The sequence below is a fragment of the Pocillopora verrucosa genome, chromosome 6 (assembly GCF_036669915.1).
Source record: "Pocillopora verrucosa isolate sample1 chromosome 6, ASM3666991v2, whole genome shotgun sequence".
In the NCBI taxonomy this organism is placed as follows: Eukaryota; Metazoa; Cnidaria; class Anthozoa; order Scleractinia; family Pocilloporidae; genus Pocillopora; species Pocillopora verrucosa.
Genome location: NC_089317.1, coordinates 5,195,411 through 5,312,910, shown reverse-complemented (window position 1 = coordinate 5,312,910; position 117,500 = coordinate 5,195,411). Strand labels below are relative to the sequence as shown.

The 117,500-nt window shown below is 38.9% G+C and overlaps 5 protein-coding genes, 3 long non-coding RNA genes and 2 pseudogenes across 20 annotated transcripts; 3 read left to right on the top strand and 7 right to left on the bottom strand.

Annotated features, from left to right (window-relative positions):
• Positions 1-4,673: 4,673 nt before the first annotated feature.
• On the top strand, positions 4,674-5,798 carry LOC136281648 (uncharacterized; annotated as a pseudogene).
• Positions 5,799-7,942: 2,144 nt separating this feature from the next.
• On the bottom strand, positions 7,943-22,279 carry LOC131768686 (G-protein coupled receptor 83-like). Of its 3 annotated transcripts, none has more exons than XM_059084420.2 (3): positions 22,206-22,279; positions 16,033-16,088; positions 7,943-10,510 (listed from the first exon to the last, which is right to left on the bottom strand). In XM_059084420.2, the coding sequence occupies exon 3, from the start codon at positions 10,483-10,485 to the stop codon at positions 9,475-9,477; it is 1,011 nt and encodes a 336-aa protein (XP_058940403.2). In that variant the 5' UTR covers positions 10,486-10,510; positions 16,033-16,088; positions 22,206-22,279; the 3' UTR covers positions 7,943-9,474. The 3 variants fall into 3 exon arrangements, with proteins under 3 accessions (XP_058940403.2, XP_058940398.2, XP_058940411.2); XM_059084415.2 differs by lacking the exon at positions 22,206-22,279 and adding an exon at positions 19,367-19,589; XM_059084428.2 differs by lacking the exon at positions 22,206-22,279 and adding an exon at positions 16,184-16,286.
• Positions 22,280-23,290: 1,011 nt separating this feature from the next.
• LOC136281809 (uncharacterized) lies at positions 23,291-25,064 on the bottom strand. The gene is made up of 3 exons (XR_010718007.1): positions 24,772-25,064; positions 24,561-24,605; positions 23,291-24,228 (listed from the first exon to the last, which is right to left on the bottom strand). It is a non-coding gene; the product is annotated as an uncharacterized lncRNA (long non-coding RNA).
• Positions 25,065-35,461: 10,397 nt separating this feature from the next.
• On the bottom strand, positions 35,462-97,096 carry LOC131793420 (G-protein coupled receptor 83-like). Of its 11 annotated transcripts, none has more exons than XM_066167964.1 (4): positions 56,904-56,979; positions 52,702-52,757; positions 47,472-47,558; positions 35,462-38,943 (listed from the first exon to the last, which is right to left on the bottom strand). In XM_066167964.1, the coding sequence occupies exon 4, from the start codon at positions 38,916-38,918 to the stop codon at positions 37,908-37,910; it is 1,011 nt and encodes a 336-aa protein (XP_066024061.1). In that variant the 5' UTR covers positions 38,919-38,943; positions 47,472-47,558; positions 52,702-52,757; positions 56,904-56,979; the 3' UTR covers positions 35,462-37,907. The 11 variants fall into 11 exon arrangements, with proteins under 11 accessions (XP_066024061.1, XP_066024060.1, XP_066024064.1 ...); XM_066167963.1 differs by lacking the exon at positions 56,904-56,979 and adding an exon at positions 56,018-56,241; XM_066167967.1 differs by lacking the exon at positions 56,904-56,979 and adding an exon at positions 52,853-52,914.
• LOC131799441 (uncharacterized) lies at positions 58,691-59,350 on the top strand. Its single transcript, XM_059117159.2, has one exon. It carries the CDS (start codon positions 58,691-58,693, stop codon positions 59,348-59,350), a length of 660 nt encoding a protein of 219 aa, XP_058973142.2.
• On the bottom strand, positions 65,098-70,996 carry LOC131775117 (uncharacterized). The gene has a single exon (XM_066168837.1). The coding sequence runs from the start codon at positions 70,779-70,781 to the stop codon at positions 65,508-65,510; it is 5,274 nt and encodes a 1,757-aa protein (XP_066024934.1). The 5' UTR covers positions 70,782-70,996; the 3' UTR covers positions 65,098-65,507.
• Positions 71,357-73,773, bottom strand: LOC136281823 (uncharacterized). Its single transcript, XR_010718014.1, has 3 exons — positions 73,504-73,773; positions 72,787-73,001; positions 71,357-72,248 (listed from the first exon to the last, which is right to left on the bottom strand). It is a non-coding gene; the product is annotated as an uncharacterized lncRNA (long non-coding RNA).
• Positions 77,378-81,709, bottom strand: LOC131786040 (orexin/Hypocretin receptor type 1-like). Its single transcript, XM_059103016.2, has 3 exons — positions 81,616-81,709; positions 79,605-79,661; positions 77,378-78,763 (listed from the first exon to the last, which is right to left on the bottom strand). The coding sequence occupies exon 3, from the start codon at positions 78,738-78,740 to the stop codon at positions 77,733-77,735; it is 1,008 nt and encodes a 335-aa protein (XP_058958999.2). The 5' UTR covers positions 78,741-78,763; positions 79,605-79,661; positions 81,616-81,709; the 3' UTR covers positions 77,378-77,732.
• A 2,639-nt stretch (positions 97,097-99,735) lies between the features above and the next one.
• Positions 99,736-100,688, bottom strand: LOC131793419 (uncharacterized). The gene is made up of 3 exons (XR_010717798.1): positions 100,621-100,688; positions 100,340-100,416; positions 99,736-100,039 (listed from the first exon to the last, which is right to left on the bottom strand). It is a non-coding gene; the product is annotated as an uncharacterized lncRNA (long non-coding RNA).
• Positions 100,689-107,271: 6,583 nt separating this feature from the next.
• LOC136281504 (uncharacterized) lies at positions 107,272-108,746 on the top strand (annotated as a pseudogene).
• Positions 108,747-117,500: the final 8,754 nt, after the last annotated feature.

Genomic DNA, 117,500 nt, shown 5'->3' with positions numbered 1-117,500 from the left:
AGCGGCATTTCCAAAATCAGCTCCATCTTCTTTTGCAACAAGTATGAAATGGATTAAAAATCTGATACTTGTTCAGTCGTGTTCACTAAGACGTCCTTTTCTTGCATATTTTCGACCTCATCTCCAAGAGGAAGCGAGGTAATTTTTTCCACAGGAATTCTTAGGTCTTCTTTACAATCCTAAAATGATATTGATTTAATCATCAATGGAGGAAAAATCATGAGAGCAAAAGAAAAACTGAAAAACCTCAATCAAATCAACTCACGTGTACCGACAGAATCGGGAGTAGAACTCAGGCGACAAATGCATGCGAGGAAGCGAGCGCTCCCACTCCCCCTAGTTAGTTTTTAGAAAGTCATAATTAAGAAACACAACAGAAAAATCCTCGAGATAAGCGAGACACCCTCCACGAATAACAATTGTAACTGCAGGAAAAAAAATTAGTGCCCTCTGAAAAACAACTGCCTCACTTCAAGCGTCGTCTACAACGCCAACGTAACAACAGAAAATGACACAACCGGAAAGAATTACATTGGACTAGCTGATGTCGTTACACAACACAAACTTTCTTTTCGGAACAGAAACTATTCGAACAGCACGGAACTATCAAAGCATATTTGGACATTCAAAGACAACGACACCAATTTTACAATTAACTGGAGTATTTTAGCGACCGCCCCGGCCTACAGCAACAAAAGCAAGCGGTGCCACTTGTGCCTCACGGAAAAACTTTATTTAGTTAGAGCTAAGAAGCCGTCTTTATTAAACAAAAGAACAGAACTCATTTCTAAATGTTCTTATTATACGTAATAACATGTGCAGGATGTGGACATAATTATATAGGAGAAACGGGGGATGTCCTGTGAAATAGAGTGACAGTTCATAAACAACAAATTAGAGACCCACACACACGTATGCTGGGAGTCAGCAAGCATATTTATGAATGTGTTGTGGGATTGACCCTTCAGTTCACTATCTTTCCGTTTTACAAGATTCTCAGCCCCTCCGAGGTCATGAGAAAGAACATAGAGAGGTTTGTTATTCGAAATAGAAATCCGTTCTTAATTACTTGAAATTACGCTTATTGCTCGCGCGCGCTTCGAATTACAAGAGCCATTATTGTTGTAATTACAATTAGATAAGTGATTAGTAATTTCACGTTTAGAGAGGTGCGTGTAGGCGAAAAATCGAAGAGAAAATCGTAGCGTTTCTTTCTTCAGTCGTTTATTACTTTGGAGATATGCTAAAATCCGTGAATATGGTCTTTTACGGCACAAAACATTCATTAGTCTATAATTTGATTGTTTATCATCATCATTGCTCATTTTAGTAGATTTTAAAGTCACATGCTGCGTGTTGGTTGACATCACCACAAGTTCCAGTTTGCTACAACTTCGGCTTTTTCAGACGAGAAATTCTGTGCTCTCGCTTGAGAGAAAATATCAATAGTTCTATCAGACTAAAAACTGTGCTTCTATTCCGAAAATAAAATTAAAATTGTTGTCCGCCGAAGACTCTCCGTAGGAATTATTCAAGCGCGTTGTTCATGCTGTCTGCTAGATAACAATTTCAGAATAATCTGCAGATATCTAGGATTATTTTCCTGCTTCGATCGTAAAATATCTGCATATTTTTTTCAAGCATTCTATTACTACATATAAATCTACATCTCTCTAGATCGAGTATTGCCGGCGTTTCATTGCGTGACTTGTAAAATTTATTAAGAAGGAGCCAGCAGAATTTTGACCGGTAGGCTTCCTACAAATTTCCCTTAATGAAATCCCAAGACATAGTCAGTTGTTTTCGAGAGCAAAGACAATAAATATGAAGGAAAAGTGAGAGGCAAATGTCTTTATCTTTTTTTTAGCTTAATAGCAGCTGTACCCTCTCCTGCAGTCTTCGTCTAAATTTTGCAAAGTCCCTCCTTATCTTCTGCCTTGTTTGGTCAGTTTCGACTTCTGAAGGTAGATCATCGGCATCGGCCTCTTCGTCCTCATTCATATTTACAGAGAAGGACTTCGTCAATAAACCAATTTTGTAGCGGCAGATCACCTGCTGAAGTATCGAGCGATTTCCTGCTCTATCAACTGGTCAGTCTTAGACAAAATTTCTGGCTGGTGTCGTCTCTTAAACTCGATATTTGGGAAGTCACATTTAGAGGCGGTTGCCTTACAAGTTTCCACTGTCCAACACACGTCTAGGAGATAATTCTTTGTTTTCTGAGAAAAGGTGGCTGCTTTTTGTGTTTTCCAAAGAGCCCATCCAAAGTCCACCTGGCTAGTTAGGGATTGTTCATCAGAATTTTACCTGAGGTCCGTCCTTGAACGTAGCCATCCCCTATAAAATGGCAAGCCGGTCTTCTTCTTTTTCCTCTTGATCTTATCATAAGCGGATTTTTTTTGTCAGCTTTACTGTGTTTGTCTTTGTTAGGGTGCTTTTGGATGGCATTCAATGACTGAAACGTCTCGATACATTCTTCCTTTTAGCAAGAATATCATCGCTTTCAGGTTCTGTCTGTGACGGATTAGATATAGTTCTCGCCGATACGCCGGTTGCTTCAATTTTGCTTTTTCCTCGCGCTGCTATAAAACAGTTCATACATTGACCGATAAATAAAATATTTTTAAATACCGTTCGGAATTTACCTTTTCTTTTCTGCGTGCAAATCAAGGGTAGACAAAGTATTTAAAACACTTGACAAGAATTTCATGGGGTTCACCGCGATAATTTTCGTCGGCCAGAGTCAAGACGCACCAAGCTAGGCGACATCGCTCTCGAGTAAAATAATTTTCCAAAAAATATATGTGTCGAGCCTGATGAAACGCACATTTTTTTTCATTATTGTGATCAAAGCCCAATGATGTACCTAAATGGGTAGTTACGGTATCAAACCATTGATTATGACAGGGTGAGCTAAATTTTTCTGTCGAGGTCGACGTAACTTCACATTAAAAGCGTTTTTGACGGAACAAACTAGTGAGCATCACTGCACGAACTAAGAAAGTAAAAACTTGTACTCATCTCCCACGCGTTTCGTCTGACAAGAGTAGACTTCATCAAGGAGTTTTTCAAGTAGGGTAAATAAGCTTGCTCATATACAAAAAGTAACTAAGTTGTCTCTTATCTATTGAAGCCAGTGGATAGAATTCGCCAGGTGCGCCCACGGTGTTGATATATGTGTGACATTTTCCGTTACATGTACGAGTCCGTGATCCGTTTGAGGGTTGCAGTGCGCAGATATCTTTTGAGCCAGACCTAAACACTTAGGCCCGACACCACTCAAAGAAACTCGAAAGAGTACTGTATATGAACTGTCTCGCACGTGCACGCAGGAAAGGCATGACAATCGGCGAAAAGAAAAGCAAATGCAGATGATATTTGCAGTCAAAAAACAGGAAAATAAGATAACAGAAGGATTAAAATTTTCTAGAAGTGTCTTCTTGAAAAGAAAAAAAAGATAAACAATTTTTACTTCTCATGAAAGGTCACGCTGTTATGCTACAAATACTGCTTCTACGTGGAATTTCTTGATGGTGGAAAGTGGAAAAAACATTTTCCAGTCTTATTTTCTGGAAACATGGCGCAACTAATTAATTTTATGGGGCTATTGATATTTCCTATCAAATAAGGGGGGGGGGGGGGGGGCAGAGTTTCCCGTCATCCGCGGTATGGAAAAGCCGAAGTTGTTACATACTGGAACTTGTACGTCAACAAGCACGCGACATGACTTTAAAATCTCCTCTCCTCTTACAGTTTCCTTATTTTTGTGCGATAATGATAATAGACGATCAAGTTTTAGATCAATGAATGTTTTGTTCTGTACAAGAGCCCTATTTCCTGATTTTAGCAAATCTTCATAGTAATAAACGACAAGAGAAAGAAACGCTACGATTTTCCCATCGATTTTTCGCCCACATGCATCTCTCTATACGTGAAATTTTCCATTCCTACAAAAAATCTCGAAAGTTTTTCACATTTTTCACCTTTCTTGATCAATCATCCTGTATAAAGAGCCAAAAAATGTAGGTTTATTCGGAAGGGTGACCGCTTAAAGCAAGAGGTGCGTGACAGGTGTAGTTGAGAGAAACTTGTCACAGTCGCAGATTTTAAAAGGCATCCAAGACAAAAATGCGCTAGCGCCCAAAGATTTTTTTGATGATTTTCAGAGATGACATGATGGATTATAAAGGGGAATCAAGATTAGTGTTGTAGCTTTCTGGCAAGGGGAGATATTTGACCTCAAAGTTGTCAATATTTGGATAAATCGGAAAGTCTAAAAAAACAGGCGTTTCTTTACCTCTGTTAATTGACAAGCCGTCAATCAAATTGACTGATACTTGCGGCAGACATTAACTAAGGATGGAAAAATATGTGTGCAAACGCTCAGAATAATTGGTTAAATACCATCACAGTGAGAGCTTCATACATTTTACCTATTTTGAAGCGATTTCCTTGGTGAAGACTAAGACAAAACCGGGGGGGTGGTCTATCTCCCCCCGGAAAAAACCGAAACAGAAACCAGTTTGTCTTTTTTAGTTTTGGGGTAGACCCTTCAAACTGGCAAAGTTTCATTGAAATCGGTGAGATGGCATGAAGCACGACTGCCCGGTGCTCTCGTGGACACGCTCTTAAGTCTATTTTGCCTCGATTGGGCTAGCAATGTTTCTTCTCACATGGCACTTGTATACTTAACAATTGGTTCATACGTCAGCGTGCGTTCATCGAGATATGAAGTACGCGGGAAGTTTGGAGAGCACGAAAGATGCGTAAGAGTTGCTCGAGGCGTAACCGATGGAAATTTTTTTTCTCGAGGGATTTGTTTGCTGACGTCATGAGCGTGCACCATAGGAATGTGAAGCACGCTCGCGCAATTGAAATTTACGCGCTATGTTATAAACGAAAGTGATCTCGCCAGAGGGAACACCTGCCTTAAACAAACTTTGGGAAGGCGTGAAAACCAACATTTTAAGGGTTTGTTACATGAAACATGCACTAAGCAAACAGCTTATTAATAGATATGAACATTTTTCTGCTTTTGAAAATGTACATACAGGCTAATTCTTAATGCCTTCATCTGCCATAATTATTGTTTACTAGAGAGGTTTAGCTGCATTTCCAAGAAATTTCGGATCGATTATTAAATATAAATGAATGCAAACATATAACAATAAAAAGAAAGCTGAGGGAAGATGGCGTCAGAATTTCCTGAGAATCTTGCAAGCTACTAAAAGCATTTTTATTCGCTTTTTACATTCCAGGATTACCCAAGCAACATAATTTTTAGAGTTGATAAAATATCATCAACAGTTCTCGGAAAATAGATCGTAAAGCGATGCGGAATCGAAGAACAGCATGGAAATCTCAATGAAGAGGATCAGACAACCTTAAAATTTCTGCGAGCTGCCATCTCATTCATCTCGAACGCAAATGACATGTGCGCTGATCTAACAAACGCTGCCTTCATTATATCGCAGCCAGGGAAAGAGTTTATCATTCAAGCTGGAAATGGAGATTGGGAGTTTTTCTTTTCAGAGGACGCAAAGGATGTTGTACATGGCCACTGTGTTCGTGAGTGCCCCAAACAGTTTTCAAGCAGTAAAGACTGCAATTCCTATTTCAGAAACCTTTTGTCTTGGTGGTCACAGTCACCAAATACCGACGTTCGTGGACCATTAGCCCTGACCTGTGAAGTTCAGGAACCCACGTCCAATGTTAGTACACCTCTTTAGGTTACGGAGGAAGAAACTCTTAAAACTCACTCAACTGATGCCTCGAGTCTTACAAATAGTGCCGACTAAAGACGTCCCTATTTAAATTTAAAAGGGATATTTGCTCCAGATACTAAATAGAGGAGGGCATTGGGGTCTATTCGAACTCGCAAAACCGCAGAAGAAATCATCCAAAACCGCAAAAAACACTAAAAGTTGTTTATAAAACGTGAAATACTTCGAGATTGCTTATGAGTTATTATGACAATTTTTGAAGATGAGGATTGAAAAATCAATCAGTTGTCATTGCGAAGGTGTTGGTAGTGCGCCGCTCATTCTGAAGGCACAATCAGACGACTGTTTGAAGTTGGTCACAGCAGATAGGTGATTGATACCAAATTGGCATATCATCTCCAAATGATAAACGGAGGAAGCGAACTCACTAAATCTATCCTGCTAGCATAGTTTTTGGGTGAAAATTGCCAATTTTTTATTGCAGAGAGCCTGAAAACGGGTGTAGAAAATGATGTTTTGACATACGTATTATATTGCTATTTTTCTGTGAGTGACATCCACAGCAGACTCAGGGTGAGGGGGGTTGGGGGAGGTGTTCCTCGGAGTTCGAGGTAAGGTTATGCTTCCCACTTCTTCAATACTGATTCACTGACTAGCGATATGATTCTTCCTTTTGGATCACATACAGTAATGACATTCCATTCATTTTTCCTTTTAAGGACTACCAAAGTATAATGAAATCCTACTTTAAAAAGATTGGGTCGATGTTCCTTGGAAGAAAGATTACCAAACGATGTGGAAACGAAGGACAGCATAAAGATCTCGAGGAGAAGCAAGCTGCCATCTCGTACATCTCAGAGGCAACCAACATGGGAGCAGATCTTTCAAATGCTGAATTGACTTTTTTTACAATCAGGAAGAGAGTTTTTCATTTAGGCTGGAATTGGTGACTGGGAGTTCTTTTTTGTAGAAGATCCAAATAATGAAGTTCCCCTGACAGCACATCTGGCCCTGCCAATCGAAACGGTAGACCCAGAAAAGCACCAGGACGAAGAAATGATTTGCTGGCCCTGCCGTCTGCTGTTTAAAAAAATCTCTGTCCTGCTACATATCGACGAAGAAAAAGATGAAAATAAAGAAAGAGGCAGATTTTGTTACTAGCTTGATATTATAGGTCACAAATAACTCCATAATCTATCAGATAATTTGAGTTGATTAGGTGTCAAAATTTATTAAATTTTATACCGCTGTCAGAAACATATCCATAGTCTTTGGCTGGTAATCTTTCGCCTTTCCCATGAAAGGTGTATTCATTTTATTCACAATTAATGCCCTTTAAGAAGTCTAAAGCTTTTCTTTACACGTGTATCTATCTTTTCGATTCGGGGAGTACTCTGAATCTTCAAGATAATAAACAATATTCCATTAAAAAATCTTACGGTCTTACTCGTCACCCGTGATATTGATATCTTATCTAGTAATATGCTTGTTAAATTGGATTTAAATTATTTGACGTGGGTGTGTCTCTCGCCGTAATGTGTGAATTTGCACCAAACACTCCACCATCGTTTGATTAACATGTGTACGCTCTTTTTTAAAACTGAATCTCTATCACAGTAACTTTGGGTTTCCTGTTATACCAAAAATAAAATAAAAAACACAAATTCAAAAGAACAGAATAGATAACAAAGGCTAGGAAATCAACTGAAACAATTTTTTGTTTGGGATTCCTCGGTACTTCAATATTTCCCTTAACCCTTTCACACCCAAGATCTCATAAGTAATTCTCCTTACTGTCTGCCATACAACTCTTATGATGTTAGCTCTGAGAATTTGGTATTGGATCAACTAATAATCCCCTAGCTGATATATTTTTTCTCATCACTTGCCTGTTTGATATTGTATTGATCAGGTAAGGAGAAATTCTGTCTTAGTCACTCACGGGAGTTAAAGGGTTAAGTGAGAAAAATATTAGAACCATGCATTACTGCATCACGATGAATAACAAAATTTACTATCGTAAACAGAGTAAACATATGTTTACATCTCTTCTTTTTGCTTCAAAACTTTCTTCATTTTTACTTCGACTTTGGCAACAGTCTCGTTGTTGGGTGTCTAAGTAACTTCGTTAGTTGTCCATTGTATAACCTCCTGTAAAGATGCAATGAAAAAGAAAACTAGCTTTTGAGAAGACCCACACAATCAGGAGACACCGAGACTCTTAGTTCTCCTCTTCTTTATTACATTTTCTATAGCTAACCCTTTACTCTCTCTCTCCTTTACTCACTGTAGTGCACGCCGCAAAGTACCTTATTAGTGAACATGTGGGTAATGTGCTAACTGTCTGCAGAGTTTAACCCCAAGCCTCAAAAATAGAGTCAGCACAAACTATTTTTAATGTTAAAATTACAAGTTCGACCTTGCGGGCTTCTAAACTTGATAAGACTCGCACAACGACTATACAATAATCAGCTAAAACTTTTTTACGAGTGAAATTTAGAAAACTAAAAATAAAGTACTCACCACGACTAGTTTAGAGACAAAATTTCAAGTTCCAGTAATTGGACAACCAGAGGAGAAAGACAACAATGAAACCTATCGTAAGGGGGTAAGACTGGCACAATCTTTGAGTGCTAACCTTAAAAAACCTTGAATCGTAATAGCACTTCACAACACTCTCTTTTTCTATAGAGGCCTGTTCAAAGGGAGGTCGCATCCAAAATCTCCCTGTGTTTACTTATCAGTACTCAACGATTTAATCTACAAGAGCGGCTTTCAGAACATAGCAATCCGGCGGGAACTAAGAAGGCAATGACGTTCTGTGTATCGCAAAGAAATTAACTAAACCGATACCATTGGCTAATGTGTTTGGTGCTCTAAAATGCACAACTAAATGAGACATAAAACCTATATTCAGCTCTACAAGATTACACTTAATTAGACCTAAAAGCCTTGATGACTACTTCAGCAAGAAACAATAACAAGGTGATAATAGAAAAACCAAATGTGCCTTTGTTCCAGAGGTACATCAGCGAGGGTTTGCGGACACACTTACATATTATATTGTTGCTGCCATACTCGGAAAAGTAATATTCCCATTAAAAATCTCCTTTCACAACAACTAATTATAAACTGAAATAGTTTGTTAAATTATTATCGCGAAAACGGTATGCAAATACACTTAACTAACGTTACCCGGAGCACTGAAGAAACATGTCAGTGTTTCCTTTTTGACCAATACCCCCATGGGGCTTTCATGACCTTTCCAATCAAACTGAGATACAGACGTTGTAAATGATCAGAGTTTAAAAATCCCAACCAGTAGGAGGAACACCAGTTGGCTGTATACAAAGCGAGTCAAGGAATCGACCCTAGGGAAAAACGAGAACAAATCCAGCAAGTAATAAGGTAGAGGGCTTTCACCCGTGACCACTAGATCACTAGTTCAGCACTCTCACCACACTGCCTCAAACATCGAAGAAGCAATGCCAGTATGTTTCTTCCTATATTTCACTCTGCAACGGATCCCCCTTTTTATTCTTACCAGTTGATAGAACGGTTCTTGTAGAAATTAGTCGCCATTATCAATTTCTCATGAAATTACTACAGTAACTTTAATGAAACCGTATATAGGTATTTGTATTACATTAGCTAATTTGTAATACGCAAATCAGATCATGATTTGCAAATCTGTAATTTTCTATCTTACAGTTACCAAATTGGTGATAAAAGTTTCATGTTATAAGAGAGATTACATTCTTGATTCTATCTGGATTGCTTCATCTTCAGGTGGTAAGACGTCATCTGATGTTTTGATGGTGAGACTTGAAGGCAACCGCCTGCTTTTTCTACTGACGATCCTGGTAAATGCCGTATGTATCTTGGTGCTCAGAAAAATGTACAGCCATGGGTTAACGGCACTGTTAGCGTGTCCAAACCAAAAACACACAAAGCTGACAATCGGCTGTATATGTAGGTGAACCTTAGATGCGTGAATGATTTGCATCATGTGGACCACTTGTGGTGGGAGCCAACAAAGGGCAAAGGCACAGGTAACAGTAATGAGCATCCGAACCACTCTTCTCTTGGAGGTTTCGAGTTGCGCTCGATCTCCTCTCAAAGTATTCACTCCAGGTGCAACATTGAACCATAAATTCCATGCAGTGATGGTATACAGGCAAGACATAACGACCAAGGGGATGAGATAGTTGACGACGAAAAGGAGGAGGTAAATTCCTCGAAGAGCCCTATCTGGATCACCCAAGATGTAAACAGATAGCATACAATAGGAAGAATTATTGTAGTCCTCCACGGTTTGAATAACAAGGAAAATGGACATGGAGACCAGTGACCCGATCCAAATAAATGGAACTGTTAGTTTAGGCTTTCGAAACCAAAGATGGCGGCTGAGGGGATGAACGATGGTATAGTACCTGTTGATCGCCATGAACGTCAGGCAGAGGATGGATGCTGTTAAAGTGACATAGGCAATGTATACAACACCTTTGCACATGACTTTTCCAAATACCCCTGGGATCATCCACAAACCACCTGTATATATTATGGAAATCGACCAGGGCATCACTACCAAGGTTACCAGCAGATCAGCGATGGCCATGTTGACGAACATAAAGCTTGTCAGTGATCTGACTTCAGGTTTCTTCCACACGATGTAGATGAGGAAACTATTCCCTGCAAACGCTACGAGCATCGTGATAGCGTAGAGGACTGTGATAACAATCCACTCGGTATCTAGTTTCATCTTTAGCTCCCTGTTTTTTCTGTTGCTAAAGTTTAATTGGATAAAGCTGTTATTATTGAATAAATAATCAGTAAAGGGAACACCCATGCCCCCCCCAAAAAAATTTTATTCGATACCAGCCTGGGGTGTGGTGAGAGGAATCGATTGTGAATTCAAAGGAAACAAAACATTTAAATTTTTTTTTTCTTTTTTAAACTAAGTTCACTTTGGTTGAGTCGATAATATTTCAGAACTTCACTGAAGCTGTGACCAGGAACGGAAATATTGGAAGCAGGAAAAGGAATGCTGCAGGACATTTTGATTTTCTTTATAAATAACACTGGTGAAAAAACCTTAGGGTGCGTTCCTTTGGGAGAATCCGGCTCAGGATTTCTAATCTGTGGCGTTCCTTTCGAGGAAATCCATTTACAGATCAGTGATCTATCAAATCCACGCTGGACAAGGATTCATCGAATCACTGATCTGCGTGATCTAAAAATTAATCATTTTCCCCAGCGGTACTCAATTTCAAACAAGTAGGTACCTCGTTCATTGACTGGAAAGACTGTTGGCTATCGCTCTACAAATTCTGCGATAAACATGAAATACAATCGATTTTGTAATGCTAAATCGATCGGCCACTGATCGCAGGCATTCAGGGTTCCCCAGTATCCATACCGTAATCAATATTTGCTTCTGTTTTAATTCCATCGTTTGAGTTTACCATGAAAAATGTGCTTCTAATAAATAGTGCGTGCTAAAGGCCCGTTCAGTAAGACGAGCCATTCAGGGAAGAACTCAATAACCCACGTGCATACACAAGTCTTAAAATAGCGCCCTTTTTGGAATTCTCTGAGAGCTCCTCTGAAACTCCGTTCCTTTCATGCACCGTGATATGTGTAACATTGGATCACAAATCCAAATCCGGATCCTCCCAAAAGAACGCACCCTTAGTAATGAAGTGATGGTTTAGCATTTCTGCATAGATGTATTAAGTATTCCCATCCTTAAAATATATAAATACTGGTCTTCGTTGTTGGTTTGCCTTTATGACGAAAGCGTTTCTTACTTGTCATCTCATTTGTCGTTTTCCGTCTCGATGAATAAAGATAACTTTTAGAAATAGTTTTTTTATCATTTTCAATTTTCCGCACGGTTCCTTCATTTGTTCGTATAATACCAATAACGAAAATTATCAGAAAGAAACGATAACAATAACATATTTGTTTTAAGAGCGATGGTCAGGAAATATCGACCAAAATCTTAATTTTGTGGCAAGAGTTGAAAAATCGCTTTCTTTCGTTTTTTGTCCATAAATAGCTTTTAGGTGGATAAGATACCTGATGTGGATTGTTCCCGCCAAAAGCTTTTTATTTTTTAGAAAAATTAGTATATCGGTTTTTGTGGTCAGAGTCACAAAATTGGCTAATCATTTACGTGAAATTTGCATACATCAACTTGCCTCTCGTTCGCAAACAAAGTCGCACGGAGATATTTGGACACTTTATTTCAACAGAATCACTGTTCTTCTTTTACTAGAAGATTCTTTTAGAGCAAAAGCGACACTCACCGAGCAGAAATTATTCAAAAATGAGAAATAGGTTTTATGGATAACAAAAACTCCGTTTTGTTATTGATTTTCGACGGCAATATTGCACATGTGGTATAACTCCAAATTGACTTCATTCTATTTAAATCCCACATTTAGACATACATCTAAAACATACCTGGGAATTAGCTTGGGTTATTGAATGAAATCTCTATAAGGCGGTATCGAAGTTAAAGAATTTTCATGGTGGGTCGGCGGTAATTGTGTACACACTTCCAGTTTCGAAATCCATGAAAGTGGATATTTGATCCCCAAATACTCATTTTTCTTAATCCTTGTAGGTTTTACAGTCGCAAAGTTGCGTTTTTTATTTAAAGAGTGAGATAGAAAAGCCAAACTGGGTGAATTTTAGCCATTTTGAAACGCTAAACTCTATCGACCGGAGACTCCGCGTGACGAATTGTTTCGTGACTAAACGTGATATTGGGGTGTCGACCAGTCACGGAATCACAATATTAACACTGCATTTCTTGACGGCGTATGAGAACAGTGTAAGGTATAATTGAATGAGTAAAACAGCAAGTTTTGGAAATATGGCTCTCAAAATTCGGTTGCCATGGTAACGTCAATGCTGACGTACAAGTCACGACGACTTTAAAATGTCCCCAGATGATTTTTAGGAAAAGTCGCTAGGTTTGGTGCTCAAAGCTTGAGCGGTTTTGAAGTTATTCAACTTTTAAGCAAAGGGGGGCTTCAAACCCTTCCCGGTCTAAATAGGGTTAAGGGTGTGAATAAAATAGAAGGACGTATGGAATGCCACGAGTAAACGTAAAAGCTAAACCTCGCTCAACTTTTACGTTTACATGCGACCTTTCAAACATTGCCTCTATTTAAATTACGCGCCTAAAAGCTACGTGTGTATGCACGTGAAATTTACGCGACAGTGGGAATCCACCCTTATTCACCTACCTAGACGCGAGCAGTAACCAATTAGAGAGCACTCATGTAGTAGGCAGTCGAGTAACATTCATAATACACCTACGCCAGGCGTGCAACAAAATTATATCCCTTTTTCACTTTCTTATTTTACCCTGAAATCAGTCTTGGGGTACCGCTTTGCCTCGTTTAAAGCTTTCTTTTGTGTTTTTTTTAAATGAACCCTTTATTCTTAAAAGAACAGTTTGGCCTCAGCTTACCATCGCGGACTACGTGGTCTTTAACTTGTTGCCACTGCTTCAAGTTCTCAGATTTTGGTGAGAATAAAAATAGAAAATCCGCTGAATAAATTTAAACTGTGTGCAGACGCAAGGGCGACATAAAATGCACGGGGTATTAAACCTCTTCATTATCTGCGGAACTCAGGAAAAACTGACGTAGAAAGCACAAAATAAGCATATGGCATTGTTTTCTTGGATACCAGCACACAGTTTGAGGTTTACGAAATCGGTTAATTTGTGCCCTCTATCCTTATTCGTTACATTTTAAGGAAAGGCAGCAAGGAAACGGGGCCCGCTCATGCAGACTTTGTGATGATAAGGTCCCTATCCATCTTTTTTTTTTTTTAATCTTTTTTGCCCCGCGGGCCTTGTTTGGTGCCACTGTTAATAACACTATTTCCATTGAGTGCCAGTTCAGAACTTACAGAAGTCTCAATGGTCTCAGTTTCCTCGTAAGAAAGGTTCTTGGTCTCCGAAAGCTTTGTGGGCAGCTCCCCTATTTTCTGCATGTCACGATTAACCCGGCAGTTGCGACAAATACCTGTTGAGTGAATCGATGGAAAATACAGGTTTTTGCTGATACGATATAATCACTATTCTGAACAACTACGGTCTTAATTTACACAAGTAAGGGAACCTGTTTTAAAAAACTTAAATGATAGATTTTCCTGCCCTTTCATATACTTCAACTCTTCAATTCCCTACCCTTTGATACACCTGAAACCTGATAAAGGTACCCTTTAGGGGCTGAGTCTCCCTGTAACTATCTATAAGCCATCAGGGAATCTGCTTTAAAAAGCTGTTATTTTAGGAGTCCGGTGAAGGCTTCTAAATTTACCTTTTTGCTGCTACAATCACTAATATAAAATGTTAGAATAATGAAAGGAAAAGAAACACGTAAATAAACAAAGGCTATTGAATTTGCGACCGTCACAGCTACTTAATTATTGAAAAAGTCAAAATAAAAAAAAAAGAAAAGTGCTTACAAAGTGCTTTAATTGAGTGTCAGATTGGACCGCCATTTTAGAGCTGGTCTGTTTGGTTGAAAAAGATGAAAAATGATGTATACATACCTGAACCAACTGGAATAAAAATTCCCAGTGTCTTCCATATCAAATAACAAGCACTTTTGCCAAGTCCTCTTTCTGCATTTGCGTTTTTTTGGGCTTGTCCGCCGTGCTTCGAGATTGGCGGAGGAACTCGGCACAGATTCGATCCTCGACGCCACCCAATACCAAGGGATGAGCAGTGCCGGGTACAAATTGTTAATTCCGAAAGGTCTAACTCCGAAGAAAAGGATGTAGATACTCTTCCCAAAATAAGTTCGATTTCGGTTTCTACGTCAGTTATTGACAAGGAAGACTTATGACCCGCGATGTCTCTTTTGCAGTTCAGAAATGGAATAAGCTCAGTTGATCTGCTCCTATCTCTGGGGTCATAAGAGCAAGAACCGCCGACTAAGGAGCTAAAAGAGTACTTAACGTCCATGATGACACAAAACTGGCAAAATAAATTCACTCCAACTTCGCTAATTAAATTTTCCCTCTTTGCATTTAATTGACTAATTCAATTTACCACGGCTAGTAAACTGCTTCGAGCTTTAGCCAACTCTGTCATTTCTTCAACAAATAATAAAAATGAATCCTCACAATTGAAGAAAATATCAATTTAAAAAGCATCTATGATTTTTTTCTTTCTGTTCCGATTCTTCTGAAACCAAAGGAAGCGAAAAAAACAAGTATAAAAGTTAAACAGGTTAGCCGAGAGCTAATCAAACTACATCCTGATATTTATCAGGGAAAACATCTTACACTGAAAAGGAAAACTTTCACTTTAACAATGAGAAAAAATAACCCCTCTTTGGCCGATTGCCTTTTTTTCAATAAAAAAGGACGAAAAGCTCACACCAGAATCGTTTTCAGTACGCTTTCGTGTATATTCCGGCCTGCTGTGTAAAAACTCCGCTTGACGTTACGGTCACGCAACAAGAATTGTTTACTCAGTCGTTGTAAAAAAAATTTGAATAAATTACTGTCATTTCAAAACCTTCGCGTGAGGCGCTGTAAAGGAAACCCGTGCTGATTCTAACATGTTATAGAGGACAAAATTAAATCCCTCTAATGACATAGTTAAAAGGAAAATCTGAATTATACCACATAGTGAAAAAAACATTTGAATTAAGGAGGTATTTGCGGGATTTTTCACGTTTGAAAATACAGCACTTTCCTGCGCGTTGTTTGCTATTTATGAACAACAATAAAGATAAGTCATATAGTTTCTGGGAAAGTACGGCACTCACTCTATCAAAATTCGGTGTCATGATTCTTTGAATCGTTTTTCCTTGAAGACCAAAAGTCAGTTTAAAATATCAATTTCACATTTGCTTGCGGGACCTTTCGGGATCGTCGCCGGTCAAATTCGTTTTTCTCAGTTTTCTCAGAATTAAAGCGCTCCGCTTCTATTCTTAGTAGCTTTTTATAGTCAGAAAATAAGCGAAATTCATTTTTCAACTCTTGCCACTCAATGGTCGATATTTCCTGACCTTCGCTCTTAACTAATCTTTTATTCTCAGTTTAATATACGGTAGAATAAAAAATAACACGAAAGATAATGTATGATATCTTGTTGTTGACACCGTTGGCGCATGCATATAACTAGTTTTGATAGACTGTAACGTTATTAGAATTAGTTTGGAAACAGGCAATCAGTCTGCCTATATATTCGCCTTACAAAGTCAGCTTGTTTCCCTCTAAATTATTGTCAGTTACGAAGCGTTGAACGTCTCATGGCAATTCAACGTACCTGCGATAGACTGCACTATGTCCGCTGTCAGCAAATAGACTTGTAGCCTCTTATTACTAAAGGAAGATTAGAAAAAGGGAAAGATTTGCATTTCAACCGCACTGATCCAAGCGTTTTTTCAGGTTGATCTGAAATAAGAAACACGGTATACCTTTGGAGATCGATAAGGTTGCTTCCCCAGAACAACGGTTTTAGAATTCAGTGGCCCGAGACTAAGGAACCCTGATGAACCAAAGAGGTTATTCTTGATCACTTCTATTTTTAATCATTTCAAAATGATTTGCTATGAATATTAATGCGGGTCTCGGTTGCATCTCTTATTGACAGCCGGACAGGAATATCAGACATAAATATTTGCATTTGGGAGTTCTGAAATGGATCTCATATCCAGCATGCCTCATATCAATTTCCATGGCGCGTACAACACGGGTTTACGTCTTCCGCTTTGAAAGTAACAAAAAAAATACTAAGAGCTCAATTAAGAGCGCTTGTCTGTAAAAATCAGACAAATTCTAAATTTCGCGGCAAGGGTGAAAAATTCGATTTCTTTCTTATTTTAATATTAGATAGGCTAGACTATAACTAAAATCACTGGATACTTTTTTGGGCAAAATATCTTTTTATTTCAGAGAAAAATACAAATAACAAAATTCCGTTAAAATCGTCATTTTTAGCAGCAAATTATTGCACAAGTTTGAGGGCTTCGCGTTCAAAAATGAATCACTATCTTGTCTTTTTAACACTCCAATCTTCTTTTCCAACCTCACAAGACCTCACAAAACGATTTTTGTAAACACTGACTTCCTCTTTGCGTGGAAAAGAATTTAAATTCGAAAGCATACATTTCTCTTCAGTAAAAGTACTTTGTGAGTAAAGTTACTTTTCAGCATGTGCTAAACCTTCAAATGGATTAAGTTTTTGGCGGTAGAATTACGAAAAGATTTTCTTAATATTACTGCAAAAATTTGTTTGGGCAAATGATTGAGAGCAATACAAAAGCTTTTCAAAGTCCGTTAAAATGCAGTTATTTGACCTTTTGCGGTCAACATTCCAGTCGCGACGCACAAACATGTTCTGATATGTTTTAATCTATATGAGGCCGGAAAATGTACATGGGTACACATTTCCAAATGCTCTAACCTCATTTGCCATAGAAGAAAGATCCAAAGACCATTTTACTGTGGTTATCTTGTCGCTCGTCGTATTTATAACGTCCGATGAAACTTTCTGTCAATCTGCGAACTATCACCAACCTTCGTTGTAAAAAGTTTGACATCTTTCTGCACTGTGGCATCTTATCCAGCGGTTCAGTTGACTGTGAGTGTTGTTCGGTTTGTGGTGCAGTAGATCTGATCGATGCTTTTGAAAGTAGCACTACACATTTGTTGCAGTCAACGTGGTGTTGTTTACGGAGAGTAGTCACGCAATGCAAATCATACAATGGAAAGTTATTTTTTAGGGGGTAGGGGAAGGGGAAAGTAAAAAGACGTCACTCTGCAGCTCAGATTTTTTGTTCTTGTGAACATCGAAATCTCTTACATGTAAGTCGCGGAGATCGGGCCTTCGGCTAATACTCGTTAAAAAGCTAAATTTTGTACCTGCTAAAAATAGTAAGCCTAAGTAAACAAAAGCTGGTTCAGTATGGTAATTACACGATGCCTGTTGTTTGCTTAGAGGCGGGGCTTCGGACTTTGTTTTTCACAAATACACTAACTTACACGGTCAACTTTGTTACATAAAAAAGGTTGTTGTTCGTTCAAGTCGCTTATTGGCGGAGTTTGTTGTTACAACACTAGAGATCGAAAGCGTAAAACGGAAATTGTTCCTTTACTTTCATACACCAAGAATATCGCAAGTCATAAGTCGGCTTTCAAATTTACCGGTCCTCAAGATGAGATCGACCTTATTTTGTGCCGAGCGCACATATGTCGGCCTCTCTCTAGTTTAAGGTTTTAAACGGTAGTTGGGTCTGTTAACAATGGTTAATAGTACCACTCCCTTTTGCAAGCCCGCCCATTGGCCACGGAACATAGCACCCCTGCCTCACATAAGCCACACATCCCCAACACTGCGTTTTGTAGCACGGTGCAGTAAAAATGCAGAAAATGTTTTCTTGCATGCTATTAGGGTATTCCTTGCAATTTTAGTGGAAAGAAAAACACCCCTAATAAGTACGAAAGGCACAGAGCGCCAAAAAAAACAAGAATAATAAATGTTTGTCACCGCACAAAGATGACACTATTACAAAAATGTTTACAGAATAAAATATTTTGTAGGTTCCAAGAGTTCAATTCTAATAGTACTTAATTATAAGGAGTTTTACCCTTCACCTACCCCCAGTCAACTGAACCGTTGAATAAGATGCCACAGTGAAGAAAGATATCGCACGTTTGACAACAAGATGGTGTTCGACAGGGTTGGTGGTTACATGGGAAGTTATCATTTATACAGACCTAAATACGACTAACGACAAGGGAATCACACTAAAATGGTCTCTGGATCGGTCTTCTGCGGCAAATGAGGTTAGAGCATTTGGAAATATATTTCTATGTACATTTTTCGGCCTCATATAGGTTGAAACATATTAAAATATGTGTGACTCGCGACTGGAATGTTGACCGCAAAAGGTCAAATAACTGCATTTTAACCGACTTTGAAAAGCTTTTGTATCGCTCTCAATCATTTGCCCAAACAAATTTTTACAGTTATATTGAGAACATCTTTTCGAAATTCAACCACCAAAAACTTAATCCATTCGAAGGTTTAGCACATGGCGAAAATTGATTTTATTCACGAGGTATTTTTACTGAAGAGAAATGTATGCTTTCGAAATTAAATTATTTTAATCGCAAAGAAGAGCGCAATGTCTACAAAAATCACTTTGTGAGGTCTTATAAGATCGAATAAGAAGATTTGAGTGTTTAAAGTACGAGATAGTGATTCGTTTTTGCACGCGAAGCCCTCAAACTCGTGTAATTTGCTGCTAAAAATGACGATTTTAACGGAATTTCGTTATTTGTCTTTTTTTCTGAAATAAAAAGATATTTCGCCTAAAAAAGTATCCAGTGATTTTAGTTATAGCCTAGCCTATCTAACATTAAAATAAGAAAGAAATCGAATTTTCCACCCTTGCCGCGATATGTTTAATTTTTACAGACAAGGGCTCTTAAGAGGTAAAACCTATGAACACCGTTTAGAATCACAGTTTCGCGAAGAATTCAACTTACTGAAGAGAAGAAGTCCAATTCGAAAGGAAAAAATTCCTTTAGATTTCATCAATAGATTATTTACAGTTTGATCTCTTAATCGGCGCCAAAGACAGAGTTATACTTACTGGTAATATTGTAACGTTGCCGATGAAATTTCCCATAACCGTGTTTAGCTAACTCGTGACAAATAGCTTGGCCAAATCCTCGAGAGGATCACGATTTGCAGCTTAATTTTGGTCCAGAAGCGTTTGTGACGGGAGAAGCTCTCTGCAGCTCATGTAGTCAAGTCAGACAACCGTAACACTACTAAGGCAGCTAGCGTTTTTGTCTCTTTTGTGGTTATCAAGGTTTTTCCCTATCATAACTGCTTTGAATTTTGATTGGCCATGGAAAATTTGTATTGATGACTCATTCTCACGTGGCATTCCCAACCACGCAAAGAAGACAAAAAAATGTCAAAGTTCAAGCGTAAGGGAAAATTCCCAGCATGTGAAGAATTTATTTTGAAAAAACAAATCAACAAATGAAATATTTTTCGAGGCGTTTGGAAAGCGCATAACTTAAAATGAATTTCTGTAAGAATTGCTATATAAAGCCTCTGGTGAAACTATCAAGAAACATGAGCAGTAGCCTTCAAGTGCCTGCATCTCTCGGGTTTTTTCCTTAATGCGGGTTCTCCAATGAAACAAAGGACAAAGGATGACTGATCATCACGGGGGTTTCTATGGGCGGCCGTCACCACCAAAAATACAAGGATGTCAAATAGATCAGCAAATACAAAGATGGTATAAGGATCAGCTGCAGGATAGCATAGCTAATAAAGGAATGGCATGGCCAAATTATAGACAGTCTAGTTTTCCTTCGTGAAACAGAACACCCTAAACATGAATAGTTTAGCCAAATGAGAAACGGTCTAGTAGCCCATGTTGAGTTGGAACATGAGATTGTGAAATGGACTAGCTCAATTACAAATAGCTTAGCACTCGTTTGCAATACAGTACTCAAACGGTGTAGCGTTGCGTTAAACGGCTCAGGGTAACGTCAAGTAGCACAGCGTACGCACAAACGGTGTAGCGTTACGTCAAATGGCTTAGCGTAATTTAGAATGGTACAGCGTACACACATATGGTGTAGCGCTGCGGGAAATAGCTCAGCGTACGTCGAGTAGCACAGCGTACGTCGAGTAGCACAGCGTACGCACAAACGATGTGGCGTTGCGTCAAATGGCTCAGCGTAATTTAGAATGGTACAGCGCACACACATTTGGTGTAGCGCTGCGGGAAATGGCTCAGCGTAATGTCAAATTGTACAGCGTACATAAAAACAGTGTAGCGTTGTGTGAAATGGCTCAGCGTAATGTCAAATGGTACAGCGTACATACAAATAGTGTAGCGTTGCATGAAATGGCTTAGCGTAATGTCGAATGGTACAGCGTACATACAAACAGTGTAGCGTTGCGTGAAGTGGCTTAGCATAATGTCGAATGGTACAGCGTACATACAAACAGCGTAGCGTTGCGTGAAATGGCTTAGCGTAATGTCGAATGGTACAGCGTACATACAAACAGCGTAGCGTTGCGTGAAGTGGCTTAGCATAATGTCGAATAGTACAGCGTACACACAAATGGTGTAGCGTTGCGTGAAATGGCTCAGCGTAATGTAGAATGGTACAGCGTAGACACAAATAGTGTAGCGTTAGGTCGAATAGCTTTGCAAAACATCAGACGCTCTATCTGAACATTAAATTGCTTAGTTTTACTTGAAATATTTCGATGTTGTGGCGAATCGTCGTGGTGTGACGCGAAGGCCATGCCATTCCTTTATTGCAGCTGATCCTTAAGCCATCTTTGTATTTGCTGATCTATACGACATCCTTTGTATTTCTGCCGATATTGTACTTATTCGTTGTCGTTCATGATAGTGTTAATTAAAAGAGCGAGACTGGATTCTACCACGGTTTACCGGCCTCCCGGTTTACCACAGTTTGCACGTGTTGGTGAGCCTGAATTTTAATAGAATTACGTAGAATTATGATGTGCATTAAATGTCGATTGCCGAGCTCTCATTTCTTTTCTTTTCTGACTCGCGCTTACTTTTCAAAGGGAGTTTAACTTCAACGGTTCTTTGAACATTGCGGGAGTACGTGAGAAGTTGGATTTTGTGTGTGCCCTGGACGCCATGGTCCAACTCTAGTCAATATATCTAGTGTGTACTGAACTCAGTCTGTAGCAATAGTAATAATAATAATAATAATAATAATAATAATAATCGCAAAAATTAATAGTTGAGGTACAGAAATGTAAAAATAAATAAAAATATAAATAAATACGTCTACCGAAACAAACAGGGAAGATAAGTATGTATGCGCGCAAAACCAACTCAGAAAAAATATTACTCTGGCAAAAACTATTTTGGAACGCGAAAAAAACCCTTTAACTGTTTCCGGTTCAGACATGTAATCTACGTTTGATCGACAAAATAAAAATGGAACTTACTTTTACTATCACTGCACCCAGGAAAAAATTAATAAACAAAGCAATATAATGTACACCTCTTTAAAATAATAAATATGTCTTCTCTTAGCTTACTCTTATCATCCGGCACACCAATTAAAGCATTCCGATATCACTTTAATCGAAAAATGTCAAAACAGATCAACACATACAATATTCAACTTCTCACGTACTCCTCCAATGTTCAAAGAGCCGTAAAAGTTGGACTCTCATTGAAAAGTAAGCGTGAGTCGGAGAAAGAAAAGAGAGCTCGACAATTGACATTTAATGCACGTCATAACACTACTTAATATTATAAACATGTTCAGGCCCACCAACGCGTGCAAACTGTGGTAAACCAAGAGGCCGGCAAACCGTGGTAGAATTCAGTCTCGTTGCTATTTTAATTGACGTTTTCATGAACGACAACGAATAAGTGCAATATCAGCAGTGAAAAAAGAGGAGAAACTTACCGAATTGGCTCTGTTTTACGGCAAAGCGAAGTGAAGACTATTCCATACAGCGACTACGCCATGTAATGGTTTCGTGTCAGTCTTTACATTTGATGACGTCATGCCCCCAGCAGATCGCTGTTCCATTTGTGGTTTGTATTTTTGGTGGTTTCGGCGAGATGCCTTGGCGGCCGTCACCACCAAAAATACAAGGATGTCGTATAGATCAGCAAATACAAAGATGGCTTAAGGAACAGCTGCAGGATAGAATAGCTAATAAAGGAATGGCATGGCCTTCACGTCACGCCACGACGATTAGCCACGACGATTCGCCACAACATCGAAATATTTCAAGTAATACTAAGCAATTTAATGTTCAGATAGAGCGTCTGATGTTTTGCAAAGCTATTCGACCTAACGCTACACTATTTGTGTCTATGCTGTACCATTCTACATTACGCTGAGCCATTTCACGCAACGCTACACCATTTGTGTGTACGCTGTGCCATTCGCGACATTATGCTAAGCCACTTCACGCAACGCTACACTGTTTGTATTTACGCTGTACCATTCGACATTACGCTAAGCCATTTCATGCAACGCTACACTGTTTGTATGTACGCTGTACCATTCGACATTACGCTGAGCCATTTCACACAACGCTACACTGTTTTTATGTACGCTGTACCATTCGACATAACGCTGAGCCATTTGACGCAACGCTACATCGTTTGTGCGTACGTTGTGCTACTCGACGTTACCCTGAGCCGTTTAACGCAACGCGTAAGAAACAAACATAGAAATAGAAAACATAGAAATTTGCACGAAAATTTCCACGGTTAATGAAGTGTTTTGAAACATGATTGATGTTTTGCGGTTTTTCTTTTTTTTTTTGAAAGGTGAATACTCGTCTGACGCTGTAGCATCGCTTGTCTCTCAATCTGTGGACGTTTCGTGAGATTTGTATGATAAACTTACAAAATATCTTTCTCAGGATATTTACTAATGAACAGAATTGACCTCAACAAAGAAATAACGATCGGTGTCGTAAACAGGATGCTTTAATTTGTCAAATTAGTAAGTCTATTATTTTGATTCTTAGCCCCTGGAACCTAATTTATCAGGACGAAGCCCAGCTTGGGAATAGATATATTCGTGTTATTATTTCATCAATGTCAAAATCAAGCAGCAGAGCCAAGTTGACAAGGGGCAATTATATTCCACAACATTGATATGTAATCCAATAATAGACATGTTAAAATTAGGAAATAATTTGACTTGGTTGTGTCCAAATTCAGGAAACTTTTTCGCCGTAATGTGTGAATTTGCACCAAACACTCCACCACCGTTTCATTAACATGTGCTTGTTTTTTTTTTTTTTTTAAACTGAATGTCTATCACAGAAGCTTTGCATTTCTTGATATACCAAAAATAAAATAAAAAGCATAAAGTCAAAAGAACAGAATAAGTGATACTGAAAGGCCAGGAAATCAACCGAAACAATTTTTTGTTTGGGATTCCTCGGTATCTCAGTGTTTCCCTTAACCCTTTCACACCCAAGATCTCATTAGTAATTCTCCTTACTGTCTGCTATACAACTCTTATGATGTTAGCTGTGAGAATTTGGTATTGGATCAACTAATAATCCCCTAGCTGATATATTTGTTTTTTCTTATCACTTGCCTGTTTGATATTGTATTGATTTGGTAAGGAGAAATTCTGTCTTGGTCACTCATGGGAGTTAAAGGGTTAAGTAAGAAAAATATTAGAACCATGCATTACTGCATGCAGGGCTTTTTCTCCACATTTCTTGCAATGAATAATCCAATAAATGAGCGTAAACAACGTAAAAATATGACGATACAAGAGTTAAGATTTTTGACTCCTCTTCCTTCTGTTCACAAGGCAATGTAGCACTGTGGATCCAGTAGTATCCAAGAAAATTACTCTTTCACTGTTCACACAGAGATGCCTAGGTGTCATTTGCCTTGAAACAGACCAGTGTTCAATTACAGGGGTTTGTAAGGTCTCTGTATGTATGGATCTGAAAAATTAAAAGAAAGTGAATTTACATCAAATGGACATTTTCAAAACAGGATGTACGAATTCATCAACACTATCTTGACTGTGATTTGAACAGGTGTTAGTATAACAAGACTAGCTTGACTTTTGAGCAGATAATGTTCTATCGAAGTTTAGCTTTACTAAAGCTTTTGTATAACCGTGGGTTTACTGAAGCAAATTGAAACGCACCCTTCCGTGAATTCGTTGGAACTAATTCGAGCTGAGAAAGAACTGGTAAGATATTGCAGGCCAACAACGAATTTTTGAAAAATCAGTTCAAGTGTCAAGGATATAAAAGGGAAAATTTCTAACCTCTCCTCTTATGTAAATGGTTTCAGGGAAATCGAGGTTTTCACGCTATGAAAAAAAAGAATTCAGAGTTTAAGTATACTTCAGGCCTCATACAATCTCGTAAATTCACGAATAACGTTAACCTTTCAGCAAAATTCACGCGTCGCGTTTTAACTTTGGCCTTCATCACGCGTCACGTGCAAACCTTAGTGATGCACCAGTTTATTCATACCTTAAGTTTCCTCTCAGAAAATGATTCTCTAGAGGGTCCAGCAATGATTGTGATGACTCTTGCAAAGATTCGGCACCGATTATTTTTGGAGAAATGGTCAACTCTTGTTCCTGTTCTGTACAGATACGCAGCTGCTGGTTGTATTATTTTAATGCGCCATACTTCCAATACTCCCATTCTCCTTATCGTTCGGAGGCATCTGGCGCATGAAAAATCTAACGGACGCAAATGAGATGTAAGTTAGTTCAAAGACAAACTATTTTCAAAGCTGAGAGAGCCATGAATCACGATTCGTGTCTTCTCATCATTGCCTCTCTTGTCTGGTCTCTTAGGAAGCAATTAAGAGCGGCGAAGAGGAAGTCGCAAACAACAAAATTTCCGCCTGAGGTTTTCACACCTTCAAATCAATTAAGAATTTGACATTTTCCCGTGAGTACTAATCTAATTAACTTAGAAACTTCCTTGATTCTTTCTCCTGCTCGTTAACTGTTCGAAATGCCTCGCAATTGTTAAGCCTTGTCCATACTAAACCCTTTTAAATTTTTTAATTTTTTAATTTTCCATACTAAGGAAACAGATCTATTTTTCTTTGTCCCGGCGGGCTATAAGTACACTGGCGGCACATTAGGCATGCACTCAATTATGGTTAATTATAAGACTAAAGAGCCGCGACGCCAGCGATTTTAAGAAGCACCGATTTCGCTTAATGAATACTAACCTTCACAGGCTTAGCGCTCACGGTAGGCCTGGTTAAAGATGTGAAGTCTCCATTCGTATACACTATATACCTCATCGGCGAGCAAAGGTTTAGTATTTCGATTAGAACTCGTAAGCTGTGCACTGTGCAATTTCACCAATGAGGGACAAAAGTCCCTTCAACCTATTGTTCTACAAACCGCTAACATCTGCTCCCAATATCCTAATAATCGTATAATTAGGCTTTAGTCAGTTTTGTTTGCTATGCGCTCTTGTCAGACTCTGGGTGGAGTTGGCATGTATCAGTCGAACAAAAATATTTCAATCGATGATGGCGAGCATACCGGTACGGGAATCCCCACCAGAGGAAAGACTTCCCAATGAAGATCACTGGGTTGACTTCGATGTCAATCCTTTGAATGTAGGATCTTTCATTTATGGAAAAATAATTCCGGATTTTGAGAGTCAATTAGAAATTGAAGGTAAAGCTAAAAACACCTGAATACAAAGTATCACAAGCAGTCCAGTGTCGATAACTTTTCAAATTTCAAGGTTAAGAGATCAGAAGTGTTATCAACAGAGTTGATAACGTGAATTGGCCACCTTAAAGAGTTTACAGGCCGACGTTTCGGGCGTTCGCCCTTCGTCAGAGCGATCGAGTAACGATAAATATAGACTAGGTAACGATAAATGGTCTGAGCGAAACTGTTTGCCAAACACAAGTTTGCGATCTCATCGATATGAATACAATTTTACCAAACGCTTATCGAATCGTCATCTCTGAGTCTATCACTTATTTACGAATTGTATGTTTTCATTCCTGGATTGGAGATGTAGAACCCACAAACTTTTGATAAAAGCACGTTTTAGGCCAATTTTGTTGTTGCGAAGATTGATACGATGCTTAATTCACTTCGGTTGAATTACACTTCGATGGAAATTAGTGAATTATTTCAGATTTCTTGGATTCCGTTGTTGTTTTCAATGTAGAACCCGGCCAAAACCAGAAAGCGCCCTCACAATGGCTTTGTAAAGTGGGTCTGCAGTACATTATCCTTTTCATTGGTTTGTGACTTATAAGGCAACATTGCACGGTTTAATTTTTATGATTCTGGAAACAGTTGCAGCTGACAGAGAGGGAGGATTGTTTTTCCTAGAAGCTTATTTTCACCCTTTAATTGAGATACAGATGTAGCATAAATACTAACTGTAAACATTGGTATTAATTAAAATCTGTGATACTGTTAATTTAGTTTTCCTCTGAATAGGGAATAAAGTTTTCATTAGAAGGTTGAGCATTAATTTCCCTGTAGTCTTTTGCAAGACAGTGCAAGATTTAAATGATATATTTGCTCTCTATTTATCACATATACAAATCTTTTAAAATAGGTCAAAGGACTGAAATTGTGACTAGTATATATATTTTGCCTAGAGTGGATTGCTTATTTGCTGTATAACAAACTTCAATTGTATTAAATTAATGATATTCTTGCTCTTCTCCAACAGCTGAGACCATCTCTTAATAAATCAAATAGAGTTGAGTAACAATATAATATTTTTCCTCACTCCCTTTTGCTTAAAGACTTTCTTCATTTTTTATGTCGACTTTGATTACCCATTCTCGCTGTTGGGGTGTCCGAGTAACTTAAGCAGTTGGCCATTTGTTTAACCTTCTGTAACGATGCAATGATGGGGAAAACTAGCTTCTGAGAAGACAACCACAATCAAGAGACACCAAGACTCTTATTTCTCCTCTTTTTTGTTTTTTTCTTTTTTTTTATACTATTTTTTTTTTTTATTTTTTTTTTTTTTTTTTTTTTTTATATTTCTTTCAATTTTATTTCTAGTTCTTTTTATGTTTTTTTTTTACTGATATTTTACTTTCTATGCCTAACTTTCGATGACTTGTCTCTCTTTTACTCCGCCTAGTGGCAACCGCTCTTAATTACCCTATTAGTGGATTGTGGGTAATGAGCTTACTGTTCTTTGCAGAGTTAAATCCTCTTGTTCCAACTGGTCGAATGCATTTTTATACAAGATCCAGCAAGCACATCCAAACATGAACACCCGACGAACATCATTCTCACAAATGAGTCAGCACAAACTATATATTAAACGATAAAATTACGGAGTTCGACCCTTGCGGGCTTTCTGGAATCTGACATCAACGACTGGAATTTTCAAAAAACTTTTCAAAATTAGGTCAAGTACGCAACACGGAACCAGGTCGAGAAACAAAGAGTTTTCATGTTTCTGATTAATTGACACAACTAGAGGAGAAAGAAAAGGAAAAAAAAAACAACACTGAAATCGATCGTGAATCCTCTGAATCGTTAATAACTACTTCCTAAGAACACTCTCTTTTTCCACGTGAGGCCTTTTTCCAAAGCGAAGGGTCCGCGTTCCCAAATATCCCTGTTATTTTAAACATCAGTATTCAATAATTTAATCTACAAAGAGCGGCTTTCCAAACGTAAACAATCCGGATACTAAGAAGGCAACTTCCGCTCTGCGTATTGCAAAGAATTAACTCCTAAACTGATATTTTTGGCTTGTGTATTTTCCGCTCTAACATGTATAACTAAATGAGACATAACTCACTATATATTTAGCGCTCTCCAAGATTACTCTTAAGTCAGACTTTTAAGGCCACAAGGGCTACTCCAGCCAACAGACAATTAAACGTGGGTGATACGAACCAAAAGCGGATGTGATTTTGTTCCAAAGGTACCTTAGCCAGGTGTTTAGCGAACACATCGACATTTTTTATGTTGCCGATGTCAGCCTCGGAAAAAGTAAATACTCCTAGTCACCCTTTCCTTCCATGACAACAAACTGGCCTGCCTGGATTGGTCGTTAAATTATGGGGGGGAAAGTCGGCATTTCCAAAATCAGTCTCCATCTTTCTTTTGCAACAAGTATTTAAATTGATTTATTAAATTTTTAAAAAAGTTCTGAATACTTGTATTCACAGTTCGGTGTTTCACTAAGGACGTCCTTTGTGCTTTCATATGTTCGACCTCATCTCCAAGAGGAAAGCGATGGTAATTTTTTTCACACAGGAATTTCCTTACGGTCCTTCTTTAACAATCCTAAAATGAATATTTATTTAATCATCAATGGAGGTGGAGTAAGGAAAACCCAAAATCATTTAGAGCCAAAAGAAAGAAAAACTGAAAAAAAACCTCAATCAAAGCAACTCACGTGGTCCCGACAGAATCGGGTAGTATGAAACTCAGGCGGGACAAATGCATGCGAGGAAGGCGACGCGCTCCACGTCCCTCCTAGTTTAGTTTTTAGAAAGTCATAATTAAGAGAACAACAACAGAAAAATCCTCGAGATAATCGAGGGACACCCTCCCAGCGAATAACAATTGTAACTATGCAGTGAAAATAAAAAAAAAATTAGTGCCCTCTGGAAAAAACACACTGCCTCACTTCAGACGCGGTCGGTCTACAACGCCAACGTAAACAAGACAGAATAATGACCACAACCGGAAAAAGAATTACATGGACCTAGCTGATGTCGTTTGACACAAAACCACAAACTTTCTTTTCGGAACAGAACTATTCGAACAGCACGGAACTATCAAAGCATATTTGGACATTCAAAGACAACGACACCAATTTTACAATTAACTGGAGTATTTTAGCGACCGCCCCGGCCTACAGCAACAAAAGCAAGCGGTGCCACTTGTGCCTCACGGAAAAACTTTATTTAGTTAGAGCTAAGAAGCCGTCTTTTTAAACAAAAGAACAGAACTCCTTTCTAAATGTTCTTATTATACGTAATAACATGTGCAGGATGTGGACATAATTATATAGGAGAAACGGGGATGTCCTGTGAAAATAGAGTGACAGTTCATAAACAACACATTAGAGACCCACACACACGTAATGCTGGGAGTCAGCAAGCATATTTATGAATGTGTTGTGGGATTGACCCTTCAGTTCACTATCTTTCCGTTTTACAAGATTCTCAGCCCCTCCGAGGTCATGAGAAACATAGAGAGGTTTGTTATTCGAAATAGAAATCCGGTCTTAATTACTTGAAATTACGCTTATTGCTCGCGCGCGCTTCGAATTACAGAGCCATTATTGTTGTAATTACAATTAGATAAGTGATTAGTAATTTCACGTTTAGAGAGGTGCGTTTAGGCGAAAAATCGAAGAGAAAATCGTAGCGTTTCTTTCTTCAGTCGTTTATTACTTTGGAGATATGCTAAAATCCGTGAATATGGTCTTTTACGGCACAAAACATTCATTAGTCTATAATTTGATTGTTTATCATCATCATTGCTCATTTTAGTAGATTTTAAAGTCACATGCTGCGTGTTGGTTGCATCACCACAAGTTCCAGTTTGCTACAACTTCGGCTTTTTCAGACGAGAAATTCTGTGCTCTCGCTTGAGAGAATATCAATAGTTCTATCAGACTAAAACTGTGCTTCTATTCCGAAAATAAATTAAAATTGTTGTCCGCCGAAGACTCTCCGTAGGAATTATTCAAGCGCGTTGTTCATGCTGTCTGCTAGATAACAATTTCAGAATAATCTGCAGATATCTAGGATTATTTTCCTGCTTCGATCGTAAAATATCTGCATATTTTTTTCAAGCATTCTATTACTACATATAAATCTACATCTCTCTAGATCGAGTATTGCCGGCGTTTCATTGCGTGACTTGTAAATTTATTAAGAAGGGCCAGCAGAATTTTGACCGGTAGGCTTCCTACAAATTTCCCTTAATGAAATCCCAAGACCTAGTCAGTTGTTTTCGAGAGCAAAGACAATAAATATGAAGGAAAAGTGAGAGGCAAATGTCTTTATCTTTTTTTTAGCTTAATAGCAGCTGTACCCTCTCCTGCAGTCTTCGTCTAAATTTTGCAAAGTCCCTCCTTATCTTCTGCCTTGTTTGGTCAGTTTCGACTTCTGAAGGTAGATCATCGGCATCGGCCTCTTCGTCCTCATTCATATTTACAGAGAAGGACTTCGTCAATAAACCAATTTTGTAGCGGCAGATCACCTGCTGAAGTATCGAGCGATTTCCTGCTCTATCAACTGGTCAGTCTTAGACAAATTTCTGGCTGGTGTCGTCTCTTAAACTCGATATTTGGGAAGTCACATTTAGAGGCGGTTGCCTTACAAGTTTCCACTGTCCAACACACGTCTAGGAGATAATCTTTGTTTTCTGAGAAAAGGTGGCTGCTTTTGTGTTTTCCAAAGAGCCCATCCAAAGTCCACCTGGCTAGTTAGGGATTGTTCATCAGAATTTTACCTGAGGTCCGTCCTTGAACGTAGCCATCCCCTATAAAATGGCAAGCCGGTCTTCTTCTTTTTCCTCTTGATCTTATCATAAGCGGATTTTTTTTTGTCAGCTTTACTGTGTTTGTCTTTGTTAGGGTGCTTTTGGATGGCATTCAATGACTGAAACGTCTCGATACATTCTTCCTTTTAGCATTAATATCATCGCTTTCAGTTCTGTCTGTGACGGATTAGATATAGTTCTCGCCGATACGCCGGTTGCTTCAATTTTGCTTTTTCCTCGCGCTGCTATAAAACAGTTCATACATTGACCGATAAATAAAATATTTTTAAATACCGTTCGGAATTTACCTTTTCTTTTCTGCGTGCAAATCAAGGGTAGACAAAGTATTTAAAACACTTGACAAGAATTTCATGGGGTTCACCGCGATAATTTTCGTCGGCCAGAGTCAAGACGCACCAAGCTAGGCGACATCGCTCTCGAGTAAAATAATTTTCCAAAATATATGTGTCGAGCCTGATGAAACGCACATTTTTTTTCATTATTGTGATCAAAGCCCAATGATGTACCTAAATGGGTAGTTACGGTATCAAACCATTGATTATGACAGGGTGAGCTAAATTTTTCTGTCGAGGTCGACGTAACTTCACATTAAAAGCGTTTTTGACGGAACAAACTAGTGAGCATCACTGCACGAACTAAGAAAGTAAAAACTTGTACTCATCTCCCACGCGTTTCGTCTGACAAGAGTAGACTTCATCAAGGAGTTTTTCAAGTAGGGTAAATAAGCTTGCTCATATACAAAAAGTAACTAAGTTGTCTCTTATCTATTGAAGCCAGTGGATAGAATTCGCCAGGTGCGCCCACGGTGTTGATATATGTGTGACATTTTCCGTTACATGTACGAGTCCGTGATCCGTTTGAGGGTTGCAGTGCGCAGATATCTTTTGAGCCAGACCTAAACACCTAGGCCCGACACCACTCAAAGAAACTCGAAAGAGTGCTGTATATGAACTGTCTCGCACGTGCACGCAGGAAAGGCATGACAATCGGCGAAAAGAAAAGCAAATGCAGATGATATTTGCAGTCAAAAAACAGGAAAATAAGATAACAGAAGGATTAAAATTTTCTAGAAGTGTCTTCTTGAAAAGAAAAAAAAGATAAACAATTTTTACTTCTCATGAAAGGTCACGCTGTTATGCTACAAATACTGCTTCTACGTGGAATTTCTTGATGGTGGAAAGTGGAAAAAACATTTTCCAGTCTTATTTTCTGGAAACATGGCGCAACTAATTAATTTTATGGGGCTATTGATATTTCCTATCAAATAAGGGGGGGGGGGGGGGGGGGCAGAGTTTCCCGTCATCCGCGGTATGGAAAAGCCGAAATTGTTACATACTGGAACTTGTACGTCAACAAGCACGCGACATGACTTTAAAATCTCCTCTCCTCTTACAGTTTCCTTATTTTTGTGCGATAATGATAATAGACGATCTAGTTTTAGATCAATGAATGTTTTGTTCTGTACAAGAGCCCTATTTCCTGATTTTAGCAAATCTTCATAGTAATAAACGACAAGAGAAAGAAACGCTACGATTTTCCCATCGATTTTTCGCCCACATGCATCTCTCTATACGTGAAATTTTCCATTCCTACAAAAAATCTCGAAAGTTTTTCACATTTTTCACCTTTCTTGATCAATCATCCTCTATAAAGAGCCAAAAAATGTAGGTTTATTCGGAAGGGTGACCGCTTAAAGCAAGAGGTGCGTGACAGGTGTAGTTGAGAGAAACTTGTCACAGTCGCAGATTTTAAAAGGCATCCAAGACAAAAATGCGCTAGCGCCCAAAGATTTTTTTGATGATTTTCAGAGATGACATGATGGATTATAAAGGGAATCAAGATTAGTGTTGTAGCTTTCTGGCAAGGGGAGATATTTGACCTCAAAGTTGTCAATATTTGGATAAATCGGAAAGTCTAAAAAAACAGGCGTTTCTTTACCTCTGTTAATTGACAAGCCGTCAATCAAATTGACTGATACTTGCGGCAGACATTAACTAAGGATGGAAAAATATGTGTGCAAACGCTCAGAATAATTGGTTAAATACCATGACAGTGAGAGCTTCATACATTTTACCTATTTTGAAGCGATTTCCTTGGTGAAGACTAAGACAAAACCGGGGGGGTGGTCTATCTCCCCCCGGAAAAAACCGAAACAGAAACCAGTTTGTCTTTTTTAGTTTTGGGGTAGACCCTTCAAACTGGCAAAGTTTCATTGAAATCGGTGAGATGGCATGAAGCACGACTGCCCGGTGCTCTCGTGGACACGCTCTTAAGTCTATTTTGCCTCGATTGGGCCAGCAATGTTTCTTCACACATGGCACTTGTATACTTAACAATTGGTTCATACGTCAGCGTGCGTTCATCGAGATATGAAGTACGCGGGAAGTTTGGAGAGCACGAAAGATGCGTAAGAGTTGCTCGAGGCGTAACCGATGGAAATTTTTTTTCTCGAGGGATTTGTTTGCTGACGTCATGAGCGTGCACCATAGGAATGTGAAGCACGCTCGCGCAATTGAAATTTACGCGCTATGTTATAAACGAAAGTGATCTCGCCAGAGGGAACACCTGCCTTAAACAAACTTTGGGAAGGCGTGAAAACCAACATTTTAAGGGTTTGTTACATGAAACATGCACTAAGCAAACAGCTTATTAATAGATATGAACATTTTTCTGCTTTTGAAAATGTACATACAGGCTAATTCTTAATGCCTTCATCTGCCATAATTATTGTTTACTAGAGAGGTTTAGCTGCATTTCCAAGAAATTTCGAATCGATTATTAAATATAAATGAATGCAAACATATAACAATAAAAAGAAAGCTAAGGGAAGATGGCGTCAGAATTTCCTGAGAATCTTGCAAGCTACTAAAAGCATTTTTATTCGCTTTTTACATTCCAGGATTACCCAAGCAACATAATTTTTAGAGTTGATAAAATATCATCAACAGTTCTCGGAAAATAGATCGTAAAGCGATGCGGAATCGAAGAACAGCATGGAAATCTCGGTGAAGAGGATCAACAACCTTAAAATTTCTGCGAGCTGCCATCTCATTCATCTCGAACGCAAATGACATGTGCGCTGATCTAACAAACGCTGCCTTCATTATATCGCACCCAGGGAAAGAGTTTATTATTCAAGCTGGAAATGGAGATTGGGAGTTTTTCTTTTCAGAGGACGCAAGGGATGTTGTACATGGCCGCTGTGTTCGTGAGGGTCCCAAACAGTTTTCAAGCAGTAAAGACTGCAATTCCTATTTCAGAAACCTTTTGTCTTGGTGGTCACAGCCACCAAATACCGACGTTCGTGGACCATTAGCCCTGACCTGTGAAGTTCAGGAACCCACGTCCAATGTTAGTACACCCCTTTAGGTTGCGGAGGAAGAAACTCTTAAAACTCACTCAACTGATGCCTCGAGTCTTACAAATAGTGCCGACTAAAGACGTTCCTATTTAAATTTAAAAGGGATATTTGCTCCAGATACTAAATAGAGGGGGGCATTGGGGTCTATTAGAACTCGCAAAACCGCAGAAGAAATCATCCAAAACCACAAAAACACTAAAAATTGTTTATAAAACGTGAAATACTTCGAGATTGCTAATGAGTTATTATGACAATTTTTGAAGATGAGGATTGAAAAATCAATGAGTTGTCATTGCGAAGGTGTTGGTAGTGCGCCGCTCATTCTGAAGGCACAATCAGACGACTGTTTGAAGTTGGTCACAGCAGATAGGTGATTGATACCAAATTGACATATCATCTCCAAATGATAAACGGAGGAAGCGAACTCACTAAATCTATCCTGCTAGCATAGTTTTTGGGTGAAAATTGCCAATTTTGTATTGCAGAGAGCCTGAAAACGGGTGTAGAAAATGATGTTTTGAAATACGTATTATATCGCTATTTTTCTGTGAGTGACATCCACAGCAGACTCAGGGGGAGGGGGGTTGAGGGAGGTGTTCCTCGGAGTTCGGGGTAAGGTTATGCTGCCCACTTCTTCAATACTGACTCACGGACTAGCGATATGATGCTTCCTTTTGGATCACATACAGTAATGACATTCCATTCATTTTTCCTTTTAAGGACTACCGAAGTATCATGATATCCTACTTTAAAAAGATTGGGTCGATGTTCCTTGGAAGAAAGATTACCAAACGATGTGGAAACGATGGACAGCATAAAGATCTCGAGGAGAAGCAAGCTGCCATCTCGTACATCTCAGAGGCAACCAACATGGGAGCAGATCTTTCAAATGCTGAATTCACTTTTTTTTCAATCAGGAAGAGAGTTTTTCATTTAGGCTGGAATTGGCGACTGGGAGTTCTTTTTTGTAGAAGATCCAAATAATGAAGTTCCCCTGACAGCACATCTGGCCCTGCCAATCGAAACGGTAGACCCAGAAAAGCACCAGGACGAAAAAATGGTTTTCTGGCCCTGCCGTCTCCTGTTTAAAAAAATCTCTGTCCTGCTACATATCGACGAAGAAAAAGATGAAAATAAAGAAAGAGGCAGATTTTGTTACTAGCTTGATATTATAGGTCACAAATAACTCCATAATCTATCAGATAATTTGAGTTTATTAGGTGTCAAAATTTATTAAATTTTATACCGCTGTCAGAAACATATCCATAGTCTTTGGCTGGTAATCTTTCGCCTTTCCCATGAAAGGTGTATTCATTTTATCCACAATTAATGCCCTTTAAGAAGTCTAAAGCTTTTCTTTACACGTGTATCTATCTTTTCGATTCGGGGAGTACTCTGAATCTTCAAGATAATAAACAATATTCCATTCAAAAATCTTACAGTCTTACTCGTCACCCGTGATATTGATATCTAATCTAGTAATATGCTTGTTAAATTGGATTTAAATTATTTGACGTGGGTGTGTCTCTCGCCGTAATGTGTGAATTTGCACCAAACACTCCACCATCGTTTGATTAATATGTGTACGCTCTTTTTTAAAACTGAATCTCTATCACAGTAACTTTGGGTTTCCTGTTATACCAAAAATAAAATCAAAAACACAAATTCAAAAGAACAGAATAGGTAACAAAGGCTAGGAAATCAACTGAAACAATTTTTTGTTAGGGATTCCTCGGTACTTCAATATTTCCCTTAACCCTTTCACACCCAAGATCTCATTAGTAATTCTCCTTACTGTCTGCCATACAACTCTTATGATGTTAGCTCTGAGAATTTGGTATTGGATCAACTAATAATCCCCTAGTTGATATATTTTTTTCTCATCACTTGCCTGTTTGATATTGTATTGATCAGGTAAGGAGAAATTCTGTCTTAGTCACTCACGGGAGTTAAAGGGTTAAGTGAGAAAAATATTAGAACCATGCATTACTGCATCACGATGAATAACAAAATTTACTATCGTAAACAGAGTAAACATATGTTTACATCTCTTCTTTTTGCTTCAAAACTTTCTTCATTTTTACTTCGACTTTGGCAACAGTCTCGTTGTTGGGTGTCTAAGTAACTTCGTTAGTTGTCCATTGTATAACCTCCTGTAAAGATGCAATGAAAAAGAAAACTAGCTTTTGAGAAGATCCACACAATCAGGAGACACCGAGACTCTTAGTTCTCCTCTTCTTTATTACATTTTCTATAGCTAACCTTTACTCTCTCTCTCCTTTACTCACTGTAGTGCACGCTGCAAAGTACCTTATTAGTGAACATGTGGGTAATGTGCTAACTGTCTGCAGAGTTTAACCCCAAGCCTCAAAAATAGAGTCAGCACAAACTATTTTTAATGTTAAAATTACAAGTTCGACCTTGCGGGCTTCTAAACTTGATAAGACTCGCACAACGACTATACAATAATCAGCTAAAACTTTTTTACGAGTGAAATTTAGAAAACTAAAAATAAAGTACTCACCACGACTAGTTTAGAGACAAAATTTCAAGTTCCAGTAATTGGACAACCAGAGGAGAAAGACAACAATGAAACCTATCGTAAGGGGGTAAGACTGGCACAATCTTTGAGTGCTAACCTTAAAAAACCTTGAATCGTAATAGCACTTCACAACACTCTCTTTTTCTATAGAGGCCTGTTCAAAGGGAGGTCGCATCCAAAATCGCCCTGTGTTTACTTATCAGTACTCAACGATTTAATCTACAAGAGCGGCTTTCAGAACATAGCAATCCGGCGGGAACTAAGAAGGCAATGACGTTCTGTGTATCGCAAAGAAATTAACTAAACCGATACCATTGGCTAATGTGTTTGGTGCTCTAAAACGCACAACTAAATGAGACATAAAACCTATATTCAGCTCTACAAGATTACACTTAATTAGACCTAAAAGCCTTGATGACTACTTCAGCAAGAAACAATAACAAGGTGATAGTAGAAAAACCAAATGTGCCTTTGTTCCAGAGGTACATCAGCGAGGGTTTGCGGACACACTTACAGATTATATTGTTGCTGCCATCCTCGGAAAAGCAATATTCCCATTAAAAATCTCCTTTCACAACAACTAATTATAAACTGAAATAGTTTGTTAAATTATTATCGCGAAAACGGTATGCAAATACACTTAACTAACGTTACCCGGAGCACTGAAGAAACATGTCAGTGTTTCCTTTTTGACCAATACCCCCATGGGGCTTTCATGACCTTTCCAATCAAACTGAGATACAGACGTTGTAAATGATCAGAGTTTAAAAATCCCAACCAGTAGGAGGAACACCAGTTGGCTGTATACAAAGCGAGTCAAGGAATCGACCCTAGGGAAAAACGAGAACAAATCCAGCAAGTAATAAGGTAGAGGGCTTTCACCCGTGACCACTAGATCACTAGTTTAGCACTCTCACCACACTGCCTCAAACATCGAAGAAGCAATGCCAGTATGTTTCTTCCTATATTTCACTCTGCAACGGATCCCCCTTTTTATTCTTACCAGTTGATAGAACGGTTCTTGTAGAAATTAGTCGCCATTATCAATTTCTCATGAAATTACTACAGTAACTTTAATGAAACCGTATATAGGTATTTGTATTACATTAGCTAATTTGTAATACGCAAATCAGATCATGATTTGCAAATATGTAATTTTCTATCTATCAGTTACCAAATTGGTGATAAAAGTTTCATGTTATAAGAGAGATTACATTCTTGATTCTATCTGGATTGCTTCATCTTCAGGTGGTAAGACGTCATCTGATGTTTTGATGGTGAGACTTGAAGGCAACCGCCTGCTTTTTCTACTGACGATCCTGGTAAATGCCGTATGTATCTTGGTGCTCAAAAAAATGTACAGCCATGGGTTAACGGCACTGTTAGCGTGTCCAAACCAAAAACATACAAAGCTGACAATCGGCTGTATATGTAGGTAAGCCTTAGATGCGTGAATGATTTGCATCATGTGGACCACTTGTGGTGGGAGCCAACAAAGGGCAAAAGCACAGGTAACAATAATGAGCATCCGAACCACTCTTCTCTTGGAGGTTTCGAGTTGCGCTCGATCTCCTCTCAAAGTATTCACTCCAGGTGCAACATTGAACCATAAATTCCATGCAGTGATGGTATACAGGCAAGACATAACGACCAAGGGGATGAGATAGTTGACGACGAAAAGGAGGAGGTAAATTCCTCGAAGAGCCCTATCTGGATCACCCAAGATGTAAACAGATAGCATACAATAGGAAGAATTATTGTAGTCCTCCACGGTTTGAATAACAAGGAATATGGACATGGAAACCAGTGACCCGATCCAAATAATTGGAACGGTTAGTTTAGGCTTTCGAAACCAATGATGGCGGCTGAGGGGATGAACGATGGTATAGTACCTGTTGATCGCCATGAACGTCAGGCAGAGGATGGATGCTGTTAAAGTGACATAGGCAATATATACAACACTTTTGCACATGACTTTTCCAAATACCCCTGGGATCATCCACAAACCATCTGTATATATTATGGAAATCGACCAGGGCATCACTACCAAGGTTACCAGCAGATCAGCGATGGCCATGTTGACGAACATAAAGCTTGTCAGTGATCTGACTTCAGGTTTCTTCCACACGATGTAGATGAGGAAACTATTCCCTGCAAACGCTACGAGCATCGTGATGGCGTAGAGGACTGTGATAACAATCCACTCGGCATCTGGTTTCATCTTTAGTTCCCTGTTTTTTCTGTTGCTAAAGTTTAATTGGATAAAGCTGTTATTATTGAATAAATAATCAGTAAAGGGAACACCCATGCCCCCCCTAAAATTTTATTCGATACCAACCTGGGGTGTGGTGAGAGGAATCGATTGTGAATTCAAAGGAAACAAAACATTTTAAATTTTTTTTCTTTTTTAAACTAAGTTCACTTTGGTTGAGTCGATAATATTTCAGAACTTCACTGAAGATGTGACCAGGAACGGAAATATTGGAAGCAGGAAAAGGAATGCAGCAGGACATTTTGATTTTCCTTATAAATAACACCGGTGAAAAAAACCTTAGGGTGCGTTCCTTTGGGAGAATCCGGCTCAGGATTTCTAATCTGTGGCGTTCCTTTCGAGGAAATCCATTTACAGATCAGTGATCTATCAAATCCACGCTGGACAAGGATTCATCGGATCACTGATCTGCGTGATCTAAAAATTAATCATTTTCCCCAGCGGTGCTCAATTTCAAACAAGTAGGTACTTCGTTCATTGACTGGAAAGACTGTTGGCTATCGCTCTACAAATTCTGCGATAAACACGAAATACAATCGATTTTGTAATGCTAAATCGATCGGCCACTGATCGCAGGCATTCAGGGTTCCCCAGTATCCATACCGTAATCAATATTTGCTTCTGTTTTAATTCCATCGTTTGAGTTTACCATGAAAAAATGTGCTTCTAATAAATAGTGCGTGCTAAAGGCCCGTTCAGTAAGACGAGCCTTTCAGGGAAGAGCTCAATAACCCACGTGCATACACAAGTCTTAAAATAGCGCATTTTTTGGAATTCTCTGAGAGCTCGTCTGAAACTCCGTTCCTTTCATGCACCGTGATATGTGTAACATTGGATCACAAATCCAAATCCGGATCCTCCCAAAAGAACGCACCCTTAGTAATGAAGTGATGGTTTAGCATTTCTGCATAGATGTATTAAGTATTCCCATCCTTAAAATATATAAATACTGGTCTTCGTTGTTGGTTTGCCTTTATGACGAAAGCGTTTCTTACTTGTCATCTCATTTGTCGTTTTCCGTCTCGATGAATAAAGATAACTTTTAGAAATAGTTTTTTTTATTATTTTCAATTTTCCGCACGGTTCCTTCATTTGTTCGTATAACATGACAGGACGGAAAACGCGTGCACTGTAAGTACCTCCCGTTGTCCCATACAAAGCCTTAGAAAACTTTTCTAAGGCTTTGTATGGGCTTTTTTTCTGGAGTATCTGGTAGCGCTCCAGGTTGCTTCAATATGCTTACCGCAAGGCGTCATAATCTCGTCACTTTGTGACAGAAATGTCGTTTAACTGAAAGTGAACCAGAACACCAACAGACCTATGCATGTCTCAATTTTCCGATGAGGGAATGTTAGGCATCAATGACACGTCATCGCTTGTCAAACTTTGTCAGTAAACATGACTTTCACTTACGTAATTGGCACAGGATATACTACTACCGATGAGGGAATAATAAATAAATCTGATCAGAAGTCTGTGGCAGGTCGGGTGATATTGAAACGCGTGGAAAATGCATTTTACATTTAAAAAAACTTTATACTTGGAGGATTTCAACTGCTTTTTTTTTTTTTTCTGGTAGTCCTTGCATAAACCTTGTACCCTGTTTCATCCACATTAATTATTCGTAGTTGTACATTCACTGCGAACAAAGCTTTCCGGTTAATTTTTATCGTTTTATCCCGTGGAGATAGGCCGCTGTCCACTAGAATTTTCTACAACATTATATCAGTATGGAAACGCGGGCACAAACTCAGCCACAGGGAATCGAGTACCGAAGACGATCGCCAACAAAAAGCGCGCGCTTGGCGCGTGCTTGGCAAAGTAATCATGCCACGACGATCTCGGGAAAGTACAATCGAAAAAAAACGCAGCATGCGAAATCAAAGGAGGAAACGTGAACGATTGTCAAGGACAGCGAGGGAAAGGGAGAACAGAGAAATGAGAACACAAAAGGAAAGAGATGCATATTCTTGGCGCGAAAGTATTATAGCAAATGGAAAGCATTAGTCGAACAGAATAAAAAGACCCTGGACAAAACCAAGGTAGGTACTCGGTTAGCGTCAAAATAGAATAAAATAGATATCAGAAAATGAGCAGTTGGTTACAAAAAACGATATCACCGAACTGACGCTGAACGTAATCAAACTAGCATTGTCTTGCATTGTACAAAACGTCCTGGGGTTGACTTCAACATAAACTCATAGGGAGAGGGGAGAGTGTAGCCCTCAAAATTCTTCTCCTTTTTATGATGAAATGAAAAAAAAACTACAATCATTTTCGTAAAATAAGGCAAGGAATCCGAAATTGCCTCATTCTGAAATGATTTAGCGGGAATTCATTCATTTCTGTTTGCCAAGCAGACAGGCTAAACTTTCGTCTGAAAAGGTCAGTCATTGAGCTTTGAGCATTTTCCCTTCCATCTTGCCATGTAGTGTTGATCTTGCCCTACCAAGGTTACCACGGATCAAAAAATGGCCAGGGATAGAAATTTCAAGGTCAGGGAAAAGTCAGGGAAATTAAAGTTTTTACACCACTGAGTTTCATACCATGCTGGAAGAAATATTTCAGATGATCTCAGCAATGTTTTAATGAAGAAGAGGAGACTGGACATTTTGTATCCATTTCATCAGGAAAATTTTATTTTTATCATGGATAGGTCAGTACCTTATAGTCAGGGAATCTTGGAAAGTTCTGTTTGTATTATATGAAAGGGATAAAGTTTATCAATAAATCTATTAACATAGGAATTACAATTTCCTCGATTGTGATTAGTTTTAAAAACTCCTATTTTCCACTAATTCACTTGCCAAGTTGTTGTTGGACAGTTCAATAAGCCAAATACATTCAAAGTTGTAGTTTAAGTCAACCAATCACATTCAAAGTTGTGGTTTAAATCAATCAATCACAACCTTGGTTTCAATCACCATAGAAACAGTGTACAGATTCCTAAATTGGGGCTTTCTTTAAAACAGAGAATTGGTTTCCCTTGAGCAATGACAATATTTAAGTGTTCTTTTTAATTTGGAAATTGTAATTTTTATGATTAATTGGTAAAAGGACTTTGTGTCATTCGTTTCGGTCTGTAATCACACTCGTGATAGACAAATTGTACTTCCACTATGCAGTCGTCTGATTTTGTTATCACTCATATGATTACAGACCAAAGACTACTCAGTCCTATTACCACTTATTACACAATCTAGCATGTGAAGCTTATTAAGCTGACCAGCTTCACTTTTCCTCTGTTTATTACTTTATTCCAGATTAGAGACAGGAATACAAAATCAGGACCACCCAGTAGCAAATTTGCCACTGTTAATTTAATTGATCCATCTGAGCTTCAACCAATCAGTGAAAAGGAATTAATACTAGGACAGGGTTCATATGGCCGATGCATTTTAAAATCTTTCAAAAGATTAAACGTTCTTGTGGTAGAAAAACAATGTCTGATGCAAAGCGCTAAAGAGATGGTGAAGGAGGCACAAATCATGTAGACTCTCACACACAAAAACATTCCTGCAATAATAGGAATCCAGCTTGAAAGAGAGCCTATATCTCTAGTGATGGAGTTCAAAGCGGAAGAAAATACATCCGCAACAGTCAGTAAACTATTGTATTGCAAAGAATCCAATGGTATATTAGAGAAAGTTAACAGTTCACTGACAAGCAAAGACTGGCTGATCATTTGTCATGATATCACAGATGCTCTAGCTCACATTCACTCCAAAGGCTTTCTTCATTGTGGTCTCAAATCAAACAATGTTAATATGTAATCCAAGATGGTGGCTCTGGGTCCCAGAACCTACCCTTGCGAACTGAATTCCCAGTTTTCTGGGAATTCCTAGGAATTCCTAGGAATTCCTAGGAATTCTCAAAAATTCCCAATTATGCAAATGACCCTTGCAAACTGAATTCCCAGTTTTCTGGGAATTTCTGGGAATTTCTGGGAATTCCTAGGAATTCCTAGGAATTCTCTAAAATTCCCAACTATGCAAATTAGCTATGATTTAAAAAGCTTGGAATTACTGGGAATTTCTGGGAAAGGAAGACTCCAGTTTTGTGAAGACTTGGAATCCCTAGGAATTCCTAGGAATTCTCAGCTTTACAAACTACCTATAATTTAAGAAGTGTGGAACTCTTGGGAATTTCTGGGAATTGAATTTGAGGCAATTTTAATACCCTGAGGTCCACATAAATTCTAAGAAATTCTCAATACCTTGAATGTGAAGGTTTTAAGAAAAAGAGTAATTTTGGAGGCTTAAAACTTTGGCTCAATAAAAGGTATGCTATACAAAACTTACCAAGAGATATACATACATGTACATGTTTATAACTTAAAGATCATGAAATTTATTACTCAAACTAAGTTTTAGTAAATCTTTACATTAATATGGATTTTCTCATGAACCAGCTGTCAGTTATGTTAAATGGAAATTGCCAACTTCCACAATAATTAACAATAATTACATTGTTATCTTACTTCCCTAACCTACATTACTGGTTGCCTTTGTTAGAAAACCTTGGAACAGTCAAGCTCAGTTGCCTCCAATGCTGTCAGAGACTTTTTGTTGACAATACTTTTAGTAGAAATTTCATGCCTTAGACAAACAAATTCAACACCTAATTTATCTTTCTTTTTTCATGATTGTTGTTGCTGCTTTTTTTTCAGGTTTTTGCTCTATTTTCATGACTAATTGCTGTAATTTGTTTTGCTGTTTTTATTCTTACAAAACATTTTTGTAAGAGTTCCAATACTTGTGGATCATCCACACACTTTGCAAACATTTGGCATGCAGACAAGACAGAGGTAGTCAATGTTCCCTTTGAGGAAAAACACCTTTTATATGACGTCTTCAATTTACTTTATTTGAAACTCTGATCTGAAAATATTTGTCAACAAGACTTGTTAGTAGTGAGAAATACCAACTAAGTTTCCTTTCATAACTTAAATTTCTTAAATGTCCCAATCACTGGATCTCCCAAAAAACATTACATCTTTTTATTTTTGGTGCAAATTACAAGTCCTTCTTTATATAAAAATGAAAAGTGCTAGTCACACTTCAATAATAACAGCTCTTAAGTTTACTTGTTGTTCTTCTCTGTCTGTCAGCTATCAACAAAATTGTTTTATACTTCGGGCAGTGCATAACTATTTGTGGACCAGAGTTCCAACGCACCTCTGTAATCGCATATAGCTACTTCTGTCTCTTGTACAAATGTTTCTCCTTTGTAAGACGCACTCTAATCTGTTGTCAATACTGCTTTAAGTTCAGTGGAAACGACTGACTGAGGAATCGAGATGGCGGTGTTGGAACGTGTTGCTGAACGCTTTCTACGGTCAAGCTTTGTAGATTTAGGTACTGGTACACTGGGATCATCTATGTATCTCTTATACTTCCGAATGTGGTATCCTTCTTTTATAAATATGAGGGTAAAAGACGATTTGTAGTCGCATTCAAAACTGTGATTGGCTTGTGTTATTTCTCACCTTTGCCATGAACACAACTCAAGTGAGTTTCGAGTCGACAACTTTCGGCCACAAAACGAGCATTTGTAATACGATCGATTCTTGTCGATTATTTCTACATAGATTGAGCTCACATCTTTATTTATATCACCAAGCTATCCATCTACTAGAAGCAGAGAACCGGTCGGAGAATTCAGAATAAAGTTGGGCACTTCTCCTAACACTGCAATCGGCAAGCCAGCGGATTCACTCTGCTAGCCAATGACAAGTCCTAAAAGATCCACGTGATCATGCCCGTGATCGGAAACAAAGAAGACTCCATTTGGCGCTCATCTTTGAATGTACTTTTCATCGGTTGATCTGAGCTTTAAACATACATATTTTAATATATAATTTTTTTTCAAATTCAGATGTCAAGGAATCCAGATACAAAATGGTCAAGGTTCTTGTTGACAACCTCATTCAAGGCCAACTCATTGTGAGCCCAGGAAAAAAATACAAACAGTACAAACAGCAGCTAAGTTTGCAGTTTAGGATAACTTCATTCTAATTTATTGTTACAGTTACAACAAGATTTTAATCAAAAAATCAATTTTATTTGTCTGTAATTAGCCCCTTCACTCCCAAGAGTGCTTGGTTTTCAAATATAACTTAAGATATTGTATTTTATGGAAAAGAATCAACAGATTTTATTCACAATTTGTGTCAAACCAAATTTAATGATTGATTAGAACTATTTAATATGAATAGTTGTAATTGAGGATTAATCCGTATGAAGTTTTCAAGAAAGGAAACATAAATCAAATTCCATCCTAATATTACCACACATTGATGTTAATTAATCAAAAATATTTTACATGTAAGCCTTAACTAAGCTTCTAAATAAATTTCATTGAATACTTGAATTTTAGCTGGGTTTTTTTTAATTTAAAGTATTTATTTTATATCATTAGCCTCAAATTTTTGCTTAAAATTCCCAGTAATTCTTAAGCATTCCTAAAAATTCCCAAAAATTCCCAGAAATTCCCAGAAATTCCCAGAAATTCCTAGGAATTTTTTAGATTTACAGCTTTTCAGGGAAAGTCATTGGCTCTCTGAGTTGGAATTCCTAGGAATTCCTAGGAATTCCTAGGAATTCCAAGTCCTGTTGGCTATAAACTTGGAATTTCTGGGAATTTCTGGGAATTTCTGGGAATTTCTGGGAATTTCTAGGAATTTCTAGGTTTTTAGAACCAGAGTTGTTATGGTTGGGAATTCCTAGGAATTCCTAGGAATTCCTAGGAATTCCCAGTCCGAATTTACCGTGAAAATTCACACCTTTATTCCTAGGAATTCCTAGGAAAATCCTAGGAATTCCTAGGAATTCCAAAAGCCATTTCGCAAGGGTAACTTCTGATGTTTGGTTTTATATGAGACAGGCAGAGTGAAACAAAGAACATGATTTTTACAGATTATGTGTAATACCCAAATGTTATGAACTGCTGAAATTGGCAATATTCTTTCAGTTATCTAAGGAGCTATTTATGACGAATTATGTTATTATTATGCTATTTATATCAAACAAAAAGGAAACTGCATGTAGGCTGCTGGTGGAAACCCTCTGTATTAGTCTGCCCTCTTCCACAGTTAGCAGTGGGATTAGGGAAAGTCACACCACAGTAAATTAAAAACAAAAAAAATTTATCACAAAAACAGTTCCAGCAGCACAGAAAGGCCACAATGTTGGATGGATGGCCAGGTATACAATTGGAAAATAAATTGCAAAATGTGTACCAGCATGTTTGTGTTAATCCCATATTATGAAGTATGAGTTGTTTTCAGTAACTCAGTGTCAAATTTTATGGTATAGTTTTCTGTAATAATAACTAATTATCATCATATTGGCTTTCCATTGTTAGACATTAATGCCAATTTCTTGACCAATTGGAAGTAAAACCAAGTATAACTTGTTTACATATCTAAAAGTAAATAAACAAAGTTAAAACTGGGTGGGTTGCCTTGAGAACCCATCTGTTCTGGTGTGTTGTTTTCTGAGTTCTTAGAAATAAGTGCACACTATCTTAACTCTGGTGTAATTTTGAATATCAGAACCCTGAAGAATAGCTCTTACTAACAGACCTGGTGCATGACACAGTAGTTTGGGTGTGTTTCTATCTGACCAAATGATAGGCTTTGACCTGTTTTGAGACTTATCCGTGTCAATGGTACTGTCCATCTAGTGTGTAAACATAGTACTTTTAAATGAATTCAGTAGACTTATTCATTTGATCATTATCATCTGCCACACAACTGTGTTCCCTATTACATTAGTGTTCACTGTGAGATCTAGAATGACATAAATGTAGGCAAAAATGGTATAATAAATTATTTGAGCCTAAGCCTTCTTGTAGTTGAAATATTGGGAAAGAAAGGAAGAAGAAAATAATCAAGAATATAGAATTAGGCATATGCAAGATAACATTCTGTTTCCATTGTTACTTTAGCACATCAGTATTCCTGTTGTGAAGATGTCACATCTTTTATCAACAGGACTGCCAAGATGACTCATCTTTTGGCCAGTTTCTGTTTGCTATTGTAACAATAACTCTTGCAGTCCACTGGCAAAGGCCAAAAATTAACTAAGGAATAAAACAAGGATGCTGTGGCTCAAAAAACTTTGTATTAGGACACTGACAGCTTGAACCTAGGAGTCAGCATTTAGGCTTTGAGTTTAAGCAGAGACTTTTCCCTTTTTCTAAAATTTATGATCTATTTGCAAGCATTTTCACAAGCCAAAGCAAAAGCCTTCTCTTAAAATTAATGATTGAAAAACCAAGGTATGTTAGTTAACATTTTCTTTCAATTATTAAGTTTCATTGTGGCAACTTCACCTTCACCTAACTTCTTCGCGCCAAGTGGCACAGAAGGCCTCATCCCTGAAACATTTTTGTATATTCATCTCTCATCTTGTACCTATCCTGTGTATCCGTGTATGTAAGCTATGTTCGCGCTAAAAATCTAAGGGTGGGAGGATAACCGTAACTCCACTGACTCACCTCTACACCTCCGTTCCTTTCATGCACCGTGATATGTGTAACATTGGATCACAAATCCAAATCCGGATCCTCCCAAAAGAACGCACCCTTAGTAATGAAGTGATGGTTTAGCATTTCTGCATAGATGTATTAAGTATTCCCATCCTTAAAATATATAAATACTGGTCTTCGTTGTTGGTTTGCCTTTATGACGAAAGCGTTTCTTACTTGTCATCTCATTTGTCGTTTTCCGTCTCGATGAATAAAGATAACTTTTAGAAATAGTTTTTTTTTTATTATTTTCAATTTTCCGCACGGTTCCTTCATTTGTTCGTATAACAATAACGAAAATTATCAGAAAGAAACGATAACAATAACATATTCGTTTTAAGAGCGATGGTCAGGAAATATCGACCAAAATCTTAATTTTGTGGCAAGAGTTGAAAAATCGCTTTCTTTCGTTTTTTGTCCATAAATTGCTTTTAGGTGGATAAGATACCTGATGTGGATTGTTCCCGCCAAAAGCTTTTTATTTTTTAGAAAAATTAGTATATCGGTTTTTGTGGTCAGCCACAAAATTGGCTAATCATTTACGTGAAATTTGCATACATCAACTTGCCTCTCGTTCGCAAACAAAGTCGCACGGAGAAATTTGGACACTTTATTTCAACAGAATCACTGTTCTTCTTTTACTAGAAGATTCTTTTAGAGCAAAAGCGACACTCACCGAGCAGAAATTATTCAAAAATGATGAATAGGTTTTATGGATAACAAAAACTCCGTTTTGTTATTGATTTTCGACGGCAATATTGCACATGCGGTATAACTCCAAATTGACTTCATTCTATTTAAATCCCACATTTAGACATACATCTAAAACATACCTGGGAATTAGCTTGGGTTATTGAATGAAATCTCTATAAGGCGGTATCGAAGTTAAGGAATTTTCATGGTGGGTCGGCGGTAATTGTGTAAACACTTCCAGTTTCGAAATCCATGAAAGTGGATATTTGATCCCCAACTACTCATTTTTCTTAATCCTTGTAGGTTTTACAGTCGCAAAGTTGCGTTTTTTACTTAAAGAGTGAGATAGAAAAGCCAAACTGGGTGAATTTTAGCCATTTTGAAACGCTAAACTCTATCGACCGGAGACTCCGCGTGACGAAATGTTTCGTGACTAAACGTGATATTGGGGTGTCGACCAGTCACGGAATCACAATATTAACACTGCATTTCTTGACGGCGTATGAGAACAGTGTAAGGTATAATTGAATGAGTAAAACAGCAAGTTTTGGAAATATGGCTCTCAAAACTCGGTTGCCATGGTAACGTCAATGCTGACGTACAAGTCACGACGACTTTAAAATGTCCCCAGATGATTTTTAGTTAAAGTCGCTAGGTTTGGTGCTCAAAGCTTGAGCGGTTTTGAAGTTATTCAACTTTTAAGCAAAGGGGGGCTTCAAACCCTTCCCGGTCTAAATAGGGTTAAGGGTGTGAATAAAATAGAAGGACGTATGGAATGCCACGAGTAAACGTAAAAGCTAAACCTCGCTCAACTTTTACGTTTACTTGCGACCTTTCAAACATTGCCTCTATTTAAATTACGCGCCTAAAAGCTACGTGTGTATGCACGTGAAATTTACGCGACAGTGGGAATCCACCCTTATTCACCTACCTAGACGGGAGCAGTAACCAATTAGAGAGCACTCATTAGTAGGCAGTCGAGTAACATTCATAATACACCTACGCCAGGCGTGCAACAAAATTATATCCCTTTTTCACTTTCTTATTTTACCCTGAAATCAGTCTTGAGGTACCGCTTTGCCTCCTTTAAAGCTTTCTTTTGTGTTTTTTTTAAATGAACCCTTTATTCTTAAAAGAACAGTTTGGCCTCAGCTTACCATCGCGGACTACGTGGTCTTTAACTTGTTGCCACTGCTTCAAGTTCTCAGATTTTGGTGAGAATAAAAATAGAAAATCCGCTGAATAAATTTAAACTGTGTGCAGACGCAAGGGCGACATAAAATGCACGGGGTATTAAACCTCTTCATTATCTGCGGAACTCAGGAAAAACTGACGTAGAAAGCACAAAATAAGCATATGGCATTGTTTTCTTGGATACCAGCACACAGTTTGAGGTTTACGAAATCGGTTAATTTGTGCCCTCTATCCTTATTCGTTACATTTTAAGGAAAGGCAGCAAGGAAACGGGGCCCGCTCATGCAGACTTTGTGATGATAAGGCCCCTATCCATCTTTTTTTTTTTTTTTTAATCTTTTTTGCCCCGCGGGCCTTGTTTGGTGCCACTGTTAATAACACTATTTCCATTGTGTGCCAGTTCAGAACTTACAGAAATCTCAATGGTCTCAGTTTCCTCGTAAGAAAGGTTCTTGGTCTCCGGAAGCTTTGTGGGCAGCTCCCCTATTTTCTGCATGTCACGATTAACCCGGCAGTTGCGACAAATACCTGTTGAGTGAACCGATGGAAAATACAGGTTTTTGCTGATACGATATAATCACTATTCTGAACAACTACGGTCTTCATTTACACAAGTAAGGGAACCTGTTTTGTGACGAACGTTCAGCAAATGAACTGAACTGTTTTGTTTTGTGTGATTATTTACTATCGTTTAAATTCTATTATCGTTTCATTGTTCATTCTTTTAATCATTTATCAGAGCGTATTTGATCGTGTTATTAGACGCCTATCATGTTTAAAGCCTGTTGCTTACATAATCTCTGTAGTATCACATATCGGAGTGTCGAAGTAAGTTGTCGGAGTATATCCACCTAGAGTTTTCTATCGGAGTTATTGGAGTTTTCGGAGTAACTGGAGTCACTTTCCCACGGAGTTTCTTTTACCCTTTTTACGCAGGATCAAACGTGAGTTTCCGTTGTAAATTTAATCGCCTTTTTTATCGTTACATTCATTTGTAATTTCCATAGAATCATTTCTGATTACGCAATCATAAATTTCCTTTTAGTTTTCACCGCATTGTAACACGTTGTACTCAATAAAAACTGGAATGAGACGGATGTGTATATGTGGTTGACACTCAACGTAATCCCAACACTTGGGTACGCGACATGTTTTAAAAAACTTAAATGATAGATTTTCCTGCCCTTTCATATACTTCAACTCTTCAATTCCCCACCCTTTGATATACCTGAAACCTGATAAAGGTACCCTTTAGGGGCTGAGTCTCCCTGTAACTATCTATAAGCCATCAGGGAATCTGCTTTAAAAAGCTGTAATTTTAGGAGTCCGGTGAAGGCTTCTAAATTTACCTTTTTGCTGCTACAATCCCTAATATAAAATGTTAGAAAAATGAAAGGAAAAGAAACACGTAAATAAACAAAGGCTATTGGATTTGCGACCGTCACGGCTACTTAATTATTGAAAAAGTCAAAATAAAAAAAAAAGAAAAGTGCTTACAAAGTGCTTTAATTGAAGTGTCAGATTGGACCGCCATTTTAGAGCTGGTCTGTTTGGTTGAAAAAAGATGAAAAATGGTGTATACGTACCTGAACCAGCTGGAATAAAAATTCCCAGTTTCTTCCATATCAAATAACAAGCACTTTTGCCAAGTCCTCTTTCTGCCTTTGCGTTTTTTTGGGCTTGTCCGCCGTGCTTCGAGATTGGCGGAGGAACTCGGCACAGATTCGATCCTCGACGCCACCCAATACCAAGGGATGGGCAGTGCCGGGTACAAATTGTTAATTCCGAAAGGTCTAACTCCGAAGAAAAGGATGTAGATACTCTTCCCAAAATAAGTTCGATTTCGGTTTCTACGTCAGTTATTGACAAGGAAGACTTATGACCCGCGATGTCTCTTTTGCAGTTCAGAAATGGAATAAGCTCAGTTGATCTGCTCCTATCTCTGGGGTCATAAGAGCAAGAACCGCCGACTAAGGAGCTAAAAGAGTACTTAACGTCCATGATGACACAAAACTGGCAAAATAAATTCTCTCCAACTTCGCTAATTAAATTTCCCTCTTTGCATTTAATTGACTAATTCAATTTACCACGGCTAGTAAACTGCTTCGAGCTTTAGCCAACTCTGTAATTTCTTCAACAAATAATAAGAATGAATCCTCACAATTGAAGAAAATATCAATTTAAAAAGCATCTATGATTTTTTTTCTTTCTGTTCCGATTCTTCTGAAACCAAAGGAAGCGAAAAAAACAAGTATAAAAGTTAAACAGGTTAACCGAGAGCAAATCAAATTACATCCTGATATTTATCAGGGAAAACATCTTACACTGAAAAGGAAAACTTTCACCTTAACAATGATAAAAAATAACCCCTCTTTGGCCGATTGCGTTTTTTTCAATAAAAAAGGACGAAAAGCTCACACCAGAATCGTTTTCAGCACGCTTTCGTGTATATTCCGGCCTGCCGTGTAAAAACTCCGCTTGACGTTACGGTCACGCAACAAGAATTGTTTACTCAGTCGTTGTAAAAAATTTGAATGAATTACTGTCATTTCAAAACCTTCGCGTGAGGCGCTGTAAAGGAAGCCCGTGCTGATTCTAACATATTATAGAGGACAACCTTAAATCCCTCTAATGACATAGTTAAAAGGAAAATCTGAATTATACCACATAGTGAAAAAAACATTTGAATTAAGGAGGTATTTGCGGGATTTTTCACGTTTGAAAATACAGCACTTTCCTGCGCGTTGTTTGCTATTTATGAACAACAATAGAGATAAGTCATATAGTTTCTGGGAAAGTACGGCACTCACTCTATCAAAATTCGGTGTCATGATTCTTTGAATCGTTTTTCCTTGAAGACCAAAAGTCAGTTTAAAATATCAATTTCACATTTGCTTGCGGGACCTGTCGGGATCGTCGCCGGTCAAATTCGTTTTTCTCAGTTTTCTCAGAATTAAAGCGCTCCGCTTCTATTCTTAGTAGCTTTTTATAGTCAGAAAATAAGCGAAATTCATTTTTCAACTCTTGCCACTCAATGGTCGATATTTCCTGACCTTCGCTCTTAACTAATCTTTTATTCTCAGTTTAATATACGGTAGAATAAAAAATAACACGAAAGATAATGTATGATATCTTGTTGTTGACACCGTTGGCGCATGCATATAACTAGTTTTGATAGACTGTAACGTTATTAGAATTAGTTTGGAAACAGGCAATCAGTCTGCCTATATATTCGCCTTACAAAGTCAACTTGTTTCCCTCCAAATTATTGTCAGTTGCGAAGCGTTGAACGTCTCATGGCAATTCAACGTACCTGCGATAGACTGCACTATGTCCGCTGTCAGCAAATAGACTTGTAGCCTCTTATTACTAAAGGAAGATTAGAAAAAGGGAAAGATTTGCATTTCAACCGCACTGATCCAAGCGTTTTTTCAGGTTGATCTGAAATAAGAAACACGGTATACCTTTGGAGATCGATAAGGTTGCTTCCCCAGAACAACGGTTTTAGAATTCAGTGGCTCGAGACTAATGAACCCTGATGAACCAAAGAGGTTATTCTTGATCACTTCTATTTTTAATCATTTCAAAATGCTTTGATTTGCTATGAATATTAATGCGCGTCTCGGTTGCATCTCTTATTGACAGCCGGACAGGAATATCAGACATAAATATTTGCATTTGGGAGTTCTGAAATGGATCTCAAATCCAGCATGCCTCATATTAATTTCCATGGCACGTACAACACGGGTTTACGTCTTCCGCTTTGAAAGTAACAAAAAAAAATACCAAGAGCTCAATTAAGAGCGCTTGTCTGTAAAAATCAGACAAATTCTAAATTTCGCGGCAACGGTGAAAAATTCAATTTCTTTCTTATTTTAATATTAGATAGGCTAGACTATAACTAAAATCACTGGATACTTTTTTGGGCAAAATATCTTTTTTATTTCAGAGAAAAATACAAATAACAAAATTCCGTTAAAATCGTCATTTTTAGCAGCAAATTATTGCACAAGTTTGAGGGCTTCGCGTTCAAAAATGAATCACTATCTTGTCTTTTTAACACTCCAATCTTCTTTTCCAACCTCACAAGACCTCACAAAACGATTTTTGTAAACACTGACTTCCTCTTTGCGTGGAAAAGAATTTAAATTCGAAAGCATACATTTCTCTTCAGTAAAAGTACTTTGTGAGTAAAGTTAATTTTCAGCATATGCTAAACCTTCAAATGGATTAAGCTTTTGGCGGTAGAATTACGAAAATATGTTCTCAATATTACTGCAAAAATTTGTTTGGGCAAATGATTGAGAGCAATACAAAAGCTTTTCAAAGTCCGTTAAAATGCAGTTATATGACCTTTTGCGGTCAACATTCCAGTCGCGAGGCACGCACATATTTTGATGTGTTTCAACCTATGTGAGGCCGGAAAATGTACATGGGTACACATTTCCAAATGCTCTAACCTCATTTGCCATAGAAGAAAGATCCAAAGACCATTTTACTGTGGTTATCTTGTCGCTCGTCGTATTTATAACGTCCGATGAAACTTTCTGTCAATCTGCGAACTATCACCAACCTTCGTTGTAAAACGTTTGACATCTGTCTGCACTGTGGTATCTTATCCAGCGGTTCAGTTGACTGTGAGTGTTGTTCGGTTTGTGGTGTAGTAGATCTGATCGATGCTTTTGAAAGTAGCACTACACATTTGTTGCAGTCAACTTGGTGTTGTTTACGGAGAGTAGTCACGCAATGCAAATCATACAATGGAAAGTTATTTTTTAGGGGGTAGGGGAAGGGGAAAGTAAAAAGACGTCACTCTGCTGCTCAGATTTTTTGTTCTTGTGAACATCGAAATCTCTTACATGTAAGTCGCGGAGATCAGGCCTTCGGCTAATACTCGTTAAAAAGCTAAATTTTGTACCTGCTAAAAATAGTAAGCCTAAGTAAACAAAAGCTGGTTCAGTATGGTAATTACACGATGCCTGTTGTTTGCTTAGAGGCGGGCCTTCGGACTTTGTTTTTCACAAATACTCTAACTTACACGGTCAACTTTGTTACATAAAAAAGGTTGTTGTTCGTTCAAGTCGCTTATTGGCGGAGTTTGTTGTTACAACACTAGAGATCGAAAGCGTAAAACGGAAATTGTTCCTTTACTTTCATACACCAAGAATATCGCAAGTCATAAGTCGGCTTTCAAATTTACCGGTCCTCAAGATGAGATCGACCTTATTTTGTGCCGAGCGCACATATGTCGGCCTCTCTCTAGTTTAAGGTTTTAAACGGTAGTTGGGTCTGTTAACAATGGTTAATAGTACCACTCCCTTTTGCAAGCCCGCCCATTGGCCACGGAACATAGCACCCCAGCCTCACATAAGCCACACATCCCCAACACTGCGTTTTGTAGCACGGTGCAGTAAAAATGTAGAAAAGGTTTTCTTGCATGCTATTAGGGTATTCCTTGCAATTTTAGTGGAAAGAAAAACACCCCTAATAAGTACGAAAGGCACAGAGCGCCAAAAAAAACAAGAATAATAAATGTTTGTCACCACACAAAGATGACACTAGTACAAAAATGTTTACAGAATAAAATATTTTGTAGGTTCCAAGAGTTCAATTCTAATAGTACTTAATTATAAGGAGTTTTACCCTTCACCTACCCCCAGTCAACTGAACCGTTGAATAAGATGCCACAGTGAAGAAAGATATCGCACGTTTGACAACAAGATGGTGTTCGACAGGGTTGGTGGTTACATGGGAAGTTATCATTTATACAGACCTAAATACGACGAACGACAAGGGAATCACACTAAAATGGTCTCTGGATTGGTCTTCTGCGGCAAATGAGGTTAGAGCATTTGGAAATATATTTCTATGTACATTTTTCGGCCACATATAGGTTGAAACATATTAAAGTATGTGTGACTCGCGACTGGAATGTTGACAGCAAAAGGTCAAATAACTGCATTTTAACCGACTTTGAAAAGCTTTTGTATCGCTCTCAATCATTTGCCCAAACAAGTTTTTTACAGTTATATTGAGAACATCTTTTCGAAATTCAACCACCAAAAACTTAATCCATTCGAAGGTTTAGCACATGGCGAAAATTAATTTTATTCACGAGGTATTTTTACTGAAGAGAAATGTATGCTTTCGAAATTAAATTATTTTAATCGCAAAGAAGAGCGCAATGTTTACAAAAATCATTTTGTGAGGTCTTATGAGATCGAATAAGAAGATTTGAGTGTTTAAAATACGAGATAGTGATTCGTTTTTGCACGCGAAGCCCTCAAACTCGTTTAACGGAATTTCGTTATTTGTATTTTTTTCTGAAATAAAAAGATATTTCGCCCAAAAAAGTATTCAGTGATTTTAGTTATAGCCTAGCCTATCTAACATTAAAATAAGAAAGAAATCGAATTTTCCACCCTTGCCGCGATATGTTTAATTTTTACAGACAAGGGCTCTTAAGAGGTAAAACTTATGAACATCGTTTAGAATCACAGTTTCGCGAAGAATTCAACTTACTGAAGAGAAGAAGTCCAATTCGAAAGGAAAAAATTCCTTTAGATTTCATCAATAGATTATTTACAGTTTGATCTCTAAATCGGCGCCAAAGACAGAGTTATACTTACTGGTAATATTGTAACGTTGCCGATGAAATTTCCCATAACCGTGTTTAGCTAACTCGTGACAAATAGCTTGGCCAAATCCTCGAGAGGATCACGATTTGCAGCTTAATTTTGGTCCAGAAGCGTTTGTGACGGGAGAAGCTCTCTGCAGCTCATGTAGTCAAGTCAGACAACCGTAACACTACTAAGGCAGCTAGCGTTTTTGTCTCTTTTGTGGTTATCAAGGTTTTTCCCTATCATAACTGCTTTGAATTTTTATTGGCCATGGAAAATTTGTATTGATGACTCATTCTCACGTGGCATTCCCAACCACGCAAAGAACACAAAAAAAATTTCAAAGTTCAAGCGTAAGAGAAAATTCCCAGCATGTGATGAATTTATTTTGAAAAAACAAATCAACAAATGAAATATTTTTCAAGGCGTTTGGAAAGCGCATAACTTAAAATGAATTTCTGTAAGAATTGCTATATAAAGCCTCTGGTGAAACTATCAAGAAACATAAGCAGTAGCCTTCAAGTGCCTGCATCTCTCGGGTTTTTTCCTTAATGCGGGTTCTCCAATGAAACAAAGGACAAAGGATGACTCATCATCACGGGGGTTTCTCACGTACTCCTCCAATGTTCAAAGCGCCGTAAAAGTTGGACTCTCATTGAAAAGTAAGCGTGAGTCGGAGAAAGAAAAGAGAGCTCGACAATTGACATTTAATGCACGTCATAACACTACTTAATATTATAAACATGTTCAGGCCCACCAACGCGTGCAAACTGTGGTAAACCAAGAGGCCGGCAAACCGTGGTAGAATTCAGTCTCGTTGCTATTTTAATTGACACTTTCAGGAGCGACAACGAATAAGTGCAATATCAGCAGTGAAAAAAGAGGAGAAACTTACCAAATTGGCTCTGTTTTACGGCAAAGCGAAGTGAAGACTATTCCATACAGCGACTACGCCATGTAATGGTTTCGTGTCATTTGATGACGTCATGCCCCCAGCAGATCGCTGTTCCATTTGTGGTTTGTATTTTTGGTGGTTTCGGCGAGATGCCTTGGCGGCCGTCACCACCAAAAATACAAGGATGTCGTATAGATCAGCAAATACAAAGATGGCTTAAGGGTCAGCTGCAGGATAGAATAGCTAATAAAGGAATGGCATGGCCTTCACGTCACGCCACGACGATTCGCCACAACATCGAAATATTTCAAGTAATACTAAGCAATTTAATGTTCAGATAGAGCGTCTGATGTTTTGCAAAGCTATTCGACCTAACGCTACACTATTTGTGTCTACGCTGTACCATTCTACATTACGCTGAGCCATTTCACGCAACGCTACACCATTTGTGTGTACGCTGTGCCATTCGACATTATGCTAAGCCACTTCACGCAACGCTACACTGTTTGTATGTACGCTGTACCATTCGACATTACGCTAAGCCATTTCATGCAACGCTACACTATTTGTATGTACGCTGTACCATTTGAAATTACGCTGAGCCATTTCACACAACGCTACACTGTTTTTATGTACGCTGTACAATTTGACATTACGCTGAGCCATTTCCCGCAGCGCTACACCAAATGTGTGTACGCTGTACCATTCTAAATTACGCTGAGCCATTTGACGCAACGCTACATCGTTTGAGCGTACGCTGTGCTACTCGACGTTACCCTGAGCCGTTTAACGCAACGCTACACCGTTTGAGTACTGTATTTCAAATGAGTGCTAAGCTATTCGTAATTAAGCTAGTCCATTTCACAATCTCATGTTCCAACTCAACATGGGCTACTAGACCGTTTCTCATTTGGCTAAATTATTCATGTTTAGGGTGTTCTGTTTCACGAAGGAAAACTAGCCTGTCTATAATTTGGCCATGCCATTCCTTTATTAGCTATGCTATCCTGCAGCTGATCCTTATACCATCTTTGTATTTGCTGATCTATTTGACATCCTTGTATTTTTGGTGGTGACGGCCGCCCATAGGTTTCCCTTCTATGCAAGGAACACAGTATCCATCAATCCAATTCGAGTTCTTCATTAGGGAAAATTCCCAGCAGCGAACGAACGATAAATAACGCGAACAATTTATTCGGCTCTATACTTAAAAACCACTCGGCCTTGTGCGGCAAGATTGGGAAATGTATTCCACTAAATATTTAGTAAATCTGTTCATTCCCTGAGCGAGCTGGAATAAAGCAGGACGATGGGAAATAACAATTCAAGAATAACATTTGTACAGGGAAATTTGCATTTTAGTCAGACTTACAGGTTACAGACTTACGATTGACTTGACTTCAAAGGCCGTGTTTTACATAATTTTTCGGACTGCAAGAGGTCACATCGTTACAGGCAAGGAGTTTTGTTGTCAAGGCGGCATGTCATTAGATCGTTTCCTAAAATGAACTAGAATCTATGTTGCTTCAATTGGGCTTAAAATGATAGACTTAAAATTAGACGATCAAAAGACAAACTTTACTGTAACAAGACCTTTTAAAGACGAGATTGTCGTGATATTGCGTTACACGGTCACGCCACTGGGCCGATGAACATCTTTATATTTAGAAGACTTAGGAGACAACGAATACACACGTGGCGGCAGTCGAGTTCGCACAATAGACAACCCTTTTGAGTTCACAGAATCGTGACATGGTGTCAGGAGTGGGATCTGTTCACCCCTAAAGATGACAGAAGCAGCTGAAGCATCCATAGTTGTGCCACCAGCGCCGACTCAAGTTTTTATTCCCCCGTCAAATTTGCCCCCGCCGAAAGCGCTTAATTTTGACGACAATTTAGCCACCGCATGGAAATCGTGGAAAGCAGCGTGGCAGCGCTACGAAATCGCTACTGGTGTATATAAACAAGAGGGCATAGTTCGTGTGTCGACATTACTAAGCATTATAGGCGAGGATGGCGTCAGAGCCCACGATACCTTTATTTGGAACGAAGACGAAAACGCAGACGACATTTCACAAGTCCTGAAGAAGTTCGACGAATTCTGCATTCCTAGGACACAGGTCATATATGAACGCTATAGGTTCAACAACCGAAACCAGGAACCAGGCGAAAACATCTCGACGTATCTTACGGAGCTTCGAACGATCGCAAAAAACTGTGCACACGATACAATCACACCAGATGAAATTTTGCGTGACCGCCTCGTGCTAGGCATACGGGATGATCGCGTCCGCGAGAGACTTCTCCGTTTGAATGATTTATCTCTCCTACAAGCAGTTGACATTATTAAGTCGTCAGAACAGACCCAACAGCAAGTAAAGCTAATGGCTGGAGGAGACACTGCAGTTCATGCGTTACGGAAGGCGGGATCGGCAGAAAAAACCTGAAGAAGAACGACAACTTAAGTCACAAGCATTTAGAAGACCGTCTAAAGAATGTGGAAATTGCAGAATGGTGCATGGACATCATTGTCCCGCGTATGGAAGAACATGTTTTAACTGTGGGAGTATGAATCATTTTGCGAATAAATGTCGCGCTAATCCCCGAGGAGTGAAAAGTAGAGTTTCGGCGGTCCACGAAGCCGTCGACATGGGAAACGACCCCTACTACATTGGTGCTACTACTAGTAAGAGCAAAGGCCAGGAAAAATTGGCAGTGGTCAAACTCCACATTTATGGGCCAGATCCCAAGACAGAAGTCCAGTTTCAAATAGATACTGGGTCGCAGTGCGACATTCTCCCGGCCCAATTATACAAGCAAATCACTGGGGACACCCTCCTTCATCGCCTCAAACCATGCCAAAAGGAAATAGTCTCGTACACAGGGGATCGCCGCAAAATTGCTGGTAAAGCTACCCTGCCTGTGTGGTCCCGTGGACAGCGGAGGTCAATGGAGTTTAACATCTTAGACGGAGACTATCAACCGATTTTATCATTGAACACCAGCCTCAATCTTGGCTTTGTGAGTTTGCATAATTGTGACGTCCTAGCATTACACGTCAAGTGTCCCAAAGCCTCCTTGCTCGAAGAGTATGAGGACGTATTCGACGGATTAGGGGCCCTACCGGGAACATACAAAATAGCCATAGACGAACAGGCGCAACCAGTTGTCCACGCACCGAGGCGAGTGCCAGTAGCCTTGCGTCCATGCATCAAAAACAAGCTGGACGAACTTGTTGATCGTAAAGTTATTATTCCAGTAACAGAACCGACGCAGTGGGTATCCAGCATGTTGGCCATAGTGAAGCCAAACAAAGTACGCATCTGTATTGACCCGAGAGATTTAAATCGTGCCATTCGGCGAGAGCATTACCAGTTGCCGACTATCGATGAAGTGGCCTCCCGCTTAACAGGTGCCAAGAAATTTACTCTTTGTGACGCCAAGGATGGTTTCCACCAAATCCTCTTAGACGATGCTTCTAGTTTCCTGACAACGTTCAATACGCCTTTTGGGCGTTATAGATGGGCCCGCATGCCTTTTGGTATCTCAAGTGCGCCTGAAGTTTGGCAGCGACGCATGCATGAATTCGTAGAAAATTTAGAAGGAGTTGAAGTTATCGCTGACGACTTCCTCCTCGCTGGATTTGGCGAAACTGACGCAGAGGTCAACTCCAGCCTTGAAAAGAACGAACGTGCGTTCTTCAAGAAATGCCGGGAGTGGAACCTCAAGCTCAACAAACTCAAGCTGAAAAGATCTCAAACCGAAGTGCGTTTCATGGGCCACCTCTTGACTCCTGATGGTCTAAAGGCAGACCCAGCCAAAGTTGAAGCTATTTTGGATATGCCACCGCCGACTGATGTGAAAGGCCTGAAGAGGTTTTTGGGGATGGTCAATTATCTGGCCAAATTCTTGCCACTCCTGTCCGACATGACAGAACCTTTGCGAAGGCTTGAGGACAAGGACGTCGAGTGGTGTTGGCTTGCACAGCATGAGAAAGCATTTACCACAGTCAAAGAATACTTGGCCAAGGCCCCGGTACTGAAATACTATGATGTTACTGAAGAAGTGACAATCCAATGCGATGCCAGCATAACGGGTCTAGGTGCAGTACTGATGCAAAAGGGTCAGCCCGTTGCCTTTGCCTCGCGAGCTCTGACCGACACCGAAACGCGTTACGCTCAAATCGAGAAAGAGCTCCTCGCCATAGTGTGGTCAACCGACAAGTTCAATCAATACATACTGGGACGCGAAGTTGTACACATCGAGTCTGACCACGAACCACTGAGGGCAGTTTTTACCAAGCCAATACACAACTCACCAAAGAGACTCCAGAGAATGCTGATGGCCCTTCAGAATTACTCCCTGGATGTGCAGTATAAAAAAGGGGAACTTATGTGGGTATCAGATGCACTGAGTCGAGCATACCGCAACACCACCGAAGCCTCCAAGCACGATACAAGTCTGATCTGTACACTTGCCGAGATAGATCATTCAGAAAACCTCTCGATTGCACCATACAGGCTCGCTGAATTCAGAAACGAGATTGCCAGGGACCCAGTGATGCAAAAGCTAATCGGAGCAATCAAGGGTGAATGGCCAGTGTCAAGGAAGTCCTGTACCCCTGAGCTGACGCCTTACTATGACAAACGAAGTGAGCTTATAGAAGACAAGGGACTAGTATTCCTGGGGGAGCGATTGCTGGTACCCCCTTCCCTGAGAAAAGAAATGTTGAAGCAAATTCACCGATCACATATTGGAATCGAAGGGTGTTTACGTCGCGCTAGGGAGGTCCTCTATTGGCCCCTCATGAATTCGGAAGTAAAGGACTTTGTTTCCAAATGCTCAATCTGCCAGTCGTACCAGCCAGATCAGTGCCGCGAGGAATTGCAACCGTATCCGATCCCGTCGCGTCCCTGGTCGATGCTAGGTGCCGATTTTTTTGACCTTGGGCAACAACATTTCTTTGTCCTAGTCGACTACTGGAGTGGGTTCTTTGAAGTCCAGGAGGTTAAGGTGGCCACATCTGCTAGCGTGATAGCTGCGTGTAAAGTACAATTCGCCCGCCATGGGATACCAGACGTGCTTATTACCGACAACGGACCTCAGTTTACGTCATCGGTGTTCAGTGCATTCGTGAGAGAATGGCAGTTTGAACATAGAACTTCGAGCCCCCGTTACCCCCAGTCAAATGGCCGCGCCGAGAATGCCGTGAAGACCTGCAAGAACTTGATGACGAAAGCGAAAGCGGATGGGCAAGACCCGCTGTTAGCCCTTCTTGATTGGCGCAACACCCCAACAGAGGGTCTAGGAACATCACCCGTACAGAGACTGATGGGACGCCGCACACGCACTTTCTTACCAACCCATGAAACGCTCCTGCGGCAGCCATCACACCAGGAAACAGCCACCAAATTAGCTGAGCGCAAGAAAAGACAAGCTCAACAATACAACAAAAAGTTTCGCCCTTTAGAGGCACTAAAGTGTGGACAGGCCATCAGAACGCAGACGTCGACCGCCTTTGTGGCATCAGGATTACCATATGAACTGAACATTGAATGATTGAGCCGCTAAATAGTTGTTGGGTTCTGTTTCTATCTTTTTATGATTTCAATGAAGAACAATGTTTTATCGATTTTATGTGATTTGAACAGTGATCGAAACCGAACATTAAGTATTAATTAACTTTTGAAGATAAACTTTGTAAAAAGGGGAAGATGTCGTGATATTGCGTTACACGGTCACGCCACTGGGCCGATGAACATCTTTATATTTAGAAGACTTAGGAGACAACGAATACACACGTGGCGGCAGTCGAGTTCGCACAATAAACAACCCTTTTGAGTTCACAGAATCGTGACAGAGATTACGGCATATTTACTAGAAACCGAAATTCTAAAAATCAGGAAAGCAAGATTTATTACATCAAGACCTTTAAAAGCGAGATCACGGGTTGTGAAACGCATTTCCCTTCCGGAAAATTTCGAAATTCCGACATTGTAAGGCAAACTGAGTGCGTTTTAATGTGCAATTATTTTTACAAGAAATGTTCTTTATTTCATCAAAATGATGTTAGGTTACGTTAAAAAGGGGCGACAAGTATGTATTCATATGCTAATGAGAAATGTTTATCCGGCTATATATGCAGCTAGTTACTTAAACAGTTCAAGGATTTTCCAAAGCGGAGGTCAAAAATTTGCCCTCCATCTGTTCGAATTTACTGAGACTTGCCTTTCCTTTCTGGAACATTTCTATCTTTTTTCCAAGAAAATATGGGCTTATTCTCTCCACTCTGATTTTTTTTCTTCCGTATACCCCTGAAATTTTAAATAATCGAGCATAAACATTGGGGCAAAGCAAAAAAAGGGCAACACACTCGACATACGTGTAATACGAAGTTCATTGTAAGAATCAAACTTGTTCGGGTCCACAACGATAGCAAACGATCGAGATATAATCACTGCGATATCTCAGCTGTTCAATTTAAAACACTCACGAAAGGTCTGAGGGCCAGGATTATCATATTTTTGATTCCATGCGCGGTTTGAATTACTACGTCTTGTTATTTATAGAAATGCATCGAGTAGCTGCTCAGCACTCTGTTACGACCTGAACTCTTAACTTTACCAAAATGTACCTGTGCGAATAAGCACATGCGCATGACTCCTGCTACGAACAATGTTGACTCAAGCGTGTTTTAAACATTGCATTCTGGATATGCACCAAATGTAATTCCGAGTGAAGTTGGCTCTGTTGAAACGAGAAAACATTCGACCAAATCGTCTTGGCATGAAGAAAATGACTTTTCTAGGTTTTTGCAACAGAAATATTGTTTTTGTTGAAGAGAAATGTCACGATAAAGTTACAGTTAAAGCACCCGATATTTTTTTCATTAAGTCTGTCTATATCCAATTCCAGCTCATGAATTTCATTTGTTATATTCCGAAATCAATCTTGGCTAACGAGCGAACCATTTCTTTGCAACCTAATGCTTCTTCATCTTCAAAAACCGAATATCTCTTCCAAAATGAAACAGAAAAAGGAAAAGAAAGTACGAAGAAAGAAAGAGAAAGAGTGAAAAATAAATAAATAAACTCTCATTTTAAGCAGTGACGATTAATGAATACTGCCTTACTGCTCTCGTTGTCGGTTGTTTTCATTGTGCGTTTTCATTGCGTCCTTGAATCTGCAACTGTGAATATCTGAGTAAATGTGGTAACAAATGAGTAATGCATTAATTCTGGTCATGACTGGAGTCGCATTCGATTCAAACTTTCCAAATTTAAAACTGAATAGAAGCTGGCATTTTACATAGAAATTACGTAAATTGGGCTCACATTAAATCTCACAGACGGACTTAGGCCCCGTCCACAAGTATCCGGATATTTTTCAGTATATATCCGCAATTTTCTCGTTGTGGTTTGGCCTTTCGTCCACATGTATTCCATGAATACGGCTAATGAATCCGCAACTTTTTCGAAAACGGTTCCTAGAGCCAAGAATCAAGAAAAATAACTTATAACTCACCTTTAAAAGGTTGCTCTCAAATTGCTCTAGGGTAAAACGGAACTCAATAGCCCTGTGAAACGTTGTCGAGTGTCAGGTCATGTGTTCAGAAAAATTGATAAACGTTCGGTAACTTGGGAGCTTTTCTTTTCAGAGGAAGCAGAGGATGTACATGTTCGCGAGGGTTCCAAAAAGTTCTCAAGTAGTATTTGAAAAGACCTTGGGGTCGAATATGTTAACAAATTTTAAGACAATTTTCAGAGGTTACTCTTTGGACTCTCATAACGGCAAACTTTTAGGAATCCTCTTTTAGTGACTGAGATACAGACTATACCGTTTTTTGACAAACAGATTCAATTTCTTGGTCCGTCTGTCTGCTCAGACATGGCGCACTTATAATGTCAGATCGTAAGATTGAAAAATAGTTGTTATTTCAGCTGCAGGCGATTGTGTAACTGACGTTTTTACCACACATCGACGTCCTCTCTGATGAACTCAGACCTTAATTTCAATGTTTTAAAGTATTAGTTGTACTCAGACTTAAGATCAAATACATTGATCGCTGGTATCCTTTTACCTTCAGGAAAGTCATACCAGCGCAAAATATTCACGATCCCATAAAATTAAACAGGGCAGTTTTTCAGATTGAGTTAAATTAACGTTGTTGAAAGCGTAAAAAGCCTTCATTACTGTTGTTGGAAATCCCAGTATAGCAACACTAGTCACTCGCGTAGTTTTCTTTTCCTATCTTTATTCTAGTCGTTACACGCTTCGTATCGCGTCGATCTTAGCCTATATCTTTTTTCAAAACCACAATCCTAAAGACCACCCTTGGTTTTGCGTTGCGAGGTTACACGGCTGACGTCACTTTTCCGACACCCTCCCCCCATTTGTCTCGGAGAGCAAATGTCTGTCGAGAAATGAACCTTATCGCTTAGATTTTATGAACGAATCTATCATCTAGAATTTTCAATCGATTTCCTAATCACACTAATCATTGATCAATCAGTAGCCATAGTGGCAGATGTTCAGTTCATAAGTAGAATGTTCAAGCATCCGATCCGCTGTTGTCATCCAATCTGTTTCGGTTTGGTTCAAAGTTCAACCCCCTTCCTCATCGTGAGCAAGATCCTCCATACGTAATCTTGCTGCGACGGCTGCATCACGGGAAGGCCTGAACGCTGGCGCTTCAATGCGCAACTCGGTCGTTGGAGGTCTGTCGCCGTCTCCCGGTCGATCACATGACAGTTCTAACGGATACAGCTGCTGTACTGCTCGCTCTAGATGTGAGGTCCCTGTGCGCAACTTTGCTCCCCGGACAACACCGTCACGCCCTTTGATTAGTTCCGTGACGATCCCGACCTTCCATTTCCCGCGATTCTTGTCGTCCGACTTGATCAGCACGACCTCGCCCACAATAGGATTTTCGGGCTTTCCAGGATTCTTTAGACGATGGCGTTCGCGCAGCCCCTTTAAGTACTCCCCCGTCCATCGCTTCCAGACGGCCTCCTTGCATCGTCTGAGATACTTTGCTCGCTTGCGTAATTCACCGTCTTCTATGCAGTGCGGTTCCAACTCGAGTAGTGCATTTGGTTGACCAAACAACAAGGAGTGGGGGGTCAAGATCGGTAGCTGCACATCGTCCTCCACGTAACTTAAAGGTCGGTTGTTGACTGCAACCTCTACGTCTAGTATAACCTCCTCTAACTCGGTCCACGTTAGGAACCCGTTTCCAATGGTCTTCTGTAGACTTCTCTTCACCAATCCAACCATTCTCTCGAACTGCCCTCCCCACCAGGGTGCTCTGCTCAGGTTGAATTGCCACTTGATTTCTTGACGGGAGAGGAAATCGTTGAGGCGTTCGTCAGTCATCACTTGTTTCAGCCACTTAGCTGCTGCCACGAAGGTACTCCCGTTGTCTGAGTAAATCTTTTCTGGCCGCCCACGTCGGGCGATAAACCGTTTCAGGTATCGAAGGAATTCTCCCGTTTCTAGGCTGGGTAGTAGCTCAAGGTAAATACCTCTGGTCAGGCTACAGGCGTAAAGCGTTATGTAAGCTTTGCCTTCATGATTCCTCCCCTTTCTATACTTCAGTGGTCCGGCGAAATCCACTCCGACTACTTGGAACGCATTTTCTCCTTCGGTACGATCCCTTGGTAGCTGTCCTGGTGGCGGAACCGCAAATGCTGTGGCGCGGAACCGCTTGCAGCCGTTACAAGCTTTAACGACTCTTTTTGCAAGGCGACGCAACCTGAGAACCCAGTACCTTTCACGAATCTTTGCCATTGTGAGGCTCACTCCCCCGTGGAGTGTCCTGATATGTGCGTCTGCCACCATCTTCTCCGCGAACGGATGAGACTCAGGCAAGTAAATGGGATAGTCTCCCTGAATCCGCCCTCGGTATTCCAGTAACCCGTCTGCGTTTTCTTGTAGGTTCAGCTGAACACGATGATCTTCGAACCGCACGTCTCTCTTGAATTTCACCTGTGTTCGCTTTAGCCACAGGTGTCGCTGCATCTCGATCTCCTCTGTCGTGAGTGGTCCATTAGATCTTCTCGTCTTTTCGCTTCGTAGGTTATGTATGAATCGAGTCACCCACGCACAAACCCTTAGGGTTTTCCATAAGTTGAACTTGATCAGCAAGGCGTCTAGGATGTCTGTCTTAGCTTGTGCTACAGCGAATACGTCCCGTATCACTTTTGCTTCCGCCTGACTGTCTGGTGTGGCCGTTGTCTTAATATCGGCTGGCCATCGCTCTCGGTCTAGTAACCACTCAGGCCCTCTCCACCATAGCTCTTCATTTTCCACGCTTCCGCTCCGACTGCCAAGGTCAGCTGGGTTGTCCTTTGTACCCACATGACGCCAGTTTACTTCTGGGTGTTGCTGGATTTTCTGCACTCGATTGCTTACGAACTGCTTGTAACTCCCTGCTCCCTTGATCCAATGTAACGCAACGCTGCTGTCCAACCAGCAAACCATATTTCCAACTGGGAAACCCTCTAATGCTTCCTTAACGTTCACAATGAGATTGGTCGCCATGTGACCGGAGACCAACTCGAGGCGGGGGATGGTGAGGCCTTGCTTCGCCAGTCTAGCTTTGGCTGCTATCAGCCCAACACTATCACCGGATGGTTGAGATATGACACCGTACACTGCCGCAGAAACGCCTTGTCCGCTTGCGTCGCCGAAACAATGTAGCTCAATGTTGCTGATCTCTTCAAAGTGTTGAGGTATGGCTCTGGGTACGGAAATGCTCACTGGTAGCTGTGCTTCCCATCTTGACCACTTGGTTCCCAGTTGACCAGGAAGTTGAGCATCCCATCCGACTTTCAAATCACATGCGTCTCGGTACAGTAGTTTTCCACTCAATGTCATAGGCGCTGCGAGCCCTAACGGGTCATACACTCTTGCTATCTTCGCTAGTATCCCTCTCTTTGTCACTTGGGTGCGGTCAGTTGGGAAATTTATTTCAATGGTATCTTGTCGCTTGTTCCATGGAAGCCCGAGAATAGATCCCCCTCCTTCTTGAGGTGCACCCAACTGTTCTTTCGCGAATGTATTATCTTCGCTAAGAGAATCACCAGGGGACTCCACTGCCGGAACATTTGAATGCCACTTGTGCAGCTTGAATGAGGCTTGGTTAAAGACATGGGTAACGCCTGCTTTGACTTCAAGGGCAGCTTTTACGGTGGGTCCCCCGCTGATAAGGTCATCGACGTATAGACTCTTCTCTATTTCCCTCACCAGGTCCGGATTCTCGGTACGACAGGCTTCCAGGTGTTGTTTGATAACTCCCCCAAGAAGAAAGGGCGATGGGGCCAAACCAAACAGAGCTCTCGTGAATCTCAGTATTTCCACTCGCCTGGATTGCAAGTCCGTGATCCAGTGGAATCTCATGGCATCCCTGTCTTCTTCCCGTATTCGTACTTGTAAGAACGCTTGCTTGATATCACCTGTTAACGCGACTGGGTGGAAACGTGCACGGACAAGAACAGCCCAAAGCTTGTTCTGCAACGGAGGTCCCGCGTGAAGGCACTCGTTGAGAGAAGGAGCCTTCTCTGAAGCTCGGGCAGAGGCGTCGTACACGATTCGAAGTTTGGTACTCTCTGCAGCTTCTCTCACCACTGCTTTATGTGGAATATAGAACTCCTTTCCCACTGGTGGGCCTGACACTCGCTCCACTATTCCTTCGTTAAGCTGGTCTTTAATTATGGCGTCATACTTCTGGAGTATTCCGTTCTTCTCCAGTTTCCGAATGGTACTTTCCAATCGCTTCAAGCTTCCCGCTCTGTGGTTGGGCAGTGGAGGGTGGTTTCCCCTCCAGGGTAGCCCCGTCTCGTACCATCCCTCTGGCCCTCGTGTTATTTGTTCCTTGAATTCTTCATAAACATCTGCTTGATCTCCGCCTGGTGTGTCACGCAATCCTAGAACATCTAATTTGCATAGTTGTTCGTAATCTGCCGCTGTCGTCTGGGTCAAGAACATATTAGAGAGGTCAACTTCTTTACCTGGTGACATAATTGTCCATCCGAACTTTGTTAGCTCTGCAACAGGTTCGCCGGGACGTCCGATCTTTGGTATGGTTTCTGTCTTTATTTTCGCGTACTCGCTCGCACCCAGGATAATGTGGACTGGTAGCTCAGGCTTCTCGTCTCTGTCGTCCATGTATACCCCATCCAAGTAGGGATATTTCTCCAGTATCCCAGCATATCCTGGGTTGTCAAGTGATAGCAATGTACTACGGTCCACTCTGGTGACTTCCGTTTCCAATCGAAATTTTCCATCAAGGCTGCCAATCGTCACGCTATGAACTCCGATGACCTTGTTTGTTGACCCAAGCATCATCTCTATGCGCTTGAATTCTTCTCGTAGCGGTTTGTTTCCCAGGTGTTCAAGGATAGCTGACGACGCGTATGAGCTGCCTGCCCCAGTGTCTAGGAGTGCGCGGCATTTGATTCCATTTACTTCCACGACAACAACGGGATACACGACTCTCTCTGTTCCTTTGTTTTGTGCCGTCATAAATCTTCCCCTCGTTGTGTGACCGCTTGGTGGGCGATCACATATTGACGTGTGATGTCGGCGTTGACAGTTATGACACCCGCGGCTTCTACAGCTGTCTGCTCTGTGTTTGTCACTTGTACAATTAAAACACAACTGTTTTTGGCTCAGAATTCGTTTGCGGTCTCCGACCGCGACAACTTTGGTGCAATTAGCGGATGTGTGGTTCGTGTCATCGCAATAGACGCATCCGCGCATCTGTCCTCCATTTGCTTGTTGTTGGACCTGATAAGACCTTCCGCGTGGCGGCGGAACGCGGGCATTCCAGTCGTTGCGATCATTCTTCCTCTTGGACACACTCCCACCATCGCTTTCTTCTCCTTCTGAATTTATGTCTCTCCAACCTTTAATTGCCTGAATCAGTTTAGCGAAATCCCAGTCTCGCCAATCTTCGTGTCCCCGGACTAAGTCTCCCTTTATTCCTTTCAGTTTGTCTAACACCGCCCTCACATTTCCGGAGACTTCACGTAACTTCCCGAGCGTCTCTAAGCTTTGTACATTGAACAGAAGCCTTTTGTAAAACTCATTAATTTCTTTTGGACTGGCGCTTGTGATGGTAGGCAAACCCATGATGTTGTTTACATATGCATTTACAATTTCTGACGTTTTCCCGTACTCCGATTTTAGGATGGCCTTCGCCCTTTCGTACCCCTCAAGATTGAACGGGAGTCCATCTATGTCCGCTCGTACCTTTGTAACAAGGAGTTCCTTTAGATAAGCGAACTTTGTCACTGCTGACAGATCCGTCGCGTCTATTTCCGCGGAAAATTTATTCCAAAAAGAGAGCCATTGTTCGAAGGACCCATCAAACTTCGTTATTGATAGCTTTGGCAACTTTGCGTGCATTCCGGTATCGCCTGATAACCCTTTCCCTTTTTTGCTACCTAATTCTTCTGATTTTTTTTCGTAATCAAGCTTCATTTCCCATTGTGCTTTTTCAAACGCGAGTTGCTCCTCTCTCTCCTTCGCGATTGTCGCTTTCTCGCTTTCTTTTTCGGCCATTTGCGATTTTTTCTTCACCTCCCCCAAACACTTCCCAAGGTATTCGATCTCCGCGTCTACACCCTCAATAACTTTGTCTATTTCATTGCTCCATGCACATACCTCGTCCATTTGCTCACCCTTTGCAATCTTCTTCTCTTCGATCTTTAATTTGACCTCGTCCGCTTCTTTTGCTAAACACACCAACCCGTCACGGTGTCTCCCAATAGTTGTCGCGTTTGCCTTGTCCACAATGCCCTTTCCCTTTTCTTGCTTGTACGCCAAAAGCTTGAGTTTTACGTCCAAATTCTTCTGAAGTGCCTCCAGTTCCATGTCTCGATCTCAGTCCCGTCGGAGGTGCCAGTTAGTGTTGGAAATCCCAGTATAGCAACACTAGTCACTCGCGTAGTTTTCTTTTCCTATCTTTATTCTAGTCGTTACACGCTTCGTATCGCGTCGATCTTAGCCTATATCTTTTTTCAAAACCACAATCCTAAAGACCACCCTTGGTTTTGCGTTGCGAGGTTACACGGCTGACGTCACTTTTCCGACACTGTAAACATAGAAATTTGCACGAAAATTTCCACGGTTAATGAAGTGTTTTGAAACATGATTGATGTCTGATGGTTTTTCTTTTTTTTTTTTTTTTGAAAGGTGAATACTCGTCTGACGCTGTAGCATCGCTTGTCTCTCAATCTGTGGACGTTTCGTGAGATTTGTATGATAAACTTACAAAATATCTTTCTCAGGATATTTACTAATGAACAGAATTGACCTCAACAAAGAAATAACGATCGGTGTCGTAAACAGGATGTTTTAATTTGTCAAATTAATAAGTCTATTATTTTGATTCTTAGCCCCTGGAACCTAATTTATCAGGACGAAGCCCAGCTTGGGAATAGATATATTCGTGTTTATATTCCATCAATGCTAAAATCAGGCAGCAGAGCCAAGTTGACAAGGGGCAATTATATTCCACAACATTGATATGTAATCCAATAATAGGCATGTTAAAATTAGGAAATAATTTGACTTGGTTGTGTCCAAATTCAGGAAACTTTTTCGCCGTAATGTGTGAATTTGCACCAAACACTCCACCACCGTTTTATTAACATGTGCACGTTTTTTTTTTTTCTAACTGAATGTCTATCACAGAAGCTTTGCAATTCTTGATAAACCAAAAATAAAATAAAAAGTACAAAGTCAAAAGAACAGAATAAGTGATACTGAAAGGCTAGGAAATCAACTGAAACAATTTTTTGTTTGGGATTCCTCGATATCTCAGTGTTTCCCTTAACCCTTTCACTCCCAAGATCTCATTAGTAATTCTCCTTACTGTCTGCTATACAACTCTTATGATGTTAGCTCTGAGAATTTGGTATTGGATCAACTAATAATCCCCTAGCTGATATATTTGTTTTTTCTTATCACTTGCCTGTTTGATATTGTATTGATTTGGTAAGGAGAAATTCTGTCTTGGTCACTCATGGGAGTTAAAGGGTTAAGTAAGAAAAATATTATAACCGTGCATTATTGCATGCAGGGCTTTTTCTCCACATTTCTTGCAATGAATAATCCAATAAATGAGCGTAAACAACGTAAAAATATGACGATACAAGAGTTAAGATTTTTGACTCCTCTTCCTTCTGTTCACAAGGCAATGTAGCACTGTGGATCCAGTAGTATCCAAGAAAATTACTCTTTCACTGTTCACACAGAGATGCCTAGGTGTCATTTGCCTTGAAACAGACCAGTGTTCAATTACAGGGGTTTGTAAGGTCTCCTTCTGTATGTATGGATCTGAAAAATTAAAAGAAAGTGAATTTACATTACATGGACATTTTCAAAACAGGATGTACGAATTCATCAACACTATCTTGACTGTGATTTGAACAGGTGTTGGTGTAACAAGACTAGCTTGACTTTTGAGCAGATAATGTTTTATCGAAGTTTAGCTTTACTAAAGCTTTTGTATAACCGTGGGTTTACTGAAGCAAATTGAAACGGATCCCTTCCGTGAATTCGTTGGAACTAATTCGAGCTGAGAGAGAACTGGTAAGATATTGCAGGCCAACGACGAATTTTTGAAAAATCAGTTCAAGTGTCACGGATATAAAAGGGAAAATTTCTAACCTCTCCTCTTATGTAAATGGTTTCAGGGAAATCGAGGTTTTCACGCTATGAAAAAAAAGAATTCAGGGTTTAAGTATACTTCAGGCCTCATACAATCTCGTAAATTCACGAATAACCTTTGAGCAAAATTCACGCGTCGCGTTTTAACTTTGGCCTTCATCACGCGTCACGTGCAAACCTAAGTGATGCACCAGTTTATTCATACCTTAAGTTTCCTCTCAGAAAATGATTCTCTAGAGGGTCCAGCAATGATTGTGATGACTCTTGCAAAGATTCGGCACCGATTATTTTTGGAGAAATGGTCAACTCTTGTTCCTGTTCTGTACAGATACGCAGCTGCTGGTTGTATTATTTTAATGCGCCATACTTCCAATACTCCCATTCTCCTTATCGTTCGAAGGCATCTGGCGCATGAAAAATCTAACGGACGCAAATGAGATGTAAGTTAGTTCAAAGACAAACTATTTTCAAAGCTGAGAGAGCCATGAATCACGATTCGTGTCTTCTCATCATTGGCTCTCTTCTCTTGTCTCTTAGGAAGCAATTTTTAGCGGTGAAGAGAAAGTCGCAAACAACAAAATTTCCGCCTGAGGTTTTCACACCTTCAAATCAATTAAGAATTTGACATTTTCCGTGAGTACTAATCTAATTAACTTAGAAGCTTCCTTGATTCTTTCTCCTGCTCGTTAACTGTTCGAAATGCCTTGCAATTGTAAAGCCTTGTCCATACTAAACCCTTTTTAATTTTTTAATTTTTTAATTTTCCATACTAAGGAAACAGATCTATTTTTCTTTGTCCCGGCGGGCTATAAGTACACTGGCGGCACGTTAGGCATGCACTCAATTATGGTTAATTATAAGACTAAAGAGCCGCGACGCCAGCGATTTTAAGAAGCACCGATTTCGCTTAATGAATACTAACCTTCACAGGCTTAGCGCTCACGGTAGGCCTGGTTAAAGATGTGAAGTCTCCATTCGTATACACTATATACCTCATCGGCGAGCAAAGGTTTAGTATTTCGATTAGAACTCGTAAGCTGTGCACTGTGCAATTTCACCAATGAGGGACAAAAGTCCCTTCAACCTATTGTTCTACAAACCGCTAACATCTGCTCCCAATATCCTAATAATCGTATAATTAGGCTTTAGTCAGTTTTGTTTGCTATGCGCTCTTGTCAGACTCTGGGTGGAGTTGGCATGTATCAGTCGAACAAAAATATTTCAATCGATGATGGCGAGCATACCGGAAACATATCCCAGTTCTACGAGCCGTGATGATTTTTACGATTCGGGAATCCCCACCAGAGGAAAGACTTCCAAATGAAGATTACTGGGTTGACTTCGACGATTCAATCAATCCTTTGAATGTAGGATCTTTCATTTATAGAAAAATAATTCCGGATTTAGAGAGTCAATTAGAAATTGAAGGTAAACACCTGAATACAAAGTATCACAAGCAGTCCAGTGTCGATAACTTTTCAAATTTCAAGGTTAAGAGATCAGAAGTGTTATCAACAGAGTTGATGACGTGAATTGGCCACCTTAAAGAGTTTAAGAGCGATCGAGTAACGATAAATATAGACTAGATAACGATAAATGGTCTGAGCGAAACTTTGTTTGCCAAACACAAGTTTGCGATCTCATCGATATGAATACAATTTTACCAAACGCTTATCGAATCGTCATCTCTGAGTCTATCACTTATTTACGAATTGTATGTTTTCAGTCCTGGATGGAGATGAAGAACCCACAAACTTTTGATAAAAGCACGTTTTAGGCCAATTTTGTTGTTGCGAAGATTGATACGATGCTTAATTCACTTCGGTTGAATTACACTTCGATGGAAATTAGTGAATTATTTCAGATTTCTTGGATTCCGTCGTTGTTTTCAATGTAGAACCCGGCCAAAACCAGAAAGCGCCCTCACAATGGCTTTGTAAAGTGGGTCTGCAGTACATTATCCTTTTCATTGGTTTGTGACTTATAAGGCAACATTGCACGGTTTGATTTTTATGATTCTGAAAAAAGTTGCAGCTGACAGAGAGGGAGGATTGTTTTTCCTAGAAGCTTATTTTCGCCCTTTAATTGAGATACAGATGTAGCATAAATACTAACTGTAAACATTGATATTAATTAAAATCTGTGATACTGTTAATTTAGTTTTCCTCTGAATAGGGAATAAAGTTTTCATTAGAAGGTTGAGCATTAATTTCCCTGTAGTCTTTTTCAAGACAGTGCAAGATTTAAATGATATATTTGCTCTCTATTTATCACATATACAAATCTTTTAAAATAGGTCAAAGGACCGAAATTGTGACTAGTAAATATATTTTGCCTAGAGTGGATTGCTTATTTGCTGTATAACAAACTTCAATTGTATTAAATTAATGATATTTTTCATTAATTTTTTTGTATTCGGTCATAAAATAAAGTGATGTGACTTAAACTGTTTGGTTTATTGCTTACTTTTCTAACATTTTAATATTCGAATTTAATCATGTGGCATTAAGCCATGTGCTATTTTAGGTAACATAATTTCTGTTGAAAGTTAATTGACAGAATATTTGTGGCATCTGCTATTGACTAGTTAGAGAAAGACTTTTATATTCCTGTATCCATGAGTGAATTACTGGAACATCTAGTGTATGAGTGGTCACTGTGTTTCTGTGAAATTCAGTGTATGAGTGCTCACCGAATTTCTGCGATACCTTGTGAATGAGTGGTTGCAGAATTTCTGTGACACCCAGCGAATGAGTTGTTGCAGAATTTCTGCAACACTCAGTGTATGAGTGGTCACAGAATTTCTGTGACACCCAGTATATGAGTTGTCACAGAATTTCTGTGACACCCAGTATATGAGTGATCGCATAATTTCTGCAACACTTTGAGTATTAGTGGTCACAGAATTTCTGCAACACCCAGTGTATAAATGGTTGCAGAATTTCAGCAACATCCAGTGCGTGAGTGGTTCAGAATTTCTGCGACATCCAGTGGCCTAGTGGTTGCAGAATTTCTGCAACACTCAGTGCATGAGAGGTTGCAGAATTTCTGCGACATTCAGTGACAGACTGTTGGCAGATTAGACGGATTTCCTCTGCATCTTTTCATGATTGTCTATTAACACATAGTTTCTTACGGACACGCTAAATATTGTAGAGGAAAATGTAAAATTTCAATTTATTTAAAATTTTTCCCGCTAGGTTTGATAAGTTTTTAAGTGATTACCAAAACTTGTAGAGGAAAATCATTAATTTATCCAAAAATGTGCTATTTTGGAAAACACAAAATAGTTTGGAAAGCGTTCTTGAAGTGAGTGAGTATATTTAGTTCTCCAAGATTACACTTAATTAGACCTAAAAGCCTTGATGACTATTTCAGCAAGATACAATAACAAGGTGATACTAGAAAAACCAAATGTGCCTTTGTTCCAGAGGTACATCAGCCAGTGTTTGCGGACACATTTACAGGTTATGTTGTTGCTGCCATCCTCGGAAAAGCAATATTTCCAATTACCCTTTCCTGCATGCTATAACAATAAAGTGCCCGGCTGGAGGGTTGAAAATGAAAGCGGCCTTTTCAAAATCAGCTCCATCCTCATTTGCCAGAGGTACGCAATTGATAGCCTCTTCTAGAAATTTGATACTTGTTTCGTCGTGTTTACTGAGACGTTCCTTGTTCTGTATTTTTTTCGACTTCTTCTCTTAGAGCACTCGCGGTTATTTTCTTCACGGGAATTCTTATTTTTTCTGGATAATCCTAAAATGATATAGATGTTATCAATATTAGGAGAAAAATTAGTATGGCGAAAGAAAAAAAACACAGTAACCAAGTCAACCCACAAGTATCGCCAGAATCGCTGGGGAGTAGAACTCAGGCCACAGCTACATGTGAGGAGGCGATTGCTCCCACTCCACCTAGTAAGGGTCTCCTCCCCTCCCCCTCGAAAGTTTCTGATGAATATTCAAGCAAGTATTGATTGCCGATCTTATCACTATGCTGGACTGCCTTGTAACGCAGCTCCGTAGTTTAAGGCTCCATGGGAAGATCTGACGTTCAAATTCTTAACGAAGTTTTTCAGGTTCCCAGCGGCTTGCTCGTTTTTAAATAAGGTGCATATTTCCTTATGGTATTCTGTAGAGGGATTGCTGAACTCCCCTTGAAAATCTTATTTTTTCATATTGTCCCCATTTTGTCTCTATGAAATTGGAAACCTAAAAAAACAAAACTAATGCCCCATTACACAGAGCTCTCACTTGGATTTCAGCTGAAACTATCATTGTGTGCAACAGAATTAAAGAAAACTGAGAGGGAAAGATTGATTAGTATCGATGAGAAAATTATGAATAAACAAAACAAATTAGTATATAGCGGACAGATGAATTGCACTTTTCGCGCGCGCTAATTAGTTAGCTCGCTAGTTAGCTAGTGAAATACCTCGTTTGACAGCGCCTATCGTCTCAATATTACTATACTATAGTTCTGAAAATTGAACTCTATTTCTCTATACTCTTCTGAGATGTCCAAGCCCCTGAATATTAGCTTCATTTTCCCTTTTCCTTTTTGGGTTTTTTTTTTGTTCAAGATTGCGTTATTTCAGAACAAAATTCAGACGAAAAAGAAAGAACAAACATTACAACCTTAAGGGAGATCGGGTGGCCAAGTGGTTGGCGCGCCCAAATCTAAACAGAATGAGACGATTCTTAGTCCACCAGCATTTCTTTTGCTTTAATTGTGTATGTCATAATCGAAGGCTGTTTCAAATCTCCTTTCAAGACAGCTAATTATAAACTGAAATAGTTTGTTACATTATTATCGCGAAAACGGTAAGGAAATACTCTAAATTAATGCTACGCGGAGCACTGAAGAAACATGTCAGTTTTTCCTTTTTGAACAGTACCCCTATGGGGCTTTCATAGCCATTTCAATCAAATTGGAAAACAGACGTTGTAAATAATCATGTTTAAAAATCCCAACCAGCAGTGGGCACACCAGTTGGCTGTATACAAAGCGAGTCACGGAATCGACCCGAAGGAAAAACGAGAACAAACCAGCGAGTCATAAGGTAGAGGGCTTGCACCCCTGAACACCAGATCACTAGTTCAGCACCCTCACTACACTGCCTACACTAAAAGTTTCATGTTATGAGAGAGATTATACTCTTGATTCTTTCTGGATTGCTTCATTTTCAGGTGGTAAGACGGCATCTGATCTTTTGGTAGTGGTACTTGAAGGCAACCGGCTGCTTTTTCTACTGACGATCCTAGTAAATGCCGTATTTATCTTGGTGCTCAGAAAAATGTACAGCCATGGGTTAACGGCACTGTTGGCGTGTCCAAACCAAAAACACACAAGGCTGACAATCGGCTGTATATGTAGGTGAGCCTTAGATGCGTGAATGACTTTCATCATGTGGACCACTTGTGGTGGGAGCCAACAAAGGGCAAAGGCACAGGTAACAATAATGAGCATCCGAACCACTCTTCTCTTGGAGGTTTCGAGTTGCGCTCGATCTCTTCTCAAAGTATTCACTCCAGGTGCAACATTGAACCATAAATTCCATGCAGTGATGGTATACAGGCAAGACATAACGACCAAGGGGATAAGATAGTTGACGACGAAAAGGAGGAGGTAAATTCCTCGAAGAGCCCTATCTGGATCACCCAAGATGTAAACAGATAGCATACAATAGGAAGAATTATTGTAGTCCTCCACGGTTTGAATAACAAGGAAAATGGACATGGAGACCAGTGACCCGATCCAAATAGATGGAACGGTTAGTTTAGGCTTTCGAAACCAAAGATGGCGGCGGAGGGGATGAACGATGGCATAGTACCTGTCGATCGCCATGAACGTCAGGCAGAGGATGGATGCTGTTAAAGTGACATAGGCAATGTATACAACACCTTTGCACATGACCTTTCCAAATACTCCCGGGATTATCCACAAACCATCTGTATATATATAGGAAATCGACCAAGGCATCACAACCAGGGTTACTAGCAAATCAGCGATGGCCATGTTCACGAACATAAAGCTTGTCAGTGATCTGACTTCAGGTTTCTTCCACACGATGTAGATAAGGAAAATATTCCCTGCAAACGCTACGAGCATCGTGATTGCGTAGAGTACTGTGATGATCCATTCGTTTTCTGGTTTCATCTTTATTCCCTTTTTTTCTGTTGCTAAAGTTGAATAGGAAAAAACTGTTTTTACTGCATAAATAATCAGTAAATGGAACACCCATGGCCCCCTAAAATCTTATGCTATACCAACCTGGGGTGTGATGAGAGTAATAGATTGTGAATTCAAAGGAAACAAATATATATATTTTTTGTTTATTTTAAACTAAGTTCAGTTTGGTTAAGTCGATGATTTTTGGGGGCGTCACTGAAGCTGTGAACAGGAACGGAAATACTGGAAACAGGAAAAGGAATGCAGCAGGACTTTTTGATTTTCTCCGTAAATAACACTAATGAAAAAATCTTAGCATTGAAGTGATGGTTAAGCATTTGTGCATAGGAGTATTAAGTATTCCCTTCCTTAAAATAAATAAAAACTGGTCTTTGTTGTTGGTTTGCCTTTATGACGAAAGTGTTTCTTATTTGTCATCTTCTCCTTTGTCATGTTCCGTCCCGATGAATAAATATAACTTTCAGAAATAGTTTTTTTTTTTTACTATTTTCAATTTTCTGCACGGTTCCTTCATTTGTCCGCATAATACCAATAACGAAAATTATCAGAAAGAAACGATAACAATAACATAATATTTGTTATAACAAAACTTTTATTCTCAGTTAAATATCCGGTAAAATAAAATTAACACTAAAGATAATGTATGATATCTTATCGAAGACACCGTTGGCGCATGCATATAACTATTTTTGATGGACTGTAACGTTATTAGAATTAGTTTGGAAACAGGAAATCGATCTGCCTATATATCCGCCTTACAAAGTCAACTTGTTTCCCTCCAAATTATTGTGAGTTAAGAAGCGTTGAACGTCTCATGGCAACTCAACGTACCTGCGATAGAATGCACTGAAGTCCGCTGTCAGCAAATAGACTTGTAGCCTCTTAGTACTAAAGGAAGATTAAAAAAAGGGAAAAGTTTACCTTTCAACCGCACTGATCCAAGCGTTTTTTCAGGTTGATCTAAAGTAAGAAATACGGTATACCTTTGGAGATCGATAAGGTTGCTTCCCCAGTCTAACGGTGTTAGAATTCAGTGGCCCGAGACTGATGAACCATGATGAACTAGAGAGGTTATCCTGATCACTTCTGTTTTCAACCATTTCAAAATGATTTGCTATGAATATTAATGCGGATTTCGAGTGCATCTCTTCTTGACAGCCAGAAAGGAATATCAGACATAAATATTTGTATGTGAGGGTTCTGAAATGGATCTCAAAACCAACATGCCTCATATTAATTGTCAAGGCACGTACAACAGGGGCTTACGTCTTCCGCTTTGAAAGTCACAAAGAAACTACTTAGGGCTCAATTAAGAGGTCAAACTTATGAACACCGTTTAGAAGCTATTGGCCTTCGAAGCAGGCCTGATATGATTGATGTGTGTTGGGTTACATAGAGGCATAGGGTTTTATATGAATGTTACCTATAACTTATTGAATATAAGGATAATTATTCATTTACCGTCGAATTAAGACATGGCACATGTCATTTTCAGTCCGTTCCTACAAATAATCCCATTTTTGCTTTAGATCTCCTCAGTGATTTTAATTCGTAGACTCGAGTATTAAAAAAACAAACAAACAATAGGGAAACCCTCTTTACGTGCGGAAATTCAAGATTAACTCAAAAAGCAGATTTTGTACTTTCTCGCGAGTCTTAAGGCAGGTGCTCCGTATTTTAAAACTCATTTTAGTGAGTAATTAGCTACATGGTCTCACGAACAGTGTGACGAACCAAAGAAAAAAGTTGCCTTCGGTTGAATGAACAATTTTAATGTAGGAAAATGTAGGAAAGTGGAGGAAATCTGGGGGAAATTGCGAAATTATGGTCTATGTATGTCATTTTACTTCTTTGTGAATTTGTCGGTTTGTTTTTGATCACGACCAGCTGTGAATCAATGACAAACCTTCAGTCCAATTCGGTCTGTAATTATACGAGTGATGACAAAATCGGACAACCGCGCAGCGGAAGTCCGATTTGTTTATCACGAGCATGATAACAAACTGTCCGATAAAAAAAAAGTACGCAGAAACAGGTTAAAAATACACCGTAAATTTTTTCCGATGAACTTTCGCATCGCTTCGACCAGAGTCCCTCAGCGCTATAAATAACAAAAGGACTATTGTTTCATACTTAATGTGAGAAGTTGAGCCGGAGCAATAGACCATTCTTGATACGAGTTCAGTGTACTTTGACATAGAGCCCCGTAGCTGCCTTATTCGTTCAGTTTAAAATGCTAGCAACAGTAAGCACAGATGGGAGATGTTTAAGTTTTTAAAATACTGTGCGATAAGAGCTCGATAAATGAAATGACGCTCATCTCATGTGACATGATGGCTGAGCAAATCAGAAATGAAAAACACGCATGTACAAGTACGGTTGAACCGTGCGAAGGAAAAGCGTTTGTATCAAGCGACGATGCTTACGTAGATGATAATAAAACTGGCCTGTGTACTTTTTAAGTTGGAGATTCGAGCGGGATACCCCTATTACTGGATGATTAGTTCATTGGCAAGCCAGCAGAAGTTGTTGCAGAGGGGCTGCTCTGAGTCGCGGATTTTGGTCTTACTGTGCAATGGGAAACGAAATTAGAAGAGTTTCTAGCCATGGTAGAGACACAAGAAATTGGTTTAAAATAGCATGCAATGTGGCCGTGCAGTGTTGAATGACACAGGTATCAACACATGTAAAAAAACATTTTTCACGAAAACACACAAAACCGCGCAAACCATGCACAGGGCTGGGATCTCTAGCCGTTTGGCCGTTAGCTGAGAAGACAGACATTTTGCTTTAAGAGACTTATTAAAAAGAAATGCATTGAAAATAATAGATGATGACTTACCCAGAGTCTCTTGACAATAGACAACCAAAAACAGTCCACCGTCGATCGTAGCAAAGACCATTCATCCGAGAAATAATTTTTATTTTAAGATAAGATCTCAGACTCTTCACGGGCATGCTTAATTTAAATGTGATGAATGTGATAGGAAACAAGACAACGCGTGAGGAGACATTTTAAGCTCAAGTGAAATTGACAACCGTAAAAAGTCCGCCTCTCTGCGCTAGCGAGATAACAGTAATTGGTAAAAGAGGTGGGTCCTAGTGAATTGAAGTCCAGACTTTGTATTAGCTTTGACCAAACACAAACAATCACGTCTACTCTGACTCGATTTGTTATTACACTCGATAATAAATTTCGTTTGTAAGCAAAGCTTGATTTTTTGACAATAGCAAGTAAGCTGAATGGAGTCTTCTTTCGATCAAAACGAAATGGTTTGACTGGTGTACTTGTTGGTTTGAGAAGTAGAAAGTTTAGTTCGATGGCGAACACACTGGTTCAAAGCTGTCACTCTACGCTATTATCAAACCAAATCATTTACCAGCGCCGCCTAAGTAAAATTAGAGGAGCATCTACACAATACAAGGCCAATCTTGATGGAAAATCTAGAGTTGACTCTCGCCCTGTGGACACCTCACCATTGCGACAAGAGCCCCGGTGCAAAAGCATCAAGAAATGACTGAATTAAACTCCCATTTTTACTACGGACTCAGGCTATTACTGAAATGCGGACACTTTCATGCCACCCAGCGAAACAGTTCACTTGTCTTTTCTCTTGCTGTAGCGGACACTTAAGTACTTCGTCCAAAATCCTGGCTCACATAATGCAAAGTGACATTGCGATAAAAGAAAATACAGAAACCAGTCTTCAATTGGCTGCGAACATGAGAATTTCCTGCTTGCGGCCGAAACTTTATCCGGTTGGTGAGGCCACGTTAGAAATGTTGTGTTTGCGTAGTTACATATTATCTTATATGTTTAGGGTCGCCCTAGGGAAGTTTCCATCAAGAATCCGTCAAAAAAGGATTAACGTCTGTCATTGCAACGTGTTTCCTTATGCGACCGGTGTTTCACGAGTTTCTAAAATTGCGGAAGGTCCGCAGAAACTTCAAAGACATCGAAGCGTATGGGTGGGGCAAGTAGATTTTGGAAAAATTGAGAAAACAAAAGACACCGCTTCCGGAGCTGTCAACGCTAGTCATTTGACCCAGATATGACCTGCAGTTAAACTATTCAATCGGTGGGAATTTTAATATTCAGCCGCCAACTTTCAGCATGGATGGATGTTTTCATTTTTATTATGCGCTAAGATCATTCCTAAGCCAAAATTTTCGTCATTTCGAACCTACATTCGCTAGACCGATCTTAGATAAAGCGGAACCCAGCGGAATTTTGTTTGGGCTGTGGTGCGACCTGGGCTTTTAACTTATTTTCTCTAGTATCCCGCTGTTACGGACTCTCGCTATTACTGATACAAAATCTCCCCCCGAGGTTGTCCGAAATAACGGGAGTCGAGTGTATCAAGAGGCTCGTTTGGCTCGGCAGTGGATGAAAGGAACCAGGAATAATGAACATACACGTCAAGTCTTTGGTGGTTTTACAAGTGGCTCCTTTGACTCAGCAGAGGATGAAAGAACGACTCGACTTGACCTTGACTCGGCAGAGGATGAAAGAACGAGGAATAGTGAACATACGCGTCAAGTCTTTGGTGATTTTACTAGTGGCTCGTTTGACTCAACAGAGGATGAAAGAACGAGGAATAATGATTATACGCGTCAAGTCTTTGGTGGTTTTACTAGTGGCTCGTTTGACCCGGCAGGGGATGAAAAAACGAGGAATGATGGATGTGCGTGTTTAGTCTTAGATCTATATAAGTCGGTGGTGGCTCGGTTGGCTTAGCAGTGGATGAAAGAACAAGGAATAGTCGATTGATGTGAAGTCTTAACTCTATATAGCAACTTATAGCAACGAATTTATGTCTGGAAATTGCAGGTACGGTTGAACCGCGCGAAGGAAAAGCGCTCGCATCAAGCGACGATCAAAGTGCTTGTATCAAACGACCATGCATACGTGATCAATTTTTAACTCAGCTTCATCTCTGATGTAGCTACACAGCTACAACTCTGATGTACACACAGCTACAACTCTGATGTACATCGGTTTGGAAAAAGAAACATCACATTTATGTCCGTAATGACGACTCTTCCGGTTTTTCAGCACAAAGGAAAGGCATAGAGCCGGAATTTATTCAAATGTCATCCCACTTTTTTCACACTTTACATCCTCGTGTTTACCTTTTTGTGTGCATCACTAATAGATGCATTTGATACAAAATTCCCTACATTTAATGTTTAACTGTAGATTAATAAATTTGAAGTTTCCAAGAAGTCTCGATTTCAAGTACTTGAATTTTTCAGAGGCCAAATCACTTCTCAACTGGCTCCGAACAGTTAGTTGCCCATTGAGAAAATGACATTTAATGTTTCGAGGGTCATAGAGGCTTGGTGATTTTATCCAAATCTTTCAATGGTATACTCTTTTTGATTTGAAGAAACTTTACCTAATTTCTCCATCAACTAGCATTTCCGTAATAATTACTAGAAACAACTGAAATTTGAAATTTTTTGCTGAAACATTTTCCTCTTTTTTTTTAAAATAAATTCGAGCAGTTTCGTAAGTGATCTTTTCCTAGAGGGCATAGGTACAAAAGAAAACAAGAATACGAGAAAGACTTCTATGTCTGACTGCTTTTTCTCTTAAGTTATACACCTGATAAACACTCGCTATACTCCGCCATAGCTATGTATAACAAGATGAACCACACTCATTTTGATTAGTTTTTATTAACGTTCAGTTGGAGGACAGACTCCTTGTTGGCGTCCCGATTATCAGCATTAAAGCAAATAAATATTGCCGTGGGTCTCTTCAGTAGGAACTCCCATCAGAGTCGCTCTGGGCTGTGCTTCGTGTGGCACGATTTTGTTATGACCATTTTCGTTTCATCTACGAAGATGTGGAAAACTTGAATTTTCTAATTGCTGTTGTCGGCATTGACTATCTACAGATTTATTTCTCCTCTTCCCAGGACAAATTTTATCAGCATAAGATCAGTGCCTAAAAGTTTTTATGAGTAAATAACCAGTTCACGTGAATTTTACGAGGTGAGACTGACAGCTTGTAGTTGCCAAATCACATCTTCTTCTTCTGACAGGGTTGGTGGGTGAGGGGGGGGGGGGGGGGTGAGGAGGTGACTGGAAATGGGTGAAGATGCTTGTCGTACCTTTCAGGGGTCAAAATCAGTGATCTGGTACCTTTTACGGTGTCTCAAACATTAGTGGACTACCAGAGACCCAGCTGGTACCTTTTAGGGTGATGATCTGACTTGAGCCTCTGGAGCACATCGATAAAGGAGTTCTTATTTTTGGGATTTTTCAATCTTTTTATGTTTAAATTGATACCTTTTAGGGGTAGATATCAGTTGTTGCCACTCCCACACGGATAAGACTTAGGTACCTTTTACAATTTTACAGGGATCGTTTTCGAAATTCCCGGCGTGCATCCTCGCCCTCTTGTGTTTAGGGGTTCCCGGGGGTGCTGATATGTGCAGCACACTTGAAATTTAGCAAGGACAAATTTTGATGTGATTTCCGGTGAAGAGAAAAAAGGTTTTGTCAGCCTCTTGTAGCTACTACCGAAGGGCCCTTTAGCACTGTGTGCTTAATTACGCTTCCCGCCAGAGGGCGGGAAGCCTACAAAGTGCTCAGACATTAATATAGAAAACTCCGCCTCTGTCTGGATTTTTGGTAGCCTACTGACCAATTCCCAATCGAGACCTAAGTCTGACGGGACGCGTAATTTTGCACAAGGTGGTAAATAGCCAGGTTATATGAATTTTCCAGACATCTTGCGTACTATCTGTGGTACACGCTTGCCAATTCCCCAATAGGTATTTTGAATCTATATCTTCTAATGAAACCACGAATCCACCCCACACCGGTACCGAGATTTGATCTATGAGAAGGGCAAATTGTAAAATCATCGATATCTTTTGGCGTCTCGAAGATGCCGGCTCGCGACAAAATAAGATCTACTTTAGTTTCTGGATCTCCGCGAGTAACTTGAAATGCATTTTTTACAACTACGCAAGGGAACGACCTGAGATATGCAACGTCGGTCTTATCGATAACTATACCCAAAAGTCCCACCAGCGAACGATTGAAATGAACGGCAAATCTCCTTGTTAGCATTTAAGATGAGACGCTTATACAACAGATCAATTAGCTAAATCAGTATGTAGCTTGTCAATCGAATTGACTTTTGTAAAAATTCTCTGACTTCCGCCGGCAAAGGAATCATTGATGGATCTGGACATTTTTGTTTTCTGAATACAGTAATTCTTGGTTTTTATAGATATGAAAAGAGGGAAAAAAACCCATCTCTTGGTAATTCGGAGCTTGATTCATCTTTGAATTTATACGTGCCACGTTTGTCATGCAACTAATATAATAATGTGGAGAAGATTTACATACTGCAAATTAAATCCGGCTAAAATGTGGTAGAGCATAACTTAACAAGGTAAGACTGTCATTTTAGATTCTTTACAAACTGTAGTTATTTATGCCAGTAAACGGTGGCGACAAGTAGAACACCATGTATATTTCATAGTTGCTATCATGTAAATTTTGCCGGACTTTGAGTTCGTCTCACGATGGAACAACACAAATACACCAGGAAATTTTTACAGTAACTTTGTAAGCATCCTTTTGTCAGTAGATTCTGTCATATCGGTCATTGTTAAAACTATCTTTGTTTTGATGCCATTTTTCGACATTGAAAAAGTATGTCTGACAAAAATATTCACCAAAAAATAAATATTTCTTTGCCAGCTTCAATAATGACAGGGGATTAAGTTTAGATAATAAAACAAATGATTATGCCGACAGAAATACCGGAGGTCAAGTAAATACGTTACATGAGGTCACACAACTCGGGTAACATTCAGGGTGAAAATTTGCAAATTTGAGCGGTCGAACGAAAAAACGTATTTCTCAAAAACCAAAATATATTTCCACAAAAAAAACCACACCACAATTATTAGGACATATAGGGCTACAAAATATGAAAGTAGGAGAGAGAATGAATTTGGGCGACTTTCCGCTGTTTGTCTGATGCATGTTGACATTACCTCTTAGATGTGTCTTACCCTAAAAAAGAGGCCGTCCAGTGAATCCACGATGCGTGAAGATTCAAGCATGGTGATCGCTGTGTAAAATTCGACCAAAACACCTTGATGACATCTTTCTGTCAAATGTTTACAGTTTCAATTTCGAATTACGTCAGTTCAAATTGTTTCATTTTTAATCTTTTTTTCCTATTTTGTTTTGATTGCGTGCTAACATACCGTACTCTTTTTTAATACAAATTACTGAAAATATGTTTACTTTTTTATATGTCACTATTTTTGCGTGCAGAACGCCTACGGCATCATTATCGATATTTTTGAAATACCTATCAGTTTTCAAAATAACTGAAAAATGCTCAATTTATTATCATTTTTTAATTTCGTATGTATTCCGTGGTAACACAGTCTTTGCTAGGACGTTTTTGTGATCAGAATTTTGGAAATTACGCTTACATGGTTAATCTATTGTTAGAGTGGATTACAGTGGGTGTCTTATGTAGCTTTTCCGACCTGTCTTTTCGAATCCAACTAACGAGACTCCCATATCTTGTCTCCTCATTCATTTATAATATTTACAGACCTGGATCTTAAATCCCCAATTGCTTGCTAAATAACTGCAGATGACCATATTCCAAAAATTTCGTTGACCCGAAGACGTATTTCAAATTTTTAATCTAAGATAGCCTTTCGATGGTTATTTTACAAGTTTCATTACGGAAGACATCCCAGTTTAGATTGAAACGTGATTCTAGAGACTACACCTGATTCATGGTTGTATTTAAATGCAAGCAGAACATGACAAATGCTGATCACAAAATAGAATAATAAAAGTCACTTCCTAATAAAAAATTAAAGTAAAACATTTCCCGAAAATTTCCATTTAGATGGATAACGCTTTCTTTGGTGTAAACAAGAAATGAGGAAACCCAAAAAAATGAATATTTGTGAAGTCGAACGCCAGAACACATGTTGACATGATTGTTGATCATTGGATTATATCTTCCGCCTACAGTCTGGGTGAACTTGTCTGACATATGGAAACCTCTGCTGCCCTAAATGGAGACTATGGCAGTTCTAGTTGATGATGACCAAATTGTTATTTTTAGGTAATGGTGCAGTACATTATGGCGCATCAAATCTAGATCAAAACATAACAATAAACTAGAAGAACACCACTTTTCTGACGTAACATTATTATCTCAAGTGCATCCATAACTCGATATACGCACAGCTAAAAGCATGAGCAAATTCTTTTATAGCAAACAGAGCGACAACAAGGATCTGCGCGAAGAAGCCTTTTATTGTGATGGAGTGCAATTGTGATTGTTTTGGTTTTAGTAAATTCCCAATTAACAACTGTGTACTTTATTCCCCAGGTTGAACAAATTTAAAACCAACAATAAAAGCGGAAATTTTACATTTAAAGTTATTAATGACCAATTGGTTACTTTTTTTGTTCCAAATGAATGTCTTTCGGCCAAAATTTGCTGCAGCTGGTCTTCCGACACATTTTCGAAACGTGCAACTTGCGAGTTTTTTTCGGCTTCATTTTTGTTACTTATTGAATAAGGACCTAAAAGGTCAATGCCGGTAGAAAAATTGGGCAGTTCTTCGCTGGTTTCTTCCATAATTCAAAGAGAAGGAAAACTGCACTGCAGCTTAACAGGACGGAAACTCTGAAGCAAAGTAAAAAAACTGCTCACGTCATTGTTCATAGCAGCTCAATAGGACTTATATAGGGCAAGCACGCGCTATGTTATAATAAAGCGCTTTCAAATGTGACTGATTTCTCGGGGTTTTTTCATTAAAGGTGAATACTGTCTCTCGATCTGTGGACGTTTCGACAAATTTGTATTATAAACTTACTATCTTTCTCAGGCTACTTACTCAAAGACAGAATTGACCTCAACGAAAAAATATCGACTACCGTCGTAAATAGATGTTTCAAGTTGTCAGATTCATAAAGAATTATTCCATGTGTTGCATGCGTAAATCGAGGTATGGATGTACGCGGGAAGTTTGGAGAGCACGAGATACCTCTTACTAACCAACTTCGAGGGCCGCTCTGCATGTTACAGACCGAGTTTTTTTCGCTCGGATTTATGACTCAAGCACACAGCGCACAGGGGCTATAAATCGGGTAGAGAAAACCAGGTTAGCATTTACATGCAGTAAGTACCTATGTCATGAACCAACAAAATTTTCTGAGGTAGCTGCATCTTGCATTGAAAGGAGACGTGAGATGGACGAAATCCGTAAAGAGTGGTTAATGACTCTGTCATGTATTCCAGCATTTTTGGCGACCTTGGAAATAAATTTGCCAAATGGCTCTTTGCTAAAGGACTTCTCATGTACCAAACATCATCACCTGGTTTTTGCTAGTGTTTACTGCAACGAAAAACGGTTTATTTCGAGAACAGTGACAATGCTCTAACTCAGTTTGGGCGGTTTATGTTATTGATAAACCACCAAAATGTGTGCAAAAACGTGTACGCCACTCAACCAAACATTACTAGAGGGAGAAATTGATTCATCAAGAAGTGCCGTATCTGTATAGCATAAATATAAGTACGCGAATTATGTATAGGAGATGATCCGGCATCAGAGCGAAATGACCCACCATTCGCTATAAAACTTTATCGTGAAGGATCATGCAGCGGGATGCTGAATTGAATGACCTGATAATTGTGTTATTTACTTTATCAATACGGTACTTTATTATGCATTTCCACGACGTATTTTCTTACCAGTACTCAACAATTTAATCTACAAGAGCGGCTTTCAGAACATAGCAATCCGGCGGGAATTAAGAGGGCAATGACGTTCTGTGTATCGCAAAGAAATTAACTGAACCGGTACCTTTGGCTAGTGTGTTTGGGGCTCTAAAATGCACAACTAAATGAGACATAAAACCTATATTTAGCTCTCCCAGATTACACTTAAGTAGACCTAAAAGCCATGATGACTACTTCAGCAAGAAACAATGACAAGGTGATAGCAGAAAAACCAAATGTGCCTTTGTTCCAGAGGTACATCAGCCAGGGTTTGCGGACACATTTACAGGTTATATTGTTGCTACCACCCTCGGAAAAGTAATATTCCCAATCACTCTTTCCTGCTATAACAATAAAGTGCCCGGCTGGAGGGTTAAAAAGGAAAGCGGTATTTTCAAAATCAGCTCCATCTTCATTTGCCAGAGGTATGCAACTGATGGCCTCTTTTAGAAATTTGATACTTGTTTCGTTGTGTTTACTGAGACGTTCCTTGTTTTGTATTTTTTTTGTCCGACCTCTTCTCCAAGAGCAATCGCGGTTATTTTCTTCACGGGAATTCTTTTTTTTTTCAGGATAATCCAGAAATGATATAGATGTTATTAATGTTGGGAGAAAAATTAGAATGGCGAAAGAAAAAAAACAGTAACCAAGTCAACCCACAAGTATCGCCAAGATCGCTGAGAGGAGGAGGCGAGTGCTCCCACTCCACCTACTCTCCTTCCCCCCTTGAAAGTTTCCGGTGAATATTCAACCAACTACTGATTGCCGATCTTATCAGTATGCTGGACTGACTTGTAATGCAGCTCCGTAGTTAAAGGCACCATGGGAAGGTCTGATGTTCAAATTCTTAACGAGGTCTCAGATTATTTTTTCACTTTCCCAGCTGCTTGCTCGTTCTTAAATAAAGTGCATATTTCTTATGGTATTCTGTCGAGGGATTGCTGAGCTCCCCTTGAAAATCTCATTTTGCTTATCGTCCCCACTTTGTCCCTATGACACCTGAAACCTAAAAAAACAAAATTAACGCTCCATTGCACAGAGCTGTCACTTGGATTTCAGCTGAGCTATCATTGTGTGCCACAGAATTAAAAAAAACTATGAGGAACGATTGGTTAGTATCGATGAAAAAATTATGAATAAACAACCAAATTAGTAGATAGCGGACAGGTAAATTGTGCTTTTCGCGCGCGCTAATTAGCTAGTTCGCTAATTAGCTAGATCGCCTGTAATGACGGTGAAATACCTCGTTTGACAACGTCTATCTTCTCAATATTATTAAAATTAAAAAATTTGCTGGATAGTTCTGAAAATTGAACTTTTCTCTATACTCTTCTGAGATGTCCAAGCCCCTGAATATTAGTTAAATTTTCTCTTTTCCTTTTCAGTTGGTTTTTTTTGTTTGTTTGTTCAAGATTGTATTATTTCAGAACAAATTCAGACGAAAAAGAAAGAACAAATATTGCAACCTTAAGGAAGATCGTGTGGCCAAGTGGTTAGCACGCTCCACTCTAAACGGACCGGAATGAGACGATTCTTGGTCCATATGTATTTATTTTGCTTTAATTGGGTATATCATAACCGAAGGCTGTTACAAATCTCCTTTCAAAACAGCTAATTATAAACTGAAATAGTTCGTTAAATTATTATCGCGAAAGCGGTATGCAAATACACCTAATTAACGCTACCCGGAACACGGAATAAACATGTCAGTGTTTCCTTTTTGACCAATACTCCCATGGGGCTTTGATGGCCATTTCAATCAGATTGGAAAACAGACGTTGTAAATAATCATAGTTTTTATAAATCCCAACCAGCAGGGGGCACACTAGTTGGCTGTATACAAAGTAAGTCAAGGAATCGGCCTCAGGGCAAAACGAGAACAAATCCAGCTTGCACCCGGGACCACTAGATAACTAGTTCAGCACCCTCACCACACTGCCTCAAACACCGAAGAAGCAATGCCAATATGCTTCGTCCTATAGTTCACTCTGTAAGGGATTCCCCTTTTTATTATTATCAGCCGATAGAACAGTTCTTGTAGAAATTAGTTGCAAATATCAATTTGTCATGAAATTACTCGGATTACAACAGTAACATTTATGACATCGTATATAGGTGTTTGTATTATATTATATAATTAGTAATACGGAAATCCGTTTTAATCGGGTTCCTATCATACAGTTACCAAATTGGTTATAAAAGTTTCATGTTATGAGAGGGATTATATTCTTGATTCTTTCTGGATTGCTTCATCTTCAGGTGGTAAGACGGCATCTGATGTTTTGATGGCGAGACTTGAAGGCAACTGGCTGCTTTTTCTACTGACGATCCTAGTAAATGCCATATTTATCTTGGTGCTCAGAAAAATGTACAGCCATGGGTTAACGGCACTGTTAGCGTGTCCAAACCAGAAACACACAAAGCTGACAATCGGCTGTATATGTAGGTACGTCTTTGATGCGTGAATGACGTACATCATGTGGACCACTTGTGGTGGGAGCCAACAAAGGGCAAAGGCACAGGTAACAATAATGAGCATCCGAACCACTCTTTTCTTGGAGGTTTCGAGTTGCACTCGATTTCCTCTAAAAGTAGTCACTCCAGGTGCAACATGGAACCATAAATTCCATGCAGTAATGGAATACAGGAAAGAAATAACGACCAAGGGAATGAGATAGTTGACGACGAAAAGGAGGAGGTATATTCCTCGAAGAGCCCTATCTGGATCACCCAAGATGTAAACAGATAGCATGCATTGGGAATTGTGGTCCTCCACGGTTTGAACAACAAGGAAAATGGACATGAAGACCAGTGAACCGATCCAAATAAATGGAACGGTTAGTTTAGGCTTTCGAAACCAAAGATGGCGGCGGAGGGGATGAACGATGGCATAGTACCTGTCAATGGCCATGAATGTCAGGCAGAGGACGGATGCTGTTATAGTGACAAAGGCAGTGTATACAACACCTTTGCACATGACTTTTCCAAATACTCCCGGGATTATCCACAAACCGTCTGTATATATTATGGAAATCGACCAAGGCATCACAACCAACGTTACCAGCAAATCGGCGATGGCCATGTTGACGAACATGAAGCTTGTCAGTGATCTGACTTCAGGTTTCTTCCACACGATGTAGATGAGAAAACCATTCCCTGTAAACGCTACGATCATCGTGATGGCGTAGAGGACTGTCATAACAATCCACTCGGTATCTGATTTCATCTTTAGTTGTGTTTTTTCTGGTGCATAAGTGTAATAGGATAAGACTGTTATTACTGAATAATAATCAGTAAAGGGAACACCCATAGCCTCCTAAAATCTTACCTGATACCAACCTGGGGTGTGGTGAGAGGAATCAATTGTGAATTTAAAGGAAACAAAACATTTTTTTAATTTTTTTTATTTTAAACTAAGTTCACTTCTGTTGAGTCGATGATTTTCAGGACGTCACTGAAGCTGTGAACAGGAACGGAAATACTGGAAACAGGAAAACGAATGCAACAGGACATTTTAATTTTCTCCATAAATAACCCTGGTCAAAAAATCTTACTATTGAAGTGATGGTTAAGCATTTCTGCACAGAAGTATTAAGCATTCCCATCCTTAAGATATATAAATACTGGTCTTCGTTGTTGGTTTACCTTTGTGACGAAAGCGTTTCTTATTTGTCATCTTCTTATTTGTTGTTTTCTATCCCGATGAATAAAGATAACTTTCAAAAATAGTTTTTTTTCATTATTATTATCAATTTTTTGCACGGTTGTTTCATTAGTTCGAATAATGCCAAAAACAAAAATTATCAGAAAGAAACGATAACAATAACATAATATTCGTTTTAACTAATCTTTTATTCTAACTTAATATCCGGTAGGACAAAAAATAACACCAAAGATAATGTATGATATCTTATTGAAGACACCATTGGCGCAGGTTTGTAATTATTTTTGATGGACTGTAACGTCATTACTCTTAGTGTGGAAACAGGAAATCAATCTGCCTATATATTCGCCTTACAAAGTCAACTTGATTCCCTCCAAATTATTGTGAGTGGCAAATAAACGTACCTGCGATAGACTGCACTGAAGTCCGCTTTCAGCAAATCGACTTGTAGCCTCTTAGTACTAAAGAAAGATTATTGAAGTGATTGTTAAGCATTTCTGCATAGAAATATTAAGTATTCCCATCCTTAAAATATATAAATACTGGTCTTCGTTGTTGGTTTGCTTTTATGACGAAAGCGTTTCAAATTTGTCATCTTCTCATTTGTCGTTTTCCGCCCCAATGAATAAAGATAACTTTCACTAATAGTTTTTTTATTATTTTGAATTTTATGCTCGATTCCTTCATTTGTTCGCATAATACCAATAACGAAAACAATCAGAAAGGAACGATAAAAATAACATAATATTCATTTTAACTAATCTTTTATTCTCAGTTTAATATTCGGTAGAATAAAAAATAACACCAAAGATAATGTATGACATCTTATTGAAGACACCGCTGGCGCATGTATATAACTATTTTTGATGGACTGTAACGTTATTAGTATTAGTCTGGAAACAGGAAATCAATCTGCCTATATATTGGCCTTACAAAGTCAACTTGTTTCCCTCCAAATTATTGTCAAATACGAAGCGTTGAACGTCTCATGGCAATTCAACGTACCTGCGATAGAATGCAATGAAGTCGGCTGTCAGCAAATAGACTTGTAGCCTCTTAGTACTAAAGGAAGATTAAAAAAAAAGGAAAAATTTACATCTTAACCGCACTGATCCAAGCGTTTTTTCCGGTTGATCTAAAAAATAAGAAACATGATATACCTTTGGAGATCGATAAGGTTGCTTCCCCTGTTCAACGGTTTGAGAATTCAGTTGCCCGAGACTAATGAACCCTGATGAACTAAAGAGCTCATTCCTGATCCCATCGTTTTCTTAACCATTTGAAAATGATTTGCTATGAATATTAATGCGGCTCTCGGTTGCATCTCTTCTTGACAGCTGGACAGGAATATCAGACATACATGTTTGCGTGTGGGAGTCCTCAAATTGATCTCAAATCCAACATGCCTCAATTTTCAAGACACGTACAACACGGGCTTCGTTTCCGCTTTGAAAGTCACAAAAAAACTACTCAGAGCTCAGTGAAGAGGTCAAACTTATGAACACCGTTCAGAAGCTAATTGTCTTCTCCTTATATAATAGATGTGAGTTGGGTTACATAGAGGCAGAGTATTTTTTACGGATGTTACCCATAATTTATTGAATAGGGATATTTATTCATTTACCATCGAATTAGGACATGTCACATGTCATTTACAGTCCGTTCCTATAAATAATCCCATTTTTGCTTTAGATATCCTCGTTGATTTTAATTTATAAACTTGAGTATAAAGAAACAAACAAACAAGAAAGAAACCCTCTTTACGTGCGGCAATTCAAGATTAACTCAAAATGGAGATTTTGTACTTTCTCGCGAGTCTTAAGGCAGGTGCTCCGTATTTTAAAACTCATTTTAGGGAGCAATTAGCCACGTGGTCTCAAGAACAGTGTGACGAACCAAAGATAAAGTTGCCTCCGGTAGAATGAACAATTTTAATGTTGGAAAGTGAAGGAAATCTGGGGAAATTGCGAAATTATGTTCTACCTATGTCATTGTACTTCTTTGTGAATTTGTCGGTTTATTCTTGATCATGAGCAGCTGTGAATCAATGACAGACCTTCAGTGGGCTCTATTAGTTCGAAGAAAAATAATGCACTGGGCAAATAACACGCATTTAAGTTTAATAAAAAAATGATTTAGCTTTAAGTAAATGTCGTCTTGGGACGCAAGGCTTGTTATTTAGAATTCTACGATGGTTGATCGTAACAATGCACAAAAAGTGCAGACAAATTCCTCATAAATTTGTTTCCCTAAAGTGTGTTTTCATAGCCTGCATAATCATGGGAAAGCACACGTCACATTTCGGTCACTTTAATTTCAAAATTCCGTTATGGAATCGTCGCCTTCAGGTCAATTTTAGTTTTACCTCATAGCCCTCTAATCGAAGTTTAATTGCATGCAAATGATTCCATGTATTTTTGACAGGTCCATGACATTGAAATAATGAGACGTTTCTGCAATGCGTGCTGTCATGCTGAAACAGCGGACGATGAATTAACTTTATTTTCAGAAGAATGTATTCTTGAAGCGAAGCAACCACAGGAGTAAAGTCCGCGCCAAAACCAAAACTATAAATTCATATAGAGTTTTATTTGCGCCGTAGTTATTCTTATTAATGAAAATGCGACATCGATTTGCCGATTTTGTCCTACGATTAAACGCGGTAGCTTAACGCCCCTCAAGACAGTGCCTGAGTAAATACTTGTTTAATAGAGCACAAACGAAAAGCTCTCTCTCATGAATTAATTGATATAGTTTCCAATCGTTGTTGCTTTAATTTTACTTCAAGAATCTGTAGTCAACTTTGGCCTTTATGTTTAAAGGTGCAGTTTCTACATTTCCTCAAGAGTCTTTGTCAGCCTGACTGTTAATAAAATAGTTCAATTAATGTTTGATGGGAAGAGCGCTTTCACGCGGCGCTTTGCAGCTTTACATTTCCTGAACTAATTCAATTCCTAATGATTCAAGTTTAGGAAGACAGCCTTTTTTTTCAGTTTTTGTCAAGATCATGTCGCATTGATATCAAAAGAAGCAGCCAGAATAAAAGTTTTTTGCGTAGCGCTATACAATAAGTATAGGAAATGCTTTTTTGAAAAATTATCTTCAAAACCAGCATCTGCGAAATAATTTGACACTGAACAGCTACGTCCACGCAATTATTTATCGTCAGCTTTTTGAAGACAAAAACGTACTGAAAGTTTCTTTACTTTTTATTCAGGCGTAAAAGAGAAAACTCGGTGAGAACGAAAGCTAATTCAGTAAAAAAAAATTCTGCATGAACACTCTTTCGTTCAGACGCAAATTGACATAGGATCTTAAGCATAATAATCTATCTTACAAGAGACACTAAATTTAAACAAGATATTGCGCCAGTTTGGCCCTTCGCCGCTAATGGTCGTATGGTTGAGTAAGTGTTGAAATAAACTTGGAACATAAGCACCAGCTCAGCTTAAACAAGGCGAAAAATTTCTAGTTTCCATAGTTAGAGCGGCACGTGAATCGTTTTCTTGAACGTAGCATTTGTGTGATTGAGGAATCATTGCGGTATCAGGAAGTAGACCACATAACAAGAAAATCCGGCCGAGAAAATAAACTATATTTCAACTATCGTTAGTGACATTTTCATTTCCACAAAAAAGATAAGCTCATGGTATGAAAATCATAAAGAGACTTACCTACGGCATATGAGAGTCATGTTTGGATCAAATTACATTAAACGAATGAGGCTTACATCACTTACCATCCACAACTGAATCAGGTTCGGTGTATTTTGCCGGCATGGAGCCCTGTGGCTGCCTTGTTTGTTCAGTTTAAAATGCTAGCAAAAATGAGCACAGAGGGGAGAGGTTTAAGCTTTAAAAGTACCGTGTGATAGTCACTGGAGCTCGATAAATGAAATGACGCTTATCTCATGTGACATGATGGCTGAGCAAACTAGAGATGAAAAAGACGCATGTACAGTTACGGTTGAACCGTGCGACGAAAAGCGTCAAGCGACGATGCCTACGTAGATGATAATAAAACTGACCTAGACACCTCTTCGCGATCTGTGTACATGTTAGGTCGGAGATTCGAGTAGAATACCCCTATTATTGTATAGTTAGTTCATTGACAAGCTAGCGGACGTTGTTGCAGAGGGGCTGCTCTGTGTCGCGGATTGTGGTCTTACTGTGTTATGGGAAATGAAACTGGAGGAGCTTCTAGTCATGGCAGAGACATAAGAAATAGGTTTTACATAACATAAAATTGTGGCCGTGCAGTGTTGAAATGACACAGGTTTATCAACACAGGTAACAAAACGACACAGAAAACAAAAATACGAGAAAAACTTATATGTCTGACTGCTTTTTCTGTTAAGTTATACACCTGATAAACACTCGCTATACTCCGCCATAGCTTTGTATAACAAGATAAATCACACTCATTTGGATTAGTTCTTATTAATGTTCAATTGGAGGACAGACTCCTCGTTGGCATCCTTAAACAACATTTAAACAAATAAATATTGCCGTGGGTCTCTTCAGTAGTAACTCATAGTGGGATCACTAACGGTTTCTGGGAAACCACTCGATTTTTAATCGTCACGATTTATGAGTCACTCGATAAACGATTTTCAACGAGACTCGTTTGTTCGAGAGAATCGAAACGAGTCAAAGCGAGGCTCGTTTGACGAAACGAGACTCGTTTGACACAACGAGACTCATTTGACGAAACAAGACTCATTTGACGAAACGAGACTCGTTTGACGAAACGAGATTCGTTCGGCAAACGTCGGCTCTCGGCGCATGCGTAGATGTCTAATTTTTTTTCCCAAGGTTGTTGTAGGATCGGAAGGTTAGCGCTGAGATATTCGTACAATACGTAAATGTAACTTCTATTTTCTGTCTTGGTATGGTAAACGGGTAGGGAAGGCCTTAACCAATATTATTATATGGCTGGTAGCATATATTTCAGCACATAGAAAAAAGCATTGAATATATGTATCGAATAAAGTTCAAAGCTTCCAGGCCCAATACTAAAGTTACTTCATTCCTCCACAACGAGGGATGGCAGAAATTATAACCATCTCAAAGATATAAATTTTGAAAAATAAAGGTCAAATGTTCCTGAAACTTCATGTGTCATAATGCAAGGAATATTTTATCATACTGTGCTGTTTTAGTTTTTTTTCTCTTTAATGAAGACTGTATTCATAGGATATTCGATTTTAAAGACATGAAGGATAATTTCTTTCTTAAAATGAGTTTTTCCTCGTAAACCATCTTTTTATCTCAGGGATATAATCAAAATAAATACAGATTAAAATGAGAAATCTAACTTCGCTACAAAAAATTTTCCAGATTATTACAGAGATGAGATTGCTTCGGTTGGTCTTGGATCACCAATCTTTCTATCACGACGCAGAAAAAAGGATAGTTTTAGAAAGAGAGCTTTGATTTATAAAATGATTTTGTTAGAGTTTTTAAGAAACAAATAATGAGGGGAATATATTTGGTTAATGACCATGATGACCAAAACAAAAATTGTTATTATCTGTAGCATATTTATTATAGCTCAATGATATCTTTGCCTCTGGAAAATGTTGTCAAATATACCAAACAACTAATACAATAATACAATACAAATTTACTAATACAAGGTTATGTCAAATTTTTACCAGTTATGGCAGCACATTAAACTCATAGAACATGTTTTTGCACATTGGGGGTTTAAATTATTTGTTACTTTGAAAAAAGGTATCCAGCAACAATAATTATTTTGGTTTAATTTGTAGTTTAAGGAATTTACTTACCCTTTTCATTTTCTCTAAATTAGGGGAATCTTCTGCTCCTTCTTTCCCTAGGGCAATTGTCCCTGACCCTTGTGCTACTAGTTAAATCAAATGTTTATAGAATTTTCTTAGACATTTATCAATAGTTGAATATCATGAGTGGAGTCAACTCCGAGAAATTTTTTGATCCAATTTGACACAAGAAAATTTTCAGATGTTTTAGCTAAAATTAATGCTGTGGAAAAATACAATTATTATATTATATTATTATATTTATGCATTTTGATGCTATTGTTTTACCAAGAAACGTGATATTTGCTTTAGATTTTGTTGTGTTATGTTATCGCCCACCTTTTTGCTGAAAGATGACAACATTTTTGGGTGTTGTTTATGATACATGAAAAGGCAGTAATTGTACATGAAATTTGTCCTTTTGTTGATATTTTTGACTCGTGACCAACTGAAAATTAGATATTCTAAAATGATTTACTCACCAATCCTTTGTAGAGGTGGATGGTAAAAGTTCACATAAGCAACGAATGGCATGTTCCAGTTGTTCATCAGATACCTCTTTTAGGGATTCTCCTAGGTGTAACAAAATGTCTGATGCTGATTGTAAAACTAGCTTAAAAGCTTGGTAACCAGTTCAATATTAATTCAAGATATAAACAAAACATTGTTTAGAACTATTAGGACAATTTAAGGAAACAGATTTTTAAGGCAGAAATTTTTCATATGTTACAATTTTAGTTTAAATTTATATTCATCTCCTCAACCAATTGACTCCACAGAGTAGATAAGTCCTTGAGCTATTTTTGCTATTATGCACATCAGGAAGGAAAATATACAGATTCAGACTCTACAATAGCCTTCAGAAATACATTCTTTGTTTTATTTAAGAGGGTTTGATAATTTTCATTGATTGGCAAAATCTTTAAACTTACCTGAAAAGCAAACATTAAGACAGGGGTCATTTGGTTTTGGGGTTAGGATCATTAACTCACTAACTGGAGCTTTTCTTCCAAATGTGGTCTTTACTGCAAAAGGAAAATATTCAAGTATTTTAATGAATTTGAATGTTATGTTTTGATTTGGGGAAGCTATTTGTTACAAACGTTGGTAGTGCTCTGATGAAAGGAACATTGCTCTGGAGTCTTAATTATCTGATTAGAGTGACAGGTTCTAGACATCAACATTATCAACATTGGTTTTACCCATAAATGTTAATTTCATGGTTGTAAACCTATTAAATTATTTTAAATCCAATTCTCACAACCTGTGCATATATTATTATTCTATTATGTACTGGTATATATTTTAATCAACAATATTACTACCTTGGCTTCCAGTTTGGCTTTTAGCATTGTCAATCCACAAGTAGATGGACTTAAATTGTGCCAAGCACTTTAACAACCTATTTTAGGTGAAACCAACGGAGAAAAAAGGATTTCAATTTATTAAAACAATAGAGCATTGGTTTCTTAACAGATAGATTTGCTTCAAAACATGATATCAAGTATCTTAAGCATCACAGTCTTCATCAGTTGAAGAGTTTTAAGGTAAATATTTATAATTTCGAAGCACTTAAGAACTTAAATGTTTTAATTAAGCAATTTACCTTGCCATGTGTTCGTCATTGTTCCCAGGGTAAAATAGGGCCAAGACCAAAACTTTCTTGGCTCTTGCCGCTTGATGGCAAATCTACATTTCCAACAAACATCCAAGAAAGAACAATTTATTGATTTATGCAATTAAGCAATTTTTTGTGAATATCAAAAAGTAAATGTTAAGGAAGCACATGATATGAGAACAATAATTGTAGCTGTCAAATTTTGATACAACTGTGGGTGGTTGACCAGCGAAATATGACAGGTCATCAACACATACCTCCTCGAAGTCGACATTCACAAATACGGGCTGGACATCTCTTTGCTCAAGCATCTCTTGGAAGCATCGAAAAATTTCACTGAATTGACTATCATCTGAAATGAAGAGAATATAAACATTACCCGTAACAAGTAAATAACTAACAACTATGAATTCATGTCCTGCTCAAAACTTGGACTTCTAATTATGTATCTACTATACAGATGCAAATTTTATTCTGGAAATAGGTTAATAATAGTAACATATAATGTAGTATAAAAGTTATAGCACAAACCTGGCACAGTCTTTACATCCTTTAACTGTTCTCGTTATATTCTTCAGCTCTATAATTTACCCGTATTTTATTATCATGACTCATTACTTTTTCGATCCTTTCTTCTCCCTTGCTTCTAGCATGACTGTACTAGCAATTACTATAAATTTGTGGGTTGTTTGAGATCATGGGATTTCATTGCATCCGGGATAAGGATTTGTTGAATTGATGCTGTTTACAAACCATCAAACCTGCATTCTACCTCTTTCCTGGCGTGCCGCAATTGACTTTGTGGCGTTATTTTCTGAGGTTGCCAAGACAGACTTCATTAAGCTGTCATCGTCAGAGTCTGATGTTACGGTAACTGCCTCTGAATTTTGATCCTCTACATCTGTTGCCTGGTCATGAGTTTGTGCACTGGACTTGCGCGAAGCACCTAAGATTTAATTTTTCAAATCAGTTTAACTTTGGAATAAATGCATATGAAAAAGTGATTTTTTAAGTTCAAACTATCAGCTGGAAATTGTCTGGTTGAAAACTTTCAATCGCATACAAAGCTTAAGAAATTTTAGGGGAAAGTAATCTTTGTTTGAATGTTAGTACAAACATAGTTCTATTTTACAAGACTAGTCGGTAAGTACACAGCACTGTTACAGTAATTTTTTTGTATTCTCATCAATATGGGTGACTTGGTCTAAATCATGTAAATGACACTGCCTTTTAAAGCAGTCATTAAAAAATTACAGGAATCAGAGTACTATTTGCCCAAAGCAATAAGCATTAAACGCATTAAGGGAATACAGTACCTTCGCTTTTCTCAGTTGTTGTCTTTTTTGGGGCAGTAGTGTTTGGGTAGTGTCCACCTATAGGACAAAATTCTTTACTATCAACTTCACATTTCAACATTATTGTTATGCATTTTCAGAAGTACCTGTTGTGATACTGATCATGAAACATTGCTGATTAGTTTTCATTCGAGCTTGCCCATTTTAAATTATGTCCAACTGTTGAAATTGAAAATTGATGGCAGGTTCTGATCCTGAATGTTATGTTTATTTAGACAGATGCATTTTTCCTAACTGAAATGAGTGTTAACCAATATTTCAAGCAGTTTTCCTTACTTTTTACTGGAAAGCAATGAAGAACAGTAATCAGAATAATTCAATATGTATAATAATAAATCTTAACCTGGGTTTTCTCTGACCAAGATGAAGATTTTTCTCGTGGTCGTGCCGCATTTCTGTAAAATTGACTTTGCAGCGGGTATGCCTTTTAACACCCTCTCCATCCTGCTCCCTCTACTTGTGGACTTGTAAATATGAATGCTAAAAATTATATCAAAAAGTCAGCTGTAGAGATCATAGAATGTAAACTTGTTAGTTAAACAGCAACTTAATGGGTTTTCTTTATACTTATTTGCTTAGGGTTAGGGTATGCATATGCCGCGCCAGCAAACCTCTCCTATGAAAAACGAGATTAAAACATCCAGTCCAGTAATGGTTATGAGATAGGAAAAACACAAGAATAATCTTGTTGGTAACTTAGTGGAAAAAGTTAAATTTTATTTATATTACCGGATTGATCCTTTCGACCTCCTTGACCATTCAAACTCTTAGCTGACTTATTGACTTCCTTATGAGTTTTTAAGTCTACTGGTTTAAACACTCGTTATTCAGTGGGATGCCTGTGGCAGGCCCACGGTAAGGTTTGCCCGGCGTTCCTTTTCATCGTCGACGTAAATATACAAATTTTATTAAATTTTGAAATGCTTGAAATGTTTTACATTTTCCATATCTAGTAATCGGTTCTTTGTGTTTACGTAAGGTTATTTCTACGTTTAAATACACCATTTTGGTGTGAGCTCTTCGCCGCCATGTTATCACAAATGGATTTAGGTAAAGTTGATACGAGTGAAGCGAACGTTTTCGTGTGGTTAACCATGAATTGTGTAATGAAATCTACCGAAAAACCTCTCACCTTGCGTAAGGTTTATTTTTAACATGTATTAGTTAAGTGTGTACAGCCTGTTTCCGTAATTCTTAACGTGTTTGATACACACATATTACAAGGGCTGGAAATAAACATTAAAGGGGAGAAGTCGTTGTCAGCGGAAATGAATTTTTTTTATTCCAAAGCTGACGTTGCTCTTTGGAGGGATGAAACAAGCGATGAGAAACGCGAGGAGATCAGTAGGTCGAGTTCCAGTTTGTTTCAGAAATATCCAAAGGTTTTTTAGTCGCCACTCTTGCTATTTTCAACATGGAATGGTGAAAGAATGCATGGAAAATGATTGGGACTCGTGGTTTAGCAATCTTCGCCGCTCGCACTCGTACTAAATTTTTGCCGCGGCGTGCTTAAGCCGCTTTTAAGTTGGAAAAAAAGTGTTGAAACAAAAATTGTCGTCACGAGTAACTGTTATATAGCTAGGGTAGAACACCATTTTAATAAGGAGGGGAAATAATTCTTTGTTGGAGATATCAGGCAAATGAGGGTTCGAAATATAGATGTCTGATTGTATCGCTCCTTCAGAATCAGCAATTGTTCCAGTCTGGAACAGACATGTTCTCCTACTCGGTCGGTCATTTTAATGACGCGGGAAGCAAAGAAAGTTATCCTCCAAGAATGCAGGAAGCCTCAGTGTAATTAAAAGAGTGAAAAGTCGACTGTATGCAGTACGGAACCAATCCTATTATCTTCTCTTAAAACCTGGTTTGTCATCTAACGGCAAGTGATGGAAAATGACGAAAATTAATACCTTGAGAAAGAAAAGTAAATATTTCTAAATTAAAATATCTTCTGCCCTAAACAATCTACCGATTCGAGACACTTTCTACGCGCTGATAAGGCAACATTGACAGGATAGTTATAATTATCACACACATGCGATCCTAAATAAATAGGTGAAAATTACCAATATCAAATCTGTCTTCCACTCATAATGTTTTTACAAACCTGTTTTTAATTTCGCTTGCACTTTTTAAATGTTTCTTACTTTTTTAAAGACTTATCAATTTTCAAGATAACTGAGAAATGTTCAATCAGTTATCATTTTTTATTTAGTATGTATTGCGTGGTAACACAGTTTTCGTTAAGACTTTCTTGTAATCGGAATTTTGGAAAATATGTTTCCGTGGTTAATTTAACTTATCTAGCTTTTCCGATCAGTCTTTTCGAATCCAACTGACGAAACTCCCATATCTGGTCTCCTCATTCATTTATAATATTTACAGTCCTGGATCTTAAATCCCTAATTTCCTTGCCAAACTGACCCGAAGACGTATTTCAAATTATTAATCTAAGATGGCTTTCGATGGTTATTTTACTAGTTCCGCACGTGTCAAGGGCTCAACGCCTTGCCCCGGCCGTGACTAGAACCTGGGTGGTCCGACTCGGAGCCCAGTGCATTGACCACTGGACTACTGAAGCCGTGGCGTTGGCGTGCTCGCGGTACAGTTGACCACGCATGTTAAAAGTAGCACCTTGTACGGCCGTACGATCGTGCATCCAAATTTTTTCGGCTTGATAGGTTACTACTATTTTGTATAATTATGGGGCTACACTCTGCGAGCTCCGCTATTACTACGCAAATTACGTATTGGAGATGATCCGGCATCAGAGTGAAATGACTCACTTTTCGCTATAAAACGTTATCATGAAGGATAATGCAGCGGGATGCTGAATTGAATGACCTGATAATTGTGTTATTTACTTTATAAATACGGTACTTTATTATGCATTTCCACAACATTCGCAGTCACTCATGATTTTTAGACAATCTATTTCCCTTTGAATAGGCAATTTTACAGTTGTGTACTTAGTTACCAAGCCTTTGATTTGGAGTGAGGCTGAAGGTGACCTTGTTAACATTGTGATAGAGATCAGTATCTAGTTAGCATGATAACAAAGTAATTTGCATTTGAAAAACAGCAGGGTTTGTATCAAACAAGGTCAACCTTAGCCTCACTCTTGTTCAAAATGGACAATTGAACCTGTATTCTTGTTCCAACACGCAGATATCCTGCATCAAGAAGAAACTGGAAACTGACAACTCTTAACACGTTTGATAAGATATCTCACAAACCCCAACCGACATTAACTTAATTTGAGACGAAAAATGGATATCCAGAAGTTTTCGCTGTACATCTTATTGTTTGTCGCTTATCTAGAAGAAACTTACGGCTCTGAAGGTCAGTAAGGCAGATTGCTATAAGTTACACCTTTGTACTATAGTTCGTAAGTGTGCAGTTGACGTCGGATGAAGAGGGTGAAACCTAATAGGTGTAACCGTTTGTAAAAAAATATATCTCAGTGTGTATTTTCAAGTCAAACAAACCTTGCGATCAAACAATCATGTCGTGCCGGAAGTTAACAAAATTAACAACGAGATTTCTTGAAATTGTTTCAGAAGGAGCGATACATTTCAGAGAGCTAAAGTTCTGCATGGACTAAATAGAACCAATTTCTGAATAACTACGTTCATTAATATACTTTGGAAATCACTGAAATGGCCCTCAGTAATACTAAGATCTGGATCTTGCATCCTTTGTATTTCCTCACGCCAACTAGCTATTTCCATCTCCCATCATTTTGGCATTTCACTCTAGAAATGCTTTCAAGCCTTTTATTTCGAAATCAACAGATTTCATCTGGCACAAAGAGTATTAAAAGATTCTTTCTTTATTCGAGTGGATAGCATCGTTCAAATACAAGATAATTTGTGCTCTCCTGTGGAATATAATTGCACCTTGAATGAAATATTGACACAAATATATCTATTCCCAAGCTGGGCTGCTTCCTGATAAATTGGATAGCAGGGGCTAAGAATTAAAATAATAGACTTATGATACTCTCAAATTATACTCGAACAAAGGCAAAGAGCGTTTAATTATTAAATTGTCTGCACACCTACTGAGAGCAATTCAAGAGGAACTTTTTGGAGAAGGTAAACATGATTGTCTCGAACTGATTTCGTGAAAGAGGTTTCTCCTTCATTACCACTGAAAGCAACTGTAACATTCGCTTGCTAATCAAATAACAGAAATTCCACAGACGATTCCCAACCAAAAACAACTGGCCTTCGATTGTCTTGGACAATTGGCGCTTAATACGGTGCCGATTAATACAGGTTCATAGACAGGCTTAATTTGTTCCCTAAATACCCCGCTAGCCCTCTCACTTTGTAAGCATCCTGTTCTTGATTTTCTCGATCATGTGTGAAATACAAATTCAACTAATTTACATTCATTTCTGATGAACTGATTTCGTGAAAGGGGTTTCCCTCATTACCATTACAAGAAAATATAACACTCTCTTGCCAATCAACTCACACAAATTCCACAGACGATTCCCAGCCAAAGACAATTGGCCCTCTATCAGTTTCTATAAAGCAGTTTCTCGCCTGGGGGGTTAAGGCTGTCCATAAGTTGCTTGGCAACTTTTGAGCAACTTTTAGTCCTTCGAGCAACTTTTCGGATTTCGTGCAACTTTTTTCTTTTTTGAATAACTTTCTTGCTTTTATAAGGCAATTTGTGACTAAAAACCACCCATTCAAGTTCTGATTTAAAGCATCAGTTGCTTGTATGCATGATTTTGCGTAAAATACCTTTTGTAAACAAAAAACACTATTTCCCTAGTGGTCTGCTTGTGGTAGCAGCCGAAGGTGGTCAGCGGATGTACTGAAAAATTCAAAATGGCGGAGCCGAGTGATTATCCATGCTCGAGCTCGAGTGAAGATGATGAATATTCAGATCCTTTAGAAGTAGCAGCTAGTGCTGGAGCTAGATTAAGTACTCCAGAAAAAGCCAGTATCTCTCGGAAAAGAAAAGTGCGGACTAATCCAGCCGAAAAGAAGAGAAATGTGCGTGGATCAGTCGATCCAAATGTGTCCGCGTGGGATAGAGTTGACGAGTTTAAAGACCAGGGCCTAACCACAGTGTCGGGAAATCTAAGATGTGACGCCTGCAGAGAAACTCTTTCCAAAAAAAAAGTTCTGTCAAGAAACACGTATTATCCATAAAGCACATCAAAGCGCTGGAGAATATTAAGAAAAGCAAAAAGAAAGATCCAAATATCAAGGATCTCCTTGCAAAAACAAGCGGAGGAGCAAAAGGATTCACATTACCTGAAGACATGAGGCTCTATCGATATGAGCTTGTGGAAACTCTACTGAAGGCAGGTATTCCCCTTTTCAAAGTCGACAGTTTGCGACCATTTCTTGAAAAATATTGTCATCGCTTGACATCTCGGAACCATCTAGCAGAATTCATTTCCATGATTCGTCAGAAGGAGATAGAGTTTTGTGAAATCCGAAATAGCTGCCAACAGTGCTTTTTCTGTGATCTTTGATGGAACACCAGACTTGGAGAAGCGTTGGCAATTATCGTTCGCTTCATTGACAAAGATTGGAATATACAGCAGAGGCTTCTCAAATTAGAAATTCTAGCCAAGAGCATGAATGCGGAAGAACTTGCTCAAAGGCTGATTCAGTGCCTGGCTGTGGAGTATGTAATGCAACCAAACCATCTTCTAGCAGCAATGAGAGATGGTGCATCAGTAAATGAAGCTGGATTGCATCAAGTCATGTTTTTCTTCCCCAATATTCTTAGTGTCATCTGTTACTCACACATAATCGATATTGTTGGGAAACACTTTGAATTTAGTGTCCTAGACACATTTTCTAGGTGTTGGAACACCTTGTTTTCTCTCAGTCCAGCTTCTCGGCTGTTGTGGAGGACAAGAACTGGCATAGCAATGCAACTTCATTCCAAAACCAGATGGTGGAGCAAATGGAAAGTCCTCAATCAGGTCATGGAGTTTTTTGGGGATGTTGAGCCCTTTCTAAGAGAAAATGATAACCTGTCTCCTGTTTGCCGTGCAAGCCTGTTGGAGATTTTTGATGATCCAGTTACTGCTAGAGACTTAGACATTGAGCTTGCTTCTACGATTGATGCAGGCAAGCACTTTGTTCAAGCAACTTATTTTCTTGAGGGGGATGGTCCCTTAGTATTTACTTGCTATGAGCGTTTGTCCGCCTTAGCACTTGCAATAGTCATTGAATCCTATCTAAACACTGAGGCCAAAGCTCGCCAACATGCAGGTAGAAATATGGCATTGTACAACCAGTTAGTTGCTCAAGCAAAGGCATGTATCAATTCAGGCTTCCGCTTTTACCAACAGAAATTCAAGTGCAATTCCATAATATTGTCCGTGCATTTAAGGCTGCACGCTTATGCTGCCCCATACAGGTGCAAGCACTACATCCAACTGCTGCATCGGTCCAGGAACTAAAGCAAATTAGTTTCATTACTGATGCAGAAGTTGTACAGCTTGTGGAAGAGCTGCCAAACTATCTGGATCTGGCCATTGCTGATGGTGCCATTGAAACAGAGGAAGGCAAAGTACAGTGGTGGGCTACACATGCCGCTGCTCTCCCAAATTGGTCTACTGCAGTCAAAAAGATCTTGTTGGTGCAGCCTAGTTCAGCATCAGCTGAACGTGTGTTTAACCTGCTGCAAAATGCATTTAGCAAGCAGCAAGTGGCCGCATTAGAGGAAACAGTGGAAACATCGGTCATGTTATGTTACAATGACAATAAGCGTACATGAAATCTTGAATTATATGTCTGTAGAGGACTAGCTGGTGGTGCAAAACATTGACCAACAGGGACAGTGCTCTGTACTACATTCGCAAAGATGTAAATATTGAAAGACTATGGTTTTTATATCACATAAACTCGTGTATGCCAGAGAAACTTTAAATATTTAAGAGAGGTTGTCAGTAATTTTCGAGAATCCGGCGACAGAAGCAAAAATTCAACCTTTTTTTTTATTTTCTCAAAAAGACCCTTCTGGTGAATTGTTTACAAAAATAATATTCAAAAGTTCCAGCGAGTTTTTATTTTGAAAAAAAATACGAAAGTTCGAAATCGGCCAATACGTACCTAATTTGCATAATTTCTATTCGGTTTTCAGTGCATTTTCACAACGCTCGTACAAAAAAGCGAAAAATTATCTTGGATTCATTTTTTCATAAGTTATTTTTCATCCCTTGGAGTAGCTTTGCAACTATATTTCATCTCCAACTGAACTTTCTTTCGTTTCTAACCACCCGCGTAAAGTACCCTATATTTTCTATTCCGTTTGTACGCTGAATTTTGCTATATTTCATACGACCATAACATCGGGGGTATACGAATGCACATAAAATAAAAGAGCTCTTTTCAACGAGAAATTCTTCGTGTTTATCATGTAAAAATATTGTTCTTGGCCCGTGAAAAGCGAGCGCGCCAGACCAAAATATATAGCGTGCAGTTTCACGGAGTTAGGCCATTTTCCTTGCTGTACTCCTACTGCAAATCGCACGCTATTGGGACAAAACTCGACGTGTTTGGTCTCTACTTCAGTTTTGATTCATTTAAATATATCGATTTTAACTTAAAAATTAACTGTATTGTTAAGTGAACAAACCACCGTTTTAGGTAAAGTTTTTGAGTTGACTTTTCTCGAGTGCTAAATAAACAAATCGCTGTTTACAAAGATACCAGCTCTGTCGACGTGTTTTTAGCTGAAAAATCGATGGGAAAATCGTGGCGTTTCTTTCTCCTGTCTTTTATTATTTTAAAGTTTTGCTAAAAACAGAAAATAGGGCACTTGTACAAAACCAAAACATTCATTAGTCTAAAAATTGATTGTTTATTATCATTATCGCACAGTTCACAATAAGGAAACTGTAACAGGAGAGGAGATTTTAAATCCACATGCCGCGTGCTTGTTGACGTACAAGTTCCCGAGTGTAACAATTTCGGCTTTTCGGGAGACTCTGCTTCTCTCATTTGATAGGAAATATCAATAGCCCCATAAAAATTCATTAACTGCGCCATGTTTCCAGAAAATAAGACTGGAAAATGGTTTTTCCACTTTCCACCATCAAGAAATTCCACGTAGAAATAGTATTTGTAGCGTGACTGCGTGACCTTTCATGAGAAGTAAAAATTGTTTTTCTTTTTTGTAAGAAGACACCTCCAGAAAGTTCTTTATCCTTCTGTCATCTTTTTGCCTGTTTTTTGACTGCAAATATCATCTGCATTTGCCATTATTTTCGCTGATTGTCATGGCCTTTCCTGCGTGCACGTGCTAGCAAGTTCATATACAGCACTCTTTCGAGTTTCTTTGCGTGGTGTCGGGCATAACTGTGTAGGTCTGGCTCAAAAGATATCTGCGCGCTGCAACACGGGTTTCTATGTTTTCTCCTTTTTCTTTATTTGTATTTTTATTCTCCTCCTTGCATTATCACACATGTATGTTTTTTTTTTATTCCCTCGGCACGTTCCCTCAGATTTGGAAGTAGGCTATGAAAAAGTCAATATTGACCAGAACTGAAACCTTTTCAATCACTATTTGTTTCAAAGAACCCCTGTTATTTATAACTTTATTTCTTAAGAGAATATGTTTTTTTTTTCTGCCATTTATTAGTACATGAAACTAGGTCCCGATAAGTTTTTTTATGTTTCGTGACTCCCAAAAGCTGTTTGCGACAACATCAGTTGAGAAATCAAAAGCAATTACACCCGAGAAACTTGCTTGTAGCCTTCTACGCGCATGAAGCTTTCTAAGACCTCTGTAAACTAGAGACATTACGTGACGTCGAGGGGTCAGATATTTACACTAAATATGTGACCCTCAAACAGATTACGTATTCGTACATGTAACGTCCGAAAAATGTCACGTATGTATAACACCGTAGGCGCACCTGGCGAATTATATCCACTGGCTTCAATAGTAAAGAGACAACTTATTTACTATTTGTATATGAGCAAGGTTATTTACCCTACTTGTAAAACTCCTTGGTGAAGTCTACTATTGTGAGACAAAATGCGTGGGAGATAAATACAAGTTTTTACTTTCTCAGTTCGTGCAGTGAGTTCGACAGAAAAATTAAGCTCACCCTGTCATAATCAATGATTTGATACCGTAAGTACCAATTTAGGCACATCATTGGGCTTTGATCACAATAGTGAAAAAATGTGCGTTTCCCCACGCTCGCCACATTTATTCTTTGGAAAATTATTTTACTGGAGGGCGATGTCACTTAGCTTGGTGCGTCTTGACTCTGGCCGACGAAAATTATCGAGGTGAACCCCATGGAATTCTTGTCAAATGTTTTATAAACTTTGTCTACCCTTGATTTGCACGCAATAAAAGGCAAATTCAAATTTTATTTTAAAATATTTTATTCACTGGTCAATTTATGACCTGTTTTATAATATTTCATTTTTCCCAGTAAATTGTCAATCCTTTGTAGTGTAGGTGTATCAGTTGTATTACGTCTTCATAGTGATGCCAAATAAGAAATCGAGTGTCTAAAAAGCTCTCATTTCTCGCGCTGACCAGGGACGGCAACAGTCACACCTCTAAACTCATGGGTGTGCAGCATAAAAAAAAAAAAAAAAAAAAACATTTGAGAGACGTCAATGTATCCCAAACATGCGTTTCGTTTGAGAAGAAACTTATTCTAGCGCGTATTGGCTTATTTGGAGATTATAAAGGTCGCGATTTCACGATATGACACAAATATCGTGCACAACTTGGTATGAGATTCAGACCTTCGGGTTTGTAAATGCCAGTATCCTCGTCATAAAAATCAGACACGTAAAGTTGAGAGAGAGGTGAATCTGAAGATGGCAGAAGAAATCAAAGCTGGTGGCGAGTCTTCCTGGTGGCAAGGTGACTGTAAACCTAATAGAACGCATACTGTAACTGCTATCTTAGAGTCAGCAATGAATAAGGAAGAAGGGCAAGAAGAGCGCTTATCTGAACCTCAGTTTTCCTAACTAATGATTTGTGACTGAAATGAACTTTATATCATATGATTGCTAGGGATACGCCAGTACTATAGAGACGCTCACATAAATAGAGGTGGGCGACCCTCCCTCTGACTTAAGAACTGCGACAAGTTTATAGCGCAGACCAACTGGCACAGTTTGGAGCACCTCAGGGTCCCACTAGGCTCATCGCATTAGAAACCTTCTAGAAACCTTCAACAAACTAATCGTAGAAGTGGGTGGTTATCACAACGTGCACGGATCCCTGAACGCGGGTCATCGCGAGAACTATATCCAATCCGTCACAGGCAGAAAAAGAAAGCGAGATATTCTTGCTAAGAGGTAGGATGTATCAAGACGTTTCAGTCATTGGCCACCATCCAAAAGCACCCTAACAAAGGCAAACACAGTGAAGCTGACAAAAAAATCCGCCTATGATAAGATCAAGAGAAAATGGACGAAGACCGGCTTGCCATTTTAAAAGGGGTGGTTACGTTTAAGGTTGGACCTCAGGTAAACTTCTGACGAAACATCCCTAACTAGCTAAATAGACTTTGCGTGGACTCTTTGGAAAACACAAAAACCAGCCACCTTTTCTCAGAAAGCAAAGAATTATTTCCTTGACATGAGCTGGACAGGGGAGGAAATAAGTAAGGCAACCGCCTCTAACAAGGCAGAAAATAAGGAGTGACCTTGCAAATTTATACGAAGACTGCAGGAGAGGGTACAGCTCCTATTAAGCTAAAAAAAATAATAAAGATCTTTGCATCTCACTTTTCAAAGTTGTCGAATATTTGGATGAATCGAAAAGCCTAAAAACTCAGTCGTTTATTGGCCTCTGTTGATTGACAAGCCGTCAATCAAATTGACTGATACTTGAGGTGGACATTAACTAAGGATCAAGAAATTCTGAGGGGTGGTCTATATCCCCCCGGAAAAAACCAAAACAGAAACCAGTTTGTCTTTTTTAGTTTTGGGGTAGATCCTTTAACCTGGCAAAGTTTCGTTGAAATCGGTGAGATTGAATGTAGCACGACTGCCCGGTGCTACATGCCATTTTTCTCGAATTTCTTCGACAGTTTTTACCAACAGAATTCCAACCTAGAGTTGATTTGAAAATGTATCTAAACAGGTGGACTACACAAACATACTGTTTTACAGTGACAGTGGTAGAAATCTACAAAAGCAACCGAGCAAAACACCGAGGTTCATGCACAATTAAGCAAGTATTTTCATGCGACAACTACATGTTTCGAATATTTTAAGTGTGCGAAGATTTTATTTAACTCACGCCCACGTATTTACAACAACATTTATAGTTACATTTAATTTACTCTAAAGTTATGCCAGTGGGATAGATTGTAAATTAAAGAACAATATATGCGACGGGCCAATTTCAGCTAAAAACACGTCGACAGAGCTGGTATCTTTGTAAACAGCGATTTGTTTATTTAGCACTCGAGAAAAGTCAACTCAAAAACTTTACCTAAAACGGTGGTTTGTTCACTTAACAATACAGTTAAGTTAATTTTTAAGTTAAAATCGATATATTTAAATGAATCAAAACTGAAGTAGAGACCAAACACGTCGAGTTTTGTCCCAATAGCGTGCGATTTGCAGTAGGAGTACAGCAAGGAAAATGGCCTAACTCCGTGAAACTGCACGCTATATATTTTGGTCTGGCGCGCTCGCTTTTCACGGGCCAAAAACAATATTTTTACATGATAAACATGAAGAATTTCTTGTTGAAAAGAGCACTTTCATTTTGTGTACATTTGTATGCCCTCGATGTTATGGTCGTCTGAAATATAGCAAAATTCAGCGTACAAACGGAATAGAAAATATAGGGTACTTTACGCGGGTGGTTAGAAACGAAAGAAAGTTCAGTTGGAGATGAAATATAGTTGCAAAGCTACTCCAAGGGATGAAAAACAACTCATGAAAAAAGGAATCCAAGATAATTTTTCTTTGTCTTGTGCGAGCGTTGTGAAAATGCACTGAAAGCCCAATAGAAATTATGCAAATTAGGTACATTTTGGCGATTTCGAACTTTCGTATTTTTTTCCAAAATAAAAACTCGCTGGAACTTTTGAATTTTATTTTTGAAAACAATTCACCAAAAGGGACTTTTTGAGCAAATAAAAAAAAGGTTGAATTTTGCTTCTGTCGCCGGATTCTCGAAAATTACTGACAACCTCTCTTAATAAGCATATTAGCAAAGTTTGTTTTGTTCGAATACAATCACGTGGTTATTGTAATAGAAAGCTCATACAGAGAATCAGATTTTTATGATTTGGGTTGAGAGAGACTCGGTCTTACAAAACTGATGAGTCAGTATGATATAATTATGTAGACAAGTGAAATCTCTTCATTAAATCTTTATTTAAGTTGTTAATCAATCTCTTACACTAAAAAATTGAGAGCAACTTTTGAGCAACTTTTTGGATTTTGGGGCAACTTTTGAGCAACTTTTAGAGTTTTGGAGCAACTTTTGAGCAACTTTTTGAGAAAATTGGAGCAACTTGTGGACAGCCCTGGGGAGGGGGAGGAGGAGGAAATATTAGAGCCATGCATCATTGCAAACAGGGATTTTCTATACATTTCTTGTAATGAATAATCAAATAAAGTAGTGTAAACAACGTAAAATATGTTTAAATCTCTTCTTTTTGCTTCAAAACTTTCTTAATTTTTTATTCGACTTTGGCAACAGTCTCGTAATTAAGTGTCTGAGTAACTTCTTTAGTTGTCCATTGTATAAACTTCTGTAAAGATGCAATGAAAAGGAAAACTAGCTTTTGAGAAGACCCACACAATCAGGAGACACCAAGACTCTTAGTTCTCTTCTTCTTTATCACATTTTCTATAACTGAGCAAATTGTGTCTCTCTCTAAAGTACCTTATTAGTGAACATGTGGGTAATGTGCTGACTGTCTTTGCAGAGTTTAACCCCTTGTTTCAAAATTCTGACCCGGTCAAATGTATTTTTTATACAAGTTCACTAAACACATCAAAACATGACCACCGACGAACATCTTTGTTCGAAAAACAAGCCTGAAAAATAGAGTCAGCACAAACTATATTGTTAAAGTAAAATTACGAGTTCGTCCTCGCAGGCTTCTGAACTTGATAAGACTCGCACAACGACTATCCAATAATTAGCGAAAATTTTTATGATTGAAATTAAAAAACTCAAAATAAAGTATTCAACACGACCAGACCAGTTCAGAAACAAAAATCCATGTTCGAGTAATCGAACAACTAGAAGATTAAGACAACAGTCAAACCTATTGTAAGGGGGTAAGACTGGCACAATCTTTGCATGCTAACCTTAAAAAACCTTTAATCGTAATAGCACTTCACAACACTCTCTTTTTTCCATAGAGACCTTTTCAAAGGGAGGTCGCATCCAAAATCTCCCTGTATTTACTTATTACTATTCAACAATTAATCTACAAGAGCGGCTTTCAGAACATAGCAATCGGGAACTAAGAAGGCAGTGGCGTTCTGTACATCGCAAAGAAATTAACTAAACCGGTACCTTTGGCTAGAGTGTTTGAGGCTTTCAAATGCACAACTAAATGAGAAATAAAACCTACTTTAGCTCTCCAAGATTACACTTAAGTAGACCTAAAGGCCTTGATGACTACTTCAGCAAGAAACAATAACAAGGTGATACTAGAAAAACCAAATGTGCCTTTGTTCCAGAGGTACATCAGCGAGGGTTTGCGGACACATTTACAGGTTATATGGTGTCTGCCATCCTCGGAGAAGTAATATTGGCAATCACCCTTTCCTGCTATAAAAATAAAGTGCCAGCTTAGGGGGTTAAAATGAAAGCGATAATTATTTTAAAAATCAGCTCCATCTTCATTTGCCAGAGGTATGCAATCGATGGCCTTTTTGAGGAATTTGATATTTGTTTTGTTGTGTTTACCGAGACGTTCCTTGTTTTGTATTTTTTTTCGACCTCTTCTCCAACAGCAATCGCGGTTATTTTCTTCACGGGGATTCTTATTTTTTCTGGATAATCCAAAAATTATATAGATGTTATCATATTGGGAGAAAAATTAGGGTGGCGAAAGAAAAAGAAAACAGTAACCAAGTCAACCCACAAGTATCGTCAGAATCACTGGGGAGTCGATCTAAGGCCACAACTACATGTGAGAAGGCGAGTGCTCCCGCTCCGCCTACTTAGGGTCTCCTTCCCTCCCCCCTCGAAAGTTACTGATGAATATTCAGGCAGTGTTGATTGACGATCTTATCACTATGCTGGACTGGCTTGTAACGCAGCTCCCTAGTTTAAGGCACCATGGGAAGGTCTGATGTTCAAATTCTTAACGAAGTCTCAGATTATTCTTTTCAAGTTCCCAGCTGCTTGTTCGTTTTACAATAAAGTGCATATTTTCTTTTGGTACTCTGTCGAGGGATTGCCGAGCTCCCCTTAAAAATCTCATTTTTTCTCATTGTCCCCATCTTGTCCTTATGACACTTGAAACCTAAAAAACAAAATGAAACGCCCATTACCCAGAGTTCTCACTTGGTTTCAGCCGAAACTAACAATCGTGTGCAACAGAATTAAAGGAAACTGTGAGGGAACGATTGGTTAGTATCGATGAGGAAAATTATGAATAAACAAACCAAATTAGTATATAGCAGACAGGTGAATTGCGCTTTTCGCGCGCCCTAATTAGCCAGATCGCTTATTAGCTAGATCGCTGGTAATGACTGTGAAATACCTCGTTTGACAACGACAACAGCAAAAAATTTGCTGGATAGTTCTGAAAATTGAACTCTATTTCTCTACACTCTTCTGAGATGTCCAAGCCCCTAATATTAGCTTCATTTCTCTTTCCTTTTCAGTTGTTGGTTTTTTTTTTTCTTTTGTTCAAGATTGTATTATTCAGAAGAAATTTAGAGGAAAAAGAGAGAACAAATGTTACAACCTTAAAGGAGATCGGGTGGCCAAGTGGTTAGTGCGCTCCACTCTAAACGGAAAGAGACAATTCTTGGTCCTTAAGCATTTCTTTTGCTTTAATGTGTATGTCATAACCAAAGGCTCTTACAAATCTCCTTTCAAAACAGCTAATTATATTCTGAACTAGTTAAAATTAAATCCTTATCACGAAAACGGTTTGCATATACACGGAACGGTTCTTGAAGAAATTAGTTCCAATTATCAATTCTCATGAAATTACTCGGATTATACAGTAACCTTATGAAACCGTATAGCGGTGTTTGTATTAGATTCATATAATTAGAAATACGCAAATGGTCGTTTTAAGCTGTTTTGCATGTTTTCATGCGTTTTTCATGTTATGAGAGAGACTTAATATTCTTGATTCTTTCTGGATGGTTCATCTTCAGGTGGTAAGACGGACATCTGATGTTTTGATGATGAGACTTGAAGGCAACCGGCTGCTTTTTCTACTGGACGAGTTCCGGGTAAAAGGCCGTATTTATCCGGTGCTCAGAAAATGTACAGCCATGGGTGTAACGGCGCTGTTAGCGTGTCCAAACCAAAAACACACAAAGCTGACAA

Coding starts and splice junctions, on each gene's coding strand:
- LOC131768686 (XM_059084420.2), bottom strand. CDS start 10,485: ATGAAACTAGATACCGAGTGGATTGTTATCACAGTCCTCTACGCTATC.
- LOC131793420 (XM_066167970.1), bottom strand. CDS start 38,918: ATGAAACCAGATGCCGAGTGGATTGTTATCACAGTCCTCTACGCCATC.
- LOC131799441 (XM_059117159.2), top strand. CDS start 58,691: ATGACAGAAGCAGCTGAAGCATCCATAGTTGTGCCACCAGCGCCGACT.
- LOC131775117 (XM_066168837.1), bottom strand. CDS start 70,781: ATGGAACTGGAGGCACTTCAGAAGAATTTGGACGTAAAACTCAAGCTT.
- LOC131786040 (XM_059103016.2), bottom strand. CDS start 78,740: ATGAAACCAGAAAACGAATGGATCATCACAGTACTCTACGCAATCACG.